At 37.3% G+C, this 144,179-nt stretch overlaps 1 protein-coding gene across 1 annotated transcript; it reads left to right on the top strand.

Annotated features, from left to right (window-relative positions):
* Window positions 1-36,916: 36,916 nt before the first annotated feature.
* Window positions 36,917-127,742, top strand: TBC1D32 (TBC1 domain family member 32; the record flags this gene model as incomplete). Its single annotated transcript, XM_081998050.1, has 33 exons — window positions 36,917-37,791; window positions 41,490-41,651; window positions 45,686-45,863; window positions 46,514-46,585; window positions 47,787-47,912; window positions 48,841-48,919; window positions 49,045-49,145; window positions 49,231-49,292; window positions 49,787-49,931; window positions 50,679-50,738; window positions 52,211-52,310; window positions 52,582-52,719; window positions 54,142-54,234; window positions 54,488-54,630; window positions 59,934-60,061; window positions 61,212-61,413; window positions 65,226-65,308; window positions 66,975-67,113; window positions 67,816-67,903; window positions 69,418-69,536; window positions 70,155-70,271; window positions 73,696-73,784; window positions 86,272-86,394; window positions 87,650-87,758; window positions 88,559-88,652; window positions 96,218-96,343; window positions 106,627-106,710; window positions 118,855-118,924; window positions 119,718-119,833; window positions 120,789-120,943; window positions 122,610-122,750; window positions 124,610-124,798; window positions 127,623-127,742. The coding sequence occupies exons 1-33, from the start codon at window positions 37,637-37,639 to the stop codon at window positions 127,740-127,742; spliced, it is 3,906 nt and encodes a 1,301-aa protein (XP_081854176.1). The 5' UTR covers window positions 36,917-37,636.
* Between the last annotated feature and the right edge of the window lie 16,437 nt (window positions 127,743-144,179).

Genomic DNA, 144,179 nt, shown 5'->3' with positions numbered 1-144,179 from the left:
CTGGCGCCGGCACTGCTGCCGGGAGTCCCTCTGGGTGGCAGGGCGGGGGGTCAGATTTAGTGGGGGCGAAGGAAACCCGCGAGTGGAAGAAGGGTGCAGACCGGTGGGCAGCAGTGCCCACAAGAGGGAACCCCTTGTGTGTGAAGCCGCTTCCCCATCAGAAAGGCGCTCCCCCAGCCTGTTTCATTGATTCCTCGTACCCCCACCAGCCCGTACGTACGCTCAGGTATGCACGCACAAGCACAAATAAACACTTTTTATAATATCTAGTAAAAACAATATACATTTTCATGGATGTACCCAGCAACAGCAACAAAAAGCTTCATGAATGCAAGAAATAACTATAAATGTTGAAAAATGTCACTCGGACATCAAGAGTTTTGGTTTGTTATGGCCGTTTTCTTATTTCAGGAATGAATATCTGCGAATTTGAAACTAGTGAGGTTCTTAAGGGTTTCCACCTGAAACAGTAATGATTCTTGAAATATATTTCAAGGTCTTTTATATCGTGGTCTGTAATATATACTTGCCATAACATTTGCAGACTTTGACAAATTGATCAACAATTTCGGTTTGGTTTTAGTTTTCCAGTGAAAGCCAAGATAAGTTGCAGGAATGTTTGCTTCGCTCTCTATCTGCTTGGAACATCTGCAAAATCAATCAGCTTTCACCAAAGGCAAATACATCTCAGAAGGTCAGTCCTTATTTTTCCTCCTGTACCAGGATTTCTGACTTACATATGAAATACAAAATGTATACAGTCTAGTGATTTGGCTAGTACCCCAGAGTTTTCAAGGTCTATTAGTACAACTAATTAACTGTCATTAATTGTCTTCCAGGTTTTTTACTGTCATTCACATTACTCTATTAAAATGTTCTGTCTCTTCTGGGAGCAATATGTTGTATCCTTCTGTCAATAAACCTACTACACAGACATTTTTCATTAAAGGTGTCAGTCAGCTGTATATGAAGTGAGTGATTACTTATAATTGATTTGGTCAATTCCTTCTGGGCAATATGATAGAGCAATCGTTTTAACAACAATTTCAATTTTACAGAATGTATATCAAGCCTTAATGTTTTCGTCTGGAGACAGTGTTCACCTGCAGTAAAGCTGGGTACTTCGATCACTTGAGATCTAATCATCTCTAGAAGCATTGAAACTCCTTTACAATAAGTTAACAGAAAAAGTGTCAATTAATAATGATATCTAAGGACATGCTGCCACTTGATGTCACTTCCAGAAAAGGCACTGCATGTGTTTGGGACATAAAAAAAACCCCCCAAAACTGTGTAAGGTAAATAACCATAGGTAACATGTGGAGTCACTGGCAGATGCAAGCAGCAAGAATTTAAACCCTTTCTTATTACTATTTATAGTATAATCAAATCACAGGCATCCCTCCACTTGTCCTGTAGGTACAAGTTAATGTTAAGGGAAACAAATTAGCAAGAAGTCAAGAATACCACCACTTCCATCAGTCTTAAGCTGTTGTAGCAGTCATGCAATGTTGACTGTAATAGCCATAGTAAATAGTATATCTAATTAATTTAGACATTTTCCATCTTCACACAATATTTCCAGGCACAGTTTGATAATTACAAATGTACTTATTGTTAAAAATTATCCATTTAAATGTTTACATTAATGTATTTCAGGAATGCCTCAGGAATGCTCCTGATACTCATCATTCCAACCCTTGTTTCCAACATGAGTTATTTGTAGGCTACAGTTTATGCTGCTATTTTTTCTACTGCTTGATTGATTTAATCTCAAACCCATAAGGGACCTTATGGAAGATCACGTGTACTCTTCTAGATCACCCCTAATAAAAACACATGTACAAAATCACATTAATTTAATTCTAATATTTGATTTTCAGCAAAAATCCATGATAATAAGGCTTATCCTGTATGACTGTCACTAAGAAAGTGTAGAGTACAGTGGATGTGTTGTAGTAAAATCTTGAGTTATTTGGCTCAGCACAAAAAAAAAGCATAATAGGTACAGTGCTTAGGAGGTCAAAATAATCTAATCTTCTCTCTTGGATATAAGCTTTATGACTCCATTGATGATAATGAAGCAGGTATGCATTTTAATTAAAAAGCACACTTTAACAGAATTTGTTCTGCAGAAGGTTTTTGTGTCTCTGACAAATCTTCCAATGCTGGCTGCATCTGAATTACATACAGACAAATCAAGACAATTGGCAGAACAGTATAATTTACACTCCAAGCCAGTAATACAAATTGAAATGAAGGATAATGGCAAAGTTTGGGATTTTCCTGCCTGCCTTATTATTTGGTTTTCTTCAGGGAAGGTGGGAAAAGAAAAGAATTGAAAATAGAAGACCGACTAGCAAAGATGCTCTTGAATGAAGGAAAACCTTTTCCAACTTTGAAGCTAAAAATTCATTGCTTTTGTTCCTAGTCTTTGTATGGCTTGAGTTGATTATAACTAACTTGGACAAAAGCCCTTGAAAGACAGAAATTCTGAAATGGCAAAACCATAGATAAGAGGACCTAATGAAAGTTATTTCCAGCTCTGAATCTTCTGATTTTGTATTTCAACAATTGAGGTCTACTCCTTCACTGCACTGGGGAGAGCTGAAATATAGTCATAGGAAAATCAGAGATGTCTACTTCTTGTGTCCTCTTTGAAGGCTGTGGAGATTAATCTCCATGAAGTAAACAGTATAAAGAGATATTGCCAAAGTCATGGGAGATTTTTAAACATCAAATCAAAGAAGATGAAACAATCTGAAAAAGAAAGGTATCACATAAAGATGAAAAGCTCTTATTGAAAGCCATGCACTGCATGATGGATGTGCACAAACTTATTCAAAGCACACTTTTCCATGGCAATTTCTAGTAAACTATTATCTCTTTAGAAAAGATGCTGTGATATTTTAGAATTTCCAGTAGCTGGAAAGACCTGTCAACACAGAATTGCACTTAATAGTGGTGCATTTTACAGCGCGTGAGAGATTTTCATGGAAGAAAAATGCACGTAGGTCCATATGAAATATTCATGATACAAAGCAGACAGTGATATGACTAATGCTTCAATATGGATTATACTTCTGTAAATATAATCTGATTTGTTCTCAAAACAATCAGATTGAGGTATTTGTTTCATTGTGATTATCACATTGACTTAGATTTTCAGTTTGCCTTTTTGGTTTAGGCTTTTTTTTTTGATTCTTTGTCTTTTTATTTTGCTGTCTATTTGGTTTCATAATGAGCAGTGTTCCCTACTGAGTATTAAGAACTTTGCTGGATTAATAGAATTCTCAAAATCAGATTGAGTATCCAAACAACTTGGACTTTGAATCATGGCTCAGGGTGGAACAAAAAATGGATAAATGTAGGAAACGGGAATTATCTCAGCTGTAATGACTTGCTTTGAAAGATAATTCATAAAAGTATCTTGTTAATGTAAGATTTAGTGGGTGGATATAATCAGTAAGAAGCGTAGCTCCATTATGAATTTTATGCAAAGTCACGGAGTGCACATATGCAGTGCCATGCCATTAATGGTTTCAGTAGGTCTTGCTCTTGCTTGTTTGTTTGCCTTTTTTCCCCAGTTTTTGGAAACTATTCTCTTTTTGTCAAGCAGGGTTATATTCTACACATACTACATCTGGCAACATATGGAAGAAAGATATAGCTATGAAAGTGGCTAGATTAAATGACAGATTCAACTTTTCTCAGCATAAAATTTCTGTGAGCACAGAGCATATCTACTGTATCTGGGACAGATAGCCTGCCTTAGAACTCACAACTAGAAAAATCAGAATAATTACTATCTGGTAAACAGGTGCAATCTTTTACTTGGAGGTGAAAGGAGAACAGGAAAACCATTTGGGGATTGTGATAACTAAACATGGAAGAATATTCAAGTCTGTAGAGGCCCTATCAGTTTCAATGCCTTCTCTCAAAGCTGAAGGTCCACCAGTCTTCCAGTTATCCCCTGATCTAATTTCTCCTGTAGTTTAGTCCTTCCCATGCTCCAGATTGTTACCCAATAATTGCTTCCCAGGCTGTGCTTTTGCACAGGTGAAGGCACTAATGTGATTTGCCAAATGATCAACAGGGTTGTATCTTATTCCCATATCTTATTACCAATAGTTTAAAATGAAAACTTTTTCAGTTTCTGAGAGCAATTGTTAAGTAAATCTCCATTTTCATGGAGAGAGGGTTTTTCACAGAACCATAGAATAGTTTGGGTTGGAAGGGACCTTCAAAGGCCATCTAGTCCAACCCACTTGCAGTGAGCAGGGACATCTTCAACTAGATCAGGGTGCTCAGAGACCCCTTGAACCTGACCTGGAATGTTTCCAGGGATGGGGCATCTACCACCTCTCTGAGCAACCTGTGCCAGGGTTTCACCACCCTCATTGTGAAAAATTTCTTCTTTCTACCCAGTCTAAATCTACCCTCATTTACTTTAAAACCATCACCCCTTGTCCTATCGCTACAGACCCTGCTAAAAAGTCTATCCCCATCTTTCTTTAGCCCCCTTTAAGTACTGAGAGGCTGCAGTAAGGTCTCCCCAGAGCCTTCCCTTCTCCAGGCTGAACAACCCCAACTCTCTCAGCCTGTCCTCATAGGAGAGGTGTTCCATCCCTCTGATCATTTTTGTGGCCCTCCTCTGGACTCTCTCCAACAGGTCCACGTCTTTCCTGTGCTGAGGGCTCCAGAGCTGGATGCAGGACTCCAGGTGGGGTCTGACCAGAGTGGAGTAGAGGGGCAAAATCACTTCCCTCAACCTGCTGGCCACGCTGCTTTGGATGCAGCCTGGGATATGGTTGGCCTTGTGGGCTGTGAGCGCATATTGCCGGCTCATGTCCAGGTTTTCATCCACCAGTACCCCCAAGTCCTTCTCGGCAGGGCTGCTCTCCATCCCTTCGTCCCCCAGCCTGTACTGATACCAGGGGTTGCATGACCCAGGTGCAGGACCCTGCACTTGGCTTTGTTGAACGTCATGAGGATGTTCCTAGCAGTGATTCTCTATGTGAACGTAGGAGCGGGCTGCCTTACTCCCAACTTTTTCTCCAGTTGTAAACACAAATAGAGGCATATGAATTCCTCTCAGATGGTTTTCAAAATAACTCGGGTCTTGAAGGATTAACTTTCAGTTTCTGTTCCTTAGTGTTCTTTCCTCCACAGTGTTCTTTCCTCCAAAGCATAATTTACCAAGAGGTAAGGCTGTTGAATTTTCTTTCTACCTTGAATTGGGGCATGAAAAAACAGCTGGCTTACACACGTGCATCACTTTTGGTGTTTAATTACTAAAATTCTCAAGATCACTATATATTAGAATTTGCTGAATTAATAAATAATGCTGCAGGGTAATGCGGTTGTTCATGGTCTGCCCATCTAAAAGCGTGATGTCAATTTCATCAACATTTGTAATAGAATTTTGTACCGAGACCAAGTAGCCAGCTATTAATCTGAGCAATTTCTGTCATACTGAGGCACAAATACTGATGGCTTTTTATTTGTCAAAATGCAGAACAAAATAATATGAAACCATTTTAAATAAAGGCAGTTTCCCCTTCAGAAAGATTTTGGTTGAAGTTTACTTCCATTATTTATTTGAATCATTTAATGATCTGTTGTAGTCCAATTAAAAAGACAGATTGGACTGAACCCCTATTTGGAAGAACAAGGCATATCACTTTCTCCTGCTGTCAAAATTCTGTTTAATTAGCACTGACATTTGCAGCAGCTTTCCACCTAAATTACTGTAGCCAGCTAAAATGCAATGTTTCCATACCTGTAAAATGTCCAGGATAATCAGGAAGAAGCAAGTTGTACCTTAGCTCAGTGTTCTCAGGTTCTCCTACATACCTAGCTGAACGCACTCACAAATAAAATCTTTACCAGTATCAAAGCAGCAGATCACAGACCTGGCAATACCTTCAGATTTGTTCCAAGGCAATGAAACTGTTCAATAATTAAGGTGAGTTGAATCCACTAGTATCTTGTTCTGAAAGCAAACCTGTTATTTTAATGTTCAGTGTGCTCAGTAGAGCCAGGCTGTGGGATGTGTGTGTATATGTAAGAAAAAAACAAGAGGAAGAATCACTAACTATAGGAACATTAAGGCCCATATGTTCCCAACAGCTGCACAAGCTGGAAAATTGTCAGAAGCTGGGCTTTAAAATGATGCACCCTGCGCACTCAGGCCGGTGACACTGTTAGACCAACATTCTTTCCATCTATCCAGAACGAACTCTCCCCGTTGACCCTACCTCTTCTGGGGTAGCAGCTGCAGGGCATGGGTTTATTCTTACGGAATACCTCGTGTGAACCATCCTTGATACAACTCAGGGACCTCAGTGAAAGCAGCATGGTGCCCAATTTTCAAGCATCAGTCCCTTGTTGGTCCATAGCAGCAGTCAAATTTACATAAGTCAACACAAAACAAAATTAGTTCCTAATTTGTTGCTAGAATATTATAATATTGTTTCCACTGACACATCCTAAAGCTCTTGCCCAGGTTTGTCCTTGAGAGGATTGAACGAAGTTCTGTGTTTCCACTATGAAATTCCCACCGTTTTGATGTGCATTGAACCGGAGCTCTTCCTAGAGCTGGGTAAAGAGTTTTTCAAGGTGAGTTGAACTGTGCAGCTTTGAAATATGTTTTTGTAATAGGAACTTGACAAGTATCACATTTCTACCTTGTGCATTCATTCTTTGAAATATAACTACAGTCAGATACTAATATGCCAAACACCTATGCCTCTTTTTCTTGTCATCTATGAAGGAGTATTTTCTTGATATAGAAAACTAGCTGTCTTTTTTTTTTTTTTTTTGGCTTCCCTGGAAAATAAAAACTATGCGTTCTAATTTGAGTGATAACATCATTTCAAAATGATGAATTGTCTCTTTATCTGTGAAAATTCAAAATTGCTGAGAGTAACAGACTCCAATAGAGATGTAACTTGGAGACAAAACTTCTATGACAGCAGGTTTTTTCTGTGCTAGAAAGCACATTAAATAAGACACTGCTAAGGTTAAATTTTTCCTCCCATCAGAAATCACAAGCCCTTGTATGTTATTTAAAATATAAAGAGTTGATTGTCTATAATTTTCATTTGTTTAATTTCTGTGTTCACAGCTCTGATCACACACTGTAATTAATTTCCTCATGAAATGCCTCAGAGTTAGGGGGGATGAACATATTAGTGAAAAGCAAATAGACTGAACTAACATGGTAGAATTAAATGACAGGTATTGTTTCATACACAGGATGTAGGAGCCTAAATAGGAATTAAGTAGCTGTTAAGGATGAAATCTAGTTGCATGAATTGCATGCGGTGAAACTGCCTATATTTACAGGTGGCTAGGGCACTTAGGATATCCATGGGACTGGGAGAAAATCATAGAAACAGACTTGATGCTCAGCTCTCTGGCAAGACCTGCCTTTAAGTTCACCTTAAGCTAGTTACTCTTAAACCTACCTTCAATTTAAGCTCACCTGAAAGAGACACAGAAGGCTTGATTCAGTGGACTAAAGCAGACATCCAGTGCCGTTTGAGGTGCCCTGGGGCCTCTGAGATGCGCCCAAGTGTCTGGCAGACGTGACACAGGACAAACAGGATGCTTACACCGTTCTGGAGCAGCTGGATACCACGCACTGTGCCCGAGGACATCTCAAATGACACTCAACGCCGTTTTTAGACAACTGAATTTGCTGCTTATTGCAAACTTTCAAAATCATTAGTCACAAAAAGGTATTGTAATAGAACAAAAAAAGGCCACACTTAAGCAAGGAATTTTCATGTGAATTTCTCCAGAATAAAAACTAGATTTTGTTAACAGATGGATTATTTTCCCATTGTTATCTTAACGTTGTCCCAGAGCATGTTCAGTATATCTGCAGGGTACTTTACAGTCCTCATTGCCAATGACAATTTACAAATACCAAGCACTATGGTTTTGCACTGCCCAATGCTGCGCGGCAGCATGTTTCATGTACCCAACAGATTAACACTTGCCCATACGCCACCACTAAGAGCTCAGGTAAGGCTGGAAACAATTTTATGAGATTCCTCTGAGTTCACTAAACAGAATGTTTTCGTTAATCGTTAATTGTACTTTCATTCTCAGCACTGCTGATATGGAAATTAATGACCCAGATGTAGACAGAGCTAAGCAAAGGCTATCGATTGCTGCAAGAGCCTCTGAGCACTTGCGCACTTCTGTCACAGACAGTCTGGCAGGGGAAAGGGCGAAGAAATTACATACCAAAAGAGGTCTAGCAGAAAAGCTATTTAACATGAAGCTCATGAATCCATGTCTTAACACGGACCACACCCTAGGTAATTCAGTTTGTGTTTGCTTTTGGCTCCTGGTTACGTGATTCATACTTACAGAGATTTTGAAAGTTTATTTCAGACAGATTCTCCCATCAGTTACAATATTATAAATGAAGGATGACTTCCAATGGACTAACTTACTAGTGTAAAATAAGCAAAACCAAGGAAAGAAATAAAATAATTTTAGATTGCTTACATGCCTTCTATCCATTTACCAGTGTGCCACTAAATCCTTTCTGAACCTGTTTTGTTTAGTCTTCTAGTTAGCAGCTTCTTAATTAAAGAATGTAGCTTTGCCTTGTTTGTTATTCTTAGACCCCTAGAATCATCTAAAAGAACTGACTTCAGTATTTTATAAACTAGCTGGTTTATATTCCACTTCCACCGAGCAGTTTTCATTAATGTAAATACTTGAAATAAATGAAGTGTTCTGCCTTTATCAGGTTTCAGAGTTACAGTTTCAAATGCCTTCAGATTTACCCAGCAGGACACTTAATAGTAATGCAAGAAGGATGCAAATCAGTGAGTTTACAGAGCTAAAACAGGCAAATTAAAGAACCTTGAAGGTTGAGAAACTCATGGCAAAATATTAAACTGAAAAAGCTCAATACTGGCAGTGTGACATTTTTGAAAAGAGGTGCTAAGTGTATGCAAACATTTAAAGGGTAAAATATCCGCTATGGAGAAAGCTGTTTTATAGCAGTGCCAAACTGAAAAGCACAGGACAAAGCCTGTGAGAGTATGGGGACAAAGCATTCCTCACAGAAGGTATACAGTTATGGCAAAAAAAAAAAAAAAATAGAGAAGAGATTGTAATCTGACTTTCTTTAGGAAACAAAACAAAACCCTAAACAGAAAAGACTTTCTGCTCCATCTAAGAACGATGCTGCTTTGTACTGTGAAACATTAATCCCCCTCGCCCCCAACCTGGATTGCAGGAATCTGAACAAAAAATCAGTAAACCAAATTATTAGAATCTCAAAATTTAAAAATCACATAGCCCAAGCAAAGATCTACACTAAAAAAAAAAAAGCCAAAGCAAAGAAAATGCCAGGGACTCTTTCAACTCCTTTAGGAAGTTCTTTGTTATTATTTAGCATGAAAGATGATCAGAAACTATGATAATGAATTGGAGTATAAAAATATATTGGGAGTGTTTTTCAAGATAGTAGCAGTGAGTGGCTAAACAAAATGTAAATCTGATTACCTGAACTCTCCCAAAGGTTGTTGTTTCTGCCACATCAAAAAGAAAACAAAACAAGACAAGCATGCACTAGAAAAAACTCATGGAATGTCTTATAGGGAAAAAATCCTTGACAGACTTGAGGGCAGAGGATATGACCTTAGGGGACAACTTTCAAAGGGCTTTCAGGTTTGGCTGTAAATCGAGTATGCTGCCTGCAGACACAAACAGGATCTATGCTTGCAGATAAGATGTTGCAATGTCCTCAGATCACTGCTGGGTCAGTCACTCACTTGCATGCAGTAGATCTGCAAAAGGCCATTAAGGGCTCTTGTAAAGTTGGTATGACAGGTCATTTCCTTCTCTAATTCAAGTGTTTCTGTGACAGCATAGGCTAATCGATGAACAGGTTATAGCATTAACATACTCAGGAATGTTCCACACTCTACAACCAGCAAGATGCAGTTTCCACGAGTAGTGGAGATAGCACTAAGCAAGAGTTCACTCCATCAGCAGGCTCATAGCTTTGCACTACTAGGAAAGTTATGCCATTATTTATTTATAATGCCAACTTTAACTTCATTGTGGCCCTGTCTTCAGCTTACCTCTTTCTTTGTAGCTTCTCCAAACCTCTTCCTCTTTTTCTTCCGGTCTTTCATGCTGATCTTTCTCTCCTTCTACCTTCTAGCATCTGTTCTGAGTCTGCAAGAGGCTGCAGGTTTTACTGTGCTTTCTGACATCCTTAAACTGTACCTTTATTTTAAAAAATAGTTAAACTGGAAGAATGCAAACTCTTTATTCCGCTTCCTTAAATAGAAATTTCAACTTTCAATTTCCTGCTGTTATGGACAAGCACCACAGGATATACTGGCACGCTCACAGATCAGATGCCATTAGTTGGAGAGGAAGGGTGTACAAGCAGAAGTTGGAGTGTTTTATTCACAAAGCATGTTTTTTCTTGTGCTGCTGCAATGGCTCTTTTTAATTAGTTTTGGGAGTCTTCTCTTATCACCTCGAATCGATGCAAGTAGGTAGCCTGAGATTTTCAGCAGTGGGTGATGGCAATGTGTGCAAAGGAGATATGCAAGGAGCTGCAGGGCATGGATACACAGCGCTTCCTAAAAAGAAAGCCCCACCTAAGTTTCCTGAAAAATATTTAAGCACCCCAAAAATCAACTACCTGTTTGGAAAACCCTGGTCTTAGCATTTTATTGTCCTTACACCGTGTCATTCTAAAGGAGCACTCAGAGGGAGCTCTGAAGGACCATCCCCTTTCTCCTGCAGGCAGAACCTTCTCCCATACATGGCCTCGCTGAAGTTAGTCAAGTCACTTATAAGGTGATCAAAATAAACAGGAGAACCACAGTGTGCCTTTTTGCATTAAAGAAGCCACTGCTATCACTTTAAATAACCAATTTCAGATGGTGTTTTATTTCAAGCCTCCTGTTTCCTCCAGCAACCACTGCAAAATCCACGTGGCAGAAATGACCTCACAATTCAAGCACAAGCCCAGCCGCCCTGCCTGTCCTTGATGCAACCACTGCTGTCCTGTCGCTCAGGCCATTGATTGTGCTTTGTATCCAGTCTTGACATTAAAATGTATTGAGAAATCACTCTGTAGCCATAACTCATTTTCTGTTCTCCCTCCCCTCCAAAGACATTCTCAGGGTGCAGTGAGGGCTGGCTGTTCCCTAAGGGTTACAAATGCACTAAACAATGCCAAAACCTCAGAGTTAAGAGGCAGTCTTAGCTAGAAGCAACATGCAAAAATGAGATAAGTATAGAAAAGACCATCAAGAAGCTGTGTTGGGGAAGACCAACCCGTAACTGCAGTATCTGTACAGCTTTTTTTTAGTTAGCAAAGAAAAAGCATTTTCTCACATCTAATTTTATTATACATATCTGTAACATGCTAGTGGTTTTTAAAAGTGAACACACAGCCTCATCAATTTTTCATGCTTCCCATTTTTTTATATCATTACAATGGAAGTTGTATTATGGGACAGAGAAGCATCCTCAGCAGACAGAGGAGAGGATGCTGTGACTTTTTGCCAAATCGATTGCACAGACTCAGCACACACAGCAAGGTGTCCAGCCAGCGTTTAATACACAGCAGTATGCAGCACTGGCCAAGCACTGGCCTTGGTGGGCTAAGTGGGAGCTTTATGGCCAGTTCGCATGATCAGTCTCCCCGATCGGGCAGAAGTTCATACGGCTCACTGCATCCTGTACAACTGCCTGCTTGCTTTCGTCAATGGACCGTGGTTTTCTATTCTTCATACCAGTCGGGTGCAAGCTGGATATTTCATGGCAGGGAAGGTTATACTATCATACATTAATGGTGTAAGCATTATTTCTGCTACGCATAATGGAAAATTAAAATGTTCGCAGTACATTTGCATAGTGTGTGACTAGAAATATGGGGCAGTATGATGCTGGGACGAAGGAAAAGCCTAAAAAAATGGAAACACCTATTTCTTCCTAAGTATTTCTGACACCATCACATCATTATACCACTAGATAGAGCAGCTGATGTTGCTCTCACCAGTAATCTCCTACTCCGTGCATGCATAGTCAGAGTGGGTCTAATGACTACTGTTTGCACCCAGGTCAGTGGCCACAGGCATTGGCATCAGTATAGATGACTGTATGATGTTTGCTGTACTGTGCACACCCTTAGGCAGAGCTCACCATTACCAAGGGAAAAACCCTCCAGCCCTGCCAGGTAGACAGGGATCCTGTCCTGGGTTCCCGGGACTAGCTTTCCTCGCAGGCACCTTGCATCTAGAGAACACTGTCAGGATTTAGATTGCAAATGGCTTCATTTCTGTGAAAAACCTTCTTTATCCTTTGGGTAAATAATAAAGTTTAGCAGCTTAAGATACCCTCACATTGCTGACTCTCTGGGTTTTTCCTCACAGAAGAAAAATAGCAAGGAAAGGAAGCCGCTGCGCTCAGAGCTGTCGACTGTACTGAAATGCAGCTCAGCTACCACTGCAGCACCACCTCCCCAGGCCCATTAGACTTGCTAAGCGCTATCTGCAGGTCTGCTCAGGGGGACTGAGAGAGGAAGATTTTATTACTATCTGGTCCCACTGAAAATAACTGAAAAAGATTCTGCAGCCTAGAAAAGATTGTGTGAATAGAAATAGAAAAGGATATGAATAAAATTAACTCCATCTTGTCTAGTAATGATTTAGTAATTTTTAAGAACATTAATTTCTCTCAGGACTCTCCTCCACTGTCCCCCCCCAATCTTAATCAGATATTCATTAACTAAATAACAGGTTTAGATTTACTGTTTTTTCCTGAAGGTCTAGGCAAACTTAGGCTTTGCTGGTTTTAATTTTTTTTCTCCCCACTACTTTGTACAGTTCATATGGGGACAAAATAATACCATCAACCCTACCTTCAAACTATATTAAATAACTGTTAATTCACCACACATAAAGTTATATTTTCATGTAGAATTAGTTTCATTTTTCTTATTGCTAATAAAGCCATTTAAACCATCCTTCAATAACATAGTGAAAACAGGTCTGTAGAATGACTCTTCCCGTAACACAAGTTATCTATTGTCACACATAGAGAGGAAAAAACAATGCAGTTAAGCAAAATACCTGTTCATGAGGGGTACATCTATGATTCAACAAGCAGGGTATCGCTTTTACAAAGCGGGCCCATCCATCATTCTTTAAATTACTGTAAGGAATTAATAAACTTTTTTTCAGTGCGGTTGGAGCCTTTTAAGAAAGAGTTACAGCCAGTGAGGCACCTTGCCGCGACACTGCAACCCTCGTGCTGCTCGGTGCCTGCGGACACGTCTGTCTGGCTGATTTCATGCTCCTCCATTCTCCCTCACTTCAGCAGACCACCAGACCACAACCACAGGCACAGTGGGGAAAAGTTCCTGTGATGTGGTTTCTGAAATTTGGCTCAGTTTTTGTTCACTTGGCAAAGGCATATTCATTTCCATGCTCTGAGCCAATCCTGTTCCCAGTCAATGATAGCTGTGTGAATGCATCTGAATGCTGAATTTGGCTTTTTGTGTTCAGCTGGTTTCACAATGTCTTTCTCTGACTCAGCGCTTATTCTGGCAAATAAATTCAATTTTTAGTAAGTAGAGTTGCCACTTAGCAGTTTTTGTTATTAGTAAGTAGAAGAATCCCTACTTCACTTTTGTTTTCTTTTTTCTTAAATTAAAAAATCAAAACCTCATTTTTAAGAACTGTTTAGAGTCCACACTAGATGAAGTTTCAGGTGTAAGTAACATACTGTTCAGCCTTAATAGATCTCAGTGATGTCTGGTGCCTCCTGTAAGTAGTTTAAAAGCTACTTACGTGATCAGAATAGACTTTCAAAAGTAAAAACTCACCATCATTTCTAAACATAGCCTTTCCAGGATGCAGATGTTGCCAGTTGTATAAAGGATATACCATAAAAACGCTTGGGAGGTCCCTAGTCCAGCCCTGCCGCAGCAGGCTCAGCGCTGAGGTCCGACCGGGCTGCTCCGGTCCAGGTAAAAAAAGTTGTATCACATTTCCTTCTATCCTACTAGACAGATTTGAAATCTTCAGAGTGGATACAACATTTGGTTAATCACTCAACTTCATTTTAAGTTGGTGCCTTCAGAATAAATTCCACTTCTTTCATGAGATCTTTTGTGCATGGCTTGACAGTGGAGTTTAAGGCTTGGGCTATAAAATCCCACCAAAGCTGCTGAAATCTGTGAATATAGCTGAGGGAAGCTTTTTTTCCCCAGAAAACAAGTGGTGATTAGAATTCATTAATTCATTATCAAAACAATGCCTTTAATTTCATCTATTATTATAACTGTACATATACATTTATTTGCATAATTTAAACTGCCTATGTTAAACAAACTGGAGCTACGGTTTGAAATGTTAAACATGAAAAAGTTAGGAAATACTACCTTTAACATTGCTTTGTGTATTAAATTTGTGTTTGGGTTATATGCCCAATCCTAATATATGAGTGCCTATTGTGATGTTTAAAAGCTGGTTTTGCCAGAAAAATTCACTTGATATTTCCAAATTTCAACTCAGAAAATACATATTATTTTTCAACATATGACATCTTGCTTGGTCCTGTTATTTTTATGCTGTGACTGTAAACTGTGACAGGGACTGTCTGTCTATTCTGTTTAGACATCACCTAGGGCAGCGCAGTCCTGGTGAATCACTGAGGCTCCTAGCCACACTGAAGGGGAAGGATATGTAACAACTAAACATAACTGCTAAGTTTTGGGATTCTTCTAGATTATGTGTCACTGCCCAAACTGATTCTGCCATAACTTCCTTTTCTTCCTTCCCTTCTCCATACCCACATAGCCTCATATGATGAAATGGGGGTTGTCTGCCTATACACTGGCCTGGGAGATAGTTAAGACGATCTTGGATTTTATTCTCTCCTTCTTCCCCTATATATCATACTGCAGGGAAATACATGGATTTTGGGGGTGGGGTCCTGCAGCAGATTTGGAGATAGGTCTCAGTCCACTGTTCCAACAGTGTATTTTGGCATCACACATGGACTGCATTAGAAAGAAAACTGTTTTCTTCTTTGGCTTCTTAATCATCCCAGCCACAGAGTTTCACAGTTTGTGGATTTTTCAGCTTGCTGTCATAGTTTTTTCTTGTGATGCATGGGTAAAAGAAGGGGAATGGCAATATCAAGCATTTACATCACAGCAGAATTTTGCCAGTATTTAACGGAACAAAGAAATACTTCATTAACTATAAGTGCTCCTTCTTCTCCTCAAAATGCTCCTGCAAATAATATGAAAAGAAAAACATCTTATAGACAAAGCTGCCACACTGCTAATAATGGAAATTGTTAAAAAGCCAAGATAATCCATCCCCACTTCCCTGGGTCTCCTTCTAGTGATAAGGGTAGGCAGCATCCTAATAACTTGTAGTTAGGAAGATTTAGTTGTCTCAATACAGTAAAAGGAGAGTAACTCTTAAATAAATTTCTGAAGACTATGTGCAACTGTGCCATCAGCCATCACAAATAAGGATGTGTTTCAGCAATATTCAACATTGCATTCATAAAGAACAGCCTTTATTTGTCTTAAATTACAACAGGAATTTGATAAAAGATAGTTTGTGAGCCAACAAGTTAAATACAATGCCTGAAATAATCTTATTGAATCAAATTCAATGGTGTGGTCTCCAAAGGTGCATTTGCTCAACAGCTTTTGAAACAAAATGGACAAAACTGCAAAAGATGCTGTTTCATAGCACTTTATTTAAAATCAATAGTGATTTCTATGAACAGCAACAACCTGTGGAGCACCAAGTAGGAAGTACAATCAGCAAACATCTCTGCAGAATATATTTATTTTTTAATTCCAGACAATAACTTTTTACTTTCCATTCAGTTCACATCTCCATCTCTCCATTTTTTGCCCATGTAATCTGTTCATCATTTTTCAAGAAGATGGTTTTAAACAGGACACAGATAAAAAGTCCTGCATATCCCTTTACCTTCTGCCTATGGGTAAACCACCAAGTCTGATCATTCAGGTTGTTTAGCTTTTGAATAGCTCCTGGCTTTCATTGCCTTGAAACAATTTTTATCATCTCCTTTGCGTGTTTCAGTGGTGTCTTCTTTTCTTCCTTATAAAAACTGCTGCAGGCCACTACACACATATTGTCAGAACATTTGGACTCCAAGGAAGATGATAATTTAGATTCCCAGTCTTAAAGCCTTATATTAAGTAGGGACCTTTTCTCCAAATATTGGTTCTCAGAGCCATATCCCAACCCAAGACTACTACTGAAAAGATATCCAGCAGTGATCTTGATAAGCAGATTAAACAAAGAAACAAACAAATAAAACTCCTCACCAAAATAATGAAAGACTGATAAGTAGGCTTCTCACTATCAAATGAATTTCATAAATGAAGTTGCCCTAAATTAAGGAAGGCAAATTGCTGATGAGGAAAGAAAAGGAAAGAAGGAACTTTTCTTCACCTTCATAAGGCAAGATCTAGCACTTCATGTTCTATTCACTATTCTTATGAAGCTATCACAGAAAGCTTGGGGACATAGCCAAAAGATATATCAAAGAAAAATCAGAGATGTCAGTGGCTAAAAAATTTTAAACCAGTAATAGGGTAGAATGACAGAAAAAGATTTTAGGGATTCTGTTCTTAGCTTCATAATCTGATGATCAATGAATAATCTGGTGATCAATGGTTTTTACTCAGGCTGGCAGCCTGTCACAAGTAGGGTCCCCCAGGGTTCAATAACAGGTCTCACACTGTTAAATACCTTCATAAATGGGATTGAAAACACCCTCACCAAGTTTTCTGATGACACTAAAATGGGTGGTGAGGTGGACATGTCAAAAGGGTGAGCCATCGTACAGAGACCTGGACAGGCTGGAAGAGTGGAAAACCAAGAACTGTATGGAGTTTAACAATGACAAGTGCAAGGTCCTGCACCTGGGACAACATAATCAGAGAGTCCTGTATATTCTAGGATCTGTGTGTCTGGGGAGCAGTCTTGCTGAAAGGGACCTGAGTGTCCTGGTGGACAACAAGCTGGACATGAGTCAGCGCTGCATTGCTGCAACAATAAAGGCAAATCAGATCCTGGGCTACATCCACAAGGACATTATTAGCAGAGATAGGATGTGATCATCCCACTCTACGCAGCACTTGTCAGACTGCACCTGGAGTACTGTGTCCAGTTTGGTCTCCACAATTCAAAAAAGACACACACAGACTGGAGAGGGCCCAAAGGAAGGCCACGAAGATGATTCAAGGGCTGGAGAACCTCCCTATGAGGAAAGACCGAAGCAATTAGGTCTTTTCTTCCTGGAAAAGAGAGGCTTAGGAGGGACCTCATCACAGTTTTCCAGTACTTAAAAGGTGGCTACAAGGAGGATGGAGGCTTTCTTTTCATAAGGAGCCACATGGAGAGGACAAGGGGCAACGGGTACAAGTTGTACCGGGAGAGGTTTCGTCTTGGTATAAGAAAGAAATTTTTTACAATAAGAACAACCATTCACTGGAAAAACCTCCCCAGGGAACTGGTGGAGTAGCCACCACTGGAGGTTTTCAAGACATGATTGGAGAAACTGCTAGAAAATCTCATCTAGGTTCCCATTTCCATGAAAGGTTGGACCAGATGATCTTTTGAGGTCTTTTCCAATTTGGTCTGTTCTATTAATCTATGATCCAAACTACACTAAGGTTTATGCCAACATTTGGATATGCATTTTTGAATAAGAAAATATCCACACAATCCAAACACACAGCATCCTCCAGAAAGCATCACATTAGCAGCTTCTCCTCATGAGGACAAGAAGAGGCCAAACTCATCTCCAGATAAATCTAGATGGAAATGGTGGGCCAAGTGTTCTCCTTTCTATTAGGGTCTATAGTGTTGTTTTCTTAGCCAGTGTAAGGCAACAATGGCATGGGTTGTTTGGTGTAATTTCTCAATTTCCAATGATACAGGTCTCAGCATGTCTTAAAGAAAAGCAGGTGGATTTTGGGGGTTTGTTTGTTTGTTTGTTTCAAAATGTAAAACCTGAAGGAATCCCATTCAAGCCTGAAATTGAGAAGCAGATACGACAGTTCACCATTTGCCTACCTGAATGAAATAACATCAAACATGTCTCTAAAATGTTTGATTATCTCCTTTGTCTCACCCTCTTTATAATTCTCTTGGAATCTAAATCAGATATGATTAATTATTTGAGAATTTGGTTTTGACATGGGTGATTGTGTCTTCTGTCCTGGCTCCAGTTCATAGTCAGTGCTAAACAAAAAGCTTATCTACCACACATTACCATTCTTTGACTGTGTGACTTCTGGCTGTCTTAAACAGCAAAATTATCATTGCTGCAGCCACCCCTTTTCTCCTGGATGAAGGATTGTGCTGATTTTTTTTTTTTCTAAGCTAAATTACTTTGAACATATAAGTAGGCAGAGACACAGAAGAAAAATTCCACAGTTGAGAAATCATAATAAAATGAAAGGATTATAAATACCAATCAACAAAATATAACTTAAGTTATATAAGTGGGTCAACTTTCATAGATTTTGTACTATCTTCATTTGACATAACTTTAAAGTACAGATCCAGCACATGACACACAAGTATTTAAAACCATATGAGATTCTAGTTATTAGGAAGAATTAAAAGATCCCAGAGGATATTCTGATTTAGTCTTAAAGGCTGGAAAAATTAAAAGATTGCATCTCAAGGTCAGAAGTAACTGGCAAAAAAACATTTACAGAGGAAAGATCTTGTTGTGAAAGTTAAGGCAAGAACTCATGAATACCCAGGTGTGCATAGTTAGGAGATATATGCCAAGAAGAAAATTAGGAGCTCCAAGCTTTGCAAAGTAATTTCTTCAGTAGTTCATTAAAAACTAATGTAAGATGCCCACCTTGTTGCACCAATTTACCAGTCAAATGTTGAAATTTGAATGGGACAACCTGGCTAACAGGTTGAGAATTTTAAAATTAATTTCAATAAGCAGAAAAACATTACTAAATGAAGATGAGGTTCAGTGAAGACTAGCAGAAATGGTGAGAAGGCTGTGACCAAGTATAAGCTACTATTAAAAGTGCTAAATACATCAAACTTGGCAAAGGATTGACTGAGGGGTAATGTAACCATACTCACAGACATTTTTTTAAAATCTTAACATCGATATGGTATGGATAAAGTAATGCTAGACAAATTTGGCTAAATATCAGTAAAAAGCAAGAATGAGTGTTTTCTGGTTTTCTTGATGAAAAATAAAGGAAATTGCATAGCCTGGGAATATTTGGTACATGAAGCATCATTGTAAAAGTGCAGATGGATTGTATGAATCAGTTGGCCACTGCCTTTATGAAAAAAAAAAAAAAAGTTTTTTTTGTGAAAAGGGAGTGAAAATTCTTAATATTACCATATTATCATCACTGAAGAGATAATTACATTTCAAATAGCTCAAGATACAAGTCAACAAAGAGCTCCTCATTATTGATGTAGTTACCACTGACTATAACAGCAACCAAGTGTTCTGGGGAATTAGGGTGAGCCATGGCATCCCTCTGGCTTGCTAAATAGAATTGCTACAGAAAGAAATTCTGACCAACCATCCCATCCTGTGGTCTCATGGCCATCACCCAAACCTCTCCAAAGTCATCAGGAGTTTTTCCACTGACTTAAATAGACTCTGACGTTCTCTCATAATGAAATGAAATTATGGCTAGCACCCAAAGTTCAGGAAAGCCCAGAGGACAAGGTCCTGACCTTTCTATGCCTAACAAGGGAAAAAAATAGTAAGGGAGGAGGCCAGGCGGGCCTTGTAAAGAAGAATAGCAACTTTGGGGCATTCTCCCCTGAGGCATGTCTAAGGGGATAATACATGCTGGGGCTGTGCTCCAGACTGATATGGAAGGGAAGAGGGTTCATAGGAAGCTGGGTCAAGGAACAGGGATAAAAAAGAGCCTGGCACAGCAGAGGGGAATGAAGAATGCAGCTGGCAGCCATTCCACAGAGCTCTGATAAGACCTGCAGGAATTTAAGATCCTCCAAGTACCTTATGAATCTCTCCCACTTTCCTATTTTTATTACAAATTCAAGTAAAACTGAAAGCAAAAAAGCAGAGGAGAAGAAAAGGAAAGGCTTTGCTTTGGTGGCAAAAGGAAGGAAGTAGGCCAGTTATGAGGGAAAAAATGCAAATCAGATGTATAAAACACAGTGTCTTGTATTCTGCTACTACAGTAGCACATACTATGATAGTGTGAACTTCAAGGCCGCTGGGAACCCAAAGCTTCTCTGAACTACCTAGAGACTAGAAAGATTGGGAAATGTATATGACATAATAAATGAGGGGGAAGAAAGATACGTTCTCTTTGATATTTGTCAGAAGATAATGCCATTTGCTTCTTTTTCTCATCCAAGCACTGAAAGCAGTAACCGCTAGGTGTCAGAGAGAGACATATTCCTGAATCTGATGTAATCAGATGTAATACTGAACCAGAACATGGGGAATAAGAAATGGTGTGGTGGCAAGCACACCTAATGGGTGGTCAAAAGGAGGACAGTCCCCTCCCTCCCTTTATGGCTCTCTGAGGTGACATACACTTGGTGGTGCACAACCAACCACCCAGGAGGGTCTCACCTCAGACCAGCTGCTTTGTTTGCTCCCAACACATGCCACTGACTTCAAGTGGTGGAAATGAAAATTTGGAGCACGTCACACATTCTGTCCTCCTATTGACTTTTAGGGATTTTAATGTTGTTCTCTGTCATGGGGCATGTGCCTCACAGAGGTGGAGATACAAGCTTGCAATGGGTTCTGCCACTGATCTCATATGACATACCACAGGCCCTCACAGAATCATAGAATCATTAGGATTGGAAAAGACCTTTAAGATCATCAAGTCCAACCATCAACCCGACATCACCATGCCCACTAAACCATGTCCCGAAGTGCCACGTCCACACGTTTTTTGAACACCTCCAGTGATGGTGACTTCACCACCTCCCTGGGCAGCCTGTTCCAATGCTTGACCACTCTCTCTGTAAAGAAATTTTTCCTAATATCTAGTCTAAACCTCCCCTGGTGCAGCTTGAGGCCATTTCCTCTCATCCTTTCGCTAGTTACTTGGGAGAAGAGACCAACACCCACCTCACCACAACCCCCTTTCAGGTAGTGGTAGAGAGCGATATGGTGGATACATCTAGGAAAAAGAAATTTAACTTAAACCTCTCTATCCCACTGAAGAGGAAGAATAAATTTTACTGAACTAACTGGAAGTGCTTGTGGTCTGCGGTTGCTCTGTGCCTTCAATAGTACAATATGTGTGCCCAGGTGGCCAAGAAGGCCAACAGCATCCTGGCCTGTATCAGAAATAGTGTGACCAGCAGGAGTAGGGAAGTGATCTTGCCCCTGGTGAGCACAGGTGAGGCCGCACGTTGAATCCTGTGTTCAGTTTTGGGCCCCTCACTACAAGAAGGATGCTGAGGTGCTGGAGCGTGTTGAGAGAAGGGCAACGACGCTGGTGAGGGGTCTGGAGAACACATCTGGGATTGTTCAGTCTGGAGAAGAGGAGGCTGAGGGGAGACCTTATCAGTCACAGACCAACTCTGTAACTATTGCTGAGGGGGCAGTCCCTCATAGAATCATAGAATAGATTGGGTTGGAAGGGACCTTTAAAGGCCATCTAGTCCAACCCCCCTGCAATGAGCAGGGACATCTTCAACTAGATCAGGGTGCTCAGAGACCCCTTGAACCTGACCTGGAATGTTTCCAGGGATGGGGCATCTACCACCTCTCTGGGCAACCTGTGCCAGGGTTTCACCACCCTCATTGTGAAAAATTTCTTCCTAATATCTAAGATATACATGCCATGTTCCACGTGGCAGGTCCCGCTCAGGGTTTTCACCAGGAGTGACTTCAGTGGAAAGATTTTGCCCCTCTCCCCTGCCAGCCAGTCCAAGCACAAATATTTATTCAAATAGGATAAACAGCAGAAACAATTTTTGGAAGAGGTAGAATTTCAGTTTATTAGGACTGTGGAAACACAGTGCCATACATTTAGAAGTATAATCAAGCCACTTAAGTCAAGCCATAACATTTAGCTTCTATTTAATCCTAATGTATTTTTGTAACTGATTTTTGATGAATCAGTTTTTTAAAAATCTTTACGTAAACTGTTCTTTGGATTTATATGCAAATACTACCCTTTGTAAACCTAAATGATGGCATATATTCCTACCACAGTTTACAAGTAGCCTAACTATTTACCTTTCAGATTATTCCTAGATTTTTTGATTGTAAATAGCATCCAAAGAAAGGAAAGTGCTACCTTTTGGTACATCACTTAAATAAATGGGCTTGGGGACCACAAAAGTCCCTCTGCTGACATGCTGACAAGAAGGCTAATCCGAACAAAATGGGTTAGCTTGATTTTGTTCAGATTATTTGCTTAGCATATGCAATAAGAACATCTGGGAAATTATCTGCATTATAAATGAGCTAGTTCAAAGACTGATAGAGTGTGTCAAAAGTCATTTCATCTTTTGATGTTCCTGGTTGACCAAAATTGTACTCTTGACTGGAACTGAAGTGAAATACCTGAATAGCAGCAAATTCAAAACAAGCAATAAAGTAATCTTGTAAGACCTGCTAGGCTTCCCGACCAGGTCAAGTACCTTCAGAAAGAGGTAAGACTGGGAAGGGAACTGTGGACACCCTTCTTATGAACGAAGGATTTCCTGTTCTCTTCTGTTCTACAGAAAGGGAAAGAACCTTTCATCATCTTCTTTGCCACGTGCTGCTCCTGCAGTAAAGGATACTTCTTAAGCTCTGGTCACATTAGAGACTTGCTTCTACCTACTCCCATGGAAGTTTCTGCACTTACATAATTTCCCTTGTGCTACAGGTATCTTCATGCCTGTCCAGTAGCCTGGAGTGATAACAAAAAGTCAGTAAGACTACAGAAAACAGAAGTCACAGTCTGAGTTAACAGAGTGAGCAGCGAGATAAAGATTGGGTATACCTATAACCTTACACGTAGTAAAGGACCCAGAGATGGGCAGTTAGAGCAAAAAGTCCCTGACCTCATCTTTTAAGAGGAACAGAAATTAAAATTTCAACTCATGTCATCTCAGATTTCCAAGAGATCTTCCCACATCACTTATTGCAGGTGATAATAAAAGCTATCATTTCACTAAAATATCTGTAATATTCATGCTGCATTTTGGTGCAGTCTATAATTAAGTGCTCATATGGAGGCTGTCAGATCCACTCAACTTCACTTATGTATTTATCATTGTAAAGATTCACAAAACACTCCTTCTGAGCATACAGAAACATATAAAATCCCTCCAACAACACGTTGCTATATTATACACAATACTGCAGCCCTAACATCAACTCACACCATTTTCAGTTAGTACATCCTATATAAAAAACCCTCAAACAATGCATTTGAAATGCAAACACACAGGATAAGACATAATGAAATAATATACTATGTATCTTTAGAGTATATTATAACATAAGACAAAAGCACTATTTTCCCTTTCAGCAAATTAAGTTTTGTTTAAATAGGCACTAAAAATATTTAGGATTTAGGGAGTCAGATGTGTTATAGACTTAAGACAAAGCTGTATACATAAGCTACCAAACGTAACAAGGTTTACCTGGGGAGACTTTTAGCTCATTCCCACATATGTTCTTTAAACCTACTTTGTCCCTTGGTGGTGCAGAAGGAAATTACCAACATGGGAAAAGTATAAGGGGAAAACAGGAGGTGTGCATTAATTTCACACCTAATTATTAATTAATTTGCTCAGGCTCTGCTGGAATAATCAGCACTTGAACAGCTTCACTTGTTCCCAATGAGCTGCTGCAGTGTCTCTGCCTAAGCCTAAACCTAAGCCTAAGCCTAAGCCTAAGCCTAAACCTAAACCTAACTAGGGCACTACTGCTAGGGTAGGTAGATGTGGTTTCTTTCTGGTAGTTGAGTTACACTAGCATAAAAGTGAAGAGAAGGAGGACTCAGGTGAAGTAGCTCCATTGGCCTTGTGTTGTTGTCTTAAATAGTTAAGTGTTAAGACAAAGCCAGTGTTACTGACATTGGAAAAATTATCCAGGACAAATTTATCTGCATAATGTATTATGAACCAAGGCTTTGGTGCCCTGATACAAGCAATATGTAGTGTTGGGAGATGGCAGGTTCTGCTAGCTTATTAAATAACACACAAATTGTCTTTGACAGACTGATGATGTGAAAGGCTGGCTGAAATTTTCCTACAGGCTGCATCTCTTCCAGGTAAAATTTATAAAATATGGCACACATAAGCAGTTCCTTGTACATTTGATCCAGATTGCCTTTCACTCCCTTTTGTACCTCATGTGGGTTGTAATTTGCTATAACATTTGTCTGATAAAAAAGCCTTTAATTTATACAAAATAAGTGACAATTTGAAGAAGAGCATTATGCTTATATAAAGATACAACGCATCTTCTACATCCTATCCTTATTTTATCCTAGGTGTCAGAAACTGGCATAAGAACTGTCATTAACCTAGAGAATTGAGTAGAGAAAGAGGCACATGTGAAAAATGGAAAAATATTTAGGACCAGATTCAGAAGGAACTCCGGTATAAAGAAGACTTGGTAAACTTTATACCCCAGACAGAAAATTAGGATGCAGCCTCCTGTTTGGCTCTGAAGATCCCAAATGCCTGCACACCTCTTTCCGCTTCAGTCTCACGGTGCTCACCGACGCTGTGTAGCTCAGCTCTAGAAACCGGGGATTCAGCACAAACCTTCTCCTAGCAGAGTTTTATAGTTGGTGAGGAGTAGGCTAGGCTGAGCAGGACTTTCCTCCTGCTGAGGATTTGCAAAGGAGGTCAGGATCTGCCAAAGAGTGAAGGAAAGCCAACGAGGGGGAGTTTGGCTCTGCAGAGCCACTAGGACACTGAGGTAAAAGAGAAATGATGAGGCTGTTTCTGTTGTCAGGACTGATCATGCATTTTATATTACAGTCATTGGACTTAAGAGTAATAAAAGGAAAAGTACCGACACTCCCACATCAGTGCTTAACCACAATGCTACGGTCAACCTCCATCCCTTCATGCACTTTTCACCTACAGGAGCTTAGTATTGCTTTGGGAAACTTCCTTCCCCTCCCTGCAGTGCTCACATTACAGGCTGCTGGTAGGGACTTTGCTGACAGAGAAAGGTTTGGGGTCCCTCAGGCTGGAGGATGCCTAATACGCAAATCTACCACTGCTAATTTCTCCTCAGACAGAGATAGGACGCAATCTGAACAGACACCATGATCTTTCCCTAGCTTATTCAAGCAGTCTTCATCAGCACTTGCCCTCAGGAGAGAATATGGACTCTAGATACCAAAAGTAGAGAGAGGCACGTACATGCAGCCCTGAATAAGGCACCCAAGCTCCAGAGCAGGATTTGAGGAACAGTCCCTCATTTTATATTTTCTACCTGCATCTTCCTTGTTCAGTAAGTTGGGGGAAGGCAAAAAAAAAGTAAGAAAAAATAAGGGCCTTGGGCACCTGAACATTCCCATGCGCTGCCTAAAAAATGCTATTTCAATGGTCCCTTTCTGGAATCAAGTCTATAAAATGAGAGCCACGCAGTATACTTCTCAGTATATATACATTTCAGTAAGCTTAGCCAAGTATTTCAGTCTCTGATGGATAGGAATTGGAGTGTCCTGGTTAAAATGCAAAAAATTCTGTGTATAGGTAAATAAGAAAATAAATGGTTCAGTTCTGCAAAGTGAGATTCTGGCATCCACTGCCTTCAGAAACAACTGAGAATGTGCAATAATCCTCAGGACTGATCTTCAAGTAACCTCTGAGGCAAAGCATTACAAACATAAGCTAATTTTAAAAATTGGGTGTAAAACCCATAAAATTCTAGCAGAGTTTATTTACTGTTTTATACCAAGATCTATGTTTGTATGACAATTCATGAAAATTGCACCTAATTTACCATGGGTTATTTCTTGACTAAAAAGTAGGAAGAAAAGGAATAATAATTTCCCAATATTTTTATATTATTTTCATCACAGTAGGTAATCTACCTGTAATAAAAAAATGCAGCAACTCTGTTTTGTAACGCTATGTTTATTGTATTGAGTTATATGCAATATAATACACATCAGTACCATATGGTGCATAAGCAGTAAAATAAAGAGTGTAAAACACAATGGCATTACAATTATTTAGTACTATAAACACTATAAAGCATCAGAGTAGCTAGCAAAATTATGCTGAAAAGTAAGCAGGAATGTATTTTTAAAGTTTTTTGAGAACTTTGCCAAGAACTACTCAGCTGTGAGTATATTCTCCTTAAAGCTGGGGTTGAATCCTCCACCAGTGTAACTTAACGTAGATCCATCAGCATAAATCAAGTTAATCAACATACACCAGCTTAGCGTCTACATCCACATGGATTCTTCCCTTCAGCTATGGCATTATTCTCCAGTGCAAGCCCAGGAACCCGAGTTAAGCAGAAAGAGTGCACCAAAATGGAAACGGACTTTAAAATAGTAGTTAACACATTATTAGCATACTTTGCATTGCTACGGGAGTGCTCCAAGGATTCCAGGCAGAATAATCAGTCTTCAATCAAGTCATTACAAGTTCACAAACCCCATTTTACAGATGAGATATTCATTATGTGAAAGGACTGATGATTACACTCAGCCTTATCAAAACAGGATGTGTTCGCATTTTTTTTGACCGCAAAGGCAGGTTATGAAGTTCCAACCCCCATCATTAGCTGACTTCTCCCACCCCAGAATCACAGCTCTCCCCCCTCAGCAGCACTGACTTGTACACTGCAGGTCTGGTGTAATAAACAGGAACATGCACAAGTCTGGAAAAAAGGCATTTTCTGAATCCAAGGCACCTGAGTCCCACCTTGTGGATTCAAATAAACTTTGACCCAGGAGAACAGGGAGTTGGTGTATGTTTTTTCCCGTAGTTGCCCCAAACAGGTATGCATAAGTACAGTTGCCTGGATGGAGGAGGTGGTCCCCTTAAAACAGAATTGAAGACATGAGTTCTCTGAACTGAAGAAGAGGGGAGATATATTTTTTGCAAGCTGTCCAATTTTCTTCCAAGTTTACAGACAGAGATTAAAAAAATCAGGACATTTCATGTCAAACAGGCTGTAACATTCAAAGACCTGGTTGGCGTAAGGAAAGACCTGTCCAGCTGAATGTAGCTTGACACTTTTGCATCCTAAAGCACTGGCAGAGAGCCCTAATAATTTCTGTTATGCCTGGCCTGTGGATAGATTTCTTCATTTTCCTGCAAGCCATATGGCTTTCGTGAAAATTACTTTTTTTTTTTGCAAAATACTAAAATAAAGTAATATATGGCTAATATTTTATTTACTTGCCAATATCTTTTGGGAACAATACTTTAGTCTGGGATAAAATATGCATTACAAACTTTGTAACAGTTGCTGCGGAGGTGTATCAAGATATAGAAGTATTTGTCTTATTCCTTGCTGAAATGAGTTTGATAAAACCGTGTCTCCATTGGAATTTTACTCATGCCATGAGAGCACTAAAATAAATGTTAATGAAAATATTAAGTATTCTGTTTGTTACTTAGAGATTATTATTCATGTCAGTGAAATGTATTTGCAGACTTACTGAATCGAATTCATCCTTAACACTAAAATTCACTGGAATTATAGCAGAGATGAATGTGTCATATTGACTTCAATAATACAAAACTATAACACCTATTTTTTTTACCTCCTCAAAGAGACCAGATGCATTATCTTAAGGGTTGTCTGTGTGTTACCAGTGAGATTCCATTGCACAACAGATTCTGTTACACAACAATCTTAAAATCAGTTTTCATTAAAAGACCATTTTGTTTGTGTGAAGACATTCAGGACTGGTGTTTTTCTTCACCCATCTTTCTTCACTCCAGACATGGTATTTGTTCAGAGAAGTTCCAGAAGCTTTTCTCAGACATAAAGTTACGTTAGGATATTAGGATCCCAGACATTATCTAATGAAATAAAAGAAAAAGTTAAAAAAGTGTTTTCTGGAATTTAAATAAACCATGTTGTTACCAAGCAATGCTTTTACTATTTCTTTAAAACATCATGTTGACATTTGAGGAGGTCACAGTTTGCTAGGACACAAAATATTTGAAAAACAAAGCACACATCTCACGTTGTTGAAAATACACAGAGGAATAAAGCATGGCAAAGTACGGGCCAAATTCTGTCCTCCTAGGCAAGTCCTACAAAAGAGTATAGCTTCAAATGAGCAGCAAAGAGCACAATTTGCTCACCCTCAAGCATTTTACAGCATTCCAAAAATGAAGAGAACACAGCTTTCTCTGCATCATATCTGGCTAGATTAATCTGCACTTCTAGAAGAAACTCTTAAAAACAAGACTATAACTTATATTAAGTAAAGAATATAAAACAGCAGCTTACATAGCAAATGTCTCAAGTATTTGACACCCTGCAAATATTAAGACTACAGAAAGCACTTGGTGTGATGGTGCAGGGAGGAAAATTGTATTGTGTTTTACTGGTATTCAGAACGATAGCAGGACAAGCATTGGGAAAGGAGAGCTGTAGTTTATCTGGACGGATATAATTTTCAGAAGACAGATGGAAAACAGAGGATAGAGAAGGTGTGGTGGCTCAACAGAAAACCACTTTTAAAGGCTTTATAGTACAGATGGCATAATATAGGAAGTGATAGCAATGACACATTTTTGGGAAACCTAAGGCAAAAAGCAAGAGCAGTTGGTGTCTGCAGCAGAATACCACATGAGCAGCTCAGAAGAGCTGAAGAATGAATTCTGAAACGTCAGTGTGACAGGTACAGGAATTAATGCTAATCTTGGGAGGAAATCTGAAGGAAGTTACTTCAGCAATACTGGACAAAAGATGAGCATAAAATCAAGCAATTATAAAAATATCAACTTCAGGATATCAAAGTATCAGTTTGCAAGGTAGCACAGACAGTAATTGGGAAGGACAAGAAGACAGACAGACAACTCTAAGGCACAGCAATCCTCATGTACAACTACAAAAAACATCACCAGGTTTGCTGAGCAGACTCCTTAGGAAGCACAGTGTAATAAAATGTTAGCATAATTTAAAACTGTACCTTTTGCGTTCCATGCACATTTAAGTGGGGAGATTACATTTAAAACAAACGCGGTTTATTCCTCACTTTTCTCTCAGGATGAGACATTCAGCTCTGAAAGTGTAAGAGGACTTGGAAAGTCCACTTGAACCAGTGAAGGCTCACAGGGAAGCATCTGCCTCCATTACGCGCCTCCTTTTGGCAGCGTGACCATCAGCAGCTATGCAATCCCTTTCCTCCAAAGCAGCCATTCTGGGACAGCAGTACCAGACTCGGGCCCCTGTCCTGGATGCATTGTAAGAGCAGACCTGGAGCCGACAGAAGACTTGCAGGCAATAAAATCTGCAAACATTACGCAGGCCTGGGGTGAAAGATGAAGGGGAGGAGAAGCCCCGCTCCAGAGATGGCTTTGCTGGCTTCCACGATCTCCACTCAGACTGCAGCTGGGACATGCAAGTCCCTGATCAGTCAACTGCTAGCAAAATAAAAGGAGAAGAGAGTTCTCTAAATCGTTTCCTATTTCTAACGTCGATGTAATTGCCTCTCCTCAGCAGCAAAACCACTTCACAATAATGCAAAGTGTATTGAGTCTAAGGCAACATGAGAACTGTTAAAGATTCTTTTTGAATTAAAACCCTGCGATGCTGGCGTGAGATACAGTTGTCCTGAGTGACTCTAGCAGTGATTATAAATGACTAAGATGAAATGGAGGAATGGAACTGAAAGGAACCCTATAGACAGGCTATAATCTTCCCTCAGTGATCACAGATAATATTTGTAGTGTTTTGAAGTGCTAATGCAGTTGGCCACAAACGAGCTAACAGTTCCCTTCAGAAAACATACATGATCCAGACTTCACTGAAGTCAATGAAATGGATAACTTTCACTGCAAGCAACAGTAAAATATTAATTAAAAATATTTAATACTTTAGGAATATTCCTTTAGCTTCTGAATTTTGTTGTGGTTTAGCTTCAGCCAGAAACTGAGCACCAGGCAGCTGCTTGGTCGCCTACCCGCCCCGAGATGGGATGGGGGAGAGGATCGGGAAAAAAATCACGGGTTGAGATAAAAACAGTTTAACAGGACAGCAAAGGAAGACAAAATAATGATGGTGATCAAAATATTTCTGATAAAGGAATATACAAACCCAAGTGACGCACAATGCAACAGTTGTTCACCATCCAGTGATTGACAGCCTGTCCCCGAGCAGCCATTCCTGTCCCCTGGCCAACTCCAGTTTATATACTGGGCATGACAATACATGATAGGGAATATCTCTTTGGCCAGTCTGGGCCAGCTGTCCTGGCCGTGCCCCCTCCCAGCTTCTAGTGCACCTCCCCACTGGCAGAGCGTGGGGAGCTGAAATGTCCTTGACTTAGTATAACTACTTTGCAACAGCTAAAAATATCAGTGTGTTATCAACATTATTCTCATACTAAATCCAAAACACAGCACTATACCAGCTATTAGGAAGAAAATTAACTCTACCCCAGCCGAAACCAGGACAACCAGACAGAAGAATAAGCAATCCCACCACCCCAGGTCAACATACTTTCTTCATATTCTGTGGTGATATTGTACATCACATGTCCACAACTACAGTATCTATGCCATCAAAGTTTGATTTGAACGTATTATAAATAGCCATAAATACAAATTCATTTACATTGAAAGAAATGCTGTATTCCAGGTCATTAAGTTCAAAAGTCTGATGTCCACACAACTCTTGAATATTGCTGCCACCTTCAGGAAACACATGATAAAAAAAGACCAAAATATTAATTAAAAAAGAAATGGCAAATAAATCAGAGATTTATCATGCCATTTGGTTATTATATTGTACTTCTGTGACATTAATTTTCATAATGGCATATAAAGATAATTTTATTGTTTTCAATTTTCAATAAAGAAGTAAGTCCAATGTTAAGAGGTCTGCCTATAGCAAATTAGAGCCAGTGACACGTATGTCCTTAGCTCCTTGAAGTTTCACCAAGAAAGATTTGTGGCTCAGAAAATAATTTTATTGGCATTTGGATATTTATACTGTCATTGAAGCTTATTTTGTCTTTGATTCACTGAGGCAGTTACTTAGAACTGCAGCATAGATTTAATCGCCTGTACTGAACCTCAGTTCCAGTAGTTACTTTTACAACCACACGCAGAGTATCTATTGAAAACTGCATCATAAAATACAGATGGAAAAATCACAGTCTATATATTTGCTAAATTAAATTTTTAATCAATAACATTCCTGATTGTTATTGGGCAGGATGGTTCCGAGTTGGTGCTTTACAATGTTATGTGAGAGACCTATTGATTTCCTGACAGTTTTTTCTCAGATGAAAGAAATCAGGAATAGCAGTGTAAGAGCTTCAGTCTTTATGAAGTATCAGCATAACTGAAGTTTAATTACCAAGGAAGTAAATGAATGTAATTTTATTTTTTGATTCTTGTATGAGCTTACATGTGGTTTATATCAGCTTAGCTCTCAGTAGTAAGGTAGAAACTCATCTGATGTAACTTTAGACTAAAGTCATGATAGTTTACTTTTTTGTAATGGAACCAATGTAAATTCTGTATAGATATGTTTCAACACAGGCCTTCCAAGTGGAGCTTGGATAGCATGAAGTGATCCAGCCTGTGACCCTCATGCCTATTTACCCACCAATTCCTTATTTGTTTCAACGGAAACATCTAGTAACGGGTTAGTATCTCCCCAGAGCGCACAGGGAGGAAAGGACAGATGGTCTCCAAAATAGAAAATTTCCTCTGGAAATTATTTAAAAAGACTTTCCCATCAGCAGTAATATTTTAAGCAGTTTCCTTTTTGATATTTATGATTAGATTATGATCTAATGAACTCTCAAAACATGCTCATTGTTCCTCCAAATTTAGGATACTCCCATGATTAGTGATGTGACAGGGCTACAAATGCCACAGTGGTAATAAAATGGTTGATGAAATGTCTTTTATTTGGGGGCTTAAGAACTGCTTTAAGGGATGCCAGAGTATTCAAAAAGGTGGGGTAGGCTCCTTGTGTTTTCTTCAGAGCCAGATTTCACACTTATTTCTCCTTTCCTGACATCTGTCTTACTCCCAGTTTGGGAAACTCTAAAGTGGGGATATCCTGGCTCCTTCTGGTCTTGATTTAGCTCTGGAATGGAGTATAGAAAGTGGTTTTGTTTTTTATCAAGTGTTGTTTCCCCTCCCCTTTAGTTCTTCTTTAGTTTATACTCCTCTGAAAACTGTATCAGCCAAGGAAAAGCATGAAGTGAGACTTCAACACATAATGGTTATGGTAAGTTATTCTATCAGATACTGAAAAACAACTCCTTTAGTTTGCTAAAACAAAGGTCCTACCTACTGAGTTGCTGAAAGTCTTAGTTAAACATCCATGAAGACAGTAACGGCTGTGTATGAACTACATAAAATCAAAATCTCTGCAGACCTTCGTGTGCCATCCACAAAGGGGTGGTCTTGTGGACAGTTACAATGAAGGAAAAGAGAAGAAGAGGGTAGGGCAGAACAGAGCAGAAAGGGAGGAAAGGAGAGAAATTATGTCCCTGGCTGAATGACATCAGCACTAAGATCAGATCTTCCCACTACTACCACTAGCTGTAAAGAAGATTTCTTTGTTGTCCACAGTCTCCTCCTTTCTGAACTGCCATGTTGGAGACATTGTAGGAATATTTTAAATTTACAGAAATTTGGAGTAAACTAGTAATTGAAATTTTTGGACATGTTCAAGGTATGGGGAGAGAATCTTATTAATCATCAGGTACAAAAACTAAACTTCTCTGTAATACTTAAATGACTCACACCTCTATAATATTTCGCAGTTGGAAACTTTGCTTACCTTATATGCTATATATTCCGGTGCATTTGTTGTTTTCTCTAAGTGTCTAAAATTATAGAAGTCAGCACTGTGACTTTCTACAAATGTTGAAATCCTAAGACTTGTTTGTACCTCATGTCTTCCTGAGCTAGGGTTGGGAGCCAGGGGCTTTCCTATTTGTACAACTGGGAGAGAACATCTGGAATATTTTTGCCATTGAAAAGGATGCCTTGCTCTAAGAGACAGTGGAATTTCAGCAGCATGAAGTCTGCATGAGCAATTTCATAGCAATTGCAACCTCTCTCATGTGACCGACATCCATCCATGTAAACATAATGCACTTCAGAATAGAGTTGCTCACTCTGGAGTATCACCCTCAGAAGCTATCTGCCTGGATGTACCCTAATGATCACACCAGATGTCACCTGAGATCTGCCAGCTTGGCTCAGGAGAAATGGCTCCAGGTTCCAATTGCTGCAAAACATGTGGCAAAAGAAGCTGCATGAAACACTGAAGTTGGATGAGAGTAGAAAGGAATGGAAGATTTTAGGAGCACCGCAGGTACCATGAGAACACCTTTCTGTGATGCCATTACAATTTCTAGTTGTCTTATAAGGTGTTTTATAAGATAGGAAAGGCATGCTAACATGGAGGCTTTTTCAGTAAGGACTAGGAATGCAGAATGTTATGTATACTGGACTGAAGTATACTGAAGCCATGAAATTGAGGTGCTGTCACTTCAATCAGCACTTGTGAAGTGACAGAGGAATTAGAAGCGTTGTACCACAGCACAACACTTCTCAGTTGGTATGGGGACAGAAAAGAAGCAAACCTCTCTGTTGGCCATGAAAGAGGGGCCTGGTAGCCCATTCCAAACAGTGCACTTGGAAGATGTGGAGTGTGCATGGCCCAGCTAACAGGACTCCAGTTTTTGTTTTGTGGGAACCTGAGGGCACTGGCCACTTCAAAGCACCGAAGAGAACAGCGTTAAATGTACCACAGACTGCATGGCTACTAATCAAAGTCTTGTTTCTGAGGAACAGTAAGGCAGATTTCTGTTTCAACTCCTTCATTATAATTTTTCAACAGAAACACTGTATTTTACATTCTTGGCCTCAACATGCTAGTAGTTCTACTGTGAGAGGGCCAGTGTATCCCTACCTTTAGGCAGAGCTCAATTAACTGAAGGGGCTACAGATCCACAGGAACATTTCATCATGGAAGATTAGCATTACTAACATAAAGAGTAAAGGATAAAAATGTGCAATGTGCTACCTTACATGCTAGCACTCTCAAACACCTTTGTGTTTATTATAATTAATTTCTGCTTCTTATAGCTAAGCTAATGGAAAATGATTTCAAAGCAAAATGTTGTCACCATTGCCTATTATGCCTTTTTTGTTGAATAGAGAAGAATCCTGTTTGCTGTTTTTGTAGTATTTCCTCCATCCCAGGAAGGGATGTAGTGTTAAAGAGCACTGGAAAACATCTTGCCATTCATATGTTTTATTTATTGAGACAATCTGCTCTCCTGCCAATGTAAACTGGGAGTAATGGCATGAGCGTATCCCTTTGATTTCAGTGGACAACCTATGCCACGCAGAAGGCTGGGGGCCACCAGGGCAGGCCAGAGGCGAGCCCTGACACACCAACCTGAGGACAGGGAGAATCAAGTGACCCGCGGCTGAATGGGTTTCATGAGCTTTGCCGGGGGGAGCCCTTACCGGTATATGTGCCCCAGTTACCCAAGCCATGGGTTTTCCCTTCATGTCGCTTGGCTGCAGGGCACCTCATTACAGCGCTGAAAAAGAGGGATAAAGTGCCGATCGATCATGTTCAAGGTCAGTGCTACTCCTGGGCATCTTCCTTTTACATAATTTGGCTGACAAAGCAGAGACCACCGCGAGAGCCGAACAGCCTCCGTGTGGCAAAGGAGGCCGTTTCACGCTGGAACCCGTTGCCAAACGACCTCCCGGGCTTGCCCGCCTGCCGCCCTTCCCGCCTCCGCGCCGGCCGCCCCCGTGGCCGGGGAAGCCTGTGGCGACGCAGAGCGCTGGCGGTGGGGATCGAGGCCCGGAGCCAGCGAGGGCCAAGAACCCCGGCCTCGGGGCGGGCTGGGAGCGGCGAGCGCAGCTTGACCGCCCGGGCAGGAGGCCGCCGGCAGCGGCGGTGGGAGGCAACCCGACCCACCGCCACCGCCGCCGGCCTCTCGCGATGTTGCTAAGGGCCCTGCGAGACTCGGCAGAGGGCCGCCGCCCGGGGAGACGCGCGACCGCCGCGACGGAGAGGGCAGCCGCCGCCTCAAGGTGATTCCCGCCGGCCCGCGGGGCTCGCTGCGGAGCAGGGGCAGAGTACCGGCTAGGGCCGCGCGGGGCGACGCCCCTCTCCGCAACGCGCGGGGCCTGGCGGGGCCAGGACGAGCCCCCGCAGCCTGGGTCTGGGTGGAGCTGGGAGTGCGGGGCCCTGGGGCCAGGCCGGCCCGGGCCGCGGGGGGCGCCTCGGAGACTTCTTGCGGGGAAGGCCGGGGCGCGCGGCGGCCGCAGCCGCGGTGCTACACCAGTGCCTGGGGCAAGCGCGCACAACGTGCCGTGGCGATGCCCCTCTGTGCTTATTTTAGCGATGGTGTGAGTGAAGGACCTGGTCAGGTTTTAGCCTCTGCTTCTGACGCTTTTGAAAAGACCAGCTGCTCATACGTGTCTTGTCATTAGAAATCTGGTTACTACTAAAAACTGATATGCAACTGAAGTGACTGACGATGAAAATCGGGGAGGGGTAGGAATTCTCGCACATCTCGTATTTCTATTAACTGCCGTCAGTGGTTTGTTGCTAAAATTACCACTTTTTTGGTTTAAAACTTTTGTCAAGCAAAGGCTTTTGTAAGAATAAATGCTGGCTACAACAGGCCCCTTCCTGAATCATCCCGTGGGTTTTGGGGCAGGATTTGCAGTTGCGGGACGGTGCCAGCAAAATGAATTTGAACTTGAAAAGACTGCACTAACTGGGCTTGGGGTGAGGTTTCTTAGGGAGAAAAGGATCATTTCAGTTTCGAGTGGAAACTGAATGGGGGATGTGCCTGCTAGGGAAAACAGAACACCAGAAAAACAAACACAACCAACCACAAACCTTTACAAATTAATTTTAGGGTAAGTATCTCTGCTAGTGATTGTATACGTCAAATAAAACTTTTTAAAGCAAACTGGATGTGAAACTGCAATATTCTTATAATTTGTCTTTATGAATAATTTGAGTGGACCTTTGCACTGATTGCCAATCTGTATCCAGATACTTATACTTTAAAAATGCTTAGTTATACCAAAATACTAAATGGAGTTTTTTGCAGGGGATTAGGATAATACAATTTTAAGGTCAAAATACAAGACTTACGAGACTGCTTTATATAGACCTAAAAATGCATTGACTTCGATTAAATATCTTGAGACTATAATTTATAACAGAGGCCTGCAAATCAGGGAGTTAACTGTATTACAAGGGACTTTGCAAAAAAAAAATATTTTAATGCTATTTCTTGTAAAATCATTGAGTTAATGTTGAATTGTGTTTGATCAAAATAAAACGTTCAGCACCTGTGCTACTTGCCACAGAGAACTGCTAGCTCAAGGAACTGTTTCCTTTCATAAAGTGTAGCTCCTCCAGCTGGTGCTATATGGCTTTGATTTTTTTGTTAGTTAATACTGTTTAAGTCTGAAGAAGTGATTTATTATATTGTCTTATTGTCTCTTCCAAGTGTGGATATTGTTTATTCACAGGTGCTTAGAGAGTCTTTGACTTTTTAAAAAAATAGTCACAGGTCTCCAAATTATTCTTCCTCAAATAGACTAGAAATATATAAGCTAGAACTGCCACTGAGGGTTGGAAGTATTTCTTGGCATATAAAGAAGTTTAAGCCATGGATTTTGGTTAATTAATTAATCAAGATAGAAATGGAGCTTTTGGGTTTTTTTCAACCCTTGAAAATTGATAAGAGATCAGGGCTTGAAAAATATTTCCAGTTTCTTACTGCTGCTGCTCCCAGTTTTTCCCAGTAGTTGTAGTGTTAAATTGGCAGGACTCCTGTGAGGTCACTGCAGTTGATTACCCCAGGGAAATTAAACAGTTCTGATGATTGCAGCAGGTCCCTGTTGCTTGCAAAAACTGCCAGCACCTTTAATCATACACAGGGCAACAGCTTGGAGTAGAGGGATGCAAAAATCAAAACTGAGTAGTAATAGTGGATGAGAAGACGCTGAGAGACGTGTAGAGGTTTCTCATGAAGATACAGTCGTTACATCTGTAAAAGAAACACCTTTTTTTTTTTTTTTAATTACCTTGTAGTCTTGTGCCTGTTTGATGGAAGCAACAACAAACAGGAGTGTTTGGGATTTTCTTAATGCAATATGTAATTTAAGAATACTGTACAAAGATAACAGGAAGTTTATCAAAACTGATTTGATTATTTTCTTTCCAGTTTGCCTGAAGATAAACACTATCAAATATTTTTTGATAGCATAATCTCATGTTGTTGATAACAAGAAAAAAGTGGCAATTTAAGGAATTTACGCTTTTCTTAACATCTTGAGGGGAGGAAAAACCCAAAACTAAGAAAGCATGTTACTCTTGTATTTGTTTTATACAGATGTCTCAGTTTACAAGTGAAGATGAAGCTCTGTTACAGTCTATGCTTAGACAGTTGCTGCAGAGTGTGAAGGAAAAAATCACTGGAGCCCCATCAGTAGAATGTGCAGAAGAGATTCTCTTGCATTTGGAGGAAACAGATGAGAATTTTCACAAGTAAATATATTTTTGGTATTTTTAATATTTTGAAGGAGGTGAAATGTGTTGAACTATATTATTCCTGGGAAACCTTTACAATGAGGAAAAGGTTTGCCAGGGAAGTGGTCACAGTATCAAACACGTCAGAGTTCAGGGAGCATCTGGATGATGCTCTTAGTCCTACAATTTAGTTTTAGGTAGTCCTGTGAGGAGCAGGGAGTTGGACTTGATGATCCTTATGGGTCCCTTCCAACTTGAGGTATTCTATGATTCTAACTTATATTGCTGTGTGAAGGTGTATGTGTTTATATATATAGATATTCTTACCGCTAATCAACTCTCAAAAAATGCTAATTTAGAGAATAAAATTAATTTTGCCATTTCTCTGGTTAGGTTCCCCCCGCCCCAGTAGTACATTATTTTTACTGTAATAGTAACGGATGAGCTGTTCATGAGAGAGTAACTTACAAAATTACTTAACTTAGCTAAATCTCATGCCTCTGTACATGTAATATACTAAATGCACATGTGAACAGAAGCTAGAAGAAATCCTCACTGAAGGCCATCAGGCAGTGTTTTTGATAAATGCTAGACAATATAATTTAGTCTTTGCCAATATGCTGAGTTTTCAGAAGGCTACTTGGCTTCCATATTTGATTGTTCTGTCTGATTTATATTACAGAACCCTTGTATATCTTACCAGGTAGTCGTTCTTTCAGTTTATGTTTTGAATAAAGCAGAAATCTATCCCCATCACACTTCTGTTAAATCAGACTTGACAGTGTGACCTCACTTACATGCAATCTAGATCTCTGGAGCCTATGCTCCTCGTTCCTTTCCATGGTATTCTAACTTGTTTATTTTTTTACTACGTTAGATTTTTAGTATGCGTTTATGGCAAGTCAAGAGAATATCGATCTGAAAAGACCTTTAAGACTTTTTAATAAGGACCAGAGTTCTGTGACTTGACTTCTGAGAAAGCCAATTCCTTGCCAGTTTTTTCAGAAGTGCTATCTACATTCTCTTAACATTTGGCTAGTTTTTAACATTGTTTTGTCAGTGGTAGAAGTTAGGTAAAAGTAAATAAGTGAAACAGAGTTAGGGTTTATCTAAAATTTCACTACAATTTTAAAATTTTCATGCTTTTGTATTTTCTGTATTTTTTGTATTTTTTGAAGATGCTAAAGAAATAAAATTTTAGCTCAACTTTAATTTGTATTACAAATTGTATCAGGTGACACTTCTGTTGGCAGTCTTGCGAATTTTGAGCACCAGGTTACCGGGTGACAAGCATGAGAGTAAAAAAGTTAGTTATAAACATATCAAAGTTAAAAATTACATGTAATTTTGAAAGAAAAATATTTTTATGTAAAGGAAGACATGTACAGTAAAAAACCCCAAACAACCAAAAACCTATTAGATTACAATATTTCTTCTGCCGACTTACTAGGAGAATACTCAGGATAAGGGAGTAAAGTCTACAACTGGTGGAAACAATGCATACATAGTTTTCCCCTTTAGAACAGTGAAACAGTGCCATCTGTTACTTTCTGGTATGTTAAAAAATTGGTGATCCTAAAAATACTTTATTCTCATGAGAAAAGTTTTAAGTTTAATGGAAAATCAAATGTGGCTTTAAATACAGAATATGAGCATTACTCTCTGGTACTGGAATATTTTTGGAGGTATTCTAGTCTTGTTCATGCCACATGGTGGTATAGGGTGGTTTTCATGGAAGGTCAGAGAGGTTATATGTGGATTTGTTAGTGAGACAATTAAGAAACTTTCTCCTTGACCCTTAACTCGTCCATCCAGACTGCAAGCTCCTTTATTATTAGACGTGTGTGCTTTTGGATGTCCAGTATGCTAGTTCAGCTTGACATTTTGATCAGCACTGTTTCTTCCTCGTGGTTATTTTGCCTCAGTAATTTTAGTAGATTTTGAGGCCTCATCCTGTATTCCTACTTTGGTGTAGAAAAGGCAGAAACACAAGATCCTCAGAAAGCTAATGAAAAGGAAAATGGAATCACATTCAAAATTTATGTGCAGTAGTAGAAATCAGGATTTTTAACTATATAAGTAGCATGCTTTCTGTTGTATTTTTTCCTTGAATTAAAGTCCTAGAGTTCTTTTAACATTTTTTTCCCCTAGTGCTTCCCTTGTAAGCACAACCAGATCAGTCTGATTTGATTCTGCATGTGAAGAAGTAGATCTATCACTGCTGAAATACTTACTTGTTACAAAACATTTTTAAGGTGGAAGAATGATGCAAAAGATTAAGGCTAGGACATCAATTGAACATAAACTTAGTCGCATGAACAATGATGTGATTGCTGTGTATTTCAGAGCGAAGCAGTCACTGCAAAAACGTATACCCTGGAAATGTTAGTGTGGTAAAACAAATGGGAGAAGGTTTTATGAAAGCTTTCATTCAGTGGAGTGTCATGTGCAATTCCATTATTGCAGAAGTAAAAAGCTAGCCTTGAAGACAAGTGAAAATGCAAATAAACTTGTTTGCATCTTTCTTGAGATGTATTTCTGTTACTTTCATTGAGAACAAAAGTGATGTAGGAATGGAAATAAGTGGGAAATGGGGGGGAGGACTGTTATACCTGATGGAACTTGAGGTAGGCAATCCAGTGAGGAACTGTGTGTTATGATACAAGACACAATTTTCTGTGCTTATACTTTTTATGTATTTGAATGTAGTCTGATTTTTTTTTTTTTTTAACTATCCAAGGAAGACAAAAGCTGCTGCTTGTTATAACAGTTGCTTTTATTTGCTTTTGCATTTTATGGCTTTGGACTCTGTACCTACATGGTAAACTGACTTTTTTATTTGAATTTTTCTCATTCTGTATTTATCCAAATTAACAAAATATAATGATGCATCTATTGTTTATGTATGATTACTTTTTTACATGTTTGTTTGCCTTGTCCTTTACACAAATCATAAGACTAAGATAAAAAAGTTTATATATTCTGAGCACTACCCTTTAGCAATTACTATAGCTAATACAGTGTCTGAGGACCCAGTGAAGGTCTTCTGCTTGAAATCTCCCTCTGATTGTTCTTTTGTTTAAACAAGTTTCTGTAAGTATCTAATAAGAAGAGTACAAAGTGCCAATTTCCTTACATTTAGCATGTACATGTAATCACAGACAGCTAGTTTGTCCATTTGACTGAGATCATCTGCATACTGTCATGACACACAGACTTTCATAAGCCTTAGATGTGCTCATACATGAGAATTTATAAATTCTGTTTTCTCTGCTTCTTCTCCTTTTGTATGTATAATGCATAAATAATACCAGATGAGTATACCATAAGACAGAGCTATGTTCAGGATGCTGCAAGTAATGTTTCTTTTGGAATTCTAAATTTGAGATTTCTTGATATTCTATGATTTTTGTCTACAAAACCTTAACCTTTTGTCTGAGTAGATTTTTACATTTAGAAGAAGCATGCAGGGAAATTAGATATTATTTGGTATTGTTTCTTCCTGGAATATGCTGATAGTGACCATATTGAAGAAAATCAAACTGTATTGTGGTTTTTTTACACTGCTGAAGTTTATTTCTCTGCAAGTCATAAACCCTTACCTTAAAGTAACAGGTTTGTGGGGAGGGAAGATAGCTAATGTTAATATAATGTTGAACATACTTGATGGTGAGCTCAAGGAAATGTTACATTTTAATTTTGTATATTTGTTGCAGCTATGAGTTTGTGAAATACCTTAGACAATATATAAATAATACTGTGGGATCTGTGATTGAAGAAGAAACAGAAAAATATACTTCTGCTCAAAATCAGGGTGAAGTATCTGGCTATGACACACTTGTCCAACACATTACTAAGAAGACCCGTGAATCAAAAGAGTAAGTATATAAACATAATTCACATTTGTGCTTTCTCTTGGTCTTTGTCTTCCTTTCTCCTTTCCAGAGACTGTTCTGAAAAAATAAATTCTGAACCAATGGGTAACAAAGGTGATTCTTTGCTTTCAAAAATCAGTGCTAAGCAATTCAGATGTTCCCACCCTACACAGCAATTTGTCATCCTTTGTCTCATTCTGGAATTAAGATTATGAACTATTGCATAAAAAGATCGGTAGTAAATCTATGAAGTTTTTTGAGGTATCTAGGACTGGAGTTGGGCAGGGTAAGATTTTTCGAGAAGAAGCACTGCTTCATGCTATTTCACTAGCTGCAAATTAAATTCAGTTGTGATATGGAAGTTCAGCTAAAGGAATAATTTGTTTTATTACAAGTTTGTACTTGTAATTTCAAATTACAGTTTGTAACTGTAAACTGTATTACAGTTTGATAATTTTCTTAGATATACATGGAGAGTCTGCATGACAATGTTGTTTCAAAAAAAAAAATTAGAATACATGTGTATTTTTTTAAGGCGATAGATGCTTCCTTGGGATAGAATTATAGAATAGAATCATTAAGGTTGGAAAAGACCTTTAAAAGTCTTTAAAGGATCATCATCCTTTTTAAAGGATCATCAAGTCCAACAGTCAAGCTGACACCACCATGCCCACTAAACCATGTCCCGAAGCGCCATGGCTACACATTTTTTGAATAATTCCAGTGATGGTGACTCCACCACTTCCCTGGGCAGCCTGTTCCAATGCTTGACAACTCTTTTGGTGAAGAAATTTTTCCTAATATCCAATCTAAACCTCCCCTGGTGCAACTTGAGGCCATTTCCTCTCATCCTATCGCTGGTTACCTGGGAGAAGAGACCAACACCCACCTCACTACAGCCTCCTTTCAGGTAGTTGTAAAGAGCGATAAGGTCTCCCCTCAGCCTTCTTTTCTCCAGGCTAAACAATCCCAGGTCCCTCAGCCGCTCCTCATAAGACTTGTGCTCCAGACCCCTCACCAGCTTCGTTGCCCTTCTCTGGACATGCTCCAGCACCTCAATGTCCTTCTTGTAGTGAGGGGCCCAAAACTGAACACAGTATTTGAGGTGTGGCCTCACCAGCACTGAGTACAGGGGTACAATCACTTCCCTAGTTCTGCTGGCCACACTAGTTCTGATACAGGCCAGGATGCTGTTGGCCTCCTTGACCACCTGGGCCGCCGGCTTATGTTCAGCTGTCTGTCAACCAGCACCCCGAGGTCCTTTTCTGTTGGGCAGCTTTCCAGCCACTCACCGAACCTGTAGCGCTGCATGGGGTTGTTGTGACCCAAGTGCAGGACCCGGCACTTGGCCTTGTTGAACCTCATACAGTTGACCTCAAGCCATCGATCCAGCCTGTCCAGATCCCTCTGCAGAGCCCTCCTACCCTCCAGCAGATCAACTGTCCCACCGAACTTGGTGTCATCTGCAAACTTACTGAGGGAGTACTCGATCCCCTCATCCAGATCATCTATAAAGATATTGAACAAGACCAACCCCAGAACCGAGCCCTGGGGAACACCGCTTGTAACCAGCTTTCAACTGGATTTAACTCCGTTCACCGCAACTCTCTGGGCTTGGATGTCCAGTCAGTTTTTTACCCACCGAAGAGTACACCTGTCTAAGCCGTGAGCTGCCAGTTTCTCCAGGAGAATGCTGAACCTAGCCATGTGTCCTGTGACAGTAGTATATTTAGTCAGATCGGCTTTCATTGAATAGTTTAAAAATTGAAGTTTGAGCTATCTTGCTTTGTATTTTAGTGTACATGCCAAGGTATTTTTGTAGTGCTGTCCATACAATGTAGATTTCGTATGTGGACCAACTGTGGATAATTACCTAAGAGTTCTTGACTCAGACTATCAGATGGCCAGAAATCAGTAGGTTAGTGTGCAAAACTGCCTATCAGCATATTACAGTGTCTGTGGTCCAAATTAATTGGCTTTGAACACCATATTTAGTAAAGAAGCCTTAAATAGAAAAACCTCTGTGAATACCAGTTAAATTCTTTTCTTAGTTATCTTTTCCCTACTAATTTTCTTCACCTTCCCATAGACATTAAAATAACTTTACCTTGGAATACAGAGGCTGGTAGTTCCCTTACTAAATTTTCATGCTTTGGATTTTGAATTTGCATAATTGCTGTGATTCTTTAAAGCAGTGGCCAGTAATACTTATAAAATGCATTTTAATATATACAGCTGTTATTTCCAGATAATATGTAAAACTTTAAAAGTTTAATCTACGCATCACATTGTTTTGGGAATTCCTGTACAAAATCCAACTACATCATAGTGCTTAAAGCAGTTCTAAGCATATTGTTTCTTTAATTAAAACAGACAGTATACTTTTATCATCATAGTGAATAAGGTCCTTGCCTCTATATTTTTAATTGTCATAGAGAGCCATGATGAGGTCTTTACTGAGGTTGGACCATTACAATGTGAAAACAAGGACATTAAAGCGAGCACCTGAAATGGTAAATGTTGGAAACTGAAAACCAACCAACCCCCACAGTATTTTAGCATCAATGGTCATTTTTATGTGTTGCAGAGGAAGAAAACAAAAAAGACAATTTTTGTGTCTCTCATTTTAGCCATTAAAATGATTTTATACATTACTTCAGCTGAACTATTTTTTTCCATTCATTTTTATTTCACATAATTTTTCACATTATTTTCATCTCTCTTCATCTAGTGGAACTAGGATTTTACTGTGATGCCCTTCATTTACTATGTGTTCTCAGTAAGAAAGGAATTGAAAAGTAGTGTATTTTTCTGTTCTAGAAGGTTTGATTTTATGTTTGTTTTCAGAAGGTTTCTTACCTAGAAGTACACAGAAATATGTTTTATGAACCATGCTTTTATAGGGTCCTTGTCGCCTGTTTGCATGCATTCTGAACTCTGGTTGAGCCTTATTGTGTCTCACTGTGATGGTCTTGAAATCATTTCAGGATCATTCAAGGTTCCAATTTTGTTCATTGCAATTGCACGTTTTCTGTGGTAGGTAGTATGCTTAAAGGTATTTATGGAGAAAAATGTATTAAGGAATTTGACTTCTTAGTGATACATTCTGTGTTTTCATAGTACAGTTATTTATGTTAGAAAGCAGTTCTTAATCAACTACACTTGGCTTTTATTTTCACCTAGAAAATAGATGTTAGGTTGACCATTTTTCAGATTATGCTGTTGGTGTCTTTTTGTTTCGAGGATCAGGCTCTTAGGGTTCTTGTGCATGTTAAAGTTGGTAGAAGAAGCTCCAATGAACTAAATATGTCTGTATCTTATATTTTTAATTTGAGAGGTAGGAGGATATTAAAGCACAATATAGTAGTTTATATAACTGGTCACTGTAAAATAAGAAATAATAGCCTTAAAGTAAAAAATAATTTGAAATAAAATAGCAGCATTTTACAATAGGATGTTTTTCTGAAGCAGCTATTATTTTTAACTGCTTCCTTGTGGATTTTATTATTCAATTCATATGACTTAGAAAAACCCTGTTTTTGTTGAAGGAAAATTGTTTTGTGTGCATGACCTGTACTCAAGATCTTGAATCAGGATGATGTGTTCTCTTCTATTGGTTCTGCTTAAGGCTGAATTAAAACTGGATGTTGAACTTGAAGAAACATAAACAGTAACAAAGATGAGAACTGGCCTATTTTCTCAGGGACAGATTCTCCCACTTGGTGGATTCACATTGTTCTTTCTTAAAAAGCTTTCAGAGCAGGATTATGTTAGTGGTATTTCATTGAATGGTTTTAAAAGAGCAAAAAGGAATTTTATTATAATTTCAAAATATAGTTATCTGAAACATTTAAGGTACATAGATGTTTTGTTGCCCAGTTTGGATTTGCTTTTGTTTTTCATTAATTTTTGTAAATGCAGTGAGTTTGGGACTAAGTAACTTTATACTGTATTTAGTTATTCATGATTTAGTGATTTTTTTAAAAAAATCAGTGATTTTTATGCTTTTTAATATCAAAAACATATTTACTTTGAAGATACAGAGAAATGATGCATGCCCTGAAGAATGTCATGATGGTTGTGGCAGAATCTTTGATTAACAAGTTTGAAGAAGACCGGATGTGTAATAAGGAGCTGGATAGTAAAACAAAGAAAGAACGTCAGAGTGGCTATTATACAGACAACTGTTCCGACAGTGACTCCTCGTTCAACCAAGTACAATGTGTTTTCTCTCTCTGTTACAAAATAAGCATAGTACTACAAAATTGTTAAGTTTCTGTTAGTGGAGATTGAGAAACAGCCCTAGGAAAAGATTCGTCCTTCCTATCTTTTATATATCCCAAAACAAATTAATTACCCTTTTTTCACTCTAAAGTACTAAGCTTATACTAGCTGTCTAACCTTTAGACAGCATGTGCTAGATGAGATGAATATGATGCCCATATGCTCTAAAGTACCTGTGCAAGTAATGCATAGAAAAAGATAAAAAAATGGTGAAAGCAATACATCATTTAACTTCTTGTGATTTTACTTTAGGAGCCAAGTAATGTGCAAGTTCATTTCCAGACTACTGCACTATGCTATATTACTTACTGAATGGATTATTATAAAGGATTTTATGAAGGTACAGGAAACTTTTAAGTAAAGCAAAGCAAAATATGTAACAAGAATTTTGTTGCTGTAAATTTAATTTTGGGCAAACAGTAGGAAACATTTAGAATGTTGACTTTAATATTTAATTAGTATAAATGTTGAAGTCCTAATTATTAAAAGTAAATTAGGTATCAGAAAGACTGATGATTTTAATCTTCTGCTGTTCAGTTTAATAAAATATTCTAATGAACATTTTATAATGTGTATTACAGAGTTATATGTTCATGAGTCAAGAACAATTGCAACTGCTTGTAGAAAGGCTTGACCCTATTCAGCCTAAGGAAGTAAGTTTAAAAGAAGAAATAAAATGTTAATACAAATGAATGCTTATGGCATATTGAAAAACAGACTATGTACATAGGAGTTGATATGTACCTAAGTGGAATCTTGTCTTTGTTGGTTCATATATCTTGGCTTCAGTACAGCAACTGCTCTGTAGTGCAGTATTTCACTGTTCATAACCATCTGGTTCAAAAGTTAGTGTTGCAGCAAATATCCTTTTTTTTTGTTTGTTTGTTTTGTTAGAAGTTTGTGCTGCAGGTGGGCATTTTTAGTTTGGAAAAAGTTCTTATATGAGAAATAAAGTTATTGAATCTTATTTTCCTGTATACGTGCCCCTTGCCCTTCTTGGTAACTTCTATATCGTCCTTTGTGTTACCCCTGTCAGAAGAGAGAGATGCCTGCTGATTTGCCAACAAGATGCTGCCAATGGGATATATAAAGTCCAAGTTAGGTTTGCCTTCATGTCAGTGGCAGTATTAGAATCTCTAACCATGAATCAGCACCAACTGCTGACATTTTTGAAGCTTGGAGAAACATCATTTTGAGACTGCTGTCTCAGTAAGATTTGTTTGGGATTGTCTGGCAGTTGAAAAAGGCTTGGTAAATGAGAACCGGTATGAACATTGTGATCGAGTTTTCTTAGAAAAGGAGGTTAAAAAGTCTGATTGTTTATTAAATATTGTTAAAATTTTCTGCAGTTTGTTTCAACATTATGAAATAAATTACTAGAGATTAGTTGTCTACAAATAGAAAAAAAAAATTTATTTGAAATTATTTAGATTATGATGTTGATGAAAATTCAGCAGTAAAGCAGTGTCTAGTAACTGCTTCCACTTTCCCTTACTGACTTTTTAGAGCACTGCTAGGCACATTTGTAATAGTTGATGATAGTTTCCTGTATTCCCTGATAAAAAAATGTTTGATTACAAGCAGAAAGTAGAACATAATCCTTGCATTCAGTATTGAAAACCTATATAAAATGGTTTTGTTGCTTCTTCAAATACGTTTGGGTTTTTTTTCTCAGTGATACAGTGTTTTGTCTAAATCACTGTAAAAATATAGCAGAAGATAAGTATTCTGGAATTCCTTATCAGTTCTACAGCCAGGTTCTGTTCCTTCCTTCCTCCAAATTATATTGTAAATTATGTACTTGAGAGGTTGCTGTGAATGGGTTTGTGGTGTTTATCTTTTTGACCACTTCAGGTTCGCCAAGAAGCCTTGCAGACACTGTGCTTTGCCTCTCCCTCCGATATACTGAACTCTGAGAGTTGGCCAAATCTGCGTAAGCATCTAACTGTGTCTCTGTCAGATCCGGATGCAACATTCAGTGTAAGCTAATGTTCTGTATTTAGTTATCAGATGTGTAGCCTTAGTAAAGAGTGTGGAAGAGGAATAAGAAATTACGCATGTATTATGAGTAGTCCAAGTAGTCCGTAAAAACGTCCAAGACATTTTATTATTTGTGTATGTATCAGATAAACTCTTTTAGAAGTAAAAGAACTACATGATTCCAGTAGGTCTTGATTTAAAGGATTACAACAGGATTTCAATACGATTTTTAGCAACTGGAGTACTCATTTACATATCTTTTAATGGGAATGAAGAGGTTTGAATGTCTTTTGGCAAACAGACATAAAAAAAATTTACAAAACTCTTCTGTAAAACATGTGATGTTAATATTTCCTGTTTGTCAGGTATATGCTCCATGATGATGAGAAAATGATATATAGTAGTATTACACAGGCACTGATGAGGAAAAAAATATGGCAGCTGCTTAAAATGCTTTTAGATTATTTATTATGCCAATTAAGCCTTTTTTCTTTTTCTTTGAATTTTAAAGTGATTATCAAATAAATGTGAAAGTTGCCCCAGCTGCTGTCGTGTATTTCTCTTTCAGCTTAGGTCTACAATTTCTTCTGAAACAGTGCTAGTTACAAGTCATTGGTACATTTAATAACATAAAAACATTTATGTTAAAAGAAAAGTGCCGTAATATTCCCTGATCTGCTTCTTTGTGTCTCAGTGATGCTTTGCATTGGTGCTGTCAGTTAAAGTATTCAAAAAGTAGTCAAGTAAAATTTCTTTCAGACTGTAGGTTTCTGTGGTCCCAAACTATATTTTTATAAAATAAGCTTCACGTCTGTAGAGGTATCTGAGAAATATGTAATATTAAGAACAGTGCCACTACATATTGATTATTGTGCAATAATAATACACAGTTAAATGACTAATACATTGCTTGCTTTCTCTCCTTTAGGAGAAAATTCTTAGGTTCTATGCAAAAACTTTTTCTTCTTCTCCATTTAATATGACAAGAGAAGTCTATACAAGTTTAGGTATGTGCATTTAATTACATTTAAGACTTCATGAGTCATGTACTTCCTGAAATTGGTTAATTTTTATAATGAAGCTGTATAATCGTTTTGCCACTGTTGTAATGGGTTTTTTCTTCTTTTTTTAGCAAGACACTTGGAGTTGTACTTTCTTTCTGGAGAATATTCTCTTCGTATTTCAGCTGGTCTCGACGTATCTAACACAAACATAACTCGTTTACTTAAAAAGGTATAAATGAACTTTCCATTCCTTTTTGTCATTACTGAAATATCATGCATTATTTATTTTTTAATTTTAATAATTATGTTTTCAGGTCCGCCTTTTAAATGAGTACCAAAAGGAGGCTCCCTCTTCCTGGATTCGTTATCCAGAAAAGTATGTCACCTTCAAAAGCCTTTTAATTATTTTTTACATGTAACTAGATGCATGTAATTTTAGCAAAAGGTTGACTACAGGATGCACAGATGGCTGGTCAGTGATAAGGGGGGAAATCGAAATAGAGGGTGAGAAAAGTGGAGTAGGGAAGTTTCATAGGAGTAGTCATGGGTGATATTAAGCTGCTTACTTAGCTTTGAAGTGTTAGAAGTGCTTTTTAACAAAAATAATTTGGACGTTTTACAAGGTAACAAGTGTAATATTTTAGCACTTACAAGACATGTAATCATTTAGAAGGATATATATGTATGTTAGTTTTACTCATGGTAATACAAAGAATGAACATCCTTAGAAGATCAAGTTAAAGATAATGTGGATATTTATGATTTATTTGAACAATGAGGTTTTACAAGAAATTTGTTCCTGAATGTTACTGATGGAAAGATATAAGTGATTTTTGTTTTATGGTTTTTTTTTCCTACTTGTGTCCTAAGGTATATGGAAGAAGTAGTGGAGAGTACCTTGTCACTTTTGTCAGTAAAGCACGAGCCTAATTATCCTACATCTCCAGATTTCTTGAGTCCAGTCTACTTCTTGGCTCTGCTAGATATCAAAGCAGTATGGTTTAAAAAGTGGACGGTAAGCAAAACAACCCCAACAAAACAACACAACAACCTGTAACTTATGTCTGACACATGTTTTGAAGAGTTTGATTTATGACTATTATTATCACAGGCCTACTGTGACCTGATAAAAACCTACAATGAGCACTGTAGTTAAGGAGATCTGGGTTGTTTTTTAGGCATTTATGTCCTTCGCCCTTTAACACTACTCCCTCCCTCCATTTCTATTCAGTTACTATTATGAAAAATAAAATTTCTGAGAACTTTACTGCGCTTTGGGACTTCAGTCCCTTTGTCACAATTGACTGACAGGCATCAAAAGATGCAAACATTTTTCTGGAAGAAGTGGAGAGCATGAAAGTATAGTTATATTTTTAATACGCTGCACACAACTTGCTAACCTCCAATGGACATTAGACTTTTTTGCGGCTATGCTGTGTATGAACTTATAATTTAGGGTTTACATGGCAATGTCAAAACACATAGTCAAAAATTTCAGCATAGTTATTGTTTTTGTGTTTTACGGGATGCTCTACTATACATTTTCCTGATGACATGTTTTTTTTTATCTTCTTAAATGTGCTGCAAACAAAAGGCATGGTTGAGTATAATATTTGTTTACACAAGCTGGAGTTCAAGACATTGAATATGTACTGTGCGTAGGATCCCTAATAGAACAGAATTGGAGACGATTTCTACTTTATAGTTAAAAAATAAAACTTATATGTTTGAAGTTGACATTAGGTCTTTTTTGTCATTTTAGCATGCGTATTACAGCAGAACAGTGGTACTTAGGCTTTTGGAAAAGAAATACACATCATTGGTAAGTATTTCTTAAGGAAAACTTACTCGGAACTTGTTCTTGCTTTGCACATTGTGATTTGAACATTTTTTTTTTCTTTTTTCTCTTTTGTCAGCACTGTTCCATGTTCTTTAGCTAGATAAACCTTTTTGATTTTAATTTTCTGTTTTAAAATTCCTCTTTGCTTAAATGAACTATTGTTAAATGCAAAGAAGGGTATGTGACCAGCTCTGAGTAAGGGGCAATGTGGATATTTTAGAGCATTTGTTCAATTAGGATTATTATTTATTAGTTCCTTATGTTGCATTCTTATTTAGAATTATTTCTGACAGTGTATAAAAATAGCAAATGCTGTGTGAAAGAATATAATAAAAACTCTATTCTGAATTTGGATTTTTGATAGAGACTAAAAAAACACCATTGTGTTCTTTAAGTTGTGATATGAAGCATTAAGGATTCAAAGTGTCAGCAAAATAAACTGGGAAAGCATCTTTAGTAATGTAGGTGTTAATCCTATCACATATTCTGTATGGGCAGATCCCTCCACTGGGATGAAAGTTTCATTGTTTTCAGTAAGACCAATGTAGATGTGAGATCCATTCAGATAGACAGGACTTGGGCTATGTTTTGTAAAATCTTGTAATACAAATGAAATTTCATGTAAAATATATGTGACTGATAAAACCTTAAGATGGGAGACAAGGATACAGACAACTATAAAGGCATTTGCCTTGTTTACCTGTATGCATAAAGACCAGGGCATAGAATAAAGCATGTTCTATGCAACAAAAAGTTTATAAACAAGGAAGTCCATGAGCAGGGTAGTCTAATATCATATATAAGCATAGAGTAAACCTCAGATTAAGTATTTTTTTTATTACATATGTCTGTATATTATACTTAGCCTTGTGAGTAAATCTTAGCAGCTCCAAACTGGAGTAACTTTGTTCATATGGTATATTTGTGATTCATTTCTAAATCCATGATGATAAATTTTAAACTTTTATATACATGGATTAGATGATAATTCTATCATAATGATACAACAGTTCTGCAACGAACAGTAATAGCACTGGCAGCACCCAAAACTTACAGCTTAGTAGGTGTATTCAAGACAAACTTTTTCACATGTGGAAAATGAAAATCTTCCATAGTAATGACAATATGGCAACCACAGATTGCCATTAACTTCTCAAAATACTTGCATGTTCTCTGTACTCCTTTTCATAGATTGCCTTAATGCTTATAAAGCTGGTAGTATGATAATTTAATAATAATAATGGTAATGCAATAATATGGTAATGTGTTTTAATAGCCCTATAAAACTTTGCTTCCTGCTGGTTACGCCACCCAAAGCACTGAAACATTAGGTAATTGAAGTAAAGTGAGTATTTAGGTTGTTTTGTTAAAGGACAGTAAGTACTTGAGTACAAAAGAGAACGACTTTATTGTAAAATACCAGGTATTTTATTACTTTGTGCTTTTTTTCACAGATTAATGCAGCTGTCCAGCAATGTCTGGATTATTTTGAATTTTGCAAGGCAGCAATTAATAAAAATTCCAGAGTCAGTGACTTCTCCCAGCAGCAGTGTAGTGAGTATCTTTGCTTGTCTTGCATTACATGCACATACGTCCATATTCTCTGCGTTCCTGAGCATGCTACCTCAAGACGAAGATATCCTATCTGTTCTTTTGCTTCCCAAAATCTTGTATGTCTATCTTTTGAGAGAACGCTAATAGCAGTGGTTAATTAGTTACGCTGTCTTTATATACAAAATGATTCACATATGTTGCAGGTAGTAGCTTGGTACTGTAAAGTAAACCAGTAGAGGCAAGTTCTAATTTTTTGGTTTTCTTGTTAAAGGTGATAAGCAGAACTTTTCCTACACTGGACCAGAATTGCAGTACGTCTATTTTGTTCATTCACTGTGCCTTTTAGGAAGATTGTTGATCTATAAACAAGGCCAAAATCTCTTTCCAGTACAGCTAAAAAATAAAAAAGGTAAGAGGAGGGCTGAGGAAAATGGAACCTGTTGAGCAACACTTTATCCATACTTGATATATATTTTCACTGCAATGTTGTGGACATTATAGGACAGTATTCTGTTTGGCAATTCTGTGCCTGGAAACCTTTCTTAATAGATAGTATAAGTAATTTTGAGCATCAGCCCAGTTTTTTAATCTTTGATAGATGTGTTTAAACAGATTGCTTTTGTCCTTATCTTTAATATATTAATTTCATGTTGCAGGAGTGTTAGATCAGTGTGCTCTAGGTATGAGTAATATCTTTTGTCAAACCAATGGATATAAGAGAGACATGTCCAGGGACCAAAACTGTTTTCCAGGTGTGAAACAAAATCAATATTTCAAGCTAAATGCAAACAATTGCTCCAAGCTTAGCCTATTAATATGATTAAGGTAAAACAATGGTAGAGGTGAGTATCTGTGGAACAGAGGTGTTAATAAGGACAGAAGATACGAGGTGGAAAAGCCCTTGGACATCCAGACAGTTCTGCATATGGTGATAAATTGTGCAGGATTGGCAAATGCAAGTGTGTGAGAACAACTGTAGTGTTCCTTACATTAATATGTTTTTGTTAATTCCATATAGAATTCAAAACGTTACTGGATATAATTCTGAGACTTGTCTTTTGAAGGTGTTTCCTCCCTCTGGTTTGAGGATTAGGACTTAATAGATCCAATGTAGTGCAGTTGTGAGGAAGAAACATCTATTAAGCATGTGCTTTTGTCATTTATGGATTATCCGTATAACACTATTCAAGAAGTGATCCATTGGGGATGCTTACTTTTTTCACTGCCCTACAAAAGTAACAATCTCACCATCTGTCTTCTTAATAGTGTCCTTCTCAGCTTCATAGATAGCAATGCTTTCCTTACAAATTTTCTGATTTATTAGCATAATTACATTAAACTTGGAGCAATAGTTCCTAACCTGCATTTAGCTACATGTTTGTTGTTTTTGTTTCGGACCTGAGGAGGTGTTAGTTGTCTGACAGCTTAGTCTCTTTTCCAGTTCTTTCACTTAATAGCAAGGTAATGCGTTTTTCTACAGCCATGTACATTCAGCATTCTCAAAGTTTGGCTGCCTTCTGTTTCAATTTCTTCACTGAAAAATTTAGCAAGCATTGGAATAGGCTGCCCAGGGAAGTGATTGAGTCACCATATCTGGAGGTATTTAAATGACATGTAGATGTGGCACTTAGGGAGACGTATGTCCTTTGCTTTATCAGTTGTAAGTATGTTGATTTCCTTAACAAAACAAAGCACTGTTTACATATACTTACAACATCCATTTTATTTGAAAAATTTACATATACTTACAACATCCATTTTATTTGTAAAACTAAAGTTGCACTTTAATTTGCAGAGTACTTGTCTCTTTTTATTTTTTATTTTTTAATAGATAGTGTATCTGTAACGGATCTGTTGGTAGTATTTATTCAACTTATTTATTACTCTCCAAGTTATCCAAAGACAGCTTTGGCGGTACATACAGGTAAATGTTCATTTTTAATATATGCTAATATATATAGTTATAATGAGGCATGTGGTAATGTCTTTTGCAGTTTTTAATTTGGGTCTGTTATTTGTGCAATTTTTCTTTTCCCTTCCTCCCTTTGTGTTAAATCAACAAAATTATACAAAATTATAACAAAATTATAATTCAGAAGCATCTACATAAGTCATATAGATATGTGATATAAATATATAAATAAATGATATAAATAAATAATTCTTGTGTTCACCAGACAATTATTCTCCAGCAAGTCTTGTTATGGAGATTCTGCAAGTTATTTGTGATCAAACAGGATGTGCTGCTGAATGTTTATATACGGACACAGTGATAGATGCCCTACTTCATCCTGTTCAGAGTTTACTGAGTGGCACAGAGGTTTGTAATAATCTTCTAAAGAATTTTTAAATCTATAGAATATTATAATTTTTCTCTATTTTCTGTGTAGAAGATTTCTTTAGTCACATGGTGACTTCTGTAATATTTTCTACATTGGTTATTATAGTACGCCTTAAATAGCGCAGGCTGTCGTTATGATTGGTCTGACAAACTTGGCTTTCTTGAAATCTTGTGATTAGCAACAAAAATTATGCCATAGTGAGAGCAGCAAATATTGTGCCATAGTGAGAATATTCCCTTGGGAAAATCACACTGCTTAATTTTTATTTATTTTGTACGTCTTTTGGATATTTCTTGGATGCTTATTTGCTCTACCTGCTATTTAAAATGCGACCTACTTTTATTCCTTTTTAAATTCAGCTGGCAACTTGAATTAAGTGTTCTCAATAATTATTGTAGGTAAAATATGTAATTCTTCCTGGAAAATTACTGTTTTCTAAATTGGTAAAAGGAAGAGGTTTGGGGTTTATTTTTTTGTTGTTGTTTGTTTGATTGATTGATTTTTTTTTTTAAGATTTCTATGAGAAATGTAAAAATACTGGGAAACATTATCTACCTTTAGGTACTTGAAGGTCTAGTTATAGTTTCAGCCTGTCCTATTGTTTTTGTTTTGACTGAGATGATTTAATTCAAGCTAGGGGACTGTAAGTCTCAAGACAGAGAGGCTGAGGATCTGAAATGCCCATGGAGGAGCCTGAGCTGTCTTACATAAAGAGACTTTAAGAGAAATTAATAGCTGAGAAGTTTGGAATTTACTTCCTGAGACTCATGCTTGTAAAGACAGTCTGGGTTCCTATTTTAAATACCTCATCTAGGTTCTTAAAGTTGAATTTTTTCAGTATCCTCATTTTTTTTTTTCAGTGCACTTTGTTTATTTTTCAGAAAAAGACTCTTTATATTAATTCCTGAAAATATTTTTACCTATACAAAAATATCCCCATGCTTTTTCAAAAGTGTAAACAATCAGTTTCCAAGTAAATATTTTGAAGTATGTATTTCTGTAAAGCTTAAAACCACACACCTGCAAAAATCTGGTCATGTCAATAATTTAGCTATCCTGTGGGCATCTGTATTGTGTACAGTAGCATTACTTATATAGTTTACTGTAAGGCTATCTATGGATGTTTTTGCAAGATTAACTCTTTAAGTTGTCTTGTTACTGTACACCACAAAAACTTAGTGCAAAATTTTTTCAGGGACAAAAAATGACTGAGCCTGCATATGCTTTGAACACTGATAGTCAAATTGAAAAAACAGTACTAAGGCAATACTGTATTGATTGGCTGTGATGGAGGCCTGTGTAATTCCCCAGGGCAATGTATGGTCACATGATATTCTAAAGCATATACAGCTGTCTCTCTTCTTTATTATGCATTAGTAGTTGAAAAATAAATTATCTCAATGTTCAACAGTTCTTCGCTTTTTTTTTTTGTTTCTTCCATGCCCAGCTGTCTCTCATAGGTAGCTGAACTCTAACAAATTGTAAACCCTCCTATGACTTAGTAACTGTCCCTTAGTAACTGTTTAAAAAAAACAGGTCATGTTCAGGAATATTTAGTGCACAGTAGCTATAGTAGACTGATTTATGTGTTGTGAATGTGGAATATGTCATATTTGCTCTAATGAAGGTGGAAATTATTTTGTATTGCAAATGGCAAACGAGCAGCTAGAAAAGGCAGGCCAAGTCAGGGTGACCCTTTTCCTCTTTTATGAGAATTTGGGCTGGTTTTGCTTCCCAACTAAATCACTGGCACTTCTTAGATGCCCAGAAGTCCTAATGCTGGACTCTAATGCTGGACTGTGCTCGTGTTAGAAGGAAGGCTATGGCCACACATATTTCTTCACCCAGGATTGTGGGGCTCCAGCATTGGGAGCTGCATGTGGAGCTCCATTGTTGTATGGTGGGCCTAATGAACAAATACAATGCTGTTGTTTTACAGTTGAGCTCTGAATTCACTCAGATAAGTGCAGGCCTTATTTGCCTTTTAAGCAGAGTAGTATTGTGTACCTGTAGTAGAGAGGAGAGGAGAAACTCGGTGGCTATGAGTGGGAGTTGTGAGAAGGATTTGTTTGTGGGCAGCAGTATTGACCTTTTGGGGTCTGTAGCCTCTGAGTTGCTGCTGAATGTTCTGCTGGTGCAGAACATTGCATTCACATTTCAAATAAACAAAGTACCATGTTTTGTGGGTTTTTTGGTGTTGCATAGGGAAAGCAAAATAATAACACTCTTTTGAAGAAACGGTGATAGCACAGTATATTCATTTCTTAGAATTGTGAACAATGATACCCAGTAACCTAAAAATAAAAGGTCAGGAAGATTTTTAACCATCTGTATCACTGAAAATTTTAACTAAAAAGCCAAAGTCAAAATGGTATTTTTCTTTTGTTTTACTTTGACCGCTGGCATTAATAGTGAATTCCTTACATTTAAAGTAGGAAGACTGTTTATTTTTCATCTGTCCACCACATACAGAGCTGCCTGTAAGAGAAGAAGCAGGAGCCAGATTGCACAGCATTTTAAAAATCAATTCTCCTGTGAGTCCAGCTGTCCTTGATGAATAACAGAAGAGAGGAAAGATTTAAGCAGTAGACTTCAACTTCAGGAGAGTGCTTTATTCCCCATTCTGACATACTAGATATTTAACAAGTGTTACTGGGAACAGTAATCCCCTCTAGCTCATCTTTGCCTAAAATTTATAGAATCATAGAATACTTTGGGTCAGAGGGGATGTTTAAAGGTCATCTAGTCCAACCCCCCTGCAGTGAGCAGGACATCTTTAACTAGATCAGGTTGTTCAGAGCCCCGCCCAACCTGACCTTCAATGTTTCCAGGGATGGGGCATCTACCACCTCTGTGGGCAACCTGTGCCAGGGTTTCACCACCCTCATTGTGAAAAATTTCTTCTTTATAATGAGGCTAAATCTACCCTCTTTTAGTTTAAAACAATTTCCCCTTGTCCTGTTGCAACAGGTCTTGCTAAAAAGTCTGTCCCCATCTTTCTTAAAAGCTCTCTTTAAATACTGAAAGGTTTCTATAAGGTCTCCCCAGAGCCTTCCCTTCTCCAGGCTGAACATTTTTCTCAGCCTTTCTTCATGGGAGAGGTCTTCCACCCCTCTGATCATTTTTGTGGCCCTCCTCTGGTCCACTCCAAGAGGTCCATGTCTTTCCTGTGCTGAGGGCTCCAGCACTGGATGCAGGACTCCAGGTGAGGTCTCACCAGAGCGGAGTAGAGGGGCAGAATCCCCTCCCTGGACCTGCTGGCCATGCTTCTTTGGATGCAGCCCAGGATACAGTTGGCCTTCTGGGCTGCGAGCACACGTTGCCGGCTCATGTCCAACTTCTCACCCACCAGCACCCCCAAGACCTTCTCAGCAGGGCTACTCTCAATCCCTTCATTCCCCAACCTGTATTGATACAGGGGTTGCCTCGACCCATGTGCAGGACCCTGCACTTGGCCTTGTTGAACCTCATGAGGTTTACACAGGCCCATTCCTCAAGCTTGTCCAGGTCCCTCTGGATGGTATCCTGTCCCTCAGGCATGTCAACCACGACACTCAGCTTGGTGTCACCTGCAAACGTGCTGAGGCTACACTCGATCCCACTGTTTCTGTCACTGATGAAGATATTAAACAGTACTGGTCCTAATACATCTCACTGTTGACTCCACTCTATTGTCCTGGGTGTGGATAGGGGGAAGCTACTAAAGGGGGCCTCTCAGTTTGTCCTCCTCCTTTGTAAGTATATTTATGCATAAATGCTAGGAAATTGGAGTGTTTCTCAGTCCCTGGGTGAGAAGGTACACTCTGGCTATCTCATGACTGTATTATTGTGGCATATGGATGGGAACAGAGTTTTGGTGAGCACCTTTAGGACACTGCATAAGTCCTGCAGAATTAACAGCTACTGCCTGCTGTCAGGCCTTCGGCACATCTCCCCACTACTTACCTTCCCCTGGTCTTGGCAGCCTGGGCCAACATAGGTAATGGTGTGGGTGACCGGACTTGAAGAGATCTGTTTGAGAAAGCTCATCCCCTCCAGCGATGACTCTGCTAATAAGCTTCAGTGTGGACTTACTCCAGCTTCCACTCAGGAGTGTTTTTTAAGATGAGGTTCTGTTCTCATTCCCTGCCTGTGCTATAGCAGCATTGAAGCCTAGTGTCCCACTGATCTGAACCTTGAACCATAGACAGGACTTCTTAACTTGCTTCACCGCAGACTTGTGTTGTAGCTATAAATCCAGTTGCATGGTGATCACTGGGCTGTGTCTGACCTTGGTTACTGTGTCTGGAACTGACCCTGACTCACTGACTTGGCTTCCTGGCTTAAACCTGGACCTCCCTCATCACTGTGGAGGGGATCTGGACTCTTGGGTGAATCTGGTTACTATCACTGGACCTCATCTGCTCACCTTGCTTGCATATGGTGGGACTGCCTGCCCATCCGATGGTGAGCCGTTGCCTCTGCCCGCCTCATTACCGTGCTTAGCTCCCAGCTTCTCATCCCTTGCAGAGCATCCTGCCCTTGCTGCTCCTTGACAGGTTCTTCATGGAGCACCCATGTTCCACTTGTCTACCACTGGAATATTGACTTCACTTATTAGTAAGCAGTGGCCAATTTAACATTAATTTGGGTCGTACATTCATTAGTCATGGTACCATATTTAACAGTCTGAATCCCAATGTTAAATGTTCATGTCTGCTTGACTACAGCCTAGTTGTACCTATACAGTGCTCTGAAGTGAAAAGAAATTAGTAGAGGACTTTTGCTTTGCTCCAGTGGGGAAAACTTTCCTCATGATTCCAAAGCAAGTGGCTGTTTGGGCCTACTACAGTCTAGAAGTGAGGTGGATGCAGAAGATCTTGGGAACTGGAATTCCATTTCTAGCCAAAGAGTTGCCAATGCATGTGAAGCAATGAGGGAGTTAGCATGTTTCTCACCTTGGTTCAGGTTGTTCTTATACCCCTAGATGGCATATCAAGAGCCTTTCCACATTCATGGTGGGAAGAGAGAAAAAGTTTAGAAATATCTGTTCTCTATATCTGTGCAGTCATTGGACTTCTGCGATAATCATTAGACGTGACAATTATTGCCATTTGTGATGAAGATTTTTATGTCATGGCATTTGAACATAGGCTGTTTACTTATTTTGTTTAAGCCATTAAGCAATCATCAGAAGGGTGACCTTCAGGTTTTGGAGACGTAAGCCAGACGTGATAACAACTTTCACAAAAGCATTGATTTTAAAACTTCTTTTTTTTTTTTTTTTCGTTCTTCCAAATAGGTGTATGTAAATTGTCTTGAAACCACTTTAATTAATGTAGCTGATATTTTGGCAAGGATTGCTGCTGTAGCAGATGGTCTTTCTCTTCTTCTTTATGGAGAAAATGGAAAAGCTGCCAAAAAAGATAGGTAAGAGTGCATCAATGGATAGCATTAGTGAGTACTTTAATGAATTACATTAGTCTTATGAGACTAATTTTCTCTTTTTTCATTTATCTATAATGTGATATGTTTTCTTTATATTTGGAGTAAAATATCTGATTATCAAGTAAAGTAGTAAGTGTTTTAGAGAATGTATTAGGGTGACATTTATGTGTATAAACAGGTGAAATGACAATTTAAAGAAATACTTTTATTAAGGGAGATTTCTATAGTTTACTTGTTTTTCTTATTGGTGTGAGAGCTTTCTTTTTTCTCTGAACGTAGTTCCATTATATTCATAGTGCTACTGTTCAGGCCAGAGGCACCTCTCTCCCCTATTTTTTTTTGTTTATTTTTAGAATAAATATTAAAAATCAACCTAATTTATTGAAATTATAGATTTAATGTAGCATTCACTTTTCAATACATCTAATAGAGACAGATATTGTATCAGAAGCTGACATTTGTAACACTGTACTGAACTTAGGATCTGTGTGATCCTGTGGGTAGTATATTGTTAGCTGATGCTAAAACTTGAAACAGGGCAGTAAAATTGAGACTAGCCTTTTCAAAATATCTAAGCTGCAGGTGATGAAAACGTGTGGAATGTATGTCTCTTAAGTGGAGGATTCTCAGAAGTTGCATATGTTTTTAAGAGGAGTTGGAAGTAAAAGTATTTTGGAGAAAGAGTTGTCCTTTGCCTTGCAAACCTAGAAGACTTCAGAAGGAGATCTCAGATAGGAAAAAGGAAAAACAAAGACTAATTTTGCCTTGTAGTGATATCCTTAACACTGATTAAGCAGAAGCTAAAATAATTGTCTTGTTACTCTTCCCAGCTGGACTCCTATAAAACACACAGGCTGTGTAGGTCATGGTCATGTGGGCTGAATGGAAGACAATGGATGCATTTTTGTTTTATGTAGACCTGTAGCCAAAGTAAAATTACTTGCTGTACATTTCTTTTCTTCTGACTGGTGTTACAAGTTATAATATAGTTGTCCCCTCCGTAGTGGGTCATAGTTTCTTTCCATAGTTTCTTTTCCCGTAGAAAAAATTAAATAAGTTTAGCCAGAGGATTTGTTTCAAGGCTTATTGATGACTACAAAACAACATTTTAAAAGTGTTATTTTATTTCTAGTCCTACAGCTGTTCATGTAATTGTTCAGTTTACAAAGAAACTTCTTCATGACGACATTTCTCTTTTATCTGGATCCGAGCTTTTGCCAGTTGTTAAAGGAGCTTTCATTTTTGTATGTCGTCAGATGTACAGAACTTGTGAAGGCCTGCGGGTGTTGATTCCTTATGGCTTGCATGAGTCTATTGGAGAGGCCTGGAAAAAGGTAATCTTGTTTTGGATTGGGGAGATTGAAAAAAAACATCTTGCTGTAAGAGGTTCAGCTTATGTAAGAGTTGTTCTTTGCTTCAGGTTGCTTATATTTAAGTAGAAAGATAATGCTTGGAATTGTTCTACAAATGAAGTTCTAATTTTTAAATTTTTCTTCTGTGCATGAACTTAGCAGAAGCTTAGTTTGAGACTTCTATACCTTCAGATTCAACAAGCTGTCAACAAGCATCCATAGTCCTATCATTCATTGTCCTTGATTCTAGAGGACAATTAATGTCATGATAGCCAGTGTCCACCACAGATCTTGTCTTCACTCTTGGTTTGGGATATTTTGAAAGGAAAGCTTCCTGAGATGTGGTCTTAGTAATTTTTAGGTTAAACTAGTTAGTTTTGATGGGAGATATGGAGAAAAAAAAGACACTCCAACTATTTGGCTGACTTAGATGCCATTGAAGTATTCTCAAGAGACCACAATGAGAAGTTCCAGGCAGCAGTTTTTGTCTTATCTGTGTACTTGGGTATCTTATGGAGTGTAGACTCTGTACTTCAACTTCAGTTTGATTGCTAATCTAATGCTTTTTTCGATTGCTAGTCTAAAGCTTTTTCAGCATGAATGAGCTTGGGTCCAACAGTTCTGTGTATTCTTTTTTCTGTTGTAAATGTACTGAACAAGGTATATGGCTCTCTGCTTATTCACTAAACTTTTCTATTTTCATTGTTCTGATAGCCATGTGCAGTGTGAAAATTCTTATCTATTACAAAAATTTAGTTAAGATGGAAAAATGACAGCAGATGCTTCAAGAGCAGTTTTCAAAAAGTTTACAGTGAAGTAAAATTCAAACAAACATTTGAGTGATTAAAATAATATTGTCAGCATTTAGGTAAGGGTAGAGTACAAAGCTTCAACTTTGGCTTCCAGCTAAACTGAATTCTTATTTAAAATATAGTAATAGAACTCTGTTCTATTTTTTTGTTTCTATTAATTCGGTAATAGAACCAAAATTTGTCTGTGTTCATAGAATAGTTTGTGTTGGAAGGGACCTTTAAAGGTCATCTAGTCCAACTCCCCTGCAGTGAGCAGGGACATCTTCAACTAGATCAGGTTGCTCAGAGCCCAGTCCAACCTGACTTTGAATGTTTCCAGGGATAGGGCATCTACCACCTCTTTGGCCAGCCTGAGCCAGGGTTTCACCACCCTCACTGTGAAAAGTTTCTTCCTTAAAACTAGGCTAAATCTAACCTCTTTTAGTTTAAAACCATTTCCCCTTGTCCTTTGGCAATAGGCCTTGCTAAAAAGTCTGTCCCCATCTTTCTTAAAAGCTCTCTTTAAATACTGAGAGGCTGCAGTAAGGTCTCCCCGGAGCCTTCCCTTCTCCAGGCTGAACAACCCCAACTCTCAGCCTGTCCTCACAGCAGAGGTGTTCCATCCCTCTGGTCATTGTTGTGGCCCTCCTCTGGACTGTCTCCAACAGGTCCATGTCTTTCCTGTGCTGAGGGCTCCAGAGCTGGACACAGGACTCCAGGTGGGGTCTCACCAGAGTGGAGTAGAGGGGCAGAATCCTCTCCCTCGACCTGCTGGCCACTCTTCTTTGGATGCAGCCCAGGATACGGTTGGCCTTCTGGGCTGCGAGCGCACATTGCTAACTCATGACCAGCTTTTCATCCTCCAGTACCTCCAAGTCCTTCTCAGCAGGGCTGCTCTCAATCCCTTCACCTCACAACCGTTATTGATACGAGGGGTTAAAATAGAACCATCTCTTTTTTTTTTTTCCTCCAGTGAGTGTAAAATATTGTTTTAGAGAAGGATCAGACCAAACTGGAAGAAAAATTTGGCTAAAAGACTAAAGATTTTTTTTTGGTGGTGAGGAAGCAGGAGAGAGATTGAATGCCATGGAAAGGGAATGGAACAGCTATTCTATTCTTGTCAAATGCTGTATGCTTTTATTATGATTAGAAGTTTTAAAAATACAGTCACAATGTAAACTGAGGCAGAATGTATCAGAAAGAATAGAATGAATAGAAGAGAGATTTAAATCATCAGCTTGTGGGTATCTCTCACTCTTTAATATATGAATGTTATCATGAAAGCACACATGTTGATTGAAAAAAAAGTATTATTACTTATATTACAGTAAACTCAGTTTCTCATTAAAGAATGTTAGTTTTGAAACTTAACATTCTTCCATGCACTGAGAACTTTAGGATTTTATTGAATTAAGGAGTCTAGTTCACTTGAATCATGCTGTAATTTACAGAACTCAACAATCTGTCTGTCTTTTTGTGCTTTCCTGTTGTTTAACTAGTCAGTCTTACTTGAACTAACCTGTTACTCTATTTAATATTTATTACAGGCAGACTGTTACATGCTTTTGATGGGCATTTCCAGTTATTTGTTCTAAAGCACCACAGCATTTACACATGCACAAAAGACTTCTTTGTACATTAAAATCCTTTATTATGGTATAGAACATCATTTAGACAAATTGTTTTGACACCTACAAGATAAGTAGGCTGAATGTGTCAAATTTTAAAACAACCATGAAGCAACTGACAAAATGCCTTTTCTTCACATCACTTTGGAGGTCAAATTGAGACTGAAGTGGAATCTACATATTCAGGACTTCAAGAATCAACAAGTTAGTACAGGAAGGACACATTTTTCAATTTTAAAACATCTTCAGTTTATAAAATGTTCTATAGTGTAGCAATAGTGGTGGATTTTGGTGGACTCTATCCAAGCAGTAGTGACAATTTTTAATGGATAGACAGGTAATTTGAGTCCTTCTATTTTACATGTCTCCTGGAATTTTAAGACTGGTGGAGAAACAATTTTTTTCTTGGCAGAAACTGGTGGAATTCTGGGATGGAATTTCTACAAATGATAATAAAAGGGGAACTTAACAGATCCAGGACAACTGGCTAGCTTAATGGAGGAATCTTTTGTGGATTTATTAGATCATGTTTATAAGAGAGCAAATTAATGACTGCTTACTTTCATTTCAGTGGTGCAATTTGCTTTTTATCTCTAGAAACATAAACCAACTTAATTCATTAATCTTAAATATACAGCATTTTTCACATCAATTATTTTCAAATATAATTTAAATTAGAAAATCCATCAAATATAAAAATATGTATATATAGTTATCTATGTATCCCTATCCCTGGAAACATTCCAGGTCAGGTTGGACGAGGCTCTGAGCAACCTGATTTAGTTGAAGATGTCCCTGCTCATTGCAGGGGGTTGGACTAGATGGCCTTTAAAGGTCCCTTCCAACCCAAACTATTCTATGATTCTATGAATGTAGTTCTAATTATATCTGTACCGATGTAGATAAATTGATATAATTTAAAAATAAAAACATAAAAATTGGCAGATTTACTTAATAAATTTGATATTGACTTGTTGACTCCAGAGTCTGTTATTTCCATTACCTGTGACATAAGTGGAGTAAAGAGTTGCTTTCTGATTTTTTTTTTTTTAATTATTACTATTATTTTTAATGCTGATTTTTGCATTGGGAGTCTCCAGTTAAAAAGTAAAGAGTTTCTTATGCTAAGAATTCCAATAGAAATTTTAAAAATGTACTAGTTTAAAATGGTTTATACCCAAGAAAGAAAGGAAAAATAAGATTTTCTGGAATAAAAAATGTAGTTGAATAGTGTATTCTGTGCCAAAGACTAGACTGCAGCCTAATCACTCTTACATTCCTTTCAATATGTAACAAGAGGATGAGCAAGATCTGGAGTTTAAAAATGGTGTAAATAAATAGTAAGGAGGTATTTATTTATTTTTTTATTTCACAGATGAGTTTACTTTCAGAAAGAGTACCCACTCCTGTAACTGGTGCGGACTCAGCTTCGTCATTAAGTCTAGAGTCAAAAAATGTGTAAGTTGATGCTTAATTTATGCACATGTACAAGTATGAATGCACACTGCTACTTTATCCACAAGTGAGGACCTCATAACCATATGTCTTTTTGCCAAAAGCATAGTGGTATGTAGAGAGAGTGAAGACATCCCAGCATAGGTCTCAGAGTTACAAAATTGTTCTTGACCTTTCGGGATTTTCTTGACTTATAGAGTTGTGTCTAATGTATGTAGAATTGACTTACTTGATTCTCTCTGACTACAGAAATTTGTTTAAGGAAAATGTGAATTAGAAAGCATAAAACTAAATAGCTGTCAGGTTTATCTTACGGCTTTGACGTGGTGTTAAAACGCTCTTCTGCTGAATAACATCTACACCTTCAAAATATTATGTAGCAAGATTGGCAGCATTCTGGCTGAAAGCCTGATACATATTAAGTGAAAGGCATCCTTCCTTTTATATTAAAACTTAATGTCCTTTTATAGAAGTTTGTATGCATTAAGATGAGAAATATTCAAATATTTTTGAGCCTGAAAATTCAGGGTGATGTTGGTGTTAGTGCAGAACCTAGTTAATTAGGTATATTCTTGTTTATACTTTACTGTAGATTTCATGTATAATTTGCAAAGATACCTCAAAAGTTATTGCTCTAGTCTATGGTGATGGCATGTGAACTGGTTATAGCAATTCAATTCTAGTGGTAATAAGAGATTTAGGAATGCAGAGCTTGTCTGAGGAGGCTGTTAGTAATCACTTCCATTGATGTAAGCTACAGTTTCCTCCTAGCATCTAGATTTTCCATTTAACTATGGAACAAGACATGCTGATATATTTCTGGGTGAAGTTTTTGCTTCTGAACGTGATATGACAGGGATTCTGCAGGAGAGGTGATTAAAGTTTGGGGTAATGGTTGACTGATACGAGAAAAACTGCATGCTGCTTTCTGGTGATAGGAGTCAGAAATGAGAACTGGAGATGAGAATCCAGTTAGCAAATGCTGTTAGAGAAGCAGAATCACAAGAGTCTAGTGATACCTGCAGAGATGGTACCTAGTCAAAGGTGATGTAATTGCTTCACTTTTCATTTTAGGGTGTAGAATATTTTATAGGGCAGAGGGTATCGTCATACTTTATTCTTGCAATTGCTGTTCTTTCTGCCATGTCTGTAGAAAATACTTTCCATTTACTGCTGTTAGTACGTGAAGCTATTGTGTATATAAGTCATAATTCTGTACTAATCTCTAGCAGGACCCTTGATCTCCTCAGATGTGAGTTATTATTAGTTCCTCATAGTGTTTTTATATTGGTGGGAAATTCTGTGCCTGCTTTGCCAATTTGTAACTGCCACATTAATACTTCAAAAGACTTGTCTAGAATCAGATAGTAAGTCATAAGTACATTTAAGGATGGCATAGGTCTTTTGGGTTCCCCATTACATCATCTTTCTGTTCTGTGTTCCTCCCTAACCTTAGTTTTGCCAGGATGGGTTTGAACATTTATACAAAACACAGTCTAATACATCTAACTTTCTCAAATGCTTTTTTTAAACTAACATAGACTCATAGAGTAAACAGAGTCCAGTGAATGAAGTGGTGTTGTTTTTGAAAGTTACAAATTGTAGTTTTTCTTCTTTTTCCCATGCTTTTTTACATCTCTCTTTAATTATTATTTTGCTACTCTTGCAGTTTGTTATGGGAACAGACTTTGTTAGATGCCTTGCTAAATTTTTCTGCCACACCCAAAGGACTATTTCTGCTTCATAGTACAGGTGTCATGAATGATTGTGTGAACTTTATGTTCAACAGTTTATCAAAAAAACTCCAGGTAAGCATTACACAGTTTGTACAGTTTTTCTTTCTTTTAATGATTGTAATAAAATAAAGAAGAAAGAAAACAATAAGAAAATAAACCCAGAAACCATTGTGTCACTTAATTTTTGCAAAAATTAATTTAAAATGTAACATCATCTTTGATATTGGTGCCACACTGATTTAAGTTTGTTCGATGTTACTCATCTTCAGAATGTCAGGCATACATTTATTTTTTTCTGACTTTTTACTGTAAAGTTTGGAATGCTAAGCAAAGTATTTTTTCTTTTTTTTTTTCTTTGAAGTGCAAATTTTTCTAGACCATGTTGGTAGGTGGTGTTGAAATCTAGATATACTAGACAATACTTGAAATGTAACCAAAAATTAGATAATATGCATTTTAGGAGAAGTAACATAATGTTACAGACATCCTACTGAATGTGTGCAAAAAACCAATGTTTTTGTTCTTTGCTGATGTTGCATGTCTCAGCCATAGTATTTTGCATTTAAATTTTGATAAGACACTTGATAAAGATGTTTGGTTTGGAATCTAACCCTGATAAGTCTGTAGAGGATGATATCTATGAACTGTTCAAGTCTAACCATAGTGAACTAAATTCTGTAAACAAGTGTAGGAAAGATCAATATTGAAGAGATCATTTGAGAGTTTCATGCCCTCTGAATAACTAACACTGTGCTTTTATATTTGTTACAGCAGACAAATGAATATGAAGATTTTGATAACAGAGCGATTGTTACACAAATCGCAACAACACCAACAGGTGCAGTAGCTCTACAGAGTTCAGGTAAATTGAAGAACGGTGATGTTATGAATATTTCCATGCTGTAGCCTTGCATATTAGAAAAAGAAGGTGAGAAAGATGTTAAAGATGGACTGAGTGGAATAATTACGCACTATCAGCAAAGACTGCTTAAATGTCTATTGATTTGATCTTGATGGAAATTTCTCTTTCCAAATTTTAAGTCATTCACTTATGTTGGTGCAGGGTTTTGTTTTTTGTTTTCTTAAATCATGCAAAATCTTTACTTCATTGGTTTGGTTTTCCAGAAATTTCCTATATGTGCATGAAGATATTTATATGTGTTAAAAAATAAGTTGCTAACAATTTGCGAGTGCTTCTTATTGATCTGTAGATCAGAATTAATAACTGCTGATTTCTGTAGTTTGTATGTACTTTTCCATGGCTACTGACTGCTCGAAGAGTGAGAAACTGCAAAGGCCTGAATGTCATGGGCACTCTTACACAATAGTGAGATGGAATTGAGATTATCTGAATTGACGATTCTTCTCATATGTCAACACATACCACAAAGGCCTTTCAGATTCATTCTCAGATAATTCAACTCTTGCCATATACCACCCAGCGGTCTAGGTAGTTGTTAAAACTAGAATCTTACCAATAAAGAAAAGCTACCATTTTAAGTTGCTAAGGAAGTCCATGAGTTACAAAAGTTGCAAATACTCTCTCTGAGTATCTAGAAGTGGCTGGTGCGTAATTAAAATCACTTGACTGAAAGACAGGAAAGGCAGGCAAATTCTGCCAGTCAAGGAAACCTATCGTTAGTTGCTTATTATTTTTGCCTATGGGATCTTTCAGAAAGCAGGGAGCAGATCTCCTTGAGGAATAACCCATCTGTCCTGTTTAAGATTCTCAGCCAGGTTGCTCCTTATGGCCCTCGGCGTCAAAGGCAAATGGTAGACCAAAAAATAATCAGCATTGATTTTCAACCTTGAGGGGAGGTTGTGTAATGTATTTAAAGTTTGTATTAAGCCTATAACTTACATTTGAAGATTTTAGTTAGATGACTATAATTTTCTATTTTAATATTTAACATTTTAAAGTCATCTAGTAGTGCTTCTCTTAAAAACAATTTTTCAGTTCTTAACTTTTCATTGTGGTATGTTTTCATTTATTAATGGGTTATAGTAAATCTATATTTTTAAAATCACAGAGCCAATACTAGCTAAACTTTGAACTGTAGCACTTAACTTGTTAAAGAAGGTCAGCAGCTCATTTACTTGGAAGATACCTTACTCTAGTAGAATTATTTTGCAAACTGTTGCTGTAGATTTTAGATTGAATATAAGCAGACTGCTGTACAAAATGTAGTTTGACTAAAGGATTGAGAATAGCAGGGAGAGTAACCCTCGGTCAGTCTGTCTTGTGAAATTTTAGTCCACAATGTAGAGAATTTTGAGAATCTGAGTTAGAATTATGATGTAAAATGTTTTTTAATATGAAGATTGTTTTTCTGGTATTCTTGCCATTCTCATGGTTAGAACAAAAAATTATTTTAGGTTTTATAAAGGCACTTGTAACTGAATTATGGGCTCTTTTGGAGTGTGGAAAAGATGATGTGAGGATAACCCAACCCAAATCTACTCCAGTTGACCCTATTGACCAAAGCTGTCAGAAGGTGAGAAATTACTTAATCGTCTGTATTGGCATGGAAAAAATAGTGCTGTATTTCACATAAGATGGTACATACCTTTCTGTAAATTTTCATTGCCACTATACCTGCCCCTTCACATGCAGAAAAATTAGTGTAATATACTATTCAAATGATGTCTGATCAAAAGAATTCTTGTGCTACATGGCAGGTCACAATGCCAAGGATCCATTAAAGTCAATATAAAATAGTAAATAACAATCATGACAAAAGTGAAAGTCTTAAAATACTGGCTATCAGTTCATGTCTCTGATTACTGTAGTAATATCAGGGAGAGTGATGTGTTTTAGATTATGCTATGTCTAGATTTTAGAATTATGTGATAACAAAAATATAATAATTTTCAAAATTGCTTCTACAATTTGATAGATAATACATCTTTCACAGACACTACTGCCCTTTTAGATTATATAGACACCTGCTAGGGTTTGCAGTCTTAATTTGGGCAGCTCTATTTATGTCAAGTGCAGCCTACAAAGAAGGATAAGAACAAACTTAAAGTAAATGGCAAATAATTATTAAAGATATTTGGTTATACTTAACTGATTAACATTCCCTTTTCCCCCCTTTTTTCTCTTTCTCTAGTCTTTTCTCTCTCTGATAAACTTGCTCACTTACCCTGCAGTTTTTGAGCTCCTGAGTAAACAAGATATACCAAATAAACCAATGTATTCACTTCGTGAAGTACCTACAGATATTATTGTAAGTATGGTTTTTATTTTGAAAGAAAAATAAATACTTCTGTGAAGACATTTTTCCTGAGAAAAAGCTACTGTAATAATAGAGTAAGGTTTTTCTTTTTACTGAAACAATTTGAAATTTTGTGCATTTTGTATTATATACAGCATGAGGGCAGCATATGCATGTATCACTTCAAGTTAAGCTAAATTTTCATTTTGAAATCTAAAAATAATATAAAATTTGATGCTTAAATTAAAGATCCTCTTTCCTGGCTTGTGTTAGAATTGAATTTTTCCATGGAAAAAAAAAAAGTGGCTTACATAAACAGCTCTGTATGCGCATGCAGTTACATGCTGGAAAATCCCTATACTTGTATTTTATATAGTATAGCTCTATCACACTATCTGTGGATTTAAATGAAAATTTAAAACAAAACAAAACCAAACCTCAGGCTTTGTTAATAGCACACATGATTCACACTTGTATCACTAAATGTAAAGTTACTGGTCAAGGCATATTTCAGTCCGAAGAAAAATAGGATTACCATTTCTGTATTTAGTATTAGTTTGTATTAGTTCATCCAACTGCCATGTCTTAGTGTTTTTTTTTTTTTTCCCCAGGTACAAGGCACAGGCAAATTTAATCTGTGACCTTGACTGGCAGTTAAAATCAGATTTTTTTTTTCGAATTAGCTAGCGCTTTGAATTGCTGTTGTGTTAAAGTGTTTGTTTAGCACAAGCTCTGGATTGGTGGTAGTTTAAATTGTTTAGACAGCGTATATCATAGTAGTGTATGTTATGTTTGGAAAGGATTTTTGTGGATCTTTTTTGTAGCACTGTTTTGGTGATTTCAGGAGAAAATGGGATGATAAATTTAATTTTTCCATTCACTCCATGTTAGTGTGTCCACTGATAGATAGTTCTGTTCAGTCATCAAGTTTTCTGAGGCACTAGGAGCAGGGGAGATAGATGTATGTTGAAGGTGATACATATTTGAGAACTTTCAGATTGGCATAGATGTTAAGTAACGATTTTTGTGTCTTTTGAAAGCCTATGTTGTTCAGGCTTTTGAGGCACTTTTTTTGATGCAATTCTCTAGGTTTCCAGAAATAGCAATACTGATACAATTGTTCAAAGTTCCCTGAACAGTTACAGATGTTTTGGGTGGGGTTTGTCTCACTTAACTGCTGTGCAACAGTGGGTTTTGTAAGCCTAAGCTAGACATCAAAGATTATGTAGTTAACAGAAGGGAAATAGTTAGTTTACCTAATGTTAATTAACATATAATGGCTAAGTCTAAGTACTCAGAAGAATTCTGGGATTAAGCAGACATATAGATTTGTTATAACCACATTTTTGAGCAGTGATTACAAAAAGCCAAAGATAAAAAAATTTACCAGATGTAACTATGGTTAGAAAACAAAGTAAAAGCGATTTCGGTGCCGCTAGGAGATTTGGTTAGAAGACCTAATTGCTCTGTGTGCTTCATTTTTCTATCTTTCTGGATCATGCCGCATTGCCACAGAATCTGACTTGTAATATTTATGCTGAACTATATTTAATAATGCACAGAACTTCATCATCTTTGTATGACCTTTATTTCTTAAACACAGGATTTAAACACTTTTCCCTCCTTTGTATTTTTGGCTAACTAGTTGCATCATTATCAGCTGAGCTTCTACTGCTTTTAACTGTTGACTAATCAGATTTATATTCTGTGTACTTTAAGAAAATTTTTCTTGATACATGCCAGGTTCTTTTTACTCTGTTTGCCATATAAAAATATTTTAGAAAATGGAGCAGATGAATGAGGGTCCTTCCACCTGCCTCTACTCTTCCTTTGAGAGGTACTACAGTGCACATATGTAAGGGAATCTAGCTCGAAAGGTACCCACCAGTTCTGTAGCTTTGAAAGACATGTTTAAGCAGATTAATTTTTTTTTTTTCAGTGATTATGGAGGATTTAATATTTAGATGGTGTATCTTAGGTATTCAAAGTAGATGTCTCTCTACCTGTAATATTTAAGCTACGCTCTGTAGTTGAGCAGTGCAGGTTTAGCTGCACTTTTTTCTTATCGGAACTTGTGTTGAACCTTGTTCACTGTCTTCCTTCTTAATATCCCAAATTAGAGCTTGGTCTGCTTTCTCAGTAGTCCTCTCTGTATGCCTACTCTTTCTACTCTTGCAGGCTCCAAGCTTTGATATATAGATGAGAGAAGGAGGTTGTTGCCAGAGAAATATCCCTCGGCATTTAAATCTTTGCACGTGCAAATATCTAAAAAGCCTTAAACCCCAAACAAAACAATTGCTTGTATTACTGATTTTATGAACAGCCCTGAGGTCCGAGTTGAATTGTGAATTTTATTGTGAACGTATTATGTGGAAAGAGTAGATTCTTCACAGCCCTCTCCCCTACCACCCCAAAAAAACCTAATAGAGAAAATACAGTTTCACTGTATTTTAAATAACAATGCGTTTTATGAAGACAGTGTACTTTGACAAGTTCTAGATATTTTTTTATACTACTTGAAGTTTTAAGTGTGGTGTTTTCTCTCTGTTGACAAACAGAGCTTTGGTTGATTTCATGACAATATGGATCCTAACTTTTTTCTCATATCATATTGAAATGACTCATTGATCTAGCCAGTCGAATAATAACACTCTCTGCTGTCTCTGGGACTGTACTTCTTAAATGTGGAGAAAATAAAAGTTTGGATTTAATCCAAGTTAAATAAAGCCTGTAGGGACTTTGTTTCTTCTGACCATAGGACAGCCATCTGTCTTTGAGACGATAACATCAGTGAATGTTTTTATGCATATCTTAGTCTTTTAATGAAGTTACTTCTTCAGAAGCAGTTTGGATAGGCAGTGAACCAGAGGGGAATATAATTAGGTTGAATTTGTGGAAGAAGTGAGAAGCAGCCACAGGTCATTGTCTATTACATGAGATGCTGTAGGATGAAAGATGTAAGCCTCAGCAACCAAGCCAAGCCTTGTTACACTGAAAATAAATGGCTGTGTTTTGAAGCATGTAGTACTAAGTAGTGTTAGAAAGGGGATTATTAAAGGATTTGCTGTTCTTTTCATTAGAATAGATGTATACACGTTTCAAACATATAAAAAAAAACAGGTTAACATTTTTGTTGTGTTTTAATACTAAATAAAAACTAGACTACTTGATATGCTAGGATCTTTTTGTATGTTTAGTAATTTTTTTTTTTAACAGATTTTTTTTCCCCTCCCCCAACTTTCTGTATGGTTTCGTATTTTTTATTAACTGAGACTTTTTTCCCCCCTAAGCTTCTGTATGGTTTCTTTTTGCCATTGACTTTTACAGTGGAAAGCACTTATTACATAAAAAATATAGTAAACATCCCTATGAAACTATTATGGGCAAAAAATATAAAATCATACATGATTTTTTTACATTTGTCTTCGTTTGGCAGGATATCATTGACAGACTTATAATTTTGAATTCAGAAGCTAAAATTCATTCCTTATTCAATTATGAACAATCACATATCTTTGGTCTGAGGTAAGATGCTCATTTTCTATTCTCTGCTCACATTAACTAAATAGGATATAACATGCTTGGCTGTGTTGCTTCTGATAAGATAACATTGTTTGTTTTTTATTATGCATGCAGGTGAAATTCCCCTTTTTTTTTAACATAAGAAGATAAACTGAAAAATGGCCTACAAAATGAGAATAGCAATGAATCTAATTTTATTACTCGTAAATGGATATATTGTAATATCATAACCAGTAATAGAAATTGCATGTTGTTATTTTGCCTAGTTGATTGAAAAGAACATGTGGTACATCCATTGTAGTGCATAAACAAAAATCATACTGAAATACTAAAATAAACAAAGTATTTTTTACCATGTTTATATCAGAGTTCGGCTTATCTAGTCTACCTGTACTTAAGATTATTTTTTTTAATGTGTGGTTTAATTATCACCAATTTCACCAAAACTTATTTTGAGAAGGAGCATAACATTTGATCCCAAATATTTCTAGAACCTGAAGGAACACTTTAAAATATGCTCACACTGTCATGCTCATGTTTTGTAATATTAAGTACTTTATAATATTTTAAAAAACAAACTAGTTTCTGCAATTTTTTCAGTTTTCCAAAGTTGAATATATAAATCGTTGAATTCACAGTTTTGTTATGAACGTATTTTGTGCAATTGAAATAAAAGACCTGCTGGATTGTACTTCGTAGTATGGAAAACTTTGATAACCTTGCTTGGGCAAGATACAGCCTGATTGATCAAGTACTGCAACATTAGCTTTCTGCAGGTGTATTTGTACTTTGGTATCACAGTAAAATTATTTCATATTACGTATGAATAACCATAGGATATGGTATAATTTGTTGGTAAGGATAAGCATGGAGGAGATGGACAATGGCAGAATTTGGCATTGGGAGATCGATGATTTTGTCTTATAAATCAGAATTTATAAATGCTGTTTTTGAGGAAATCTCTACTTGGGTAGGAAAGAGAAGTCCTAAAGTGAAATATGAAAAATAAGGTACTATTCATCAGTTGGGATTATACTGACTCCATAAAAAGCTTGACAGAACTCTCATTGATTTAATTAGGGATAAGGGAAAATGAGATGTTTTACAGTTTAAAAGAATAGTTTGCTTTTAGATTGTGTTCTACCACTATTATTATTTATTCTACCATTATAAGATAAAAGAACAGATTTCTCCTGCAATGATATTAGGAACCGTTGTAAGATATAGGCAAAAATTCAAGCTGATTTCATAGGCACTTGACTTCCATTTAAGGCAAGACTGGTACAGAAATACATGGATCATGTGTTGAATGCTTACAATATTTTTAATAAGGCCTATACCTTGTGAAGCAATGGAAGTATAGATAAGATGAGCTGTAGTAATGACATTTTCTGCTGGACACTGACAATCAAAAACAATGTGAAAATGCAGTCAAATTGCCAGATTTCAAGAAGAGATTAAGTAGTATTTTCAGTGTGGGAACCTACTCATAAAAATGATAGATATCTTAAGTAGTAATCAAATAAACGAAAGATTCTTAAAACATTTAAATATTATTTTCAATAGAGGCTTTGTATTCTGCAGGGACTTTTGCAATCTCAGGGATACCTAGAAACTTGTATTTAACTTAATTTTTAATGCTTCTGGGTGTTTCTGGAATTGGTCATGCTTACTATATTGTTTACAGTATTAAGACTTGCAAGAAACCCTAGGCTATATTACCGGAATATGAGAAGTATACAGTTCATTTTAAATACCTTTTGAAACCAAGTTCCATGAGCTTTTCTGTGAGTGCTGCTGACTGGCAGATGTTTGTGTTCTGTAAAGTGAACCTTGCTTTGTGTAGTTGGTTTGCTCCTTGACCAAATAACCAAATTCAGCAGCAGTTAGATCAAATATTATCAGATGCTTAACAGATCTGAAAATTCAAGAAGTTAATTAGAGAAAAAAAATCTACATTTCTCCTTGCTGCTATGTAGAAATAAATATTTAAATGTTTATGACAACTGCAACATTGAAAAACCGAACAGTTTTGTGACTGAATGATTTTAGTGAAATGTTTGTCTAGCAACACTTCTTTCTGCTAGACTTAATACCAATAGTACAGCCAAACCCACACTCTTTAATTGTTCACAGATCTACACAGCTGTATGCTTTGTTATTTGGTCAGGTGTTATTGTACATGTGGCTCACCCAGAGCTGAGTGCTGAACTTCAGATCTGTTTAACTTACAGGTTATACTCTGAGGTCCTGTAACCCACTTTTATTGTTGAAGAGAGTTACAAATTTGCTTACTTGAATGTTAAGCAACTTCTGCAATTTATGTGTATACCATGCTTCAGTGACTTAAAATTATTTTGGACTGGCTGTGTAGCTATATATAAAACTTAAAATATATGGGTATTTCCATAGTCTGTTTAATTTAAAATGCACAGGTATATCTATTTACGTTTTTAATGTTAATACTGCATTTTCTGGTGGATGATTGTTTTCATTTTGAATAAGTATGAATTCTGAATTGTTAATTTGAAGGACAGTCCTGCAGAGGCTCTGCTGTAAATTTTCCTTCTCCAGCTTGCCCGCTCTGAAAAGTGGTGTGCGTGCAGTAGAAATCAAAGGGAAAACGCAGGGAAGCTTGATATGGTTTTGCATAGCCGGTATCTCTGTCTATAAAGAATGCTCCCTAGACTCCCATACAGACTAGGTCCTGTGTGATCAAGGTAAAGTACTCCATTCCACACCAAGCCTAGTCCGAGTCTATCTTTTTGTAATTCTTAACTTGGAGTTATCTTGGCCTGGGATTATTCTTCAGTAGTTTCACAGACACTGATTTGGTATTCCTTTAATTGCAGCTATTGCGTACTTCTAGGACAAGTTTTATTCACTTGAAGGTCCTTTTCAACTCATTTAAAAAAATCATTATTGCTATTATTAATAAGAGATAATAATAGAAAAGTGAAAGCATATAGACACTTACTAATTTATGTATAGAAAGATTTTCAAACTGTCAGTTCGACTTTCAACTTCAAAGCAGATTCGTACTTTGATTCAGGAAGTCTCTCAATCAGCCAATACTGGTTGCTAAAAGAACACTGAAGGCTGTCTCAGCCACCCTGAAAATCTGGATGTACAGGAACCTATGCAAAAATTCTCAGTAGTCTTTTTTGGCTTAGAAGATTCTGAACTTAAGCTGCTGTCAGAGCACAAATCCTAAAGAAAGGAAATTCACAGCAGTAATTAAAGTAATAAATTTTTAACATACTAAACGCAGAGAATTTTCTTAATTTAATGAACAGCTTTATTTCTCTGATACAAATGTATTTATTCATCATATCTTATAAGGTATTGGATGTGAGAAAGAACAATTATCATAAAGGTGTGACACTAGAGATCTTAATCGCCTCCCTTTCAAGGCCAAGCTCTTTGAATCTCTGTAACATATATTAACAAATGAATTAAGTAAACAGCAGTAACATACTTTTTCTTTCAGACTGATGAATTATATGGTATCAAGGCAACTTATCTAGTATTTCAGTACAATGAATGAATCCATGAGTTGAGTTTTTACAGCCAGCTAAGAAAATATATGCATAATACAAATTTTCAAAGCCTCTGCCTAAAGCTTTATTCAAGCATTTACATATTGCTGTTCTCTCTATTGAGAAACTGAGTTTTCTGGGAATGTTAGTGACCCTGTGTTGTTAGCTGGATTAAAGTGTGTCAAAGTACCAAATTTTTACCTTTGATAACCAACACCCTACCCCTAAAAAGTATCAATAGTCCAAAATAAATTCAAAGATACTCCGTCAGTGTTGGCTTGCATAAAAAACAGAAGGAGAAACAGCGTTACTGGGAATAAGCATAGACTGTGGACAGTGGGAGGGGATCAGAGTTGGTTTACAGGCAGCTTTGCAAATATTCCCCTCATTTAACAGAGTATTTTATAACATATACTGTTCCTGGAAATTTTTTTCTCTCTTTTTTTTTTTTTTTTTTTGGTGGATATATGTTAGTATGGCAGGAATAGGCATTGGGCCCCTCACTACAAGAAGGATGTTGAGGTGCTGGAGCGTGTCCAGAGAAGGGCAACGAAGCTGGTGAGGGGTCTGGAGCACAAGTCTTATGAGGAGCGGCTGAGGGAACTGGGGTTGTTTAGTCTGGAGAAGAGGAGGCTGAGGGGAGACCTTATCGCTCTCTACAACTACCTGAAAGGGGGTTGTGGCGATGAGGGTGTTGGTCTCTTCTCCCAAGTAACTAGTGATAGGACAAGAGGAAATGGCCTCAAGTTGCGCCAGAGGAGGTTTAGACTGGATATTAGGAAAAATTTCTTCACTGAGAGGGTGGTCAGGCATTGGAACAGGCTGCCCAGGGAGGTGGTGGAGTTGCCATCTCTGGAAGTGTTCAAAAAACGTGTGGATGTGGCGCTTCAGGACATGGTTTAGGGGACATGGTGTGGTGGTTCTGGATTAATGGTTGGACTTGATGATCTTAAAGGTCCTTTCCAACCTAGTGATTCTGTGATTCTGTGAGTACTTTAAGTGAAAAAAAACCCCTTTCTTTGGCTGTCTTACATACATATGCCACTATTGAATTTTTTTAATTTTTTTTCCTCAGTGTCTTATTTTGGCCATAAGTTAATGAAACTCCTAAGTATTGTGAGGTCAAAAGATCTTTTGTATGTACATGCTGTATCAGAAAAATCTTTGTTAGCCTCACACTTGCTCACTGAAATGCCTCATGCTAGTGGGCGTCAAGCAACAAGGGCAGCATTCTGTTCAAGAGTTTGGCTTTCTGCAGGAAAATACCTGGAAAACTCTGAGAGTAAATCATTTTACTTCAGATATGCAAATTGGGACTGTTTAATTTTAAAGACACAATTTGCTTGCTTAGCATTAGAGATATCTGAAGATAACCTATTTTGTAGAATCGTAATTTGAGCTGCAATGAAAAATAGATTTATTTTAGGCCTGTGTAATGTAAGGCTGAAAAAGGAGTACTTATTACAATGCTCTGTGTGAATCATCTAAATACATTTATGTTTCTGGAATTACAGAGAATTGTAAATATTAGCCTAAGTCACATGTTCATCAGTATCAGCCCCAGGATTGTAGAGCTACAGATAGAAAAAGAATATCGGCTTGATATTTTCAGATTTGTATAATAAATATTTTGACATTGTTAAGTCACATTTTTTGTCATATGAAATACCATGCTGAATATGTTTTTTTCTTATAATACTTGTTTTCTTGCTTGCTGAATTGGTGCAGGAGGTCATAAAAATGCATTGCATCTATTTCTGTTGGCCTATGAAACTGGTAAGAGAAAGATTTACGAAAGAGAATTTAAATGGCTTACACTATACTGACATCAAAATCCATCAGCGTCTTGAAATTTGCCTCAAAGCAATATGTATTAGTCAAAATTTCATCTAGTGCACTCCAGTGAAATCCAGGTGAATGAATTAAATTCTACAGGAGCTGGGAGATAAACAAGCATGTGATAGGCAAGAGATAACTGTGGTTTTAGGAAATACAGAATAAACACCCAGATGATTTTTTTTTTCATCTGCATTGTAAACACACCCTCTTCTATATAATTGCATTTTAATAATGAGGTAGATTCAGCATATGAAATATTTTTTTCTCTTAATTGTACTTAATTATATGTATTGTTGATTAAGAGAATGTGTGATTTTAATGATTGCAACACACTGGAAGGAGCATTAGTTATTTGTTTCTAAAGGTAGAAGATAAAAAATCTTGATTATTCTTTTTCCTCGGGTCAACATGCTATTTAGATTTATCCCTCTTTTCCTTTTCCCATTCCCGTATTAAAAAGCATTATGAGTAGCAGAAGCTTTTTGAAAATGTTTGTACGTAATTCTTTAAAATCTCGTTCATTATAAACTGAAGCAAGACTTCTAATTTAAAACTGGTTTTAAACATATTCAATTTCCCCTCTAGAAAACATGGCATTATTTTACTAGTTTCATGTTTCCTTTTCCATCTTCCTTGAAGAGCCCAAAACAAAGCTGTACCTCTTGCTTTCCACATATCTTTCTTTTAAATATACTGCTGTAGCCCGTGAACACTGTTGTCTAATGTCACATATGAATCTTTTTGATCACTAACATTTGAATGACTGGCTGGTACATCTACTCTTGCAGCAAGATTCATGGTGCTATTGGCTGGATGTACTAAAGAAACCCTTCTTGTGCTGCATCCTGTGGCATTCAACATTCTTATGTCTCTGAATGGAAGAAAGCTGTGTTCAGAGTGTTCCTCCTCTTGCAGGAAGGGAGGAGTGTGGGGATAGAGGGGGGGAATTGGACTGAACAGTATTTCTTTCTTCCCCTGAATCTGCCAGATTTGAATTCTCTTATGTTGGAAACATGACATGAATGACTAGGTAGTCCTCCATGTTTTTTCTACCAACCCTTTTTCAATTAATAAGGAGAATTGATTGAATTAATAATTAATTAATGACCCATTTTCTATTATTTTAAGTGCATTTTCTGTTTAGTAAGTGATATACAGTTCTTCAGAAACGAACTTCTTCCAAGTGTGCACGCTGGATGTGTGTGAGGGATGTGTGTAGTGACCACTGGAGAGTGCATGTGTCCTGTAAATCTTTGACCCCTGTTTAATAATCCAAAGGTAAAAGAGGACAGGGTCTACATTAGTAGAGATGGGGTTTTGCAACAGGATTATGTTGGCATGCTTCTAGGTCATGTACTTATACAGTTAGTTCAGTTTTTTGTTAGTTTATATGGTAATAGAATTTTCTTAAGTTTATTAATTTAAAACGATTTATAATTAATAAAATAGGAACAGCAGATTCTGTGATAGGATTATGTCACTTATTTGTTGATGTTTTTTTTTCTTTACTTCACTGAAGGAAATTAAAATGCTTCACTTACTGCAATTTAAAATCTGCTTCACTTCTGAGTCCTCTAGGCTGACAAGTGATGCTCATGAAAAGCATTTTTGTTTAGCTAGGGAAACTCTTTTACATTAGCTATCACACTACATATGATTTGTAAGTACATTGGGTAGCTGAAATGCTGTAGGTGCTCTTTTGAAAATCTTTTCATGTGGAAAACATTGTAAGGAATACATCAGTCCCTGAGTTTTCTTACTGGGACAAACACGACTGCCCTGAGGCAACCTCGTGGATTGAGATAGAAACAGTTTAATAGGACAGCAAGAAAGAAGGAAACAACAATGGTAACAACAATAATAATACTGAGAAAGGAATGTACAAGAACAAGTGATGCCCAGTACAGCAATTGCTCACCACCCGGTGATCAATAGCCTGTTCCTGAGCAGCGATTCCCGCCCCCCGGCCAACTCAAATTTATGTACTGGGCATGACATTGTATGGTATGGAATATCTCTTTGGCCAGCTTGGTTCAGCTGTCCTGGCCGTGTCCCCTCCCAGCTCCCCGTGCACCCCCAGCCTTCTTGCTAGCAGGCCAGCACGAGAAGCTGGACTGTCCTTGACTACTTAGCGACAACTCAAAACATGAGCATGTTATCAACAGTTTCTCATCCCAAATCCAAAACATAGCCTTACGCTAGCTTCTGTGAAGAAAACCAGCTCTATTCTGGCTGAAACCAGGACAGTATTGATAAATACTCTGTATCTAGAAGGTCTCCTATTTTTCTAAACCACTATAAGCATTGTCTTCAGTGGGAAAGTCTTCTTTAGAAAGACCACATGCAGAGGCATATTCTCTCTGCTCATTAGCAGTGCCCTTTGTTCAGTCTGCAAAGGCAGCATGCAAGGCTTTGCATGCTGAAGCTTCCCAGTGCCCTTTGTGTTCTAAGACTGGCTAGGTAGCTTTCAGGGTTGTGGGTGGTTTTTTTTTTTGCTAGCCATTTGCCTCTGTCTGCTGGTCTCACACACTTGATAATTGCTGGTCGCTGTTTGGATCAGTGTTCTCATTGGAGCTCAGGCATAATGAAGAATAAATCAAATTGGTAATGTAGGCTCTGATGATAAATGCTTTGAGGTTGTCCCCCATGATGATGACACTGGAATTATTTAATAAAAATTTTGCTTTGAGTTTCGCTGTTGGTATATCTATTTATTTAGCAGGAAGGAGGTCCTGCTACTGCAAAGAGGTTTCAGTCCTCGCTTTTTCCACTTATGTTTTTAATATTGATTTTTGGGAGAGAAAGAATGACCTTACCTTTTCCCATAGATGAACTCTCTACAAATGTCATGCTGTATATTTTGCACTGGCCTGAATCAGCCATGCCTGTATCTGTTGAAGGCAGTAACTGCAAACCAAAGAAAACCTTTTACTGAAGACTCATTGAGTCCTCCATTTCAGGGTCACAGCACTGGAACACCTTATAGGCAGCATAGACACAAGCATTTCAGGTTTGGTTAACTATTGCACACTGCCTGAACACATGTATTGCTGAGATTGTGGTATAATTTAATTTGCCGGTTTCTTTTTCGCCTGTGGTGGATGGACTTCTGCTTATAGCATGAAATTTGATCTCCGTTTTCTAGGACTATGTACTGGCTGGGAGGAAGTTAATTTTCTTCATAGCACCTTACATGGTGCTGTTTTGGATTTATGACTAAAACAGTATTGATAACACACCTGTGTTTTGGCTGACACTGTGCAAGCACTGCTCAGCAACAGGGCTTTCTTTTTTTCCCCAGCAAATGGATTAGGAGAGTGCAGGAGGTTGGGAATGAATAGAGCTGGGACAGCTGACCCGAATTGACCAGAGGGGATGTTCCATACTATATAACATCATGTTCAGCAATAAAAACTGTGGGGTGGAGGGTTGGTCTTGCAGGTAGCCATTGCTTGGAGACTGGCTTGGCATTGGTCTGCTTGTGGGAGGTGGATAGTCAGTGAGCAACTGGATGATTTAGTTGCTAGCTAATCTGCCAACCCACCACAGATTGTTACATCTGCTGTGTCCAAGAATAGTATCTTGCGTCTTTCACTGCCCCCTGAGCATTTGCAGGCATCCCTGAAGTGAGGACAGAGGATCAGATTGCCTTTGGAGAGAACATATGAAAGTAAGGAAGAATAGTCTATGGGAGTGTAGTGGGATTGGGTTTACCATAATAAAGGTAGTGTTTCAGAGTGGTATGATTTGAAGTTGGGAAAAAAAAGACAATTGAGAAAATGGGAGTACAGGGAACATCATAGTATTTTGTGTTCTTAAAAGGAACTCAGAAAAAATACTGAGAAATACGATAATAAGCTATCATGGTAATGGGTGTTTTTAGCAACTTGGAGAAATTCATAGGTGGTTTAATTATATTATTTACAGGTGAAAAAATAAGAGGCAACATAAAAATTAACAAGGCTTTTTTAGCAGTTAGAATTATTTACTAGCTGTTTTATACCCCATGAAGGGCCTTCTGTTCTGCCGTAATTAAAGAAGTCATAATGATTCCACCTACCACAGCCAAGGAGACAGTCAGTTTACGTAGGTACACAGGTACTAGTTAGCATGCCCTCTTTCAGGCTAGAGATTTCTACAGTGAAGTATTAGTTGTGAAATTATAGTTGGAGGAGGAGAATCCAGAGAGCACCCTCCAAAAAAGACAGGAAGGACAGAATTCAGAAAGAAAATTGATTGCTACCATTTTTTTTTCCACATTTATGTGTTTTGATTTTTCTGAATTTCTTCAAAATTAGTGTTCTGTAAAGGATTGCCTTCAGATAACCTTTTATTTTATCTGTATTGCGGTTTGTTCCTAGGGATATGGTATATCTTATTAGTAGTTTTCACAGAATTATAGAATTGGGATTGAAAGGGAGATTGACGATTGCGTAGTCCAACTGCTCTGCTCAAAGTGGGTTCAACTAGAGAGGGCTGTGTTTAGAATATCTCCAAGCCTGCTGATCCTGCAACATCTTTGGGCAACCTGTCCTGCTGTTTCACCACCATCACAGTATGTTAAAATGGAATTTTCTGTGTTTCAATTCATGCCCATTGCCTCTTGTCCTTTCACTGGATAACGCTGAGAAGAGTCTGGCTCCATCTTCTTCAAACGCTTCTGTCAGGTATTTCTACACATTGACAAGGTCTCCCCTGAGCCTTCTGTTCTCCAGGCTGAGCAGTCCCAGCTCTCTCAGCTTCTTTTGCTAAGTCAGATGGCCCAAGCCCTTAATCATCTTCGTGGCCTTTTGCTGGACCTGCTCCAGTGCATCCATGTCACTCTTTTACTGGAGAGCCCAGAACTGGACCCAGCACTCCAGGTATGACCTCACCAGTACTGATAGAAGAGGAAGGGTCACCTCCCTCATACAACCTTCTGGCAGCACTCTTCCTTACACAGCCCAGGATGCTCTTGGCCTTCAAGGGCATGTTGCTGTCTCATGTTCAACCTATTGTCCACCAGGACTCCTAGGTCCTTGTCTGCAAATCTGCTTTCTAACTGGTCAGTTCCCAGTCTGTACTGCTGCATGGGGTTATTCCTTCCCAGGTACAAGACCTTGCATCAAAGCCTATCTTCCAATTTTCAGCAACACTTAGTTTGGGAATTCTATCTTATATTTTTAAATATTGTTTTTAAAGTAGATTGCAAAAAAATATGTTTTGATTTTATTGTATTATATATGTCATGCAGTCCTTACAGATAGGATATTGAGCTGGGTGGTCTGATCCAATTCTTACGTTCCAAACGTAATTAAAAGCAAACAAAAAAGAAATGCTTCACAGCCGTATTCAAGCATGCTTACAAATATACACAGTACAAAATGTGATTTTTTTCCATTTCAAACTTTAGTCTATATATTTATCGAAGGTAAAGCAATGGTATATTACTTTTAAGCAAATATCTGTACTACGGTGATGGCATTTTTAAATGGATTTTTCCATGTAGATGAAAATTTCATTTGAATACCCCAGCAGAGGCTGCTCATGTTAGGTCTCATATTTTGTCATTGATTCTACCACTGTCCCTTCTACCTAATTTTATTTGCTTATGTTTTATTTTATTTTTTTGCTCTGCCTCATGTACTAGAGGAGATGTTATAAGCATTCTCAGCCATCAGTCTTCTCCCAAGTGTTTTTTAAATGCTGGAAACAGGTTCTTTGCCATCTAAAGTCATCATACTTAAAAAGAAGGAATAGTCCATCTTCATAATGGTTTCAGCGCTCTTTTTGTGGATTTTTCTTCTATATAATAATTATAAAAAAATATAGTTGAACTGTCATTTCTCCTTTGATTTAGAAAAGTACTGAGAATAAAAAATGTCAGGAAATAGTTAAAATAAATAAGACTTGAAAAGGACTGAAACTGAACAGATCAAGTTATATTAAAAAAGCAACAGGAAAAAAAAAGAAAAAGACTTACTATCATCTTGACTATTTAATCATTGGCTACAACTGTGTGAATTTGCAGATGCTAAATTATCCAGAGAATGGTTTGCAGATTTTGCTATTGTCGGTAGAAGGATATTGGGAATTACATGGAAGAAAAAAAGCATTGACTAACAGACTACAAATTTCAAGCAATAAGTATTCTCTTGTTCATATCAAGTCTTAAGTGAATGCAAAATATAATGCTGATCAGACTAAGTTTATGTTGTGTTTTATGACTGTGATAAAGCAGAAAATATAAATAGCAACAAGAATGTTTAGTCATATTATTTTCCATGAACAGGAAGCCGTCAATGAAATTATTCTGTTGCTGTGTTAGAGCGAACAGATTAGTTTAAAAAAAGAAAAAAAAGTAATATGATTTGGATTGCCCTACATCAGATTTACATGAGGTATATTGGAGTATTTTCACTGTTAATCTGTCCTGAAGGTATAAAAGAAAATTTTATGTAATGTGCTGTCATGTGCTCTCGTGATTATTAACTTCATTTACCATCGTTTTGTGTTTCTCTGAAATAAAAAAAACACAGCAGATTTGTTGTTTTTGTTACATGTTACATTTTTTATTGCTTTTGAACTGTGTTAAATTGGATTATACAGAAGTGCCTAAAAGCCTGTTTTCTAAAGGAAAGATGCCTTTTTATCTCCCTCCCTTCCCCCCCTGCTTTGGACAACCTGATTCTGAGTTGCCTTACCAGCCTATTACTGTGTAATTTCTTCAGCTTTCACGTGGAATGTCTTAACAAGTCTGTGTCACTTGTGTTATTCTGTGGTATAAACTCAAAAGCAGATTGAACTGACCAGTGAACATTTTCTCTGGTGCGCATGAAAAATCTGTTGGGAACCATTCCCTGCTTGCTTAAGGCTGTGCCACTTGAGTGGCTAAAAGGATATGAAAGAATGTCCCTGACCCAGTTCTGTCTGTGTATATTTTCAGACACTTCAAGTTTGGGGTTTGGGGTTTTTTTAGTTTTTTGGTTAGTTGTTAGGTTTGGGCTTTTTTGGTTTTTGGTTTGGGTCTTTTCTTTCCATTTTGAGATCTCAGAAACATGTTTGCATTTGTCTTACTCCGTATTACTGGATTCCTGACTGATGTGCTATCATTTCAATGTCTCCTTCTGCAGGTTGTTAAATGTGCTGTGCTGTGAGCTCAATACCCTTTTACTCTTGGAGACTCAGTATAAAGTGTCACACGTTTTACTAACTGCGCAGGAGGAGAATGTCACAGAAACTTTAGAAGGACCTGGGTAAGAAGTGACTGATGTGAATGTTATTTTAACTATCAAACTTTCCTCCTGAGAACAAATAAGTGAATATTTTAGTGGCTTTAAACATTTAAACATTTAAACATACAGATGCTCTCACTCAAGTTGGTTTCTATTGTGCATAAGTTTACTTACATGTAGGTTTGTCATCAGTCTTAAATTATGGAAAGATAAAACAGTTTTGTTCTTTTTCCCACTTGCACCTCAAAAGTGTAAGAAATAAAAATGAGAAAAATATTTGCTTTTTTATTTGTGTTAATCTTAATTCTTACAAAAAAGTGCAAAATTTGTGGGTGTAAATATGCATTTCTAGTTTTGTTTTATATTATTCTTTTATGTATATAATATAAAAATAGTGTATTGTTTTTATGTTTATGAATTAAAGGCATCATCGATACTTTGTTTTTTTGGGTTTTGTTTCTTTTTATTTATATAAAACAATTGACTCTCCAACTTCTGTAACTTCCCATTGATGACTTTTGAATAAAATTGCACAATGCATTGTTTCAAAAGGAAAAGTGCATTTTTTTTGGAGAGAAGTGGACAGTCATTTAGTCATAGACATTTTGCCCTTTCTCTCAGCATGCTGAATTTGAAGAGCTTTCCTCTTACTGTTTGCTATATGGGACCAGTACAGAATTTAAATCAAAACAGTATGGGTGAAATGTCAGCAGATAAAGATAATAGTTATATAACATTGAGGATGAAACCTACTATTTCCTTACTAAGAAAAAAGTTGTAAGAAACTTAGTGGTTAAAAACTGATTTTTATTCCTTTTAAAAAGTTTTGTACCTTGGGCTATGCAAGTGAGTTCAGACAGCAAGTTGGCTGTGTGTTATGAATTACTCTGCTTATTTGTGACAGCAGAAATTTCCTGGTAGGCCAAATAAGGAGCAAATTTTGATGGTCCATTAACTGTCTCTGCCCTAATTACTGAGCATGTGGCTGTAACAAAGCTTGTGAAGTTTTCTACTCTTCTGTGTCCCCTAATTGCTCAGATGTTTCCAATCAGCAGTAGTTAGGGAAGTACAATGTTAGGGTAATGCTTGCAGACATCTCAAAATACTTCATGTTTCTGTTTATTTCTTTATGCCTATGTGTTTTCCAGGTTGTGCTTTAACTCTGGTATATCCCTAAAGTTATTCTTGCTCATTAAAGTTTTCTGAATTAAACAGTCGGTAAATCAAAGTGGTCTGATTTTTGGAGTTTTTTGGTTTGTGTTTGTTTTTTCCCCAGAGATTTTATAATTGATGGTCTGTCAGTGGAGAGAAACCATGTTCTTGTTAGGATAAATCTGATTGGAGGACCACGGGAAAGGATTTTGCCTTTGAGAGTACTAGAAAAGGTTAGAATCTGAAGTTTAACAATTTCTCTTTCCATAACTCCTGCCTTCATTAATTGATTATTTTTGCTGCTAAATCACCATGTGGAAAATTATTTAACGTTAAGAAATACCAGTCCACCTTTAGCTTTATAAAGGACTAAAATTTTTAAGAAGCGATACACTGAAAAAAATACGTTGTTCCCACTATCTGGGGGTTGGCATGTGCCTAGGACATATCACGTTCAGATTAAATGTTTATATTGCTCCATTTTAATGTTACTTTTCTGACTGTAAAAGTGAATGCAATTTGTCTACTTTTTACAGTTATATTTCTATGTTTTCTTTATTAGCTTTCTATTTGTTGTATCTTCCTTTTATTTGATATTTTTTGGGTTTTCATTTGCAGTATCTAATACCTGGAGTTTTCATTGATGTTCTAACAATATAGTGTTTGTTAAGTGGCTCCTTTAAATGTTCTGCTTCTTACTGGCTGTCAGTCTCATAAAGATGAAATGCAAATTACTGTAAGCACAGCAAAGACAGCTAGATCGTGTATAAAATTGGAAATTCAGGGTTTTTTTTTTCTATTTTATAAAAACTGCAATTTCACTTTTGTTTAAAAAAAACTGTAAAATCAAAATTGTCAGTGTGTTTTTTTGGTGGTTTTTTTTTTGTAGTTACGGAATATCTTATTGCAAACTGTAGTATCAAGCATAATTTTGGTGCATAGACAATCATTCTGGGAACTTTACCTGTGTGTTAATCAAGCAGATGCTGTTAATTCTTCTCCTAAATTAATTTCTTTCTGGTTCTGTTTCTAGGGCAGTGATCCGTATCCTTGGCCAATGTTTTCATCATTCCCTTTGCCAAAGTGCTATCTTGCAGAAATTCCTGGGAAAACTGAATTCAGACGAGGTACATACAAAGCACGCAAGCAGTGTAGATGTCAAACAAGCATCTCATTCGATTTTTTAAAAATTTTTTTTCCCTTCTTCCTTGCCCCTCACCCTCCATCCCCCAGATTATAATCTCATAAGTATTTAAGGATTTTTTTATTGTTGGCTGCATTTATAGCTAAATAAGTTGGTTTGGTTTTGCTTGTCTGGCTTTGTACAACTGTCAATCTGCAAAGCTCTGTTTAGTAATCTAATTCTTATGCAAACTTCAACCTTTCGGCTTGTCTCAGGTGGATGACTCGAGAGATATAAATATATCATCTCTCTAGTAACTGAAGCAAGACAGTATGGTTAAGCTACAAATTTTTTGGTACACTATTTTCATGATTCAGATCTCTGTGTTTACAAAGCTTGGTGGTGTGTGAAATAGTGTTAGGACAGTTACTTTCCACATTGAACATCAATTTGGAATGTGGGCAGACTGTAGAATCCTTTGAAGAACTATGTAGGCAAACCAGTTTAATTCATACAGAGAAACAGTTTTAAGGTTTTAATTTGCATAGATGGTGCAAAAGAACCACATGAATGGTTTATAGTAAATAAATCATTCTTTGCGTTTGTTCATGTTTACTGTATCCTTGAGATGTACTTATTAGAAAGTATTTGTGAATTTCCTTTAGCAGATAGAGATTTCAAAAGTGATAGAAATTCTACATTAATGGTGATTCCCTCCTATAACAAGAGGAATGGCCGTGTAGTTATAAAAGGAGTTTTCTGTATCTTAACTTTAGTAATACTGTCCCAGGCTTCCCAAGACAATTTTCATAGGAAACATTTAAATGGCTGTAAAGTGGGTGCCCAGTTGTTTTAAATATGTCTTTAAAGAGAGAGGTGGTTATTGCTCTTGGACTAGAAAAGCATATTTTATTGTATCCCACGGAACCCCTCTGTTCTCTTGTTCAGAGTGATTCAGTTGCTCATCATTTACAAGTGGGATAATGGATTGAAGATTGCATTGGTCACTTTTGTGGATGACAAACAGCTAAGAAAGCTTGGGTAAACAGAGGATGATCTTTGCTACAGTTGAAGGTGGTGAGTCCTTGGGTGGAGTACCTCTAGCAGGGGCACTGCACTCTAAGGAAAACAGATACATTTGAGGGAATTCTAGAGCACAGCTAAGGATCCTGACTTTGAAATATGATATGCGAGTATAGATTGAGATAATTGGAACTGGCTGATGCTGGAAAAACGGAGGTCATGCAAGTTTCTTAATATGTTAAAAGCAATTATAGGGACGACAGATTGTTTTACATGTCCCTGTGCAGCAAAAAGTATAGTTGGCTTAATTGGCAGTAAAGATTTGTTACAAATTAATAAAAAAAATCATCTAGTAGGATACATCTGGAAGTCGTGAAATCATCATTAGAGGTTTTAAGAACAACTTCTTTAATGTTCTCAATATTCAGAGTTCATGTTGTGTGTTACTTACACAACTTAGAGGTTTTAAAATCAGTTTAGACAAATACTTGTTCAATTTTAATTCTGCTTCAGTGCAAGGAGATGGACAGGGTTCACGCAGACTTCTGAAAGGCAAGAGTTCTGCAGCCATGCAAACACTTGTACATCGTATGAGTGGGAATGACTGTTTCGTTAGATCTGTCAGCAAGGGTTGAGGGCCAGCACAATATATCTGCGATTTCCTCAAGCTGTCTGTGTTGGGATTTCATGCTGCGGTGTTTCTTTATGTTACCTGTGCGGTATCATTCCTGTCCTCTTTTTGGGGTGTTTCTATCAAGTGAATAATTGAGACTACTAAATTCTTAGCAGTGTTAAAGAAGGTACAGTTCCTTTGGCTGAAAAAGCTGTAACTGTAGGTTTTATTTTGTCTGTCCTGACCTCTTAATTACCTCTCATTACCCAGGTGACATGGACACCTAAGGAGAAGCTTACCTTTTCTTGCTTCTTTATAAATTGGTCCTGTGTCCATCATATAATTGTGATGTTAGTTGTAAAAACATAACCTGAGTTATCTTTTTGTTTGGTTTTTTTTGTTTGTTTTTGTTTTTGTTTTTTCTCTATCTGTAGAATGGATATTGGGACATGGCTGGGGGGAGGAGAAAGAAAAAAGATGTGCACTCAGATACAATATTGGTGTTTCTGAACATGTTTCTCTTCTGGCCCTCCCTCCAGATGGAGTTGAAGGACAGATGCAATAACAGAACCTTTGTTTCCCAGGGGTGTGTCTCAACTAATGGAAGTTGTCTTTCTGAGTGCAAGCTGAAATTACTTACTGAATATTTGCTACCAAAAATCTTCTGTGATAATGTTCTTAAAGTCTTTTGATGTTTTATCTCAGCCACTGTTCTTGGAGTTCTTTGCTTTATACTCTCAACGTGAATAGGAACGTGCTGCCATGTTTCTGTTATGGATGGTTTTTTGATTTCAGCCATGTGATTTTTTTTTTTTTTATATCTGCCTGAAACTAGCAGTCTCTTTTTAATTTTTTTAAAACTTTCTCTATCAGAGAACCAGCAATATTAGTTTTCCTGTTACCCCTTATAATTTCACATAAATGTCTTCATCACTTGTACTTTTTTGTCTTGTCCTTCTTTCTATTTTTGGCTCAGTATTCATGTACGAGCCTGTTGTCTTCCATTCTTTAAGAAGTCCACTCAATTAATGAAAGATGAAAGAGAAGTAAGTGGATAGGTCTATCAGAAATGTACGTGGGCTTTCCTAAAATATATGTCCTTATATGGATTTGTTTTCATGTACTAGTCGAATATAATATAGTCAGGTTATTCATTATCTCTAAATTTAGATTTTGAAGAAGGTACACATGGCTTTACAGATCTCAGTTTCTTAGTAACAGAAAAAAACTTCTATCACAAAACACAATCAGACGAGAAAGACCTTGTGACCGTCTTCTAAAACATTTATGAATTTTCCTAGGTCTTACCCACTTTAGACACAAAAGTGATCTGTAGAATTATTTAAAGAATTATAAAGCAGCATCTTTTAGGGAGTGAGATCAGTTTAAAGTAGCAGAAGGTTATGGTATGGTGGTTCAGTTTTCATGCATTCAGGTAACTGTAGGTTATCTATAGTGCAGTTCCATAGCTTTATAAACTAATAAACAGGGTTGGTTTTTTTTTTTTTTTTTTTTTGACAAAGCTACATAGCGCAACCAGTGCTAGCACAAAGTTAGGGATGGGGTGGCAAAATATAACCACATATGAGAAAGAAGGCAGGACTGCAGCAGACTAATTAAATTGACGTAAGCGTCTCTTTAATTACACTGTTAGGATATGATTTCTTGTTATGGTTGAGCATATTTTAAATCTCACTTTCATCAGAAGGGAAGGTCTTGCTAATTTCCTTCCTCGCTATTTCTTTTCTTTCTACTGCTGGGTTTGTTTTTTTTTTTTCTTCCTCTGTTCCCTCACCTTCCCTCCTTCACCCTTAAGCAGTTCTGGTATTTCTTCCAGAAACAAAAAAATAAAAGTCACTAATGTAGGATAACTAGTGAATCCATTTAGTAACATACCAGAAAAGAGAAGAAAGAAGAGCAGGACTTCTCTCTTTTTGACATTGACATTTGTTTAGAACACCTCTAGCAATAGTGGTTGTTACCCTCAGTAACAAGCAATATGCATAGCACAGGACTGTGTGGTCGCTGAAGTTCCAGCTACATGGTAATACTGTTGGGCAAGTTAGCTGCCTAGTAACTTGTGAAAGTGAGCTGGCATTTATTTGGTATTGTGAGGGTTTTTTTGAAGCAATTGTCATTCAAATAAACCCCCAAGGTTCTCCTTTTTTATACTGGGATGACCTGCTGGAGGAAGTGATAGTCCATGTTTAATGACAAGCTGTTAAAACAAGCAAGTGGTTTAGCTGGAAGAAAATAAGATACTGTAAATTGCCACAATATGATACAATCTACAGTATGTAATGGAAGTATTAAATACATGGTTATGCTGTAGTATGTTGGTTGATGGATCTTAAGCTTGTTTCTGTGTCATTTGAGTTTGAATATTCCTGTGTGCTCTCTGAGGATCATAAGTCTTGTATTCTCCTCGACTAGGGGGAAAAAAAAATCCACTGGTTATATAAAAACGAGTTCTTGTTTTCAGTAGGTTGCTTGCCTGTCACTATTCTGATGACAGAACACATATCTGCATTAGTTATATTTGGTACATATTTGAAGTTGCTTAAGTTCTTCTTTTATTAAAGAAAACAAAGCAAACACAGTGGTCCATGGTCTTTAGCAAAATTTCAGAAAAGACTGTAATACTGTAATTTTTATTTCCTTATCCTATTGTTGGAGCATGAATTAACATTGTAAAAGTTTACATGTTTAAACAGTACAATTTTAGATGCATTGACACTGCTAGATTCTAGCATGTGTGCTTTTTGGCGATGACAAAATAAAAAATTAATTTTGTAAAACCTGCAGGAGAGAGAGACAAACTGTGCAAAGAAAAATAGGGGTCACATCAAGAAGCCAGAAGGAGGCAGCAGAGATGGATGGGCTATGATCTTGAAATCCTGCTTTCTTGAAATTATTGGGGGAATTTTTTTATTGGCTTTATTTCCTTCAGAGGAGTCAAAGTTTCACCCTGGTCTCTGTTTAGTAAGTTGACTGATTAAATCTCATCTTGTAGTCTCTGATCCTCGTCTGTCAAACTGAATTACTACAATACTTTAGGAAGTAAAATAACTATTTAACTTGTAGAGGAGTGTTGCTTTGCAGTTCTAAGATTTTCTTCAACCTTCACCTTGTTACAGAAATAGCAGAAAAGGGCAGAGAAAGAATTAGAAATCCTATGATAACACTACAAGAGTAAATCCTTTTTCACATTAAATTTTCATACTCACGTAAGCTGTTCTAAGCATCAGTGCATGCTATTTGGAAAGATACTAACTAAGGACTTAGTTATTTGAGGATAACAAAGGAATTTCAGGTTAATTATTTTCGAATAATTATGAATTACAATAATTAAGTTACTATAGTAAGCTGCTTTTGAAATACTATCGTATAATAAATTCCAATGACAAGGAGGTAATTTACTGATTATAAATCATTAAGACCTTTAGATCAACAAATAAGTTGTATGCAATATTGTAATTCTGTTGAAAATATTCTAATAATGTTAAAAGAATAAGATAATTTGAAAATAGTGGGTTTTTTGTGGAAATGAATTTTATATGAAAACTGAAATACTATAAATACTATAAAGAAGTAAAGTAATGGCAAATAGTCTAAATAGCCATAGACTGGCTCAAACAATTGTTGAATCATTAATCGGAAGTCACCTTTAATGACACAATTAATTTCTATAATGTCCAAAATGTAGAAATAGAACAAAGGACAGCTTTCAAAGTATGAAGAACCTTCACTACCTTAGTGAATAGGTAGTAGCATAGGCTGCAATCCTTTCATAATGATGAGAACTATATGGTCCCACAGCAAAAGGATTGTGCATGGCTGGAGCGAGTGCATGTGCATGTACCTTATTGTAGATACCACATTTATTTTTCCCCTCAGGTTGACCAGAAAATATTTCATAGCAGCATCAAGTACTCTGGGAAGCAAGTTAGCTGAGGAGACGCAGTCTAATTGATTGTTTCCATTTTGTATGGGTCGGTATTTTCTTTTAGAAAACTGACTTTGACCAGTTTTATCTGACATAAAATTAATTAAAAAAATGACTTGGCATTTGAACTTGAAATTTGTTCTGCCTTAAGAAAAATACAATTTGAATAGTCAGCCCTTCCCAACATATTAGCATATTTAAACAAATGTTGCGTATGGGAAGAAATAATTTCCTCTTTGATTTGCCAAAGCATATGTATGCATTATTTTAATCGCTACCTTGCGTATATTATTCAGTGTGCAGTGTCATCATGCAGTGTGGTAGCTTCCTAATACTCATTGTTCAGTATGAATTCCAAGATAGACATTTTGGTTGCAGAAGATGTTTGATTTAAAGAAAAATTTCTTAAGGCTTTAAGTACAGACATTGTATTGTTGAAAGCCAACTTAACATTTTCATGTATGATTACACATGCTGGTTCTACATTTGTCACTATGGTTCCTCTGTTTTCAAAGCTCTGTGAGACTCAGCTAGTTGTGAAATTTACTGTCTCAGCCTGTGATATTTTATTCTAGAAAATTGGTAAAGTATGTGTAATTTCCTCTAATTTAGTAGAAAATAGAAAGGAAAAAAAACCCTACTTTTAACCAAGAGAGAAGAGAACATACTTACTGTCCTTTTGTTGCATCAATGCCAATTTTAATTTTGAAGGCATGTCTCCCTATTGTAAAGAGAGAATGTGCCTTCAATAACAAGGTAAGAGTAACAGTAAGGAGCAATCTTTGAAATTCTTTACATTTAAAAGGAATCTTTCATAAAGATCTTTTTGTAAACTGTTCCACAAATTTGTTTTATAAGCAAGCTGAACATATAATAAAAAATGTTATCTGCTACATTTGTGCCGCATATATAACAATTGTACCAAAAGACTGTGTTTTAGTAGTGCTCAGGTAAAAAGTCAAGCATTCAGAAGTTAGAAAATGTCTGAATTATATTGTTGCAGCCTCTGACAGCACCAACAAAGAGCCTGTGGCCATGGTCTGAAGCATGTTGGGTGCACTTAGATTCTTCAGAAAACTCAACTTAAAATTCTAAGTGTCTCTAACTACTAACGCAAAATTTACAAGGTGACATTTCAGTGACAGCAAAAGTATACTTTTAGTATAATCTTTTGTCCCCATTTTAAGTCCTTGTGCTAAAGTTGGGAAATGCTGAAGATTATCAGCAAAGCTATTAGAATTCTCATAGCATGAGCAGCCCAATATATTTTCACAAATTTTACTCAATAGGTATGCCTAGCAGCCTGAAGGCATACACATATATGCCATAGTATCTATCTATAGTAGAAGCATCTGAAGGAAGCCTGCTTACAGAAAGAAGCAGAAATTTTCTATGGAACACTTATGTTGCCGTCTTACCATGCTTCATTTCATGTTGTACAAAATAGTGCTGCCACCTCACGGTTTTCTTACTAAAACAATGATATTTGGTGGAGGGTCTTTGCCTGTCTTTTTTAGATTCTCAGAGTGGTGAAATTAAATGGAAATACCAAACTATTTTCTTTAAACTGTCTTTCCAATTCTTATCATTTCAAGACAGGGTACTTTAGGGGAGTTATAAAATGTCCCTCAGTGATGTCTTAAATGTTCAAAACCTATCAGTAGGTAGAGTGAATATTTCTGTTCTGTATAAAGCAGAATGTCATCAGCTTTAGGACTGCTTCTCCAGTTTAATTGTCATAGTATAAGGGATATGTAATTGTTTCTTCCTAAGGTATGAGGTCTGCCAAAAATACCAGGCAATGACAGGGCTTTCAGCTGTGTCTGACTTTCCTGTTCTTCATTGAAATGGTTTCTAGTTTCTAAATGCCTCTACTTTTCTTTGTGGTACTCTGTAACTTACCATAGTAAGGTTAAAAGAAAGGAAGGGGAAAAAAAAAAAAAAAGATTGTCTTTACAGAATAACATTAATTTTTCATTTCTTCTAGATAAAGATATTGACAAGCTTTTATCACTCTTAAAAAGTCCAGAGAAGCAAACTGGGTGGACAGAAGTTTGTAGAAAACAGTTCTGCAAAGTCATGAAAGCCAGACCAGATCTCATCAGTGGAACAAGTGAGTATGACTTACTGAGTTTAACAAAGCAAGCAAACAGAGGCCACTAGTAAGCAACCATTCTTTAAAGTTTCATTGAGGATTACGTTATCTGTACAAGTAGTAAATAATTTTATGTTGCTTATGAAAACTATTTCAATGGGATTTTCCTGAAAAGACAAGGCTTATGCCTCATGTCCTATTTTTCTCTCTTTATGGCCATCATCCTTCTATGTTGGTTGTTTTCAGTGAAATTTGACACAGAAAGAGGGCTCAGATAAAAGTCTTTGTTTCAGATCTCTAAAGGGCCCATTACTGAGAAAATGTAAGAGAGCGCCACAGAGAAAACAGACGTTTCCCAGACATCAGGGAATGACTTTAAGGCAGATTGTGAAATTATATTAATGGCCAATTTCATTGGTAAAAATTTTCAGAATGAAGCCATACTAAACATCAGAGAATCACTCATTCAGGTTTTTCTTCATTTTTGTATGTATTTTCTAGTGAAGAGTATGCTCAAGCAGGAGCACAGGTACAGATCAGTTAAAACAACAAGCCAGCGAAAACAAAAACAGCGATCACCCATATGACATAAATCACCAGAAATCAGATGTAATAATTTGCTTGTAATATCATATAAGCTTTTGTACTAATAAGGAAGTTAGATGTTTTCAGAAATTGCTGGCTTTCATTTCTGTAAGAATTCTGATTATGGTCAGATGGTCAGTACAAAGTCTAACTTTTTGTTTACGGATGCCAAAGGTTTCCCTTCAAATTCTTCAGGTAAACAATTAATACAACTGACAGAAGATATTTCATCTGTCTTCACTATATGGGATCAAAGTAACTCAGCATGTGTGTTCTTACATGAGAGACCTGAATCTTATGATAAATTATATAGCAATATAAAAGTTGTAGGGCGGTTTCAGAAGCCATAAGGAAGTCATTTATACAGGAACTGATTTAATATTAAAATAGTTAATAAAAAATTTGTCATTTGTGTAATGCGGTTAAAGTCAATAATTATTGAAAGTTTCTAAATTCTCAGAGCTTTCTGTTCTTATCGCTTGTTTGAAACAAGCTTGAGTCTATAGTCTTAGGTGATTGTAAATTAGTCAGAGCTTTCACCTTCCATTTAGAAGAATGTATGTGTAAACAGAATACATATGTATTTGTATATAATGCATATATACACTTATAATGCTTTATATTGTATACATCCACCAATGCATATATTCAGACACCTTTGTGAAACAGGTTGAACAGGGTTTCATAACCATTCAGAAAGAACTGAATATATTTTATATGAGCTTCTGCTAGTATAATAAAAATAAATTGAAGAGTAGCAATTAAAAAACCCTAGGTTTTTCTAGCAAAATGGTGTTTACTTTTCTTGACTCTGATCTAGTAGTTTAGTGAGGTTTTTTTTTTGTTACATACAGTGAAGCACAATAATTCAGTTTTTGTAAAATCAATTTTATTTGAATGCAGCATACTTCCTAGACTGATCTCCTCTTGGATTATAAGAAAATTTTGTTCAAAATTGTTAATTTGTCTTCCTGCATGTAAAAGGAATTATTTAGTGAAAAAACAGTTTTCTACAAAAAGTGAACATACATTTAAAATATAGCTTACAAAGAAAACTCTTTCCTTTTGTGCTTTGTAGTTATCCATACACAGCCTCAAAATCTGTGTAGCTTGTTCTCTGTAACTTTCTGAAAGGTACCAGAAGCTAGAATGAGGAATTACAGTCATTAAGATTTGTTAACTCAAATTAAAAATTCTGCTTGCTTCTGTATAACTGTTTCCAGCTGAGATGGAACTGGGAGTAAAAGTCAGCAAGAAAGTATCTGTGGAGTTGTTGTTAAGCCTCACAGGAACTTCTGCAAATGCTTTCACAAGCCACACAAAAAAGTAAAGTATAAAAACAGAAATAGAATAGCATAATGAAACACTAAATAAATAAATAAAAACAACCTACAAAAGAATAGTAATATTATAAACTGAGTGTAAATACTGGTAATTTAAGGTGAATGCAAAGCTGTTCAAATGATGCATTTCTGCTTGTAGATATTTCAGAAGCAGCAAAATGTCTGCTAGCTGTGTGGTTTGAGACAACATCATGTTCATTGAAACTGTTTTATGAGAGACAGCTGCGCTGCTATGTATCTTTTGGAGCATGTGAAGCTCTTCCAAATTTCAGAGGACTGAGAGACTTCAGTCTAGATCCCAAGAATTCAAAACTTTCTCTTTAGTTACAGATGGAGCAAACTCCAAGGATTACAGATCAAAGGTACATACTTCTGCTTCCTGTTTTGGGCCCTTTTCTAAGGGTGACTAGCATTAACCAGAACCATTGAACCAGAACATAATCAGCAAAGATGACATTGGATTCAATGACTGTATAGTGTAGCGTGTACTGATTTTATAATAGTTTGTGATCTGATGTCAGGATTACCAGATGCTGAATCTATCGAACCTGCTTGAAATCCATCAGAAAATTCTTGAGCAAACTGTATAGTATCAATATCTCTAATTCACTCTTCTGGTGTTGATTAACATCACATTGACTAGGTCAGTGTTTTTGTGCTAAATACTGTGATATTGAATAACTTTTGGGAATGTCCATCTTCATTCCTAGATTGGCGATTCAGTCCTCTGACTGTAGCTTTTAAGTCATTTCTGTGGTCAAACATAAAGATCCAGGTTTGAATGGCTTTATTGAACAGCTAAAAGGAGATACAAACCTTCTTCAGGCTTGTGTGTCTTTTGGTGTGGCAGGACTGGAAGTGTGGGATTTTTCTTGGTCATCTAAAAGCAAATAATATTGTAGACAACCAGTGTCTACATTCTGTTGTTCTAAGCACAATAAGCTAAGACAAAGGCATTCTTCTAGTCATTCCTTTTATAAAGGTGCCACAGAATTGTGGATATAGTAGGGATATAGCTACTTCTTGTTGAGCATCTCTGCATATGCATTTGAGTCATTTAGATCGGCTAGAGAATCATGGAGAGAGCCCTTGGTCAGGTTAAGCCTTGGCCTCTTTTGAACTACTTTTTGCAATACTTGTGGCCTCCCTGAAGCACCTTTAGTACATCTAGATAAGAGCTTTTAGTGTATTGGCATCTAGGCTTTGGCCAGAAGAGAAACAGGCAAATTAACTCCTTTGAGAAATAGCTTAGATTTATGTAGAAAATTATTGAGCTTTGTGAATTTAGGTTTAGTATATTGCATGTTCAAGTCATTCACATGATTAGGATGTATTTTTTGAACCAGTGATCTTGGCTTGACTGTTTCATCCATGCCTTTTCCAGTTGTCTCCCCCTTCTCATTCTTCAGGTTTTGCAGAAAGCATTTCTGCTGTTTTCAGACCCAGCAACTCCTTTTTCATTTGTTCCTAGTTAGTGTTGTGTGAGCAGCTGATCTCTTTCCTCTCTGGGCAAATTCAAGGCCTTTAATCCTCTTCTCTCTTAGGAGACTTTAAACTCTAAGTAACAGAAATTGAGGGTGTTGGAGAGATCATGTAATTATATTCTAACATTCTTCCCTTCATAATTGAGAGGTAATCGGTCCCCAAATCCTATTTGTTCTCCTCAAGCTTTATATCCATGTGTGGAAATGGATAGGGATGGTAAACGCAGCTCAAGTGACTTGTTTCATGGAGTCACTCAGAGTTTCCGTGGCATATCTATCTCCCTCAGGAATCTGGACTTAGATTGCTGATATTCTTTAGAGCCTATTACTTTACCTCCAAAATGTTCTCTCTTAAACAAACAACAAACAAATACATGTGGGAGGCAAATTTCTTCTTTAAGGTAATTTTCATCTTCAGGTAGTTTTCTTTTAGTCTCAGCACCTATTGATGACTTTAAAGATACAAAAAACATAGCAGGTCTTGAAATTGTGAGAGATGTGAGATCTTATAAGCAGAATGGTTGATGAAAGCAGAGTGGTTATGATCAACACAGTGTTCTGCAATCCCTTAATGCTTTGTGAGCTCTGCATCATCTGAGGTAGCTCTGTCAGGAGGCCATGTCATAGTGATATTTGTATGCTACAGTCTTTAAGAATTTCTGCAAAAAGTTGAAAGTAACTGCAGACCTTTCCCCATGGGATGAGGAACCAAAAAGATGGATATTTTCAGTGGGTATGACTGTTTTGTGTGTGGTTGTTTTTTCATTCAGGATAACAAAATGCTAATCTTTGGCAGTTTATCAAAATAGTCTAATCAGGCATTGTATATGTAGCTTATATCAAGGTATACTTCACAGCTAGTAGAATCTCAACAAAGAGGGAATCTCAGTTGTCACCATTCTGCCTGTATATAGAAGCAAAGATATAGGGACTTAAGTATTTGATGAAAAGGATCTTCTGGATTCAAAGACAATGAAATACTACATTTTTAGAGCCATTACTAGCATGTTCCTTCTTTTAAGGAGAAGATTATTTAAATTTCAGTCTTCATTAGGTCCAGCTAAAGAAGATTTGACTAACTTTAGTCTTGCGTAGTACTCTTCCACAGGCTGTCTTGATATGTGTGTGAGAGAGAATTCTCTAGATTGTGATTTTAAAAAGACAAATCAGGGTAACTGTGTTAGATTTCTATTCTGAATTGATTCGCAGAGGAGCCTGTTCTCTGCAATAAGAACATAGATTCCCTAAGGTCAATTTGATCTTTTTAAATATGGGCCAGATCTTCTGCCTTGAAGATCACGCAGTTAGACATAGATTCTGCCTGTGGTGTGCTCTCATTTTTTAGTATGACCAATTTAAAAATACTGCATTCACAAAAGGTGTTTTTAGAATAATACAAAAAAGATGTTTACTTTTTTATGTCCTTGATTTTCCAAGGAGGCTTGTTTCAGAATTAGAGTGGAACAGTGGGTCTTTCATGTTACACAGGAAGAACAATTGCAGATAAAAATCTCTTTCTTTTGTCCCTCAAACCAGTTTGGAGGAACTTCCAAAGGAATATCCTGTAAGCAGTGTAAGTGCATGTGAATGTGCATGCATGTGTGTGAAGATTACGACATTTGATTAGGATTTGAAAGGCATTAATAAAGAAGATATATATTGGTATAAGATATGCAACCTTCATCTCTAATTGAGGGAGTGTCACAATTTTTATTATCGTGTTTTCTTCTTTTCAAACAAAATTGTTCCCTGCCAATTTCAATGTACAATAATTTAAAGTCTCTCGCATTATCTTAGGAATTAAAAAAACTCCCTATTGTTGCCATGAAGAATAGAATTGACAACTGCTTTTTTCTGAAATATGCTTGATGGAGTTGAAAATTTCTGGCACAACTCTTAAAAAGTCGTCAGCTGTCCAAGGTTTTCACTCTTAAATTTTTCACCTGTAACACAAGTCAAGCAGGACTACTGTTAACTCTTAAGAAAGTTCTTTTTTTTAAACTCCTCTGAAGCATCTGTGAGTTGGTATAGAATATGTTCCACTAACACTAGTTACATTAGAGGATCTAAAAACAGTCTGATGTTTTTTGCAGTTTTTGACCTTTTTGGCTTAAACCTTTCAGAGTAGGAATTATGTAACCTCTCATGGTTTTGAATTTTTTTAATCAGTGTTCTTAAGCAGTTTAGAAGCCATTTTGATTACCTTCCTTTTGTACATTAGTTCTTCAAAGAAAAAAACCCCATCCTGTAGGAATTCAGCAGTTTTATGAGCATATTGCAATCGTTTAGGAAATTTTAAAACCCTTTCCTTTATTTTGTATATGATTACACACTCCTAAATTAAAATTCTCTTTATTTTGGATGTGTGGATTAAATATGCATGAGGTAATTTCCAGTCTTTTAGAAACTTCAATGTTAATACAGCCAAGCAACCATAATTTAAGAAAATCAACATTTTCACTGGGTCAATAGGCCACAACACTAATCTCTATCTCTGAACATAACCTTTGCATGAGAATGTGGGCTTTTATAACAATACTGACTGTACTATACAATGAACTTTCCTAAATTTCTTTTATCTACTTTTCCAGTTAAATGAAAAATCACTGAGCCAGTTTCCACCTTTATAAAGATTTTAATGGAGTGTCCAAATGGTAGCTAAATAATGTAAAAGGACAAAATTTAAAATAACTACTTGTCATTTCACATGGACATTCTTTTGGAAGAGTCAACGTCCTGTGAAAACCCTCTATTTGTGTGTTAAACGAATTTGTTTTGATAAACTCTTGTCTGTGTTCTCCTCTCAAACTTGATTAAAAGCTTTTCAGAGATCCTGATAGGCACTTAGATAAATACTTTGAAATGGTGGAAATCAATTTAGTGCTTGAGTTTCAAAAAATTGCTTAGCAGTTGAGCTGTCACTTCTCCCATTAACTCAAGCACTGAACTGAAATATTCGACTGCTAGGTCAAGCATGTGGATGCCTTCCAACAAAACAGAAAGAAATGTACAATGTTCTGACTTGGTTTTAAATTTTCTGAATTAAGTGGTATTTTTGGTCTTTTTAACGTAGTTCCTGTTTGTTATTGTAGTATGGCATTTTTCAGTAATCACAATACTGATAGTCATACAGTAAACATCTAGCTAGTAACAAATTTTAAGTTTAATTTCTGCTTTTTGCTATCTACAGCTCCAGGTATAGACACTTTTTCTCATTTTACACAATTATTTGTTATATTGTTTATGGGCCAAGTTCCACTAAGTGTATTAGTGAAGATTAGTGAGATTGTTTATTCTCACAAAATGAGGAAACTGTTGCTTTTCCATAAAATAAATTGCTTTTTTTGCTAGCCCCATATGGTTTATTAACCATGATTAAAAATAGCTGTATTGTTTAATTAGCAGTTTCTTCTCTCCATAAAAATGCATAAGAATATAAATTACACATGTAATTTTTTTGTTTGGATGTAGCAGTCCTTTGCAATGCAAAATTAATTTTGTTGCTGTTGCAGTTGGCTACTTTAACTGTAAATCCATGTTTAGCTGTTGTAGTGAATCTTCTTTTCCCCTTTGCCCTACCCTTCAACACAGTATTACCAAAACTCAAGGATTTAAAAGCTTTTTCTGGACTCGTTCAGCGTAAATGAACTTCTCTAAATGTTTTTGACATCTAATCGAGGAAAAAAAAATCATTATTTAATGTCAGTATGTTAGCTTAAAATGGTTGGAAGAAGAGTTAGTTGTCTTTATGATATTTTTTCTTCATTATTTTTCTTGCATAACAAGCATCAAACTGTGGGTGGAGATTCTGTCTTCCTCCTCCTCCTCACACTCAAAAGAGCTTGGAATGCAGTCTCCTGTGTTAGATTTTCTGTCAGCAAGGCTAGTTTAAGAGTTTTCTAGCTTTCTCCGTCGCCGCCACCACCACTACAGATTGTTGTGCCTTATTTCACAGAATCACTAGGTTGGAAAGGACCTTCAAGATCATCAAGTCCAACCATTAATCCAGCGCCACCATGTCCCCTAAACCATGTCCTGAAGCGCCACATCCACACGTTTTTTGAACGCTTCCAGAGATGGCGACTCCACCACCTCCCTGGGCAGCCTGTTCCAATGCCTGACCACCCTCTCAGTGAAGAAATTTTTCCTAAGATCCAATCTAAACCTCCCCTGGCGCAACTTGAGGCCATTTCCTCTTGTCCTATCGCTAGTTACTTGGGAGAAGAGGCCAACACCCTCGACGCCACAACCCCCTTTCAGGTAGTTGTAGAGAGCAATAAGGTCTCCCCTCAGCCTCTTCTTCTCCAGACTAAACAACCCCAGTTCCCTCAGCCGCTCCTCATAAGACTTGTGCTCCAGACCCCTCACCAGCTTTGTTGCCCTTCTTTGGACACGCTCGAGCACCTCAACATCCTTCTTGTAGTGAGGGGCCCAAAACTGAACACAGGATTCAAGCTGCGGCCTCACCAGTGCCAAGTACAGGGGCACGATCACTTCCCTACTCCTGCTGGCCACATTATTTTTCATACAGGCCAGGATGCTGTTGGCCTTCTTGGCGACCTGGGCACACTGCCGGCTCATGTTCAGCCAGCTGTCAACCAGCACCCCCAGGTCCCTTTCCTCTGGGCAGCTCTCCAGCCACTCCTCCCCAAGCCTGTAGTGTTGCATGAGGTTGTTGTGGCTGAAGGGCAGGACCCTGCACTTGGCCTTATTAAACCTCATACAGTTGACCTCTGCCCATCGATCCAGCCTGTCCAGATCCCTCTGCAGAGCCCTCCTACCCTCCAGCAGATCAACACTCCCACCCAACTTGGTGTCATCTGCAAACTTACTGAGGGAGCACTCGATTCCCTCATCTAGATCAATATCTTTATAGAGATATTGAACAAGACCAGTCCCAGAACCGAGCCCTGGGGAACACCGCTTGTGACCAGCCGCCAGCCAGATTTAACGCCATTCACCACAAGTCTCTGGGCTCGGCCATCCAGCCAGTTCCTCACCCAGCGAAGAGTAAACCTGTCGAAGCCACGAGCCACCAGTTTCTCCAGGAGAATGCTGTGGGAGACGCTGTCAAAGGCTTTACTAAAGTCCAGGTAGACAACGTCCACAGCCTTTCCCTCATGCACTAGGCAAGTCACCTGGTCATAGAAGGAGATCGGGTTGGTCAAGCTGGACCTGCCTTTCGTGAACCCATGCTGGCTGGGCCTGATCCCTTGGTTGTCCTGCAGGTGCCCTGTGAGCACTCTCAAGACCAACCGCTCCATGATCTTTCCCGGTATGGAGGTCAGGCTGACAGGCCTGTAGTTCCCAGGATCCTCCTTCCGGCCTTTCTTGTAGATGGGTGTCACATTGGCAAGCCTCCAGTCTTCTGGGACCTCCCCTGTTAACCAGGACTGCTGATAAATGATGGAGAGTGGCTTGGCAAGCTCCTCCGCCAGCTCTCTCAGTACTCTCAGGTGGATCCCATCAGGCCCCATAGACTTGTGGGTGTCCAGGTGGCTTAACATGTCCTTGACTGCTTCCTCCTGGATTATGAGGAGTATATTGTGCTCTCCATCCTCGTCTTCCAGTTCAGGGGGCTGAATACCCTGTGGATACCTGGACTGGCTATTAAAGACTGAGGCAAAGAAGGCATTAAGTACCTCAGCCTGCAGTTGTACTGCTACAACTGTTTGTACAGCTGTCTGCTAAAATGGTTTAGTGGAATTTATTGTAAAACCAGCAAAACCACCTGTGCGTGCATGGAGCTATGTGCAGGAATGGGGGGCCAGAGGCTGAGGTGCTGCCAAGGAAATGGCAACATGTTGACTTAAAACAGGAAATCCCATGGGTGGCAGCAGTCGTTACTCTCTAAATACACTTCCTTGCTTTGCATTATTGTGAAAAGAAGATTTTATAACTACTCTTTAAATCACGTTTATCATGACAACAGCAGCTGTTTTAGGATAGCATTTGCTTACAAAAAATGTTCGTTGTTGCTCTCTTAAATTCTTAATATGGTTTATCTCAATATGGGCGTCCTCCATGCAGTATTTATAAAGGCTTCCTTGTGTCCTTTGTTTAAACCTATAAGGTAGCAGTGTGCTCAGTTGCAGGACCCTCAAACTTGCAGAATTGAGGAACTGGGAACAGTTTTTGCTAATGATTTGTCATTGAGAGTTCTTGCTAACTTCCTGGCTAACATCCTGCTAAAGTGGGAGATACAATTTCCTACATAGTGACCTGATGTTAGCATCTGACTTATCTTTGCTGTGTCTGCAGACTCAATGTTCCATGTAAAGAACTGAATAAGAACATTATGGTCATCATAAGATACAGAATTACGCAAAGGAAATGCTCCTATTGCTTAACGTTAAGCAAGCAATTTTTATCTTGTGATGGCATAGGTGGCTTTTATCAGTTTTTTTGGAAACAGCCCTTAAAACTTCTTTTACTTTTGTTAGCGTCATTTTGGGGTGGTGTGGATTTTTTTGGGGGGGGGCGTTGCTTGGTTTTTTGTTTGTGTTTTTTTTTTTCTTTCCTGTCTACTTACCGAGACAAATGTGGTAAGATATTGTAGTTTAATTATAGTTAATTTTCATTTCATATTGAAGCTGTGTAACAAATCCTGAAGTAATCCTTGGAGGATATAAAGATCATATGGGATTCTCTTTCCGTTTACACTAAATATATTCTCAGTAACGGTATTAAAATTTAATTTAAGTTAGGAATGGTGTTAGGAATGCAAAAGCACAATGCATGCTTTGAATTGTTCCCCCATAACAATGTGAATAAACATAGAGGAATTCAAATAGCTTTAGTTTCTCACACATTATTATTTTGTTAGGTAATGTAGTTCCACATCTTGTTCATTGCCTCTAATGTTTTAATGGTTTTTTACTTTTTGCAGTTTTGGCAGAATTAATTGAAAAGTTCGTGTCACATCTTTCTGAAAGCCAATTGGATTGTTATTTCAGCATGGGAAACTATAAAGGTCAGTTTCCTAATAATTTATTGCCATGCAGCCTCTTCTTATTTAAATTACTTTCCTTTTAAATGTATCTGCAGCATTTTGGGTGTTGTTTAAAATGTTCTTTAACAATTCAGAAATTCATTACTTAACTAGTGGGAAATACCTCACTTCAGAGCAAAAGATGATGTCCTTGAGTATAGATAATTATTAGTGATGGGCTCGCATGTTTCTGTATGTATAATGGAAAGATGGAGATGCAGAACAGGTGAGGGTATGATTCCAAGTATTTGTTAACACCTATTATAGAATGATTTGCAAAGATGGTAACATAAACATTTAAGATGATGTAAGCAATCTGGCTCACCTTTTGAAAGCTCCATAATATATAATCAACCCAAAAGTATGCAATTTATGTTGCATTAAAGGATGTGTATTAAACAACTGCTGTTGCTGGCAGAGTAATCTGCAAAATTAGAAGATCGAGAAGCATTGTTCATATCTGCCAGAAAATGCACTTTCATTATTTAGAAAAGCCCAGGACTTTTCTCTTAAGTTGTAGTTCAGTCGTTTAGGGTACTTATTCTGCCACAAACTCTGAAGAGCCAAGTCTGCTTTGGGAAGAATCTGTTATTTATACTGATACTTTAATCTCACATCCATAGGATGCAAATATAGTGTCCTTGGAGACTTCAGACTTGCCTTTGAAGTTTCAAAGCATAAAAGCCCTTTATTAATTTAGAGGATCTCTTTCTTTTATGTAGTAGCCTTTACCTTCTGAAAGCTTGCTAATGGAATACTCTTAATTTTATTTGAGAATCTCTCTCTTTGCTTAATGAAGAGTGTTGTAGAAGTGACAGTTCTTTCTGTCACTATTTTATTTTTCCTTGAAAGATCCTTAAAATTTTTTTTGTTGTCCTGCATTAGTTTGTCATTTACTTTTCAACTTCTCAGGAGGCACAATGAGCAACAAAAATATTTTCATCAACTGGTAAGACTTGCAATTTACATATTTCTGACACTTCCCAGTTCAAATGATGATTTTGATGGTCCTTTTAAAAACCCACATCTTCATGATGTATTTGGTACCTAGACTGCCCCTCTTGCTCCTCTCTGTACATCTCTCTTTTTAGGTTGCAGTTCAAAGTATCATGCATTCTTGAATGATATGGAAGGCCCAGGTGTAGTTTTCTGCCTTGGGGAATGCCTATCTCTCATTTCTTTGGAGAACAATGTAGCCTGCAGACCTAAATTTTCAGGTTATCTTAGTGTTTCATGTTAGAAAAACAGGGAAACCTGCTTGGTTTGAATAAAAGAAAAGCTGACTAGAGGAGGAACAGGCATCTAACTGCGCAACCTCCAAGTGGAGGTCTTGCCCAGCAAAGACAGCATCCTGCTGTTAATCATAACAGCGAAGTGCTTCCATCCAGTGTGGAAGGACCCTAATGAAGGGAAGCAATAGTCCATACTCTGTTCACTTAGGTGTTGAGTACCTTAGTTTCAATCTACTCTTGTCTAACTTTTGTTCAAAGCTAGGATTTAAAACGTTCAGGAAGGTGGAACCTGGCTCTTTTACTTCGTCAATGTGTGGTTTCACCATGAACCATTGATTAGGTGGAGTTGGCAACATTGGAGTTGGCAAACACTACATTATTTCTCTAAATATAATCTTATTTATCTAAAATTTAATGCCAGATTGAAGAAGAAACACCACGTTTGAAATTCCTGTGACAATTTGCATACATTACATTAAGTGGTTAGAATGGAAAATCTCAAAGAATAGGTACAGAAACAAAACAAAGATAACATAGTAAACACCTTAATTGTTGATTTTCTTGAGCTTGACAGATTTTCTTTCCATGATAAACTAACCTAGGCTGTTTGACATTCCTTTTTGTATTTTCTGAATATTTTTTTTCATTCGGTTTTATACAGGCACTATTGGACATTACTTCTGGATAAGTTTGCCTGCTCAGTTCTCAAATAAAAGTTCCAAAATGTAAAGGGTTGGCTAATGAACAATTTTTAGTTGCAAATGCTTGTGATATTCCCATGTGCCTTAATGAAGACAAGTTTGGAAATGGGAGAGTGAGAAGCCTTCTCAAGGATAGTCAGTAGTCTGGTGGTAAGAAACTGGTGTGAAATATAGGTGAAGGGCTGGTGTTGTCTTAATGCTTTCTTTCCCTGTCAGCAACACCATTGTCACAGATGCTTTTTGTGAAGAGTTTTCCAGTCCAGAAAACAGTGTTACTCAGGCAAACAGCGTATGTTTCATCAAGGGTTTATTTTTAAGTTTTATAGGAAAATAGTTATTAAAATTTCATAGCACCTTTTTCAGATAGGTGAAGCAATGAGTTTTGTCCAGGGTAACTATTTTAGACATGCTGATTGACATGAAAGTGAAACAAAAATCTGGTTCTAAAATCGAATATATGATGGTACTCCACTCTGCAACAGTGAAAGGTCTTGATTGTAAAAATCAGTTGTATAGCTAAATTTACACTTATTTCTGGCTCTTTTTTACATCATAAAACATACAGTGTGGCATTCCTATGAAGACTGGGGATGGGCTTTGAGAGCACAGAGTCTGTATTATGCTTTCCATGTTTGTACAAAAGGGACAAATAAAACACACTCAAATCTTTATCAGACCTTATTTACTTAAAATTAGGTTTCTCATTCTGTCACTGATTGAATAATGGTTGATCAGATTTGTATATATTTCCCAGGATTTTCTGCTAATGTGTATGAAGGGTTGGAATTTCTCCAAGGAGAAAAATTAATTATTGAATGCCATGTTATTTCACAGTATCTTTTCCATATCCATATGTGTAAGCACTACCTAAGCTAAATCCTAAACCTACTGTTACAGTAGAGGCATTTTCTGAATAGGTAAAGCTAATGAACTGTTAGAAGGTAAACTATATTCCAGATGCATCTTTCTGGCTGCACATCAAAGTAAGCCAAACATGTGCTTGGCTGTCGCATGTGGCCACCATTCTCTTGAATAAATTTGGGTCTGAGGAACTGAAAAACAGTTTCTAACAGTTGTTTAATTTTAATGAAGAGAAGCCACAATTTTCATGAAAGTGAATTCAGTACGATGCATAGATATTCAGTGTTTATCATGTTTCTTGAAATGAGAAATTGATTATCTTAAAAAATGTCAACTTTCTAAACCTGTAGGTAGTTGTAATTAGAATAACAGAGTCATCCATCTGCTGTGGAGGCCCTCGGGATTTCAGTCTATTATAAAATTTGCAAATATGGAAAAATCAAATTAGTTTGGTTGTTATCATTTTCAAGATACGAGAGAAGGAAAAATATCTGATAAAACACTATGCAGTTGCAGTGTTTAATTATAAACAGCAACACAAATCTTGCTTGAAGTTTACTTTCTGCTAGCAGCAGTGATACTGCTGTGATGTGGATGAGTAAAATACCATACAATATGTACGTTAGATGTTAATGAACCCTGTCTGTCCTCTTTTCCAGTATTAATACTTTCTAGTTCACTTTCATTTTTCTTTCTTCTTAAAAAAAACCCAAACATAATCATTGAAAACCAAATTATTGATGTCTGGCTGTAATAGGCAATGGGATGGCAAGAAACTGAAATTTGCTATGGTAGTAAAATAGGCATGGCTCGTTAAGGACATCAGGTTCCTAAAATAGCCACTTCTTGTTTCTGTTGGCAAATCCCAGTTCATTGCAACATAAATGCTTTATGGAAATGTCTTAGTTTTCTCAAGGTTCCAACAAGCCCATTTCTCAGAGAGTCTCACTTGCAGAGTCATCTACTATGTAAGTATCTGGACTTCTTAATCGGTCTCCGCCATGTGCTGCAGACTGCCCAACCTTGGGAATGCTATGACCTTTTAGGGTCAGATGGTTTTTTTTGGTAGCTCTGGTTGTGCAGGTGACCTTGCAGTTGAATTTTCTATTTCCACCAAACTTTGCCTCTGAAACAGCTCTGCCATGTACTGCTAGTGGAACAGAACCTCAGGGATTTCAGCTCTTGGCCATAAAACTCAAACGTCATGGTGTGTTCTTTCTCTAGATGAGGCTTAGTTCTCTGGCTCAACAAAATCTCTTAGGAACTTTCTTCCATTTAATGAGCTCTTAATATTCTCAGGGTCAGGTGGATTGGGTAATGAACTCAGAAATTTTAAAAATGCCAATGGGAAGCGATCAGTATAGAGCTGATCAGGAGGAGTAGTAAATAGAAATACATGACTACAACCCCAAATTGGGCTGAAAGGGAAGGAAAAGGAATGGTATTCTTCCATTCTTCCTGCATCATATGATGAATGCACTTCTTTAAAGGTGCTGTTAGCAAAAAGCATTTTGCCCTTTGCCAGTTTATATGTAACTAGACTGAAAATGTGGTTTGTTCTTAATGATACCAAAAGTAACTTGAGTATTTGTGATGACCAATACAGAAAGAAGTTCTAGGTATGAATATTTTGATCTTGTATTGTTATGACAAGCATACTGATGACATAACAGATACTTTCAGTAGTCAAGGTGGAATTGCACCTGAGATTTCCTAGCTCTGATGAGAAGCCAACAACATTCTCCAGCAATTATTCTTGGATCTTGTTTACATTGTCTCCATTCACAATACAAATCCAACAATAATATTACTTTTCTTTGAAGTGGGATCTTTTTATAGACCATTCTAGCAATGAACATAAGATTCAAACTGTCAGAAGTGCTCTAGATGAGTAGCCTGGTGGAGATGTGTTGCGGTTTAGCCCCAGCTGGCAACTAAGCTCCATGCAGCTGCTCGCTCACTCCCCCATGGTGGGATGGGGGAGAGAATCGGAAGAGTAAAAGTAAGGAAATTAATGGTCCGAGATAAAGACAGTTTAATAGGTAAAGCAAAAGCTGCACACACAATCAAAGCAAAACAAGGAATTCATTCATTGCTTCCCATCAGCAGGCAGGGGTTCAGCCATCTTGAGGAAAGCAAGGCTCCATCATGCATAATGGTTTCTTGGGAAGACACACGCCATGACTCTGAATGTCCCTCCACCCCTTCCTCCTTCTTCATCCCAGCTTTATATATTGAGCATGATGTCATATGGTAGGGAATATCCCTTTGGCCAGCCTGGGTCAGCTGTCCCAGCTGTGTCCCCTCCCAGCTTCCCGTGCACCCCCAGCCTCCTTGTTGGCAGGCCGGCATGAAAAGCCGGACAGTCCTTGACTGCTTAGCAACAACTCAAAACATCAGTACGTTATCAACATGTTCTCATCCCAAATCCAAAACATGGCCTCACACTAGCTTCCATGAAGAAAATTAACTCTATCCTGGCTGAAACTAGGACAAGATGACACCATCAAAAAATGGTAGCAAAGTGGCAGAAGAGAATATAATGAGAAATGTATGACTTCTGCTCCGCCCCAACTCTAAATAATGTTTTAAAATAGAAAACTTTCATAAGGACATCAGAAGAAGAGAGGATAGGTACTGACAAAACACAAAGTTCTGTACTGACTGCTTGGTCATCTAGCCACTAACAGTGTCAATGTTTAGATACCTGTTGAAGAGTAAGTAAAAAAACTCTTTTTGTTAAAAAAAACAATGTTGTGAGTTCCACAATTTTGATTTGTATCTATAAAGCCAAGGACTAGAAATCTGATATAGAACATGATGACACACTTTAAAGATTTTTGAAGCATCTGCAGAAATTATGCAGGTGGCTCTGGGCATCATGAGATTTTCAACAAGTGTTTGCAGTATTGTTACTTACATGGTTCCTTTGAATCAAAAGCATTTTTCATCCATACAAAGAAAACTAATCTTTCTTACCATCACTGAAGTTAAAATTTAACACTCATTAACATTTTGCAAAGATTATTTATATAGCCATAAAAACATTTGGCTTGGGTACCAGGGAGTGAAAAAACTACATCAATAATATGAGCAACATGTTTAGTCATTCCCTCCACTTAACACAAAAGGGAAGCCAGTAGTTTCTTTGGGGTAACAGCAGTTAAACAGGGAAATAAATTAATTTTTACCTGAAGACCATACAAGTTCTATGAAATATGCCATAAATCTGTTTCAGTTTGGCATGCTGTCATTTCAGTTACACAGAATCAGTAAGGTTGGAAAAGACCTTTAAGATCATCAAGTCCAACTATCAACCTGAATGAATATGAATGTCATGTAGCCCATTTTCTGACTTAAGCACATAAAAGCTTCTTCAGGGTAAGAGGGAAAATGAATGAAAAATCGATCTTTCAGTTGAGTTGTATAGTTGACTGAAGTCCAGTCTGGTCAGGAATAATACTACTGGACTGTGCATGCCAGTTAACTTTCTCTGAAGTGTTTGCAGCCATAGTTTAAGTTTAATAATAATATGTAATTGCCTTTACAAATCATGCCTTATGGGATGTCAGTTTTTGTGCTCCTGAATGCTACAAAATGCTTTGAGAAGTATTGCCCATTGAGATGTTTGAAATGGGCATGATCAGAGTTAGTACAAATGATCAGTCATGACCTTGAGGCAAGGAAACACTGAAATTGCTTAAAGAATTGCTCCCTATCTTCCCTTCATTGTGTTCTTCCCTTCATCGTGTTCTTCCCATTCCCCCTAATCCCTTTTGACATTTACAGTTGGTCAGTTTTGCAGGAAGACCTGGAAGATAAAAAACACAGAAGACAATCAGCCCATCTTTTCCTATTGACCCAAGATGAAAACCTTTTTTTTTTTTTGTTCTGCAATAAATAAATAAATAAATAAATAAGGAACGGGCTTGTAAGCAGAAGTTAATCCCCACCTCTCCCCAGGATCACCTGATTTGTATCAGGAATTATCCAGGATGCACAGGCTTGCTTCTCTTTAAAGATTAAGACTAGACAGAATAGAACAAAATAGAATCATTTAGGTTGGAGAGGACCTTTAAGATCATCAAGTCCAATCGTTAACCTAGCATTGCCAAGTCCACCACTAAACCATTTCCTGAAGCACCACAACTACAAGTCTTTCAAATACCTCCAGGGATTGTGACTCAACCACTTCCCTGGGCAGCCTGTTCCAATGCTTGACAACCCTTTTGGTGAAGGAATTTTTCCTCATATCCAATCTAAACCTCCCCTGGTGCAACTTGATGCTGTTTCCTCTTGTCCTACCGCTGGTTACCTGGGAGAAGAGACCAACACCCACCTTGCTACAACCTCCTACGACCTAGTTGTAGGGAGCAATAATGTGTCTCCTCAGCCTCCTTTTCTCCAGCCTAAACAACCCCAATTCCCTCAGCTTCTTATAGGACTTGTACTCTAGACCCTTCACCATCGTTGTTGCCCTTCTTTGGACATGATCCAGCACTTCACTGTCCTTCAGGTAGTGAGGGGCTCAAAACTGAACAGTATTCGACGTGTGGCCTCACCAATGCTGAGTACAGGGGGACAATCACTTCCCTAGTTCTGCTGGCCACACTATTTCTGATACAAGCCAGGATGCTGTTGGCCTTCTTGGCCACCTGAGCACACTGCTGGCTCATGTTCAGATGGATGTCAACCAGCACCCCCAGTCCTTTTCTACTAGGCACCTTTCCAGTCACTCTTCTGGAAGCCTGTAGCATTGCATGGGGTCGTTTGGCTGACCAGATCCCTCTGTAGAGCCTTCCTACCCTCGAGCAGATCAACACTCCCACCCAACTTGGTGTCCTCTGCAAGCTTACTGAGGGAGCACTCGATCCCCTCATCCAGATTGTTGATGAAGATTTAATAAGAACTGGTCCCAGTACTGAACCTTGGGGAACACTGCTTGTGACTGGCCACCAACTGGATTTAGCTCCATTCACCACCAGTCTTTGGGCCCAGCCATCCACCTCGGTTTTTACCCAGCGAAGAGTACACCTGCCTAAGCCAGGAGCAGCCAGTTTCTCCAGGAGAATGTTGTGGGAGACGGTGTCAAAGGCTTTACTAAAGTCTAGGTAGACAGCATCCACAGCCTTTCCTTCCTCCACTAGGCGGGTCACCTTGTCATAGGAGGAGATCAGGTTGGTTAAGCAAGACCTGCCTTTCATGAACCCATGCTGACTGGGCCTGATCAGCTGGTTGTCCTATACGTGCTGCATGATGGTACTCCAGATGATCTGCTCCATAACCTTTCCCAACACCAGGGGCAGACTGACAGACCTATAGTTCCCTCCATCCTCCTGGCCCTTCTTGTACATGGGCATCACATTTGCTAACCTCCAGTCAGCCTGGACCTCCCCAGTTAGCCAAGACTGCTGATAAATGATTGAAAGTGGCTTGGTGAGCACTTCTGCCAGCTCTCTCAGTACCCTTGGGCAGATCCTGTCCGGCCCCATAAACTTTTGTGTGTCTAAGTGGTGTAGCAGCTCACTAACCATTTCCCCTTGGATTATGGGGGCTTTATGCTGCTCCTTGTCCCTGCTTTCCAGCTCAGGGGGCTGGGTAGCTGGAGAACAACTTGTCTTACTATTAAAGACTGAGGCAAAGGCGTCACTAAGTACCTCAGCCTTCTCCTCATCTTTTGTCACTATGTTTTCCCCCCACATCCAATAAAGGATGGAGATTTTTTTTTCCTGAGATAAAAGTTATAATGTATTTATAGAAATTTTTTGTATAAAATAAGCAATAGCAGTCAAACACACTTTACGTAGGAATCCCAGGTTCAGGCTAACTGAACCAGGTGGGACTAGTTGCTCAATGAGCCCTCTTTCTCCTTTTTTGCCTTGCTCCCTACTTTCACCCCTCCTTCCCACTCAAGCAACAGGCGTCCTTACCTCTCTTTTTGGCCTCCTGTGGAACACTGAGTTTGATTTAGAGGTGGAAGGGTTGGAAACAAGAGGAAGATTACCAAATGATAAAAAGAAATGCTTCTTTAATTTTTAATGTGTAGTGTTCTTTTTGGTTTTTTTTTGTTTAAAGTTATCACTGGCAATTAATAGTTTGCAAACCTTGGTGTTTCAAAGGAAGCATTCTCTTTTTCGAATGAATAAGATTGTATTGAATAGTGGATTTAAAGACATTTGTTTGAGAGCAGACATACCAGTATTTCATATGATTAGCTTATCTGAAGTATGTATGGTAGGTTGCTAATGTAAAGAGCAGTTGCATGGCTTAAAAAAAAAGAAAGTATCACTTAGACTTAAAAATGGTCCATGTTTACTGCTGTGGGGTTTTTTGTGCATTTTAGAATGACAGATAAGATCAACTTTCTAGAATTTTTTGTATTTATTTGTAAATCAGCTCCTAGAGAATTCTGATATTCTTCAAGTCACTAATTTCATTTTGGCTTAATTTCTATTTTACAGTGTTTTACATTTTTAAAGAAAGAAGTGTAAAATACCAGTTCAACATAGAATTTTTGTTCTATTAGATAAATGAAAAGGAACTTTCCAAAGCATGTTGTTCATTCCATGTAACGATAGCCACAGTGCTGTATCATGTTGTTATTTAATTGGCAGTTCAGAGAGGTGTTCTGTCTTTTGAGGATAAATGGCATTCTTATTTAGAAAATTGATCAGTTAGTGCCTTTTGTTATGAAACCTATTGTGTTTCAAGACAGTTATAGCAGGTGTATTGATAAATATCTGTCAAATGAGTTTTGTAGAAAATTAAATTCTGTATATTAAATCAGAGATACCATGAGCATCATTACAATAGTAGAGTCACAACATACTCCTGCAGGCTTACTAGTCAACTTTTTATCCATGGATTGCAATATGCAGTATTTCAATATTCCCCTTATTGTTAATAACAATTTTCTAAGCTTAATGGAGCATTTAAGCTTTCTAGGCTCAGTTTTTAATCAGTGGGAAGTGGTCCTTTGCGTAATCTAAATGACTCTCTAGTTTTCTAAAGTCTAGTCTTCCCAGTCTACTAATTGGTAAACAAAATGGAAAATCAAAACTTTTGACCCAGGAAAAAAACCGACAGCTTGTGTGTTCCCATTCTGATTTGTGGATTTGCAACAACTTCACTGCCTAGTGTACAGAGCTATGATTATACCAAATACACTGGTGTACGATAGCAAGAGTTTTTGCCTTGATGAGGTACTGTGTAATACAGAATTATTATTCAACCTGAACTCTATGTTGATGTTATCTTCTTTCACAATACAGGGGAAAATATCAAAAGGAAAATTGATAAGGAGAAAATCCTTCTCGGCAACTAAGAAATTATTACAACAGAGAAGAAAAATCAATGACAATCAATGAAATTAGTTGTGTTTCTTTAATGTTAATGGGAAATAAACATTCAGTACTTGCTGCGTACTATTACAGAATGGAAACTGGGCGCAGATCGTGGGTTGTGATACAGCTGTTCCTCATTACACCCTTGCTAGACCAGGATACCAGGTCCTGCGTGTCCATCCACAGGAGGATCCACCTCAGAATGGAGGTGGGAATTCCTTGTGGCTTATTGGTTGTTATACTGTTTGCCTCTCCCCTGCCATTAAATATAGTCATGCCAGGACTGAATTAGCCATTAGTCATAGCCAACTCATTCAAATTCCCCCTGGCTTGTCTTCTGTCATGGTTTCTAGGGTATAAGTATGCCTCTTGCCTTTGCAATTGCAAACAGGAACCTGAAAATGAATTGACTGTTGGCATGGTAATTGCAGCTTGAGTAAACAGGTGACTTGGAACAGGAGCTGTAAAAAGAGGTGAACGGTTTCATTCGTCTCTCTGGGTTTTTAACTGAAATGCCCTGTGATTTTATGTGTATTCTTCCAAATATTGTGTCACTGGTATACTATGCAAAATATATTTGAACTTCTGGTCTTTGGGTAAAGAAAACCTCTCTGATGTGGGACTGCTATTTCAATCCCATCTGATTATTAAATACATTTGTTTTACTCAAAGACCAGTTGATATTTCTTATATATAAATGGAATTGTCAAAAGTACAAGGTTAATTTCTCATGACGCTAACACTTAGATCATTGTCCTCTATTAAACTTGTAATACAGACTGCGTTTTTTTTCTTACCATACTTCCTCTGCTGAATTTTATTGCTTCATTGTCAAGCGTAATTTTGCTGTATTGTTTTCTTCAAAAAAATTTCAACCTACTTATCTCATCTGAGCAGAGGACGTCTTAATTTTTTTTTTCTTTAACTTTTCTTCCTAACCAGAGGCATTTCTTCCCTTAACTGTAAATATTTCATCTTTAATACCTTAGTCCTTGTTTGCTTACTAGGAACATCAAGTGTTTACCTGAATGGGTAGCTAGGGAATCCTTAAGTTTGATTTCTCTTATCTGTCTGAGGGTATAGAAAAAACACATATCAAGTTATTGGGTGAACTACTTAATCAGATTTTTGCATTTATGACTTACTTACATTAATATATTTTAACTTCTGCTGCCATATCTATTGTTTACATTTTAACAAAGTATGTTGTTTTTTGGTTTTGGTTTATGTAACTGCTTTGTTTGTTGTTTTTTTTTTTTAATAGCACTTTGAAAGAAGTATATTAAAGGTTTAAGCTCTCAGCTTTGTAACTTCTAATATTATTGGACTGTAGTTTTTCTGAGGTAGAGTTATCTTAGATGATAAATGTACATGAGACAAACTGCCCAATTTTTCACTGCATTTAGAATTTAAAATTTTGATAAAATCTTGCAACAGAGGTTGCTTTAATAATTTATTAATTTGTCCAACTTGGATTTTTAATTTAAACAAATGCAGAAAACATATTACTGTGTGAAAGAAGAATGCATAGAAATACAGGATTTTAAAAATCCATCAGTTATAAAGTTTTCTGACATATCAAAATGGATTTTTTTGTTAGTAAGCTTGGTTTTATTGCTAGGAGAATTTTAAGACCACTGGAATGGAAAAAAAGTAGGTCAGAAACTGCAGCTTTGTCTCATTTCTTGGCCTGAAGGGATAAAGCTCTATTAAGAAATGGGTCTGAAAAAGATGCTTGTTTACATCATCTGTAAAGCTAATGATAGCCATACTAAAAGCAAAGATTTTCTTACAAAGTGATTTCAATTTAAAAAAAGTGTATGAGGAATGCAGGTTCTTCATGCATCCTTTGCAAACGCTGGTGAGCTCATTTCAAATAAGAAACAGCTCTCCAAAATTGATATTCATATATAAAAGAAGCTTTACCTTAGTATTCATTTAAAATCATATTTATCATGATACTTTATTATATTTTTTCTTTTGTTTTAGCCACGGATGCAGATGTGAAGAATGAAAGCCTTTCATCAGTGCAGCAGCTTGGTGTTGAAATGACAGTCAGGTACTGTCATATTTCCCTAGTGTATTTCTAGAATTTGTTTGATTTTCATGGAATGACTTTAATGATATTTAATCCATCAACTCAGTGCTTTATACCATTTAAATCTAAAGATTAAGAAAACTAATTCTAACTTTGAAAATTAAAAAGGTATTAGTACATAATTAAATTATCTTTACAGATTATATAGGTTATTATCCTTTATTGTTGTAAAAGCTAATTGTAACTTGTTAGTAAGATTTACCATAAAATTACATTATCCTGAGTTATGTGTCTTTTTTTCCTCACATTACTTCTCTGCATGGTTCTGTTTAGCTAAGCTTAGTTGTATGTCATTTAAACATTTTATTTGGCTTGTAATTTGCAGAGCTGTGATGAAGGAAAAGCTAATGTGTCTGTACTTCCACCGATTGTTATCTTAAGCATTAATATTTGAATTCTGATGCTAATAATTACACATACAATATGCTTATATGGTATTGTAAATAATGTATGTGAAGAAAATGAGTCATGTCTGTTAGAGTACTTGCTCTTCCGTACCACAGTTTCTAAAACTGAACTAAAAGGAATTTAGATGAGGAATTGTAACACTGAGTAGTAAATGTTTGGTGTGTGTCCTTCCTAGATAAAGCATAATAGGTTTTATTAAACCATTTATGTGTATATCTGCAATGTAGCGTTTGTGATGAACAGTGCTATAATAGCTTAAATTTCACTGGCCTATTAAATATGAGTTGTTGCTTTTTAGGAATTAAAATTTCTTTAAACAGTTTTGGTTTTTAATTTTTTGTGCTAGATATGGAAGATACCTAAATTTGCTAAAGGAACATGCTGAAAATGGGCTGTGCTTCGTGTTAATGAATTGTGAGAAATTTTTGAAACAACAGCAGAGAGATGTAGTATCCCCACTTTGTATCCTTTCTTGATGGTGTATATTATATTGCTTAAAAATGCCAGTGGAATTTGAACTCTGAATTTGGGCTTTTGATGGTGGTGTAGATGTGCAATATGTACTGAAAGAAATTTAAAAAGCGCAGCACTTTTACTTTGAAATTTTGTCAAGTTAAAATGCACACTCAATGCACTCAAGAAAATCTTCACCCTTTTGCTCCCATACTTTGTTAAAATTGTAATTCTCATTCATTTTTGTCATAAACTGTTTTGGAGTAGGATAACATCTTTCTTTATGTGATAAAGAGGCTGGAGCAATGCACCTTTGAGCATTAATGAGCATTTGTGGTGCTCCCACAGTACCGACAGTGCTAATGGTATTGCCCATGTAACGATATGTGGCTGTAATCTGATCAACAGGAATGTTTTGACTTCTGACTCTTTTAGATCTACTGTAGAAATTTTAAAAAATAAAACAGATACCGCTTTTCTATATTCTTCAGGTATTAGACTTACATATTACTATTAAAAACACTTCAGGTATATTAGTCAGAGTATGCTTAATCTTTTTTTTTTTAAGTTTTTCTTTTACTGTGGTTTTGTTCCCGTGATCTTTACATCTCCTGTTTTCTTTTTCCACCATTCTCCTTTCTTATACTATAGGCACACTTGTTTTGATGTGGGGCTTTTTGCATTTACATGTTTTTGTTTGCTTTATTTGATTTGGCTTGACTATTTATGGACTGGAAAAAAGTAGTGTGTAGGGAAAATATCTTAAACCAGTTCTCTTAGTTCAGTTTGAGAGGCAGCTGTGCCTCAAGACGCTGCCTTCTGTGCAGCTATATTCCCCTTGTCCCATCTCTAACAAATGAGCTCTTGCCTCTGTGTGCCTGGGCCTGGGGAGGAGGAGGGCTTCAGCTCCTGCAGGGCAGTGAGGAGGAGATCTCTGCCCGAGTTCCTTAACCTTCTCATGCAGGCTGCTTGCAGGAGCGCTATGCTGGCTACGACTGGTTTGCATCTTCTGTCTTCCTGATGATGTTAGGGGACAGGGAGAAGACACTGACATTTCTTCAGCGATTTTCACGTCTTCTTGTTTCAGCGTTTCTCTGGCTACCAAGACTGCATCTGTCTGTAAGAATTTAAAAGCTGTTTCTTTCTGAAAGGCAACTTTGAAAGTTTCTAAAGGAGACTATCAATTTCCTTATTTTTGTGGGAGTTTTTAAATGCATTAAGTTTTCATCAAAGCCCTCTAACTGAATATGTGACCCTGAAAAATTTTCTCAGAAAAATATAGATTTGACATTTGCTGAAGTTGTTTAAAAAAGCAGTAAAATAACGGGTGGACTGATAGTAAAGGCAATGTTATTGCATTTTAAAGCTGGCAGTAAAATAAACTTCTTTTACTTCACACAGAATTTGTGTGACAAATTCTGTTGGTTAATGACACTAACTTTGTTAGTGGCATTATATTCTGTGTGTAGGCTGCAATACTGTTGAATGACCTTTTTTCATTATTACAGTGTGCAAGTCCATCCTTTTGATTTTTTTCCAGTAAAACTATCAGTTTAAAATTTTACTAAGTATGTAAAAACTAAATGCTTGACATTTTTAAATTACTAGTGTTTTGGATCAAGTTTGTAGTATAAAAAACATCATTTATACCTTTATTAGATGTGATTCCATCTATTTAAAATAAATAGATGTTTGACTTTGTACGTGGTCACGTTGTCTTGAATGCTTTGAACATAAACAACTGTAGTCTTTACTAGAGAACTTCTGCATTCAAGCTTCTGTATTAATATTAATTGGTTATTATTGGACATATATAAATGTCACCAGAAGTGACCATACTGATCCACTGAAGGCACTGAGTCCAGCCCTGAGGTTGTTCCAGCACAATGAAATGTTGCTTATTGTGCTGTACACTGTCAGTGTTGAGAATTGAAGGGTCGTACAAACAGTAGTCAGCATTGCAGGCAGGTTGCTGCAGTGCTAATGTTTGTCTTGATAACTAAATGATTTCTCTTTAACAATATTCTTGAAAACACAAAGAGAAAATTCAATAATTAACCTATTTACATAACTACCACAATGTAAACTAAAATAAAATTTCAAAATATGAATGAGGAATTATCTAGACATTGGATTGTGATGCTGCCTACCTCAGGAAGGAGGAAAATTCCAAAGGGTGTGCCTTGACCTTCAAGCATGAAGCCAAGGATTCATTACCCAGAACCCAAGCACTGACATCCAGATCTTTCCATACTGATAAGATTTCTGTTCCTTTTGCTGCACAAAATAGAATTTCACTCATACCAGCCATGCGTACTGCAAAGAAACATGCACACTGAAATACTTCAAGTACCATGGAAGTTCCACTCTATCCACCAGTAAAAGGGGGAAAAAAATCCAACGGAAATTAGTCTTTTTTTTTTTTTCCTTCTTCTGTTCTTTTGTTTAAAATATAACAATGGTTTCTCCATCCCTACTTTGACAAATAAAGCTTACATGCAATAAAGAACTAGATTGCTAATGCAAACAAATAGTCAGAATATATTTAATACCAGTTTCTAACTTTTAATTTTCTTCAGTGTAGTTTAACTACATGTTTTTCCTGATTGCATTTTTGTTTATTCTATTTCCTGTCTCTAAAATAACTGGGGTGATTTATCCTACAAGTAAACGGGTATTTTTTTATACATTTTTCTCTACAAGGTATTTTAAAATAACACATTTTTGTGGTCTGTAATCCTTTTTGCCCAATTTTGTTGTTGATGATGATGTTGTTGTTAATCAGATGCACCTGCCTATTACAACAGTGGAATCTGGCATCCATCCAGTCTATTTTTGCAGTACTCACCACATTGAAATGTTGCTGAAAGCTGAGTTACCACTTGTCTTTTCAGCCTTCCACATGTCTGGTTTCACTCCATCCCAGGTAACTGATGAAATTGTATTGAAACATTATCAACTTTTTTGATTTAAATCCACAAAATGAAGGATGTTCAGGAACTACTGTGGTTTTTCTATGCAGCACTTGTGTGGTGGTTATGAAACTTAGGGTAGGAGATTGTTTTGAATACATAGTGACTTAGAGCATCTGAAAATAGAAATCAACTAACTTTGGTAGAGTAATGACAGTGTGCTGAAGCTGATGACCATCCATTACATGTTCATGAAGAAAACTTGATAAAAATAAAATATACTAAACCCACAGATTTATCATTAAAAATGAATAGAATATCTTATTCCCTGGAAAAAAATTCTAAATTTTCCATAGGAGGGGAAATGAGTAATTTGGGATAGGTGTATAATAGGAAGCAGTTCAGGTGATATTAGACCAAAATTAATTTTATATGTGCTATCATAAATATTACAATCAGGTAACACACTATTCTTCTATGATGAATACCAAATATTACTAAAGAAGAATATTTATCCATAATGCCAGCTTTCATTTTACCTACTTACTACAGTTCTTTAGTAAGATGGAATGCTGTGTATGGAGCATTGCTTGTAAAGATTGCAATCATGATGAAGCATAAACAGCTTCATGCAATAATGAGTTGGATTGCCAAAGCAAAGGATCTCTCACTACAGTAAGAAAGCTTATTGCTGTTCCAAGGCAAGAAAAATAGTTTTCATCTTATGTCTTCAAAATTCCTTTTTGCCACAAGATTTGCAGCTTAACGAGACTTCTTAATGGGGGCAGATGCCACTGTGGTGCAGATACTGCTTAAAAGAGTCAGCTTGGGATTTGGTCTTTGACGGAGAAGACTGGCAGATGAGGGACTTTATCTCAGCATAGGAGTGAGGTGCTTATAATAACGTTCCTATTTCGGGGTGGGAAAACACAAGAGGACAGTCACTGCTTCCTCAACTATTCCTGTGTAAGTTATACTGTATGCTTTTTTAATTGTTTGCACTCAATTAATAATAGACTAGTTATTGTTCTAAACTGCTGGCAAGGTTTTTTTGTTTGGGGATTTTTTTTTTTTTTTTCAAATGTTACTGAAATGCCACAGGTGGGTGCCACTGTATCTTCTGTGTGATTTTGCAGTTCTACTGCAGGATTAAAAACAAACAAGCCCTGAACTGTGAGAACAGCTCTGACATATTTAAGTGCTTGTGTCCATCAATAAATACCTGAAAACAGATTTAATGCCAGAGCATGGCTGCTGTGATCTAATTAGAGTCTTGATCCTTCTGCTGCGGCATATTTTAAACACTTTAAGGATTGACTAGCAGAAGATTTGTGGTCTAGAACTAAATGAAATGTGCTGTACACATCTTAATACATTGTGATTTAGAACTGGAAAAAGGAGTCACTAAGTGTGTTCAACACCGACTTCATAAAATGAAAACATGTCTTAGGGAAGGGCCTAATGTTCATTTATAAGGCGAAGAACTATGTTAATTTAAAGGAAAATCCACATTAAACACACCTTCATCACCGTTATTACCCTCTAGGCCACATTAAAAAAAAAACTTGAAAAATATCACCCTTGCTTTCATTGGACTTTGAGTTTCATGTTTCAACCTCCAGAGCTGCCAGAATGTATTCAGACAAGTGAGGTGCACGGATGCAGGGTGTTATATCTGGCATAACTCACTGGAAGTCTATTCAGAGGCTGTGATTTGTAAGATGGCGATTCTTGACACCTTTTGTGCCCCTTTTATTTTCATAAGTAGGGTGATATAGGTAAAAGGGTCTATAGTATAGAAGAGTTAAGAGATAAACTTACCAATTATGACTGTCTACAGCAATTTAATTATATATACTTTCATCTCATCTAGATTAGTCTGCAATGGATAACTCAGTGTTTCTGGAATTACCTGGACTGGAGTGAGATCTGTCACTACATCGCTATATGTATTTTCCTGGGTCCTGATTATCAAGTGTATATGTGTATTTCTGTGTTCAGACACCTACAGCAAGACATCCTGAAGCACACTGAAGCTCAAGATCTCCAGGTTTTTCTTAAAGTAAGGGTTTCTTTCAATTTTTCAATTGCTGAAGGGGAAGCAAAGCTCTCAAGACTGAAAATATGTATGTTACTTGATCTGAAGCTCTTAACGGAATTTCACTTACTGATTTTAAGTGGGTGAAATAATACTTTAATTTTAATTACTTCCAGGCAGGAAATTGTGGTATAGTATTTTCCAGAGAATACCTTTCCTGCATTTTGTCCTGCTCAGTTCCCTTTGTAAGCAAAGTAAATAGCCCCATTAAGTCATAAGGTCTTTTGATTCATTTTTATCCATGGCCCAAATCTCATTAAACTAGATGTTCTCCAGGAAGGTGGGTTTACACAGTGGTCTCCTACTGAAGCTTGAAGAGATGTGGCACAAAGCTCAGTGAGCTATTACTATGAACAGATGCCAATTACTGGACAACCAGCCTCACGATTTTGTATTCTTTGCCACTACTGGAGCATTTACAATTCATTCAGTGACTACTGCAGAAAAAGAGTTAATAGCATACTTAAATTGTACTCTTGCTTTTGATAGCTCTTAACTGATCTAAACTAAAAAAAATTATTCTGTCATTGTATTAATTCAATTTCAGCTATGTTATGGGCTTCATCTGAGTTTACTTGGGTTTAATACTAGCAAAGTCATTAGGTCAGATGCCCTTTTATTGAAATAACCAAATTCAGTTTCAAGTTTTAGCCTATTTCTCAGCACAACATTCCCAAATTCGGATTACTCTAGTGGAGCAATTCTCTTAAAAGTGGAAGTATAAAATATTCTAAGAATATAATCCAAGTTAAGAAAAAAAAAACCAAACACACCTACAACCTTTGAATATTCATTTTATATTTTTTTAATATAAAAAATGTCACATCTTGAACTTCATACTAGCAATGGCCATTTGCAATGTGAACAAGTCCTGCTGCCTATTTTCCTTCCAAGAACTGGTAGTATTTTCTGTTTTTAAGCTTATAACATGCTTTATATCTGTAATGAAAACATGATGATTTGACAGCAATACGCCTTTGTTGGTATTGTCTAGTAAGTAGTTACAGCTAACTATTAAAATTAAAAGCAAATATTTCTTCTTAAAATGTAAATATACTTTCATTTGCACATGAAAAAAGACGTTAGAGACGACTTTGCTGTCAATTCAGATGAGATTAATGCCTAGCACTTAAAAAAAGTAAAACACCCTTTCAGTCTATCCTTCTAGTGATAAAAACCAGATGACCACCTGTGAAGGAGGTCATCTTCTATTACTCTGTAATTTGCTTTTCCTATGTGCCAAGAGGAAGGTAGAAGTAACGAATTGTCCATGAACACCTTTTTCCCTTTTTCTGGTTCTTTCTGTTGGGTGAGATGGGTTACTAACCATTATGATCCCTTTGAGATATATTAAAGTTTCAGCATTAGCTGAATTTTAAATTTATTGCCTGGTCTTTTATTAATCCTATCATGGAAGAATGAAGGTGCATAGCTTTGTAATTTCCACATGTAAACCAAGAGTACTGTAAACTGCCACCTCAGTAAACCTGTCTTGACTATCTTGGTTTCATTGATTTCATTTGGACAAAATCGAGAAACTGGGGCTACAGGGTTTGTGACTTCTTGTAATAGCTCATGTAGGCCAGTATGTCAGTCTCTTCTAGGAGTAATTTAGCTACCCTTCACTTTATTTTCTGTGAGTATGGGCCACATTACTGACAACTAAGTTGCTGGCTTTAATACATGCGCACATTTAAACCCTATATTGATTAACTGCTTAAAAAAAGGAAAAAGAGTTAAATACCTACTACAGACCTCTATTCAAGTCCATTTTCTTTTCCACTGTAGTCAGCCTTCTCACAGTGCATGAAGAGCAACTTGGAAGGTAAAATCATTCCTTTGCTTTCCCTTGTGAGTAGGTGAGGAGAAACATAAAGATCATCTTGAATTTCTGTTCAGATGCCAAAGTGCAGCCTTCCAAGCCTGAGTAGATGTTCTCAGGAGAATTAGCAGAGATGCACAGTCAATACACCAGCAGATACAACATGTATTCACGAGGACCGTCTGGCTCCTGAGAGTTTTTTGCAGCGCATGCTGCCAACAGTGGTAATACTGCATAGTAGATAGATAGTAGGCACACAAGTTATGCCACTTCAAAGCAGCAACAAATTCACCCGTTTTTCCTAGACTGTTCTTCAGGATCCTGCTTTCTGCAATGCATCCTCCCTCTCCCACTAATATAGTAGCCATGAGAAGAAACATAGTTTGTTTGTTTCTTTTTCCTGAGGGCACCTTCTTCTACTCTGTGTTCTGGAATTAGTAAGAATTAATCATTTGTGGCGATGAAGAAGTGTTTATTCTGTTTTTATTTAAGCACTCCATAAAGATCTTTCTTTATCACTGATTTTAAAAATAAGTATCTACTGTTACTGTCCTGGTTTTATTGAGAATCTAGTTGGATATAAAAGCCACATTTAGCAAACTTTTAGCATGCCATGTTCTGGTATAGAAATCTTTCAAAAGAATATTTTAGTACCTGGGTTTGCCTTCTTAAAGCTTACTCTGTTTTCCTTACAAATTTCTAAATGGCATGGTCTCCAAAAATGAGATGAACAACATCCACCTGAAAAAAATATTTGGTACCAAGACTGTAATTAGAAAGAACTGTCTGGATGCAGAAATTACCAATTATTTTTTTCTAAATGAAAGGTAATAAAATGTGTGTATTTTAAACAGCCAGGCTGTTCTGCTTGTTACAAAGTGAGCTATATTTAGAAGCTTGGAATTCATTAAATTGGAGTGTGCATCTCTTTTTTTTAATAAATGTTTTCTGTGTGTATTTGTGCAGGAAGAAGCACTGCATGGATTTCGAGTGAGTGATTATTTAGACTACATGGAAAGCTTGGAGGCGATCTACAGACCTATGCTGCTGAAAGACATGAGGAACATAAGAGTACAGAATACATAGATGAAGGAAACAAGCACTTTATTTTCCAGTTGTGGTTACATCCTTTAAAAGGATGCCAATTGATTGATATATCAGTCTTGCCTAAAGTAAGTCAGGCTGTGTAAATGTACATACTATAAAATAAATAAGGAGGGTTTTCAGAATACAGTCTTTGCAGAGGACTTCATCTAAGTTTGTTGACCTAAAATACCACATTTTCCCAGACAGGCTATATGTACAGCCTCACTTTCAGTTAGCAGAAGGCAGCTTCAGAATCCACATGTGGGATGCTGAAGTGTCTTCCTTAGAACATAAGTCTTCCTTATAAAGCCTTGAACCTGTTCCCAGATCACTCCATTGTTGTCATCTCCTTGTTGCACAGGATTGCACATATTTTGCTAGGGTCTGACAAAATTATTTTTCTTGGAAAAAACCACCCTTGTTGGTGGGGCATGAAATGTCAACAAATTAAAAACAAATTCCCTGTACACAGCTGTTCTGACTTCATGGATAAGGTTGGGAAAATGGGGTATTCAAAATATATGCAATGAAAAAAGACTGATATTCCTCTTTTTTTAATAAAATAAATCATTTTATGTCCTAAAACATACACTCTCTGTTTGCATAAGTGAATGAGAAGTCCTTGAGTGGCCTGCTTTTCATATCTCTGGAAAATTATAATTTTTAAAGATTATGGTTTTAGGCAGGAAAACTAATAAGCAGCTTCATCTATGCTTGCCTTGCATCATCAGTGAAAAGCAGGAAGTAAAGTTGCTAGGTATTTTCTGACACCAGTGCAGTGTAGGTAAAATTTCAACATTGTTGAAGTTGACTGAAATTCCCCTTTGCTGTAAGGATAGATTTTAGGTAACGGTCAGTGGGCAGCTGAGGAAACATTTTAGTGGCTTTCTTTTCCGTACTAGATTATATCATTGTTAAATATTATTTAAGAAATCACTATATATTTATGCACCAATTAATAGTTGTTTTTTTAACCCAGATTTCAAAGCACTGGAGATGATGTTGAGTCAATAAATAATACTCAATAAGATGACAACATAGTCCTAAAATGAATACTACTGTTGACTTGTCAAGAGTGAATAAATGCCTTTGTATTTGATTGAAATCATGGCCAATAAAATAATAGTTATTGGCAAGCAGGAGGGCTTCCTTCAGTATTTGCAAGTAATCAAAGGATGTAGATGGCAAATGACAAGCTATTATCCTATGGCCATTTAATATTTTTCATACAGTCAATTTCAAAAAAATAAAGTATCGAGTAGAAATGTAACATTTACAATGCCCATACGATGTTAGATGAAAAGTAAGCATTTAAGATGATAGCTTACTAACTGCAGAAATCCATAGTCTCATGGAAATAAAATATAAAATTAGTTATTGAAACTTATTCTCAAATTTGTTATATTAATGTCTTGAAATAGAAAAGGAGAAAAAGTGGTGTCTCTTTGGTACATCCTACCCATCACCAGCTAAGCTTCCCCTCCTGTCTCCCTCACCCTGCCCCCATGGTATTTGTAGATTGCTTTGATCTTTTGCAAGATATTTTTTTCTCTCCCCTTACTTCTGTATTTTGTTGGCCTCTTCTGTTCAGGGCTATTTGTCTGTGCTTCCAGGTACTCTCTCTGTAAATAAAGCACCAATTCCCATTTCTCACTATCTCTATTCTAGCCTATTTTTTTTTTTTTCGTTCCCACTACAAGAGGCATTACAGTGATGTGGACTCTCATCTGTTTCTTACATACGACATCACCAGTAGAACTCTGTCTTGTGAGTTGCCCAAGTTCACAGTCTTTAGTATTGGGAAGGTTGAAAGAGGTCAGACAGTGGGATTAGTTTAGCCCAGAAGGCTGGGTTTTGGAGCAAAACTTTTTGGAGCATTTCAGAGCAGTAGTATCATCCATGAAGTAAGACACCCTTGTCTGCTTTTTCCCCTGTGCTATACTGGGTGCAAAACTGGCATTTATTGCATGCTGGCCCTCAGACTAACAGCACTGATGTTTTATAATATTTATTCATCCATTCAGGTAGTTTTGACTAACTTTGATCTCTGAGTTTTGTCTGAAGGCTGGGTTTGTCTTTTTGTAATTATTTCACAAATGTTGCCTTCTGACAATTCCCTCCACTTTAGGCATTATGCTCTATAAATACCAGCATTATGTCATACCAGTCTACATCAATTCTCTGAGTCTTTCATGTAGTGCCACTTCATACATTGCATTTTCTTTCTGGGACTGTTAAAGGGTAACATCTGATACAGAGCAATTTCACATAGATGGGCAGATGGGAAGAAGCAGGTAAGGATGGGTTTTTCTGTCAAGGAAATTCCTAGTATAATGGCTTCCAGAGTATCCAAATCTGATATCTGGCATATGGATGGCAACAAAAGGAAGGAGGTGAAAATTATCATAATAAAGCTAGCTGTCATTAAACCAAATGTTCAAGACTCATGCTGTGTTTCAGAGTACGCTGTAGTAGCCATAGAACTGGTTTTAAATGCTATGTTCAGAACATTTAGAAGTCCTTTTGCACGCTTTTAGAAAAATGTCCTGGAGTACAACTGGATGACCTTTTCTACATTAAGAATTTTATGTTGCATGATTAAGCATTACATAAAAAGGCCCAAGGTACCTCTGGATAGGTTCTAAAACTGATATGTAGCTCCTTGTGGGTACTGTGAAGAAAATCAGCAAGGAATCCTACTCCAGTATTGTGAGTTGGTTCACTAGAAGTTGCTTAGGCAGTGGCTCTCATTTTCATTTCCTGTCTTAGAAGTGGGAAACAGTCTGTTTTCAGAAGTATTGCAGTCAGTAGGCAAAGAAAGTAATGACTTTAGTGGAGGTTTTACTTAGAAGACTTCATCTCTAGACACCCTCCTCTCTTCTCCCCCTACACATTCCCTTGTACATTCCATGTATTTCTTCAAAGCATGTTCCGTTTTCAAAAACTCAACCACCCTATCATCTAGCTCAACCTTGATGAAGACTCATCCAGCACCTGGATTTACAAAGTCTTTCCATGAAACTACCTTAACTTTCACTTAAGATCTTAAGATCCTGTGTTGGAAACTAGTGTCGCTCATTAATGGCATGTTCAGTGATGGCATGTAAATAGTCTTTGCAATTGGATGAAGTTAAAGTCCTACTCCACAGAAAACAGAAAATACTAGGTTATTACTTACTTTGAGAGTATAAGAGATTCTCTAGTGACTTGAGTATCAAGTTCCTAAACAGCTTTTTGAAAACACAAGATTATTTTTGGCTTTGTCTTGGACAATAAACCTGTTATCACCCTGAGATACTAATTTTCCCTAATGAGTAAGTTTGCATCAATGATTCTGAAGTTTATTGAAATACGTGTTTCCCCCTTCAACCACCCAGAGTTTCTGAAAGACAAATACTGAATGTATCTTTTTATTAGGAGATTTATCCTTTCTTAGGATTTCAGTTTCATTTCAGCCAAAGTAATAGTTGCACTACTTCAATTTAAAGTTAAACACTCTGTTCCTGTAGTTACATTTAAAGAGATTTTTGGTCTTGGTAATTACTTTGTTTAGCAAGTTGGTAAATTGCCCTATACCTTGCAGTATCAGACCCTTAGTACCATGACATTTCCAATGACATTTCCTCTTTAGCAAATGAAACAAGATTTGGCTTCTCAGACAAAAAGTTACTTATCTGTATTCTTATAGGAGAAGTCTTTATGCCGTGAAACGTAAGCAGCCAGCATAATTGGTCAAGTCCCTGCTGTAGCTAGTTTAATCACTAAGTATAAATTTCCCGAATGCGTTCTAGTTACGTAGGCAGCAACTACCAGATAATGTTACATAGTGAAAGTTAAGCATTAAATAGTTCGTTTGGTTAAAGAAGTAGGGAAAATACTATGTTTTATCAATACCTGCAATAATATTTTCTTTACAGAATATCTGGAGTCTCAAAATATTTTGATTAGAATTTGTAATATAATAAATTTTTAGAAGTCCAACAGAAACTACAAACATTGAATTTAGACTTATCCAATATCATTGCCACATTCCTGTGAGACAAACTAAACATTACTGTAAAGGTCTTGAAAAACAACTTCACTAGATAAAATGTATGTGTGACCACATACAAAAATTCAAATTATAAAATACTTTAGAACCTGCAGTGAAATTTCTGTAATTATGTGCAACCTAAGAGTGAGCACAACTGGCAAAGGTTTTGCCACTAATTTCTATTTTCCTGACTGTGCATTTCATAAGTTCATGGGTTTAGCTTTTTGTCCTGTCTAGAAAAAAGATGTTTTAAATATTTTTGGACTTCTGTGAACTGTGTTGGCTTAGCTACATTAATAAAAGAGGCTGGCAAGTATAAGGAAAGAATTATGACAACAACTGATGGAACCAAGTATTTCCTGACACCAGGGTCAAAGAATGCTAGGACTCCCATAAAATCTGTTTTTTTAACATTAATAGCAGTCTCTTTTTTTAAAATAACCTTTTTGGCATACATCGCAAAATAACCAAATGACAAACATCCAGATAGTAAATAACACTAGAACACTAATATATATGTGTTTCTAGAAATACATTTTTAAAGACACCATGGTTGATTAAGCTACCAGTTATGCAATGTCATTAGTTCCTTTATCAGCAGCAGATAATTTGTCAGGAAAATCAGCTCTTGTGCCAGGCATTTGAGTAACCCAGGGACTCTTGCCATCTTAAATAGCTGTCACTTTGTATTCCTCATCCCCCAACAGAGAGAGGCACTGTAGAGCTGACCCTTAATATCAACAGCTTTCATCCATATTGCATCAAACCGATACAAAGAGGTTCAATACACAATAATCAGGAAGATGAGTCAAATACAAATATAAACCAAACAGCCTGAGTACCAAGTGCTGCTACTGACAAAAGCACTTTCTGCATTGCCTCCAGCAATTCAATCAGCTGCTGTTTTCCCATCTGCAAAACAGCTACAATTTCATAAAGTCCGTGTAGGTGCTGAGATGATTAATTAGAGAATATTTGTAAAACATTTAGTGCATGAAAATTCTATGTAAATGCTAAATCTTAATACCTGATAATAACATAAAATTCCATTGTGCCCTATGACAGAAACAGGACATTGACACGTGTTGCAAGTAGACTGAAACAGACCTTGAAGTGATGGTAGTCAGGGAAACCCATGGCATCTTCTCCAGATCAATGGCAACCTAAAAACAAATGACCATTTTAGCAACAGATATCTGAAGACATGCTGTATTACCTCTGGTTTGAAGACTCCCTCATCCACCCTTGCTGGTTTATATATAAATTTCTCCCTTCACACAGCTCCTCATTTTCTTGCAGGGAGCTGATGTGTACAGAGACACAGACTTTTTCTATCTCTAAATCTGGTTGCCTGTTCCAACTTCTTTTTCCCTGCTTTCTATCTTGATTGTATATACCTCTTTCAGGTGTTTTCTCTCTCTTATTTTCAGCTGTCTCATTGCTTCCAATCGCCAATGACAGAGCATTAAAGGATAATTGTTTCCTTCCTTGTACCTAAAATGTGTAATGAAACATGATCTGAAATAAACATAATGGGAAAAAAAAAAAAAAGGAAAAACTAAATAAAACCCCAACATGGAAAAATTGGGAAGGCAGTGGTAGGAAGACATGACCCACCCTAGTAGGCTGTTGGTAGTCCTGACCCACTCTCTTGCTGGAGGGATGTAAAAGTACTTCTGCCTCTGCTTATCACAGCCCCCTAACCATCAGCTGGGGTGCCATGCTGAATAGAAACACCTGTGTTATCCCTGAAAGATAGGCAGATTCCAGGCTACCTCCTTCAGCAGCCTCTGCAGCATGACTCAGCCTTTTGGGATAAAATCAGTAATCTACAAAAATATTTTTCAACCGCTCATGACCGCCATGTTACCTTTTGCCAAGTTATTTTACTTCTGAAAACACTGAGTACCTAAGAAAATACAAGTAAATGCTTACTTGCTTTTGTAAAAATGACAGTTCTGCAGGTGGAAACAGTAACATCTTCCTCATTAGTGTATATAGCATTCATGCAAAAAGAGAAATACTGGCAGTGGAAGCAACTAGAAGGTGAAAAAAAAGAATCCTTTATATCTGTTAGGGAAAAAAAATAGATCAAAGTTAAATAGTTAGACTCTAAACTCTGTTTTCCACTGTGTTAAGATGTCCAACTCAAACAATCACTAGGTCAACAGTCTCAGCAATATTCCATTGATTGCAAAAAGTGCTAAACTTGAGTAACATTAAGAAGTCCCAGTAAATAGGCTGAATTTCAGTATAACAGGTTATCATTAATGACAAGAGATCACAATACAGAACAAAAACAGAAGCACTGCTGAGTTGGCATTCAGAAGGAAGTTAGAAAATGCCAGACTACAGGCAAAGCTGTGGTGTCATACAACACATAGTAGTGACACAGTGCTTCATTGCCAGTCTCTTTGCATTTCATCACCTCCGGCATGAGAATCATCTTTTATTGGTTGTCCAGGTAGTAGTAGTGAACATGTACTTGGTTCAATCATTTGCATTTTTGATACAGGGATGATGTTTCAAGCATAGCAAGACATTTGGCAAGAAGAATAGAGTTAACACCGGCAGGGTTTCAGGTTATGTGTGTTTTCTGTCCCTGTTAAGACCAATGCTCAGATTACAGCAGGTCCCTGACTCACTAGTGAGTTAGAGCAGCAGCTTCCCAGGGAAGGAAACTGGGAGTCGGTCCACATTTGAGAAAAAAGGTACAGTATTGGATATCATTGCTAAAAACCAACCCCTGAAAGCAATTACTTTAGGCTGCATTTCCTAAGGAAATGGGCAGGTTCATCAGGCTCATCCACACACCAGGGCAAGGACATGCAACGGGACTTGCACCAGCAGGACCTGCAACAAAACCAGTGATGTAGGAGAAGTTAGAATACCCTCTCTCAGAACATTTCCAGATGACCACAAAACTATGGAGGTAAATAAAGACTGAGATAAGTAAGTGATGGAGATTTATCTGGGTCAGTTGGTGAGGCAAGCTAGTTAGAATGCATGCATTCTAATACAGCCAGCTGCCAGGCCATATATCTCAACAGGAGCCAAACATCATGTTTACAACATGAAGAACTTTGTCATGAAAGAACAGTGACAAGCACAAGTAACTTCACTATCTGAAAGAATCCCATATTGTTGCAATAGAGAAATGGGTGAGCTGTGGCTAAGAAAGAAATCATAATTTGTAAATAAAGAGACTGTTTCCTCTATTTATAACATCATGGTCTATTAAAGAAATAATGTCCTATCTGTTCCCAAAACTTCCAGGAAGCATGTGTAAAAATTATTAGAAGGCAGAGAAAAGAGCTACAATAGGTGTCATACTAAATAACTGTAATACAGTTAAGGACCTATGAGGCATAGACTAGTTAGTCTATTCAAAAGAAAATTGTTAGGTTATATTGTTAGAAGATTATTTGCTCACTGTTTGTGATTTCCTATCTGGAGCAGAGATTTCTGATAACATTAGAAATGTCTTCCACCACACAAACTAGAAAAGCACATCGCCAACAAGCATGTGTGAGATCTAGGCAATGGAAGCTATGGAAACAGACCAAAAGAGGTTGTAATTTTACAATGAAGATAACTATCCAGTAGAACAAAGATATTTTTAAGATAATAAATCATCAGATCAATATTTTCAGTCAAGATCTGATTTTTTGAGATACATGCTATTCTAGATCATGTGCCATTCTGAAATACAACATTTATTCTAAGTTCCACAGCCCAAGTTATTCAGTGAGTTAACTCTGTGATACCTGACCTTTCTGTCCTTAAAATACATTTTTTAGAAAATACATTCAGTTCGTGTCGATGGAATATGATCTTTTCCAGTTCTCTTTGATGCATTTTAGGCAAATTATAACAAAAAACCCCAAACAAAAGCAACACAAGGAGTTAGAAGTGGAAAAATCTGAGCTAGAACAGCAAAAAAATTATATAAAGAATTTAAGAATAGATGGTAATGACAGCACACGTTTTCCCTTTCCAATTATAATATATACCTTTATACCACATTGGACTAGAATTTAAGATACAATTTTAGCTAGTTTAAGCAGATAGAAAATCAAAACTTGTTTGAAACATAACATTATATTTTTGTCAGAAGAAGTAAGTAGCATTTATTTCTTGTAAGGAAGTCATTTGGAGACCTGCAATGTTTGTACCGTTTCTGCAAATCAGTGGAGTATATTCATGACACCTCTTCCGGTATTTTATTTATTAACTGATCACACATAAGTAGACAGAGGTATGACTCTTATTTCAAAGCTAGATTATTCAACCTAGATTCCAATCATTTAAATGCTATTAACAGATAGACAGACCATGTCCTTTAAGATTTCACTTTTCAAAATCTAAGCTAAAGCAGAACAAATTTTTAATTTCAGATCATGAATGAGGTACCAGTTTTATTACTTCCCCTAAGAAGAACTGGTTCAAAAAGTTTTGTATACTCAGCAGAGTACCAGGAAAAAATTACCTTCCCTGTTCCTTTAATACCAAACAACTAGTAAATTAAAAAATCCCCACAGCTCCAGAGCATAATGCTGTTTGATTCTGTTTCATCACAAAAACAAGATGTTAAAGCTTAACACACAAGTGCACTGGTGCATAGGAAGGTATGAACATGGTTTGAAAAATTAGTATAGATGGAGTTAAATTGGGAACTGACACTTGACTAGTATTTCATTGGGTCAGTTTCCTGCTCAGAAATAGAATGAGACAAGGGGAATACATGAAATTTGCTTAGAATGATGAATGGGGAAAGCAGGCACTTTTGTGGTAGATTTTGAAGAAACAAACACAACAAAAACAAAAACTCTAAGGGAAATTAACCATTTAAAAGATCAATGTTTACTCTCTCAAAAGATTTTGTCTGCTCCTAGTATTTCCTGGGCTCTGATTCAAAGCCTGTCATGGTATCAGATTCATCCATGGTGTGGGAATTAGCTGCTTTTAAAATGTACTCAACTTTTAAAATGTTGCTTTAAATTAATACAGACATTCATAAGCCAATGCAACAATCCATTTACACTGCAGCATTCCCTTGCACCATGGCTGCAGGTAAGGTCACTGCAGAAAGAAAGCAATATCCCTGAGTCCGAGGGTCTCACCATGTTGGTAAAATTAACATTAATTGAAAGGGGAAGCAGCCTAATAATAAAATGCATTTGTCAGCTTTCTCTAGAGTAGAAGATAAAATTTCAAGCAAAGCAGTAAGAGTAATGAAAATAATCACTGAGAATGTGATGATTTAACTAATTTTGCCTATTTCATCATATTTGCATTCATTTATTTGAAATTCCCTCTCCTCCAAATTCTTGATGATAAGGTACATTTTCTGGAGTTATCAAGACTACCTTCTGCAGCACAATTTTGACTTAGAAGGCAAATTGCAGGTATTTTTTTCAGATCAACTTTTTCTTGGTTTGTAAAACCCAGTGTTGTGAACAATGCCATATACTGTGACAACTCGTGTCATAGACCTTCCAGGTACAGCCTTCATGTCCAAAAGAACTTATTCTCCATTTTGATTCAGGTTGGTGTTTAGTTATAATGTTATTTTTCTCCAGTTCTAAATCAACAAAGAAAAGCCTTCTGCTAGAAAATAGGAATCCAAGGTTTGGAACAAATACAATTTTGGCAAGGAACTCCTTCTGAGGGAAATTATATACCCATGAAGCCAGTTAGACCATTTGTCTAAATCACTTTGGACTCATTCAGATGCTCAAAGGAAATTCATTTTGTACAGATCCTGGAGGTGAGGGGAAACCATGGCCTCTAGATACCACAGCCCTTTTCAGACTACCATGAAAATGAAATTTAATGAACTTTCAGCCAAATCACTTGGAGCAATACAGCTTTCTCCCTTAGAGAAATTATTTTTATATCCTGAATAATTGCCTTCACCTTCAAAATGCAGTAGACTTGAAGTTTCCAAAACGTCCTGCCCTGCAGGAGTGGGAGGATGTCAGCGTAGCACTTAACAACCAGTGTTCTGAATTTATTCTGCAACGCTGCTGCAGCCTACCACAATGGCTATTCTTAGTGCCAGCTGATTTTCAACTGTGAAGCTAGAGTTTCAAACAGGTATTGACAACATCGTGCAATACTAACATGCTATGCTGAGGAAAATAGTATCATCTTCCACCTTCAAGCTGCTAGCTCATTCTCTACTGTGAGTAACAATGGAATTCTTTGCTGCAACAAAATTTTGCCATCAGATTTCATCAAATATTTTCCAAAAGCACAGTGATTCTTTTCAGAGAAAGAAACCCCCTTAAAGGCCTCCCATAAAAATAGCGCCCCTTTCCATCAGCACCACTCCTGAAAATAACAAGAAATTATTTAAAATATAATACTCCTTGGAGAAAGAGACTAATGAACTCGCAGGACATGCTCTTACATGCAGCCGAAGCAACCTAACTACCTGCTACCTTCTATAATCCCTTCTCCTATGTTAAATACTCCTACTGCTTGCACCGCTCTGAGTCTTACCAGATCCTTCCACTAGCTGGTTTATATCATCAAAATAGCAAAAGGGCATCTTCCTATTTTGTGGGCATTGTTTTCTAGATGATCAGATGGGGAGTGGGAGCCCCATCAGTGTTGCAAGTTGAACCCATAACACGAGCAATAGTGCACACATGGAAAAATCTTCTCTCCTCCGCTTGTATCATGCACAGTTAAACTGTCACTTGTTACAGTAGAGAAGAACAACTGTACAACATGGAGAATAATGCTTGGTCCCGCTCCACCTTAGCTCCCGCAAGATCTTCAGGAAGGAGACTCCTCCTTAAGTGTTTGTACTAGCAGCTTCTATTGCATTTTCAAAACATTTCAGGACATGAGACAGGAAGGTATGAAGAATTCCTTGAGTTACAGTAACAATTTTACGGTGTATGTTTATGAAAAAGTCAAAATCACAAAAAGAATATACTGCTCACAAAGGCCAAGAGACCTAGCTACACTTTATCACTTTAGAAAAACATGCCACTGACATGTAGTAGAGGCCGTTGTTGGCGTATCTTTCTTTCAATTAATCCCAGTGCTAATTTCACTGAGATTAGATTAAGACATTTGTAAATTCAATTTCAAAACTTTTCTCTGTGAATACAGAAAGCCATGCTAAGACTTGCTAAATCTTTTCTGCAAAAAGGTAAATTGAGGAATTTAGGCTAGATGTGATGGTTAAGTTAATACGTAACTTCAGAGTTATTTAATCTGGCCAAAAAAATTAAACCTTTAAGTGTTCTGCTTGCAAAGAGAATTTTAGAATTATAAGCTCAGTGAACAACAAGGCAGGGCAGTCAATTTAAAACAATAGCTTGGGAAAGTACTTACTTTTTTCTGTTGGCCTCAAAGGAACTTTATATTAAGATAATCATTACCTTCAATAAAGAACAATAGGTTTTTTTGAGAAATCTCTTGTTTTTATTAGTTCCAGAGCCACTGACCTGTTAAGATCCCAGACTTATTTCTGATAGAGCTGTCAGGTGTCAATATGAAGAGTGAGAGCTCATAGAATTCAACAAAGTTTTAGCAAACATACTTTCATCATTTGTGAGGTGACTGTGCAGTTTGACAGATTGCAATTATTATCAGTTAAATGTTCAATTCTTTCCACAAAGTAATCAGCCAACAAAGATTAGCTCATTATGCAAATGCAGACAGTGAACACTGTGTGCACAGTGGTGTAGCAAAGATGCTGCACTGGCAGCAAGCTATTTAAGGTACAGAGAGAAACCAGAATTTAAAACAGTAAATGTAATAATAAAAAACAATTAGAGGGAGAGTAAACATTAGGTCTGAGACTAAGAAATTAGAAAAGAAATAACTATCAAATTAGTATGTCAGCATGGAGTTGGAAAGCAAGGCCCTTCATAAAATAATCAGAGCACAACAGAAACCATCTGAATTTAAAATTGCAGTTCCAATGGGTATGAAAGTATCATCCGCTTGCAACCAAAATCAGCCCCAAAGGGGTATATGAAATCAACAGAGCTCTCACCCTACTGTAGAATGGTGTCTTCTGTGCAATGCTCTCCTGTGTTTAAGAACTGACAATTTCTTGACAGGACCATTTTGTTAGAACTGCCAGTGTATTGGCCTAAGATATTTCTTTTGAGAGATCTTACAGTGAAGAGTTTTCCATAAACTCAAGGCAGATATTTTAAAAATTCTGCTTGGCCTACCTGAGGTCCAGCTCTTCCCACCCTGCCAACCTGGCTGCTCTGGAAGTGCTGGCAACCTTATCAGGAACAAACAAGAAAATGTTCATCTTGTAACACCAGAAAAGTTTCCCAAGCTGTAAGCTAGCAAGGCACAGTCCAGGCCAGGCTGGGAAGCCTCTGAGAGACATGAATGCACATGTGCCTATGCTATGTCCATACAACTTCCAGGCAAGAGTGATCAGCTTTGAGTTAGCATGCAATGGCACATCTCCATGTCAGCCTAGCCAGTTCCAGTCTCACTGAGAAACCGCAAGCTCTAAACACCTTATTATTATATGGAAGTGCTTAAATAGTTCCAGGTTTTTGAATCAAAAAACAATTAAAAAATATCAACTGAAAGCCCCAGCTCTACACATTGGTTTAGGCAAAGGTATTCCAACAGCACTACAACAGATAACAAATCCTGGAAACCATCTTAAAGTAACATCCTTGTTTCAAAGTTTGGGGCACTTAATACTTGGCATACAATTCTTTGTATAGGCATTCAGATTAGCATATGTACTTAGTTCCATCTAAAGATGTTTTTCACATCTTCAGAAGGCTCTAAGGCTTTAAAACCGATATCTCTATGTTCCACTGCCAGCTACGGGTGTGTGCCCTAAGAAGTTGCTCAGTTTCTTTCAAGTATTTTGATCATTCACAGTCAGACTCAGGTACACATCACTGATACATTACCATCCAATATCTAGCTGCAAAGAGTTCACTGCTTTTCAATATGATCCTCTTGAGGCTTTATTCAAAAGCCATCAATAATCCATCTCAATTGCTTTTTGCAAAGCAGAAAGCAGTAATGGATTTTAATTAGCCACATACAGTAGGAAAGCGTTCATTCAGGAGACTGCTTTCTTTCTGGCTATTTTCAAATTGTGACTAAACCCATCTCCTCACTCCGCTTTGCTGTGACTCTTTAAGAACCATTTATTTCTTTGTGAATAGGGAACACTGTTAGAGGAAATCTGTTCTGAAATGTGGTAATGCAGCACTCCACCTGGTCTAGCTCTTAATCAACATAGGCCATTCATCAAAAAGAAGGATATCAGACTGGAAAAAAATTCACCCCCTCACCTTCAAAAAAGTAGGGATTAAGCCCTTTCCCAATTGGATAGGGAACATTTTCCTTACTGTATGTTAGACTGAAAGCGAAACACCAGTCTTAGAATCTGATATAGATGAGATCTTTGCAAAAGAGGAATTACAGAGGAACTCATTACAAATTATCTTGATTTCTCAAATTTCCCAGTAAACACCAACAGTTAATTGGAGAGGGAAGGTGTGAAGGAAAACAAACAAACAAACAAGGCCTCAAGCCACCAAGAATAAATAAAAGTTGGGATAGACAGTAATTTTTTTCTCATTCTCTTCTGATACGGCTTTAAGTTTCTGTTCCACACCTCAGTCTAACGCCAATAGGAGAAAAGTATTTACACTTTAAGATTGTGATGATATTATAATACAGGCCATTTCCCACAATACCAAAAGAGTTAGGACCCAAATACCTATGAATCTTTTGGTTAATCTGCCTTTGATATTGTAAATTCACCACTGATCTAACCCTGTAGACACTTGAGCCTCTGAAATTTCAGGTAGGGACATCTCCAAACTGAATCCAACCCTTTCAGATTTACTGAAACTCTAAAATGTACACCTGGCTCCTCCATAATTCCTAAATCTGTACCATACAGTGCCTAACTCTTATGTGTAATCTCAGCCTGCCATACTGTGCACAAAAGAGGTCAGTAAAAGAAATTTATACCAGCTACTACCACTACATGTGTAACATTTCTAAAGAAACTCTAAGGGCCTTTTTTTCGCAACCTGAGGCCACTGATAACACTTTCTGTGTTTATTATGATTACTTTTTCAATTTTACCTCTTTTTCCATGCTGCTTGTGCACATGACACGGATCCTCATTTGTATTTCTTCTTTCCCTCAAGCTCAGTTTGCCCATAACACCAGGGCTGCAGTAGGCGCATGAATACCTGTAGTTCAAAGCAGTAGAGGTTAATTCATTACAGGCCGGAGTTCTCGACATAAGCTTTATAACTAATGACCCACTCAAAATTATATTAGCACTGAGATAAACACTTATTTGAGTAGCATTTCTACTCATTCTTTTTCTGCTCAATCTCCAGGAAATGGCCAGGAGTGCACAGGCCTGCAGGCTGTGTGAGGCCCCAATTTCTAAGGGGCTCCATGATGGCCTATGCTGCTTCCAACATGGGTTCAGCCCTGCTGAGTTTCCAGCAGATCATTTGAAACATGAGTCCTTAGGTTTTTTTATAAAATATCTTTCTGAACCTTTGGCAAAACTGAAGTCGTCATTTTGCATTCAAAGCTAATATTTGAAAAATTGGAAAGCAGCAAGGAAGGCACTCCAGCAGCCTGCCATGGAAACCACACCAAGAGCAAAGTGGTGAGAATATTTTGGCCATCCCTTCCAGATAACCCTGTACATGAAATACTACAGTTTCTTTCTGCCTGCTTTTTCCTCCCCTCTTCTACCGCATATGCTAAAACTTCTTGTTTTCTTTTTTTTTTGTTCCTTCCAACATCCCTTTCGTGCGTGTACTGGGTGCAGGTGCCCAGGTGCTGGTGGGGGTCTGCAGGCAGTCTCTGTGAGGGGAGGCCGGGGCTGCCTTGAGCCAGACACAGCCGGTTCCAGCCGGCTCCAACCGAACCACCGCAGAGCACGGCTGGGCCCAGCAGCCAAGATGGCGGCACCTCGGGGGAAGTGTAAGGAAGGGCAAAACACTGCCTGGGAGTGATGGGTGAGGGGAAACTCATCACTCAAGGCATAAGGAGGTAGAGGAGTTGGGAATGAAGGAGTGAAGTTGAGCTGGGGAAGAAGGTGGGGTGGGGGGAAAGGTGTTTTGTCTTTGTTTCTCACCACCCTACTCTATTTTTAACTGGCAATAAACTATATTAATTTTCCTGTTTTGCCCATGACAGTGATTGGTAAGTGATGTCACCTGCTTTTATCTCCACCCACAAGCTTTTTCATCATATTTTCTCCCCCTCAGCTGTTGGGGGTGGAGGGGGGAAGGAAGAGCAGCTGGGTGGGTGTCTGGCAGCTGGTCAAGGTCAACATACCACAATGTTTGTTTTTTTTCTGATATTGCTAATCACCTTTTCTCCATAGTTCAGGAGGAATTCAAATACTGACTGTGTCTTTAGTTGTTACATCTTCTTTGCTTTTCTTCCACCCAGGAAAATGAACAACTATTTCTAGTGTTTTCCCCATTTTTGTAATACTGGAGTAAATAATGTAACTGTTTTTTAAAATCAGATGACATTTACCTCATTCCCATCCTTTCAGGTGGTTACTTTTCTGATATATTGGTGTATGGCCTGATGCAACTTTTACCATTTTTGCAGTATCATCAATGGGCAAACTATAGCCATGTTCAGCTTATGACAATTTAAGAATTCAGCTGTGGAAAGTCTCATTTATTCTATCCCACTTGAAAGGATAAACCAAAGTGTAATATATGATCAGCTTAACAGATAACTATGAGAATTTTCCACCGTGGCTATATTAAGAGGGCACTATTTCCAAACCTAGAGAGAAAAAAAATGTCATCCCTGTGTATACAGACTGCAGTTTTGAACCCTGAAGCCCTTCCCAAAGTCCTGTAGCATTCAGATTTAATACCCAGTTCTCAAAGGCATGTAACCAGACTAACTCATCAAAACGTAATCAACGAAACCTTCACCAAATACCCAGATAGAATTTTCTTTACTGATAAGATGATACTTACATGTATATTAGTAGAGTAGAGGATAGCAGACTGGTCAATTCTGCATGTTCATTTCTGAAGTATGGTAACAGTGAACCCAGCAATTTGTCTTGCAATTTGTCTTGCAGACTTGCAAAAACAGTCTAAAGACACCTCCACATATATAAGGAGTTATAGTCAATTTTAACAGGCTGGTACACATTTGTATTCATGATTAAGCTACCTTTACCCTGCATACAGTGCTTGGCAAAAGATTTAACAAAAATTTGCTGATTTGCCTTACCATTTTTCACAATATACAGTTTCTTCCAGCAGGAGATTCCTGTTTTCAACACTCTTCAGGATACTCACCTTGGCCTCAGTAGTAGTGCCTTCAATCAGCACAGGTAAGCCAAACAATATATTTTTTATTATGCTCTAAAA

The sequence above is a fragment of the Phaethon aethereus genome (assembly GCF_964289735.1).
Source record: "Phaethon aethereus genome assembly, chromosome: 3".
NCBI classification, from domain to species: Eukaryota; Metazoa; Chordata; class Aves; order Phaethontiformes; family Phaethontidae; genus Phaethon; species Phaethon aethereus.
The sequence above is the reverse complement of the archived record's forward strand: the minus strand, read 5'-3'. Positions and strand labels throughout refer to the sequence as shown.